We start from the raw sequence: 137291 nt of genomic DNA, 5'->3' as shown, positions 1-137291 counted from the left end.
CGTCGGATCAAGAGGAGCCCCGTCGGATGAAGAGGATCCCCGTCAGATCAAGAGGACACCGTTGGAACAAGAGGAGCCCCGTCGGATCAAGAGGAGCCCCGTCGGATCAATAGGAGGAAGAGGACCCCGTCGGATCAAGAGGACCCCGTCGGATCAAGAGGAGCTCCGTCGGATCAAGAGGAGCCCCGTCGGATCAAGATGAGGAAGAGGAGCCCCGTCGGATCAAGAGGAAGAAGAGGACCCCGTCGGATCAAGAGGAGGAAGAGGACCCAGTCGGATCAAGAGGAGCCCCGTCGGATCAAGAGGAGCCCCGTCGGATCAAGAGGACCCCGTCGGAACAAGAGGAGCCCCATCGGATAAAGAGGAGCCCCGTCGGATCAAGAGTAGCCCCGTCGGATCAAGAGGAGGAAGAGGACCCCGTCAGATCAAGAGGAGGAAGAGGACCCTGTCGGATCAAGATGAGCCCCGTCGGATCAAGAGGAGGAAGAGGACCCCGTCTGATCAAGAGGAGGAAGAGGACCCCGTCGGATCAAGAGGAGCCCCGTCGGATCAAGAGGAGCCCCGTCGGATCAAGCTGAGGAAGAGAAGCCCGTCGGATCAAGAGGAGCCTCGTCGGATCAAGAGGAGCCCCGTCGAAACAAGAGGAGGAAGAGGAGCCCCGTCGGATCAAGAGGAAGAAGAGGACCCCGTCGGATCAAGAGGAGGAAGAGGACCCAGTCGGATCAAGAGGAGGAAGAGGAGCCCCGTCGGATCAAGAGGAGGAAGAGGACCCCGTCGGATCAAGAGGAGCCCCGTCGGATCAAGCTGAGGAAGAGAAGCCCGTCGGATCAAGAGGAGCCTCGTCGGATCAAGAGGAGCCCCGTCGAAACAAGAGGAGGAAGAGGAGCCCAGTCGGATCAAGAGGAAGAAGAGGACCCCGTCGGATCAAGAGGAGGAAGAGGACCCAGTCGGATCAAGAGGAGGAAGAGGACCCTGTCGGATCAAGAGGAGCCCCGTCGGATCAAGAGGAGCCCCATCGAAACAAGAGGAGGAAGAGGACCCCGTCGGCTCAAGAGGAGCCCCGTCGGATCAAGAGGAGGAAGAGGACCCCGTCAGATCAAGAGGAGGAAGAGGACCCCGTCGCATCAAGAGGAGCCCCGTCGGATCAAGAGGAGCCCCGTCGGATCAAGCTGAGGAAGAGAAGCCCATCGGATCAAGAGGAGCCTCGTCGGATCAAGAGGAGCCCGTCGGATCAAGAGGAGCCCCGTTGGATCAAGTGGAGGAAGAGAAGCCCGTCGGATCAAGAGGAGCACCGTCGGATCAAGAGGAGGAAGAGGACCCCATCAGATCAAGAGGAGGAAGAGGACCCCGTCGGATCAAGAGGACCCCTTCGGATCAAGAGGAGCCCCGTCGGATCAAGAGGAGCCTCGTCGGATCAAGCTGAGGAAGAGAAGCCCGTCGGATCAAGAGGAGCCCCGTCGGATCAAGAGGAGCCCGTCGGATCAAGAGGAGCCCCGTCGGATCAAGTGGAGGAAGAGAAGCCCGTCGGATCAAGAGGAGCCCCGTCGGATCAAGAGGAGGAAGAGGACCCCGTTGGATCAAGAGGAGGAAGAGGAGCCCCGTCGGATCAAGAGGAGGCCCGTCGGATCAAGAGGAGGAAGAGGACCCCGTCGGATCAAGAGGAGCCCCGTCGGATCAAGAGGAGCCCCGTCGGATCAAGAGGAGGAAGAGGAGCCCGTCGGAGGAAGAGGAGCCCGTCGGATCAAGAGGACCCCGTCGGATCAAGAGGAGCCCCTTCGGATCAAGAGGAGCCCCGTCGGATCAAGAGGAGGAAGAGGACCCCGTCAGATCAAAAGGAGGAAGAGGACCCCGTCGGATCAAGAGGAGCCCCGTCGGATCAAGAGGAGCCCCGTCGGATCAAGAGGAGGAAGAGGAGCCCGTCGGAGGAAGAGGAGCCCGTCGGATCAAGAGAAGCCCCGTCGGATCAAGAGGAGCCCCGTCGGATCAAGAGGAGCCCCGTTGGATCAAGCTGAGGAAGAGAAGCCCGTCGGATCAAGAGGAGCCCCGTCGGATCAAGAGGAGCTCGTCGGATCAAGAGGAGCCCCGTCGGATCAAGCTGAGGAAGAGAAGCCCGTCGGATCAAGAGGAGCCTCGTCGGATCAAGAGGAGCCCGTCGGATCAAGAGGAGGAAGAGGACCCCATCAGATCAAGAGGAGGAAGAGGACCCCGTCGGATCAAGAGGACCCCTTCGGATCAAGAGGAGCCCCGTCGGATCAAGAGGAGGAAGAGGACCCCATCGGATCAAGAGGAGCCCCGTCGGATCAAGAGGAGCCCCATCGGATAAAGAGGAGGAAGAGGACCCCGTCAGATCAAGAGGAGGAAGAGGACCCTGTCGGATCAAGAGGAGCACCGTCGGATCAAGAGGAGGAAGAGGACCCCATCAGATCAAGAGGAGGAAGAGGACCCTGTCGGATCAAGAGGAGCCCCGTCGGATCAAGCTGAGGAAGAGAAGCCCGTCGGATCAAGAGGAGCCTCGTCGGATCAAGAGGAGCCCCGTCGAAACAAGAGGAGGAAGAGGAGCCCCGTCGGATCAAGAGGAAGAAGAGGACCCCGTCGGATCAAGAGGAGGAAGAGGACCCAGTCGGATCAAGAGGAGGAAGAGGACCCAGTCGGATCAAGAGGAGCCCCGTCGGATCAAGAGGAGCCCCGTCGGATCAAGAGGAGCCCCATCGAAACAAGAGGAGGAAGAGGACCCCGTCGGCTCAAGAGTAGCCCCGTCGGATCAAGAGGAGGAAGAGGACCCCGTCAGATCAAGAGGAGGAAGAGGACCCCGTCGGATCAAGAGGAGCCCCGTCGGATCAAGAGGAGCCCCGTCGGATCAAGCTGAGGAAGAGAAGCCCGTCGGATCAAGAGGAGCCTCGTCGGATCAAGAGGAGCCCGTCGGATCAAGAGGAGCCCCGTCGGATCAAGTGGAGGAAGAGAAGCACGTCGGATCAAGAGGAGCACCGTCGGATCAAGAGGAGGAAGAGGACCCCATCAGATCAAGAGGAGGAAGAGGACCCCGTCGGATCAAGAGGAGGAAGAGAACCCAGTCGGATCAAGAGGAGCCCCGTCGGATCAAGAGGAGCCCCGTCGGATCAAGAGTAGCCCCGTCGGATCAAGAGGAGGAAGAGGACCCCGTCGGATCAAGAGGAGCCCCGTCGGATCAAGAGGAGCTCCGTCGGATCAAGAGGAGGAAGAGGAGCCCGTCGGAGGAAGAGGAGCCCGTCGGATCAAGAGGAGCCCGGCGGATCAAGAGGACCCCGTCGGATCAAGAGGAGCCCCGTCGGATCAAGAGGAGCCCCGTCAGATCAAGAGGAGGAAGAGGACCCCGTCGGATCAAGAGGAGCCCCGTCGGATCAAGAGGAGCCCCGTCGGATAAAGAGGAGGAAGAGGACCCCGTCAGATCAAGAGGAGGAAGAGGACCCTGTCGGATCAAGAGGAGCACCGTCGGATCAAGAGGAGGAAGAGGACCCCATCAGATCAAGAGGAGGAAGAGGACCCTGTCGGATCAAGAGGAGCCCCGTCGGATCAAGCTGAGGAAGAGAAGCCCGTCGGATCAAGAGGAGCCTCGTCGGATCAAGAGGAGCCCCGTCGAAACAAGAGGAGGAAGAGGAGCCCCGTCGTATCAAGAGGAAGAAGAGGACCCCGTCGGATCAAGAGGAGGAAGAGGACCCAGTCGGATCAAGAGGAGGAAGAGGACCCAGTCGGATCAAGAGGAGCCCCGTCGGATCAAGAGGAGCCCCGTCGGATCAAGAGGAGCCCCATCGAAACAAGAGGAGGAAGAGGACCCCGTCGGCTCAAGAGGAGCCCCGTCGGATCAAGAGGAGGAAGAGGACCCCGTCAGATCAAGAGGAGGAAGAGGACCCCGTCGGATCAAGAGGAGCCCAGTCGGATCAAGAGGAGCCTTGTCGGATCAAGAGGAGGAAGAGGACCCCGTCGGATCAAGAGGAGCCCCGTCGGATTAAGAGGAGCCCCGTCGGATAAAGAGGAGGAAGAGGACCCCGTCAGATCAAGAGGAGGAAGAGGACCCTGTCGGATCAAGAGGAGCACCGTCGGATCAAGAGGAGGAAGAGGACCCCATCAGATCAAGAGGAGGAAGAGGACCCTGTCGGATCAAGAGGAGCCCCGTCGGATCAAGCTGAGGAAGAGAAGCCCGTAGGATCAAGAGGAGCCTCGTCGGATCAAGAGGAGCCCCGTCGAAACAAGAGGAGGAAGAGGAGCCCCGTCGAAACAAGAGGAGGAAGAGGAGCCCCGTCGGATCAAGAGGAAGAAGAGGACCCCGTCGGATCAAGAGGAGGAAGAGGACCCAGTCGGATCAAGAGGAGGAAGAGGACCCAGTCGGATCAAGAGGAGCCCCGTCGGATCAAGAGGAGCCCCGTCGGATCAAGAGGAGCCCCATCGAAACAAGAGGAGGAAGAGGACCCCGTCGGCTCAAGAGGAGCCCCGTCGGATCAAGAGGAGGAAGAGGACCCCGTCAGATCAAGAGGAGGAAGAGGACCCCGTCGGATCAAGAGGAGCCCCGTCGGATCAAGAGGAGCCCCGTCGGATCAAGCTGAGGAAGAGAAGCCCGTCGGATCAAGAGGAGCCTCGTCGGATCAAGAGGAGCCCGTCGGATCAAGAGGAGCCCCGTCGGATCAAGTGGAGGAAGAGAAGCCCGTCGGATCAAGAGGAGCACCGTCGGATCAAGAGGAGGAAGAGGACCCCATCAGATCAAGAGGAGGAAGAGGACCCCGTCGGATCAAGAGGAGCCCCGTCGGATCAAGAGGAGCCTCGTCGGATCAAGCTGAGGAAGAGAAGCCCGTCGGATCAAGAGGAGCCCCGTCGGATCAAGAGGAGCCCGTCGGATCATGAGGAGCCCCGTCGGATCAAGTGGAGGAAGAGAAGCCCGTCGGATCAAGAGGAGCCCCGTCGGATCAAGAGGAGGAAGAGGACCCCGTTGGATCAAGAGGAGGAAGACGAGCCCCGTCGGATCAAGAGGAGCCCCGTCGGATCAAGAGGAGGAAGAGGACCCCGTCGGATCAAGAGGAGCCCCGTCGGATCAAGAGGAGCCCCGTCGGATAAAGAGGAGGAAGAGGACCCCGTCAGATCAAGAGGAGGAAGAGGACCCTGTCGGATCAAAAGGAGCCCCGTCGGATCAAGAGGAGGAAGAGGACCCCGTCGGATCAAGATGAGCCCCGTCGGATCAAGAGGAGCCCCATCGAAACAAGAGGAGGAAGAGGACCCCGTCGGCTCAAGAGGAGCCCCGTCGGATCAAGAGGAGCCCCGTCGGATCAAGAGGAGGAAGAGGACCCCATCAGATCAAGAGGAGGAAGAGGACCCTGTCGGATCAAGAGGAGGAAGAGGACCCAGTCGGATCAAGAGGAGCCCCGTCGGATCAAGAGGAGCCCCGTCGGATCAAGAGGAGCCCCATCGAAACAAGAGGAGGAAGAGGACCCCGTCGGATCAAGAGGAGCCCCGTCGGATCAAGAGGAGCCCCGTCGGACAAAGAGGAGGAAGAGGACCCCGTCAGATCAAGAGGAGGAAGAGGACCCTGTCGGATCAAGAGGAGCACCGTCCGATCAAGAGGAGGAAGAGGACCCCATCAGATCAAGAGGAGGAAGAGGACCCCTTCGGATCAAGAGGACCCCTTCGGATCAAGAGGAGCCCCGTCGGATCAAGAGGAGCCCCGTCGGATCAAGCTGAGGAAGAGAAGCCCGTCGGATCAAGAGGAGCCCCGTCGGATCAAGAGGAGCCCCGTCGGATCAAGTGGAGGAAGAGAAGCCCGTCGGATCAAGAGGAGCCCCGTCGGATCAAGAGGAGGAAGAGGACCCCGTTGGATCAAGAGGAGGAAGAGGAGCCCAGTCGGATCAAGAGGAGGAAGAGGACCCCGTCAAATCAAGAGGAAGAAGAGGACCCCGTCGGATCAAGAGAAGCCCCGTCGGATCAAGAGGAGCCCCGTCGGATCAAGAGGAGCCCCGTTGGATCAAGCTGAGGAAGAGAAGCCCGTCGGATCAAGAGGATCCCCGTCGGATCAAGAGGAGCCCGTCGGATCAAGAGGAGCCCCGTCGGATCAAGTGGAGGAAGAGAAGCCCGTCAGATCAAGAGGAGCCCCGTCGGATCAAGAGGAGGAAGAGGACCCCGTTGGATCAAGAGGAGGAAGAGGAGCCCCGTCGGATCAAGAGGAGCCCCGTCGGATCAAGAGGAGGAAGAGGACCCTGTCGGATCAAGAGGAGCCCCATCAGGTCAAAAGGAGCCCGTCGGATCAAGAGGAGCCCCGTCGGATCAAGAGGAGGAAGAGGACCCCGTCGGATCAAGAGGAGCCCAGTCGGATTAAGAAGAGCCCCGTCGGACGTCGGATCAAGAAGAGGAAGAGGAGCCCGTCGGATCAAGACGAAGAAGAGGACCCCGTCGGATCAAGAGGAGGAAGAGGACCCAGTCGGATCAAGAGGAGCCCCGTCGGATCAAGAGGAGCCCCGTCGGATCAAGAGTAGCCCCGTCGGATCAAGAGGAGGAAGAGGACCCCGTCGGATCAAGAGGAGCCCCGTCGGATCAAGAGGAGGAAGAGGAGCCCGTCGGAGGAAGAGGAGCCCGTCGGATCAAGAGGAGCCCGTCAGATCAAGAGGACCCCGTCGGATCAAGAGGAGCCCCGTCGGATCAAGAGGAGCCCCGTCGGATCAAGAGGAGGAAGAGGACCCCGTCGGATCAAGAGGAGCCCCATCGGATCAAGAGGATCCCCGTCGGATCAAGAGGAGCCCCGTCGGATAAAGAGGAGGAAGAGGACCCCGTCAGATCAAGAGGAGGAAGAGGACCCTGTCGGATCAAGAGGAGCACCGTCGGATCAAGAGGAGGAAGAGGACCCCATCAGATCAAGAGGAGGAAGAGGACCCTGTCGGATCAAGAGGAGCCCCGTCGGATCAAGCTGAGGAAGAGAAGCCCGTCGGATCAAGAGCCTCGTCGGATCAAGAGGAGCCCCGTCGGATCAAGCTGAGGAAGAGAAGCCCGTCGGATCAAGAGGAGCCTCGTCGGATCAAGAGGAGCCCGTCGGATCAAGAGGAGCCCCGTCGGATCAAGTGGAGGAAGAGAAGCCCGTCGGATCAAGAGGAGCACCGTCGGATCAAGAGGAGGAAGAGGACCCCATCAGATCAAGAGGAGGAAGAGGACCCCGTCGGATCAAGAGGACCCCTTCGGATCAAGAGGAGCCCCGTCGGATCAAGAGGAAACTCGTCGGATCAAGCTGAGGAAGAGAAGCCCGTCGGATCAAGAGGAGCCCCGTCGGATCAAGAGGAGCCCGTCGGATCAAGAGGAGCCCCGTCGGATCAAGTGGAGGAAGAGAAGCCCGTCGGATCAAGAGGAGCCCCGTCGGATCAAGAGGAGGAAGAGGACCCCGTTGGATCAAGAGGAGGAAGAGGAGCCCCGTCGGATCAAGAGGAGCCCCGTCGGATCAAGAGGAGGAAGAGGACCCCGTCGGATCAAGAGGAGCCCCGTCGGATCAAGAGGAGCCCTGTCGGATCAAGAGGAGCCCCGTCGGATAAAGAGGAGGAAGAGGACCCCGTCAGATCAAGAGGAGGAAGAGGACCCTGTCGGATCAAAAGGAGCACCGTCGGATCAAGAGGAGGAAGAGGACCCCATCAGATCAAGAGGAGGAAGAGGACCCTGTCGGATCAAGAGGAGCCCCGTCGGATCAAGCTGAGGAAGAGAAGCCCATCGGATCAAGAGGAGCCTCGTCGGATCAAGAGGAGCCCCGTCGAAACAAGAGGAGGAAGAGGAGCCCCGTCGGATCAAGAAGAAGAAGAGGACCCCGTCGGATCAAGAGGAGGAAGAGGACCCAGTCGGATCAAGAGGAGGAAGAGGACCCAGTCAGATCAAGAGGAGCCCCGTCGGATCAAGAGGAGCCCCGTCGGATCAAGAGGAGCCCCGTCGGATAAAGAGGAGGAAGAGGACCCCGTCAGATCAAGAGGAGGAAGAGGACCCTGTCGGATCAAGAGGAGCACCGTCGGATCAAGAGGAGGAAGAGGACCCCATCAGATCAAGAGGAGGAAGAGGACCCTGTCGGATCAAGAGGAGCCCCGTCGGATCAAGCTGAGGAAAAGAAGCCCGTCGGATCAAAAGGAGCCTCGTCGGATCAAGAGGAGCCCCGTCGAAACAAGAGGAGGAAGAGGAGCCCCGTCGGATCAAGAGGAAGAAGAGGACCCCGTCGGATCAAGAGGAGGAAGAGGACCCAGTCGGATCAAGAGGAGCCCCGTCGGATCAAGAGGAGCCCCTTCGGATCAAGAGGAGCCCCGTCGGATCAAGAGGAGCCCCATCGAAACAAGAGAAGGAAGATGACCCCGTCAGATCAAGAGGAGGAAGAGGACCCTGTCGGATCAAGAGGAGGAAGAGGACCCAGTCAGATCAAGAGGAAGAAGAGGACCCCGTCGGATCAAGAGGAGGAAGAGGACCCAGTCGGATCAAGAGGAGCCCCGTCGGATCAAGAGGAGCCCCGTCGGATCAAGAGGAGCCCCGTAGGATCAAGAGGAGCCCCATCGAAACAAGAGGAGGAAGAGGACCCCGTCAGATCAAGAGGAGGAAGAGGACCCTGTCGGATCAAGAGGAGCACCGTCGGATCAAGAGGACCCCATCAGATCAAGAGGAGGAAGAGGACCCTGTCGGATCAAGAGGAGGAAGAGTACCCAGTCGGATCAAGAGGAGCCCCGTCGGATCAAGAGGAGCCCCGTCGGATCAAGAGGAGCCCCGTCGGATCAAGAGGAGCCCCATCGAAACAAGAGGAGGAAGAGGACCCCGTCGGATCAAGAGGAGCCCCGTCGGATCAAGAGGAGCCCCGTCGGATAAAGAGGAGGAAGAGGACCCCGTCAGATCAAGAGGAGGAAGAGGACCCTGTCGGATCAAGAGGAGCACCGTCGGATCAAGAGGAGGAAGAGGACCCCATCAGATCAAGAGGAGGAAGAGGACCCCTTCGGATCAAGAGGACCCCTTCGGATCAAGAGGAGCCCCGTCGGATCAAGAGGAGCCCCGTCGGATCAAGCTGAGGAAGAGAAGCCCGTCGGATCAAGAGGAGCCCCGTCGGATCAAGTGGAGGAAGAGAAGCCCGTCGGCTCAAGAGGAGCCCCGTCGGATCAAGAGGAGGAAGAGGACCCCGTCAGATCAAGAGGAGGAAGAGGACCCCGTCGGATCAAGAGGAGCCCCGTCGGATCAAGAGGAGCCCCGTCGGATCAAGCTGAGGAAGAGAAGCCCGTCGGATCAAGAGGAGCCTCGTCGGATCAAGAGGAGCCCGTCGGATCAAGAGGAGCCCCGTCGGATCAAGTGGAGGAAGAGAAGCCCGTCGGATCAAGAGGAGCACCGTCGGATCAAGAGGAGGAAGAGGACCCCATCAGATCAAGAGGAGGAAGAGGACCCCGTCGGATCAAGAGGAGCCCCGTCGGATCAAGAGGAGCCTCGTCGGATCAAGCTGAGGAAGAGAAGCCCGTCGGATCAAGAGGAGCCCCGTCGGATCAAGAGGAGCCCGTCGGATCAAGAGGAGCCCCTTCGGATCAAGTGGAGGAAGAGAAGCCCGTCGGATCAAGAGGAGCCCCGTCGGATCAAGAGGAGGAAGAGGACCCCGTTGGATCAAGAGGAGGAAGACGAGCCCCGTCGGATCAAGAGGAGCCCCGTCGGATCAAGAGGAGGAAGAGGACCCCGTCGGATCAAGAGGAGCCCCGTCGGATCAAGAGGTGCCCCGTCGGATCAAGAGGAGCCCCGTCGGATAAAGAGGAGGAAGAGGACCCCGTCAGATCAAGAGGAGGAAGAGGACCCTGTCGGATCAAAAGGAGCCCCGTCGGATCAAGAGGAGGAAGAGGACCCCGTCGGAACAAGAGGAGCCCCGTCGGATCAAGAGGAGCCCCATCGAAACAAGAGGAGGAAGAGGACCCCGTCGGCTCAAGAGGAGCCCCGTCGGATCAAGAGGAGCCCCGTCGGATCAAGAGGAGGAAGAGGACCCCATCAGATCAAGAGGAGGAAGAGGACCCTGTCGGATCAAGAGGAGGAAGAGGACCCAGTCGGATCAAGAGGAGCCCCGTCGGATCAAGAGGAGCCCCGTCGGATCAAGAGGAGCCCCGTCGGATCAAGAGGAGCCCCATCGAAACAAGAGGAGGAAGAGGACCCAGTCGGATCAAGAGGAGCCCCGTCGGATCAAGAGGAGCCCCGTCGGATAAAGAGGAGGAAGAGGACCCCGTCAGATCAAGAGGAGGAAGAGGACCCTGTCGGATCAAGAGGAGCACCGTCCGATCAAGAGGAGGAAGAGGACCCCATCAGATCAAGAGGAGGAAGAGGACCCCTTCGGATCAAGAGGACCCCTTCGGATCAAGAGGAGCCCCGTCGGATCAAGAGGAGCCCCGTCGGATCAAGCTGAGGAAGAGAAGCCCGTCGGATCAAGAGGAGCCCCGTCGGATCAAGAGGAGCCCCGTCGGATCAAGTGGAGGAAGAGAAGCCCGTCGGATCAAGAGGAGCCCCGTCGGATCAAGAGGAGGAAGAGGACCCCGTTGGATCAAGAGGAGGAAGAGGAGCCCCGTCGGATCAAGAGGAGGAAGAGGACCCCGTCAAATCAAGAGGAAGAAGAGGACCCCGTCGGATCAAGAGAAGCCCCGTCGGATCAAGAGGAGCCCCGTCGGATCAAGAGGAGCCCCGTTGGATCAAGCTGAGGAAGAGAAGCCCGTCGGATCAAGAGGAGCCCCGTCGGATCAAGAGGAGCCCGTCGGATCAAGAGGAGCCCCGTCGGATCAAGTGGAGGAAGAGAAGCCCGTCAGATCAAGAGGAGCCCCGTCGGATCAAGAGGAGGAAGAGGACCCCGTTGGATCAAGAGGAGGAAGAGGAGCCCCGTCGGATCAAGAGGAGGAAGAGGACCCTGTCGGATCAAGAGGAGCCCCATCAGGTCAAAAGGAGCCCGTCGGATCAAGAGGAGCCCCGTCGGATCAAGAGGAGGAAGAGGACCCCGTCGGATCAAGAGGAGCCCAGTCGGATTAAGAAGAGCCCCGTCGGACGTCGGATCAAGAAGAGGAAGAGGAGCCCGTCGGATCAAGACGAAGAAGAGGACCCCGTCGGATCAAGAGGAGGAAGTGGACCCAGTCGGATCAAGAGGAGCCCCGTCGGATCAAGAGGAGCCCCATCGGATCAAGAGGAGCCCCGTCGGATAAAGAGGAGGAAGAGGACCCCGTCAGATCAAGAGGAGGAAGAGGACCCTGTCGGATCAAGAGGAGCACCGTCGGATCAAGAGGAGGAAGAGGACCCCATCAGATCAAGAGGAGGAAGAGGACCCCGTCGGATCAAGAGGACCCCTTCGGATCAAGAGGAGCCCCGTCGGATCAAGAGGAGCCCCGTCGGATCAAGCTGAGGAAGAGAAGCCCGTCGGATCAAGAGGAGCCCCGTCGGATCAAGTGGAGGAAGAGAAGCCCGTCGGCTCAAGAGGAGCCCCGTCGGATCAAGAGGAGGAAGAGGACCCCGTCAGATCAAGAGGAGGAAGAGGACCCCGTCGGATCAAGAGGAGGAAGAGGACCCTGTCGGATCAAGAGGAGCACCGTCGGATCAAGAGGACCCCATCAGATCAAGAGGAGGAAGAGGACCCTGTCGGATCAAGAGGAGGAAGAGTACCCAGTCGGATCAAGAGGAGCCCCGTCGGATCAAGAGGAGCCCCGTCGGATCAAGAGGAGCCCCGTCGGATCAAGAGGAGCCCCATCGAAACAAGAGGAGGAAGAGGACCCCGTCGGATCAAGAGGAGCCCCGTCGGATCAAGAGGAGCCCCGTCGGATAAAGAGGAGGAAGAGGACCCCGTCAGATCAAGAGGAGGAAGAGGACCCTGTCGGATCAAGAGGAGCACCGTCGGATCAAGAGGAGGAAGAGGACCCCATCAGATCAAGAGGAGGAAGAGGACCCCGTCGGATCAAGAGGACCCCTTCGGATCAAGAGGAGCCCCGTCGGATCAAGAGGAGCCCCGTCGGATCAAGCTGAGGAAGAGAAGCCCGTCGGATCAAGAGGAGCCCCGTCGGATCAAGTGGAGGAAGAGAAGCCCGTCGGCTCAAGAGGAGCCCCGTCGGATCAAGAGGAGGAAGAGGACCCCGTCAGATCAAGAGGAGGAAGAGGACCCCGTCGGATCAAGAGGAGCCCCGTCGGATCAAGAGGAGCCCCGTCGGATCAAGCTGAGGAAGAGAAGCCCGTCGGATCAAGAGGAGCCTCGTCGGATCAAGAGGAGCCCGTCGGATCAAGAGGAGCCCCGTCGGATCAAGTGGAGGAAGAGAAGCCCGTCGGATCAAGAGGAGCACCGTCGGATCAAGAGGAGGAAGAGGACCCCATCAGATCAAGAGGAGGAAGAGGACCCCGTCGGATCAAGAGGAGCCCCGTCGGATCAAGAGGAGCCTCGTCGGATCAAGCTGAGGAAGAGAAGCCCGTCGGATCAAGAGGAGCCCGTCGGATCAAGAGGAGCCCGTCGGATCAAGAGGAGCCCCTTCGGATCAAGTGGAGGAAGAGAAGCCCGTCGGATCAAGAGGAGCCCCGTCGGATCAAGAGGAGGAAGAGGACCCCGTTGGATCAAGAGGAGGAAGACGAGCCCCGTCGGATCAAGAGGAGCCCCGTCGGATCAAGAGGAGGAAGAGGACCCCGTCGGATCAAGAGGAGCCCCGTCGGATCAAGAGGTGCCCCGTCGGATCAAGAGGAGCCCCGTCGGATAAAGAGGAGGAAGAGGACCCCGTCAGATCAAGAGGAGGAAGAGGACCCTGTCGGATCAAAAGGAGCCCCGTCGGATCAAGAGGAGGAAGAGGACCCCGTCGGATCAAGAGGAGCCCCGTCGGATCAAGAGGAGCCCCATCGAAACAAGAGGAGGAAGAGGACCCCGTCGGCTCAAGAGGAGCCCCGTCGGATCAAGAGGAGCCCCGTCGGATCAAGAGGAGGAAGAGGACCCCATCAGATCAAGAGGAGGAAGAGGACCCTGTCGGATCAAGAGGAGGAAGAGGACCCAGTCGGATCAAGAGGAGCCCCGTCGGATCAAGAGGAGCCCCGTCGGATCAAGAGGAGCCCCGTCGGATCAAGAGGAGCCCCATCGAAACAAGAGGAGGAAGAGGACCCAGTCGGATCAAGAGGAGCCCCGTCGGATCAAGAGGAGCCCCGTCGGATAAAGAGGAGGAAGAGGACCCCGTCAGATCAAGAGGAGGAAGAAGACCCTGTCGGATCAAGAGGAGCACCGTCCGATCAAGAGGAGGAAGAGGACCCCATCAGATCAAGAGGAGGAAGAGGACCCCTTCGGATCAAGAGGACCCCTTCGGATCAAGAGGAGCCCCGTCGGATCAAGAGGAGCCCCGTCGGATCAAGCTGAGGAAGAGAAGCCCGTCGGATCAAGAGGAGCCCCGTCGGATCAAGAGGAGCCCCGTCGGATCAAGTGGAGGAAGAGAAGCCCGTCGGATCAAGAGGAGCCCCGTCGGATCAAGAGGAGGAAGAGGACCCCGTTGGATCAAGAGGAGGAAGAGGAGCCCCGTCGGATCAAGAGGAGGAAGAGGACCCCGTCAAATCAAGAGGAAGAAGAGGACCCCGTCGGATCAAGAGAAGCCCCGTCGGATCAAGAGGAGCCCCGTCGGATCAAGAGGAGCCCCGTTGGATCAAGCTGAGGAAGAGAAGCCCGTCGGATCAAGAGGAGCCCCGTCGGATCAAGAGGAGCCCGTCGGATCAAGAGGAGCCCCGTCGGATCAAGTGGAGGAAGAGAAGCCCGTCAGATCAAGAGGAGCCCCGTCGGATCAAGAGGAGGAAGAGGACCCCGTTGGATCAAGAGGAGGAAGAGGAGCCCCGTCGGATCAAGAGGAGGAAGAGGACCCTGTCGGATCAAGAGGAGCCCCATCAGGTCAAAAGGAGCCCGTCGGATCAAGAGGAGCCCCGTCGGATCAAGAGGAGGAAGAGGACCCCGTCGGATCAAGAGGAGCCCAGTCGGATTAAGAAGAGCCCCGTCGGACGTCGGATCAAGAAGAGGAAGAGGAGCCCGTCGGATCAAGACGAAGAAGAGGACCCCGTCGGATCAAGAGGAGGAAGTGGACCCAGTCGGATCAAGAGGAGCCCCGTCGGATCAAGAGGAGCCCCATCGGATCAAGAGGAGCCCCGTCGGATAAAGAGGAGGAAGAGGACCCCGTCAGATCAAGAGGAGGAAGAGGACCCTGTCGGATCAAGAGGAGCACCGTCGGATCAAGAGGAGGAAGAGGACCCCATCAGATCAAGAGGAGGAAGAGGACCCCGTCGGATCAAGAGGACCCCTTCGGATCAAGAGGAGCCCCGTCGGATCAAGAGGAGCCCCGTCGGATCAAGCTGAGGAAGAGAAGCCCGTCGGATCAAGAGGAGCCCCGTCGGATCAAGTGGAGGAAGAGAAGCCCGTCGGCTCAAGAGGAGCCCCGTCGGATCAAGAGGAGGAAGAGGACCCCGTCAGATCAAGAGGAGGAAGAGGACCCCGTCGGATCAAGAGGAGCCCCGTCGGATCAAGAGGAGCCCCGTCGGATCAAGCTGAGGAAGAGAAGCCCGTCGGATCAAGAGGAGCCTCGTCGGATCAAGAGGAGCCCGTCGGATCAAGAGGAGCCCCGTCGGATCAAGTGGAGGAAGAGAAGCCCGTCGGATCAAGAGGAGCACCGTCGGATCAAGAGGAGGAAGAGGACCCCGTTGGATCAAGAGGAGGAAGACGAGCCCCGTCGGATCAAGAGGAGCCCCGTCGGATCAAGAGGAGCCTCGTCGGATCAAGCTGAGGAAGAGAAGCCCGTCGGATCAAGAGGAGCCCCGTCGGATCAAGAGGAGCCCGTCGGATCAAGAGGAGCCCCGTCGGATCAAGTGGAGGAAGAGAAGCCCGTCGGATCAAGAGGAGCCCCGTCGGATCAAGAGGAGGAAGAGGACCCCGTTGGATCAAGAGGAGGAAGACGAGCCCCGTCGGATCAAGAGGAGCCCCGTCGGATCAAGAGGAGGAAGAGGACCCCGTCGGATCAAGAGGAGCCCTGTCGGATCAAGAGGAGCCCCGTCGGATCAAGAGGAGCCCCGTCGGATAAAGAGGAGGAAGAGGACCCCGTCAGATCAAGAGGAGGAAGAGGACCCTGTCGGATCAAAAGGAGCCCCGTCGGATCAAGAGGAGGAAGAGGACCCCGTCGGATCAAGAGGAGCCCCGTCGGATCAAGAGGAGCCCCATCGAAACAAGAGGAGGAAGAGGACCCCGTCGGCTCAAGAGGAGCCCCGTCAGATCAAGAGGAGCCCCGTCGGATCAAGAGGAGGAAGAGGACCCCATCAGATCAAGAGGAGGAAGAGGACCCTGTCGGATCAAGAGGAGGAAGAGGACCCAGTCGGATCAAGAGGAGCCCCGTCGGATCAAGAGGAGCCCCGTCGGATCAAGAGGAGCCCCGTCGGATCAAGAGGAGCCCCATCGAAACAAGAGGAGGAAGAGGACCCCGTCGGATCAAGAGGAGCCCCGTCGGATCAAGAGGAGCCCCGTCGGATAAAGAGGAGGAAGAGGACCCCGTCAGATCAAGAGGAGGAAGAGGACCCTGTCGGATCAAGAGGAGCACCGTCCGATCAAGAGGAGGAAGAGGACCCCATCAGATCAAGAGGAGGAAGAGGACCCCTTCGGATCAAGAGGACCCCTTCGGATCAAGAGGAGCCCCGTCGGATCAAGAGGAGCCCCGTCGGATCAAGCTGAGGAAGAGAAGCCCGTCGGATCAAGAGGAGCCCCGTCGGATCAAGAGGAGCCCCGTCGGATCAAGTGGAGGAAGAGAAACCCGTCGGATCAAGAGGAGCCCCGTCGGATCAAGAGGAGGAAGAGGACCCCGTTGGATCAAGAGGAGGAAGAGGAGCCCCGTCGGATCAAGAGGAGGAAGAGGACCCCGTCAAATCAAGAGGAAGAAGAGGACCCCGTCGATCAAGAGAAGCCCCGTCGGATCAAGAGGAGCCCCGTTGGATCAAGCTGAGGAAGAGAAGCCCGTCGGATCAAGAGGAGCCCCGTCGGATCAAGAGGAGCCCGTCGGATCAAGAGGAGCCCCGTCGGATCAAGTGGAGGAAGAGAAGCCCGTCAGATCAAGAGGAGCCCCGTCGGATCAAGAGGAGGAAGAGGACCCCGTTGGATCAAGAGGAGGAAGAGGAGCCCCGTCGGATCAAGAGGAGCCCCGTCGGATCAAGAGGAGGAAGAGGACCCTGTCGGATCAAGAGGAGCCCCATCAGGTCAAAAGGAGCCCGTCGGATCAAGAGGAGCCCCGTCGGATCAAGAGGAGGAAGAGGACCCCGTCGGATCAAGAGGAGCCCAGTCGGATTAAGAAGAGCCCCGTCGGACGTCGGATCAAGAAGAGGAAGAGGAGCCCGTCGGATCAAGACGAAGAAGAGGACCCCGTCGGATCAAGAGGAGGAAGTGGACCCAGTCGGATCAAGAGGAGCCCCGTCGGATCAAGAGGAGCCCCGTCGGATCAAGAGTAGCCCCGTCGGATCAAGAGGAGGAAGAGGACCCCGTCGGATCAAGAGGAGCCCCGTCGGATCAAGAGGAGGAAGAGGAGCCCGTCGGAGGAAGAGGAGCCCGTCGGATCAAGAGGAGCCCGTCAGATCAAGAGGACCCCGTCGGATCAAGAGGAGCCCCGTCGGATCAAGAGGAGCCCCGTCGGATCAAGAGGAGGAAGAGGACCCCGTCGGATCAAGAGGAGCCCCGTCGGATCAAGAGGAGCCCCGTCGGATCAAGAGGAGCCCCGTCGGATAAAGAGGAGGAAGAGGACCCCGTCAGATCAAGAGGAGGAAGAGGACCCCGTCGGATCAAGAGGAGCCCGTCGGATCAAGAGGAGCCCCGTCGGATCAAGTGGAGGAAGAGAAGCCCGTCAGATCAAGAGGAGCCCCGTCGGATCAAGAGGAGGAAGAGGACCCCGTTGGATCAAGAGGAGGAAGAGGAGCCCCGTCGGATCAAGAGGAGCCCCGTCGGATCAAGAGGAGGAAGAGGACCCTGTCGGATCAAGAGGAGCCCCATCAGGTCAAAAGGAGCCCGTCGGATCAAGAGGAGCCCCGTCGGATCAAGAGGAGGAAGAGGACCCCGTCGGATCAAGAGGAGCCCAGTCGGATTAAGAAGAGCCCCGTCGGACGTCGGATCAAGAAGAGGAAGAGGAGCCCGTCGGATCAAGACGAAGAAGAGGACCCCGTCGGATCAAGAGGAGGAAGTGGACCCAGTGGGATCAAGAGGAGCCCCGTCGGATCAAGAGGAGCCCCGTCGGATCAAGAGTAGCCCCGTCGGATCAAGAGGAGGAAGAGGACCCCGTCGGATCAAGAGGAGCCCCGTCGGATCAAGAGGAGGAAGAGGAGCCCGTCGGAGGAAGAGGAGCCCGTCGGATCAAGAGGAGCCCGTCAGATCAAGAGGACCCCGTCGGATCAAGAGGAGCCCCGTCGGATCAAGAGGAGCCCCGTCGGATCAAGAGGAGGAAGAGGACCCCGTCGGATCAAGAGGAGCCCCGTCGGATCAAGAGGAGCCCCGTCGGATCAAGAGGAGCCCCGTCGGATAAAGAGGAGGAAGAGGACCCCGTCAGATCAAGAGGAGGAAGAGGACCCTGTCGGATCAAGAGGAGCACCGTCGGATCAAGAGGAGGAAGAGGACCCCATCAGATCAAGAGGAGGAAGATGACCCTGTCGGATCAAGAGGAGCCCCGTCGGATCAAGCTGAGGAAGAGAAGCCCGTCGGATCAAGAGCCTCGTCGGATCAAGAGGAGCCCCGTCGGATCAAGCTGAGGAAGAGAAGCCCGTCGGATCAAGAGGAGCCTCGTCGGATCAAGAGGAGCCCGTCGGATCAAGAGGAGCCCCGTCGGATCAAGTGGAGGAAGAGAAGCCCGTCGGATCAAGAGGAGCACCGTCGGATCAAGAGGAGGAAGAGGACCCAATCAGATCAAGAGGAGGAAGAGGACCCCGTCGGATCAAGAGGACCCCTTCAGATCAAGAGGAGCCCCGTCGGATCAAGAGGAACCTCGTCGGATCAAGCTGAGGAAGAGAAGCCCGTCGGATCAAGAGGAGCCCCGTCGGATCAAGAGGAGCCCGTCGGATCAAGAGGAGCCCCGTCGGATCAAGTGGAGGAAGAGAAGCCCGTCGGATCAAGAGGAGCCCCGTCGGATCAAGAGGAGGAAGAGGACCCCGTTGGATCAAGAGGAGGAAGAGGAGCCCCGTCGGATCAAGAGGAGCCCCGTCGGATCAAGAGAAGGAAGAGGACCCCGTCGGATCAAGAGGAGCCCCGTCGGATCAAGAGGAGCCCCGTCGGATCAAGAGGAGCCCCGTCGGATAAAGAGGAGGAAGAGGACCCCGTCAGATCAAGAGGAGGAAGAGGACCCTGTCGGATCAAAAGGAGCACCGTCGGATCAAGAGGAGGAAGAGGACCCCATCAGATCAAGAGGAGGAAGAGGACCCTGTCGGATCAAGAGGAGCCCCGTCGGATCAAGCTGAGGAAGAGAAGCCCGTCGGATCAAGAGGAGCCTCGTCGGATCAAGAGGAGCCCCGTCGAAACAAGAGGAGGAAGAGGAGCCCCGTCGGATCAAGAGGAAGAAGAGGACCCCGTCGGATCAAGAGGAGGAAGAGGACCCAGTCGGATCAAGAGGAGGAAGAGCACCAAGTCGGATCAAGAGGAGCCCCGTCGGATCAAGAGGAGCCTCGTCGGATCAAGAGGAGCCCCGTCGGATAAAGAGGAGGAAGAGGACCCCGTCAGATCAAGAGGAGGAAGAGGACCCTGTCGGATCAAGAGGAGCACCGTCAGACCAAGAGGAGGAAGAGGACCCCATCAGATCAAGAGGAGGAAGAGGACCCTGTCGGATCAAGAGGAGCCCCGTCGGATCAAGCTGAGGAAAAGAAGCCCGTCGGATCAAAAGGAGCCTCGTCGGATCAAGAGGAGCCCCGTCGAAACAAGAGGAGGAAGAGGAGCCCCGTCGGATCAAGAGGAAGAAGAGGACCCCGTCGGATCAAGAGGAGGAAGAGGACCCAGTCGGATCAAGAGGAGGAAGAGGACCCAGTCGGATCAAGAGTAGCCCCGTCGGATCAAGAGGAGCCCCGTCGGATCAAGAGGAGCCCCGTCGGATCAAGAGGAGCCCCATCGAAACAAGAGGAGGAAGAGGACCCCGTCAGATCAAGAGGAGGAAGAGGACCCTGTCGGATCAAGAGGAGCACCGTCGGATCAAGAGGACCCCATCAGATCAAGAGGAGGAAGAGGACCCTGTCGGATCAAGAGGAGGAAGAGGACCCAGTCGGATCAAGAGGAGCCCCGTCGGATCAAGAGGAGCCCCGTCGGATCAAGAGGAGCCCCATCGAAACAAGAGGAGGAAGAGGACCCCGTCGGATCAAGAGGAGCCCCGTCGGATCAAGAGGAGCCCCATCGGATCAAGAGGAGCCCCGTCGGATAAAGAGGAGGAAGAGGACCCCGTCAGATCAAGAGGAGGAAGAGGACCCTGTCGGATCAAGAGGAGCACCGTCGGATCAAGAGGAGGAAGAGGACCCCATCAGATCAAGAGGAGGAAGAGGACCCCGTCGGATCAAGAGGACCCCTTCGGATCAAGAGGAGCCCCGTCGGATCAAGAGGAGCCCCGTCGGATCAAGCTGAGGAAGAGAAGCCCGTCGGATCAAGAGGAGCCCCGTCGGATCAAGAGGAGCCCCGTCGGATCAAGTGGAGGAAGAGAAGCCCGTCGGATCAAGAGGAGCCCCGTCGGATCAAGAGGAGGAAGAGGACCCCGTTGGATCAAGAGGAGGAAGAGGAGCCCCGTCGGATCAAGAGGAGCCCCGTCGGATCAAGAGGAGGAAGAGGACCCTGTCGGATCAAGAGGAGCCCCGTCGGATCAAAAGGAGCCCGTCGGATCAAGAGGAGCCCCGTCGGATTAAGAGGAGCCCCGTCGGATCAAGAGGAGGAAGAGGACCCCGTCGGATCAAGAGGAGCCCAGTCGGATCAAGAAGAGTCCCGTCGGATCAAGAAGAGGAAGAGGACCCCGTCGGATCAAGAGGAGCCCAGTCGGATCAAGAAGAGTCCCGTCGGATCAAGAAGAGGAAGAGGAGCCCGTCGGATCAAGAGGAAGAAGAGGACCCCGTCGGATCAAGAGGAGGAAGAGGACCCAGTCGGATCAAGAGGAGCCCCGTCGGATCAAGAGGAGCCCCGTCGGATCAAGAGGAGCCCCGTCGGATCAAGAGGAGGAAGAGGAGCCCCGTCGGATCAAGAGGAGCCCCGTCGGATCAAGAGGAGGAAGAGGACCCCGTCGGATCAAGAGGAGCCCCGTCGGATCAAGAGGAGCCCCGTCGGATTAAGAGGAGGAAGAGGACCCCGTTGGATCAAGAGGAGCCCGTCGGATCAAGAGGAGCCCCGTTGGATCAAGAGGAGGAAGAGGAGCCCGTCGGAGGAAGAGGAGCCCGTCGGAGGAAGAGGACCCCGTCGGATCAAGAGGAGCGCGTCGGATCAAGAGGAGCCCCATCGGATCAAGAGGAGCCCCGTCGGATCAAGAGGAGGAAGAGGACCCCGTCGGATCAAGAGGAGCCCCGTCGGATCAAGAGGAGCCCCGTCGTATCAAGAAGACACCGTCGGAACAAGAGGAGCCCCGTCGGATCAATAGGAGGAAGAGGACCCCGTCGGATCAAGAGGACCCCGTCGGATCAAGAGGAGCTCCGTCGAATCAAGAGGAGCCCCGTTGGATCAAGAGGAGCCCCGTCGAAACAAGAGGAGGAAGAGGAGCCCCGTCGAAACGAGGAGGAAGAAGAGCCCCGACGGATCAAGAGCAGCCCCGTCGGATCAAGAGGAGGAAGAGGAGCCCCAACGGGTCAAGAGGAGCCCCGTCGCATCAAGAGGAGCCCCGTCGGATCAAGAGGGGGAAGAGGAGCCCGTCGGAGGAAGAGGAGCCCGTCGGATCAAGAGGAGCCCCGTCGAAACAAGAGGAGGAAAAGGACCCCGTTGGCTCAAGAGGAGCCCCGTCGGCTCAAGAGGAGCCCCATCGGACCAAGAGGAGGAAGAGGAGCCCCGACGGATCAAGAGGAGCCCCGTCGCATCAAGAGGAGCCCCGTCGGATCAATAGGAGCCCCGTCGGATCAAGAGGAGGAAGAGGAGCCCCGTCGGATCAAGAGGAGCCCCGTCAGATCAAGAGGAGCACCGTCAGGTCAAGAGGAGGAAGAGGAGCCCGTCGGAACAAGAGGAGCCCCGTCGGATCAAGAGGAGCCCCGTCGGATCAAGAGGAGCCCCGTCGAAACAAGAGGAGGAAAAGGACCCCGTTGGCTCAAGAGGAGCCCCGTCGGATCAAGAGGAGCCACGTCGGATCAAGAGGAGGAAGAGGACCCCGTCGGATCAAGAGGAGCCCCCTCGGATCAAGAGGACCCCGTCGGATCAAGAGGAGCCCCGTCGGATCAAGAGGAGCCCCGTCGGATCAAGAGGAGCCCCGTCGAAATAAGGGGAGGAAAAGGACCTCGTCGGCTCAAGAGGAGCCCCGTCGGATCAAGAGGAGCCACGTCGGATCAAGAGGAGCCCCGTCGGATCAAGAGGAGCCCCGTCGAAACAAGAGGAGGAAAAGGACCCCGTTGGCTCAAGAGGAGCCCCGTCGGATCAAGAGGAGCCACGTCGGATCAAGAGGAGGAAGAGGACCCCGTCGGATCAAGAGGAGCCCCGTCGGATCAAGAGGAGCCCCATCTGATCAAGAGGACCCCGTCGGATCAAGAGGAGCCCCGTCGGATCAAGAGGAGCCCCGTCGGATCAAGAGGAGGAAGAGGAGCCCGTCGGAGGAAGAGGACCCCGTCGGATCAAGAGGAGCGCATCGGATCAAGAGGAGCGCGTCGGATCAAGAGGAGCCCCGTCGGATCAAGAGGTGCTTCGTCGGATCAAGCTGAGGAAGAGAAGCCCGTCGGATCAAGAGGAGCCCCGTCGGATCAAGAGGAGCCCGTCGGATCAAGAGGAGCCCCGTCGGATCAAGTGGAGGAAGAGAAGCCCGTCGGATCAAGAGGAGCCCCGTCGGATCAAGAGGAGGAAGAGGACCCCGTTGGATCAAGAGGAGGAAGACGAGCCCCGTCGGATCAAGAGGAGCCCCGTCGGATCAAGAGGAGGAAGAGGACCCCGTCGGATCAAGAGGAGCCCCGTCGGATCAAGAGGAGCCCCGTCGGATCAAGAGGAGCCCCGCCGGATCAAGAGGAGCCCCGTCGGATAAAGAGGAGGAAGAGGACCCCGTCAGATCAAGAGGAGGAAGAGGACCCTGTCGGATCAAAAGGAGCCCCGTCGGATCAAGAGGAGGAAGAGGACCCCGTCGGATCAAGAGGAGCCCCGTCGGATCAAGAGGAGCCCCATCGAAACAAGAGGAGGAAGAGGACCCCGTCGGCTCAAGAGGAGCCCCGTCGGATCAAGAGGAGCCCCGTCGGATCAAGAGGAGGAAGAGGACCACATCAGATCAAGAGGAGGAAGAGGACCCTGTCGGATCAAGAGGAGGAAGAGGACCCAGTCGGATCAAGAGGAGCCCCGTCGGATCAAGAGGAGCCCCGTCGGATCAAGAGGAGCCCCGTCGGATCAAGAGGAGCTCCATCGAAACAAGAGGAGGAAGAGGACCCCGTCGGATCAAGAGGAGCCCCGTCGGATCAAGAGGAGCCCCGTCGGATAAAGAGGAGGAAGAGGACCCCGTCAGATCAAGAGGAGGAAGAGGACCCTGTCGGATCAAGAGGAGCACCGTCCGATCAAGAGGAGGAAGAGGACCCCATCAGATCAAGAGGAGGAAGAGGACCCCTTCGGATCAAGAGGACCCCTTCGGATCAAGAGGAGCCCCGTCGGATCAAGAGGAGCCCCGTCGGATCAAGCTGAGGAAGAGAAGCCCGTCGGATCAAGAGGAGCCCCGTCGGATCAAGAGGAGCCCCGTCGGATCAAGTGGAGGAAGAGAAGCCCGTCGGATCAAGAGGAGCCCCGTCGGATCAAGAGGAGGAAGAGGACCCCGTTGGATCAAGAGGAGGAAGAGGAGCCCCGTCGGATCAAGAGGAGGAAGAGGACCCCGTCAGATCAAGAGGAAGAAGAGGACCCCGTCGGATCAAGAGAAGCCCCGTCGGATCAAGAGGAGCCCCGTCGGATCAAGAGGAGCCCCGTTGGATCAAGCTGAGGAAGAGAAGCCCGTCGGATCAAGAGGAGCCCCGTCGGATCAAGAGGAGCCCGTCGGATCAAGAGGAGCCCGTCGGATCAAGAGGAGCCCCGTCGGATCAAGTGGAGGAAGAGAAGCCCGTCAGATCAAGAGGAGCCCCGTCGGATCAAGAGGAGGAAGAGGACCCCGTTGGATCAAGAGGAGGAAGAGGAGCCCCGTCGGATCAAGAGGAGCCCCGTCGGATCAAGAGGAGGAAGAGGACCCTGTCGGATCAAGAGGAGCCCCATCAGGTCAAAAGGAGCCCGTCGGATCAAGAGGAGCCCCGTCGGATCAAGAGGAGCCCCGTCGGATCAAGAGGAGGAAGAGGACCCCGTCGGATCAAGAGGAGCCCAGTCGGATCAAGAAGAGCCCCGTCGGACGTCTGATCAAGAAGAGGAAGAGGAGCCCGTCGGATCAAGACGAAGAAGAGGACCCCGTCGGATCAAGAGGAGGAAGAGGACCCAGTCGGATCAAGAGGAGCCCCGTCGGATCAAGAGGAGCCCCGTCGGATCAAGAGTAGCCCCGTCGGATCAAGAGGAGGAAGAGGACCCCGTCGGATCAAGAGGAGCCCCGTCGGATCAAGAGGAGGAAGAGGAGCCCGTCGGATCAAGAGGAGCCCGTCAGATCAAGAGGACCCCGTCGGATCAAGAGGAGCCCCGTCGGATCAAGAGGAGCCCCGTCGGATCAAGAGGAGGAAGAGGACCCCGTCGGATCAAGGGGAGCCCCGTCGGATCAAGAGGAGCCCCGTCGGATCAAGAGGAGCCCCGTCGGATAAAGAGGAGGAAGAGGACCCCGTCAGATCAAGAGGAGGAAGAGGACCCTGTCGGATCAAGAGGAGGAAGAGGACCCCATCAGATCAAGAGGAGGAAGAGGACCCTGTCGGATCAAGAGGAGCCCCGTCGGATCAAGCTGAGGAAGAGAAGCCCGTCGGATCAAGAGCCTCGTCGGATCAAGAGGAGCCCCGTCGGATCAAGCTGAGGAAGAGAAGCCCGTCGGATCAAGAGGAGCCTCGTCGGATCAAGAGGAGCCCGTCGGATCAAGAGGAGCCCCGTCGGATCAAGTGGAGGAAGAGAAGCCCGTCGGATCAAGAGGAGCACCGTCGGATCAAGAGGAGGAAGAGGATCCTATCAGATCAAGAGGAGGAAGAGGACCCCGTCGGATCAAGAGGACCCCTTCGGATCAAGAGGAGCCCCGTCGGATCAAGAGGAACCTCGTCGGATCAAGCTGAGGAAGAGAAGCCCGTCGGATCAAGAGGAGCCCCGTCGGATCAAGAGGAGCCCGTCGGATCAATAGGAGCCCCGTCGGATCAAGTGGAGGAAGAGAAGCCCGTCGGATCAAGAGGAGCCCCGTCGGATCAAGAGGAGGAAGAGGACCCCGTTGGATCAAGAGGAGGAAGAGGAGCCCCGTCTGATCAAGAGGAGCCCCGTCGGATCAAGAGGAGGAAGAGGACCCCGTCGGATCAAGAGGAGCCCCGTCGGATCAAGAGGAGCCCCGTCGGATCAAGAGGAGCCCCGTCGGATAAAGAGGAGGAAGAGGACCCCGTCAGATCAAGAGGAGGAAGAGGACCCTGTCGGATCAAAAGGAGCACCGTCGAATCAAGAGGAGGAAGAGGACCCCATCAGATCAAGAGGAGGAAGAGGACCCTGTCGGATCAAGAGGAGCCCCGTCGGATCAAGCTGAGGAAGAGAAGCCCGTCGGATCAAGAGGAGCCTCGTCGGATCAAGAGGAGCCCCGTCGAAACAAGAGGAGGAAGAGGAGCCCGTCAGATCAAGAGGAGGAAGAGGACCCTGTCGGATCAAGAGGAGCACCGTCGGATCAAGAGGAGGAAGAGGACCCCATCAGATCAAGAGGAGGAAGAGGACCCCGTTGGATCAAGAGGACCCCTTCGGATCAAGAGGAGCCCCGTCGGATCAAGAGGAGCCCCGTCGGATCAAGCTGAGGAAGAGAAGCCCGTCGGATCAAGAGGAGCCCCGTCGGATCAAGAGGAGCCCCGTCGGATCAAGTGGAGGAAGAGAAGCCCGTCGGATCAAGAGGAGCCCCGTCGGATCAAGAGGAGGAAGAGGACCCCGTTGGATCAAGAGGAGGAAGAGGAGCCCCGTCGGATCAAGAGGAGCCCCGTCGGATCAAGAGGAGGAAGAGGACCCTGTCGGATCAAGAGGAGCCCCGTCGGATCAAAAGGAGCCCGTCGGATCAAGAGGAGCCCCGTCGGATCAAGAGGAGCCCCGTCGGATCAAGAGGAGGAAGAGGACCCCGTCGGATCAAGAGGAGCCCAGTCGGATCAAGAAGAGTCCCGTCGGATCAAGAAGAGGAAGAGGACCCCGTCGGATCAAGAGGAGCCCAGTCGGATCAAGAAGAGTCCCGTCGGATCAAGAAGAGGAAGAGGAGCCCGTCGGATCAAGAGGAAGAAGAGGACCCCGTCGGATCAAGAGGAGGAAGAGGACCCAGTCGGATCAAGAGGAGCCCCGTCGGATCAAGAGGAGCCCCGTCGGATCAAGAGGAGCCCCGTCGGATCAAGAGGAGGAAGAGGAGCCCCGTCGGATCAAGAGGAGCCCCGTCGGATCAAGAGGAGGAAGAGGACCCCGTCGGATCAAGAGGAGCCCCGTCGGATCAAGAGGAGCCCCGTCGGATTAAGAGGAGGAAGAGGACCCAGTCGGATCAAGAGGAGCCCCGTCGGATCAAGAGGAGCCCCGTTGGATCAAGAGGAGGAAGAGGAGCCCGTCGGAGGAAGAGGACCCCGTCGGATCAAGAGGAGCGCGTCGGATCAAGAGGAGCCCCATCGGATCAAGAGGAGCCCCGTCGGATCAAGAGGAGGAAGAGGACCCCGTCGGATCAAGAGGAGCCCCGTCGGATCAAGAGGAGCCCCGTCGTATCAAGAAGACACCGTCGGAACAAGAGGAGCCCCGTCGGATCAATAGGAGGAAGAGGACCCCGTCGGATCAAGAGGACCCCGTCGGATCAAGAGGAGCTCCGTCGGATCAAGATGAGCCCCGTTGGATCAAGAGGAGCCCCGTCGAAACAAGAGGAGGAAGAGGAGCCCCGTCGAAACGAGGAGGAAGAAGAGCCCCGACGGATCAAGAGCAGCCCCGTCGGATCAAGAGGAGGAAGAGGAGCCCCAACGGGTCAAGAGGAGCCCCGTCGCATCAAGAGGAGCCCCGTCGGATCAAGAGGGGGAAGAGGAGCCCGTCGGAGGAAGAGGAGCCCGTCGGATCAAGAGGAGCCCCGTCGGATCAAGAGGAGCCCCGTCGAAACAAGAGGAGGAAAAGGACCCCGTCGGCTCAAGAGGAGCCCCGTCTGCTCAAGAGGAGCCCCATCGGATCAAGAGGAGGAAGAGGAGCCCCGACGGATCAAGAGGAGCCCCGTCGCATCAAGAGGAGCCCCGTCGGATCAATAGGAGCCCCGTCGGATCAAGAGGAGGAAGAGGAGCCCCGTCGGATCAAGAGGAGCCCCGTCAGATCAAGAGGAGCACCGTCAGGTCAAGAGGAGGAAGAGGAGCCCGTCGGAGGAAGAGGAGCCCGTCGGTTCAAGAGGAGCCCCGTCGGATCAAGAGGAGCCCCGTCGGATCAAGAGGAGCCCCGTCGAAACAAGAGGAGGAAAAGGACCCCGTTGGCTCAAGAGGAGCCCCGTCGGATCAAGAGGAGCCACGTCGGATCAATAGGAGGAAGAGGACCCCGTCAGATCAAGAGGAGCCCCGTCGGATCAAGAGGAGCCTCCTCGGATCAAGAGGACCCCGTCGGATCAAGAGGAGCCCCGTCGGATCAAGAGGAGCCCCGTCGGATCAAGAGGAGCCCCGTCGAAATAAGGGGAGGAAAAGGACCTCGTCGGCTCAAGAGGAGCCCCGTCGGATCAAGAGGAGCCACGTCGGATCAAGAGGAGCCCCGTCGGATCAAGAGGAGCCCCGTCGAAACAAGAGGAGGAAAAGGACCCCGTCGGATCAAGAGGAGCCCCGTCGGATCAAGAGGAGCCACGTCGGATCAAGAGGAGGAAGAGGACCCCGTTGGATCAAGAGGAGCCCCGTCGGATCAAGAGGAGCCCCATCTGATCAAGATGACCCCGTCGGATCAAGAGGAGCCCCGTCAGATCAAGAGGAGCCCCGTCGGATCAAGAGGAGGAAGAGGAGCCCGTCGGAGGAAGAGGACCCCGTCGGATCAAGAGGAGCCCCATCGAAACAAGAGGAGGAAGAGGACCCCGTCGGCTCAAGAGGAGCCCCGTCGGATCAAGAGGAGCCCCGTCGGATCAAGAGGAGGAAGAGGACCCCATCAGATCAAGAGGAGGAAGAGGACCCTGTCGGATCAAGAGGAGGAAGAGGACCCAGTCGGATCAAGAGGAGCCCCGTCGGATCAAGAGGAGCCCCGTCGGATCAAGAGGAGCCCCGTCGGATCAAGAGGAGCCCCATCGAAACAAGAGGAGGAAGAGGACCCCGTCGGATCAAGAGAAGCCCCGTCGGATCAAGAGGAGCCCCGTCGGATAAAGAGGAGGAAGAGGACCCCGTCAGATCAAGAGGAGGAAGAGGACCCTGTCGGATCAAGAGGAGCACCGTCCGATCAAGAGGAGGAAGAGGACCCCATCAGATCAAGAGGAGGAAGAGGACCCCGTCGGCTCAAGAGGAGCCCCGTCGGATCAAGAGGAGCCCCGTCGGATCAAGAGGAGGAAGAGGACCCCATCAGATCAAGAGGAGGAAGAGGACCCTGTCGGATCAAGAGGAGGAAGAGGACCCAGTCGGATCAAGAGGAGCCCCGTCGGATCAAGAGGAGCCCCGTCGGATCAAGAGGAGCCCCGTCGGATCAAGAGGAGCCCCATCGAAACAAGAGGAGGAAGAGGACCCCGTCGGATCAAGAGGAGCCCCGTCGGATAAAGAGGAGGAAGAGGACCCCGTCAGATCAAGAGGAGGAAGAGGACCCTGTCGGATCAAGAGGAGCACCGTCCGATCAAGAGGAGGAAGAGGACCCCATCAGATCAAGAGGAGGAAGAGGACCCCTTCGGATCAAGAGGACCCCTTCGGATCAAGAGGAGCCCCATCGGATCAAGAGGAGCCCCGTCGGATCAAGCTGAGGAAGAGAAGCCCGTCGGATCAAGAGGAGCCCCGTCGGATCAAGAGGAGCCCCGTCGGATCAAGAGGAGGAAGAGGACCCCATTGGATCAAGAGGAGGAAGAGGAGCCCCGTCGGATCAAGAGGAGGAAGAGGACCCCGTCAGATCAAGAGGAAGAAGAGGACCCCGTCGGATCAAGAGAAGCCCCGTCGGATCAAGAGGAGCCCCGTCGGATCAAGAGGAGCCCCGTTGGATCAAGCTGAGGAAGAGAAGCCCGTCGGATCAAGAGGAGCCCCGTCGGATCAAGAGGAGCCCGTCGGATCAAGAGGAGCCCCGTCGGATCAAGTGGAGGAAGAGAAGCCCGTCAGATCAAGAGGAGCCCCGTCGGATCAAGAGGAGGAAGAGGACCCTGTCGGATCAAGAGGAGCCCCATCAGGTCAAAAGGAGCCCGTCGGATCAAGAGGAGCCCCGTCGGATCAAGAGGAGCCCCGTCGGATCAAGAGGAGGAAGAGGACCCCGTCGGATCAAGAGGAGCCCAGTCGGATCAAGAAGAGCCCCGTCGGACGTCGGATCAAGAAGAGGAAGAGGAGCCCGTCGGATCAAGACGAAGAAGAGGACCCCGTCGGATCAAGAGGAGGAAGAGGACCCAGTCGGATCAAGAGGAGCCCCGTCGGATCAAGAGGAGCCCCGTCGGATCAAGAGTAGCCCCGTCGGATCAAGAGGAGGAAGAGGACCCCGTCGGATCAAGAGGAGCCCCGTCGGATCAAGAGGAGGAAGAGGAGCCCGTCGGAGGAAGAGGAGCCCGTCGGATCAAGAGGAGCCCGTCAGATCAAGAGGACCCCGTCGGATCAAGAGGAGCCCCGTCGGATCAAGAGGAGCCCCGTCGGATCAAGAGGAGGTAGAGGACCCCGTCGGATCAAGGGGAGCCCCGTCGGATCAAGAGGAGCCCCGTCGGATAAAGAGGAGGAAGAGGACCCCGTCAGATCAAGAGGAGGAAGAGGACCCTGTCGGATCAAGAGGAGCACCGTCGGATCAAGAGGAGGAAGAGGACCCCATCAGATCAAGAGGAGGAAGAGGACCCTGTCGGATCAAGAGGAGCCCCGTCGGATCAAGCTGAGGAAGAGAAGCCAGTCGGATCAAGAGCCTCGTCGGATCAAGAGGAGCCCCGTCGGATCAAGCTGAGGAAGAGAAGCCCGTCGGATCAAGAGGAGCCTCGTCGGATCAAGAGGAGCCCGTCGGATCAAGAGGAGCCCCGTCGGATCAAGTGGAGGAAGAGAAGCCCGTCGGATCAAGAGGAGCACCATCGGATCAAGAGGAGTAAGAGGATCCTATCAGATCAAGAGGAGGAAGAGGACCCCGTCGGATCAAGAGGACCCCTTCGGATCAAGAGGAGCCCCGTCGGATCAAGAGGAACCTCGTCGGATCAAGCTGAGGAAGAGAAGCCCGTCGGATCAAGAGGAGCCCCGTCGGATCAAGAGGAGCCCGTCGGATCAAGAGGAGCCCCGTCGGATCAAGTGGAGGAAGAGAAGCCCGTCGGATCAAGAGGAGCCCCGTCGGATCAAGAGGAGGAAGAGGACCCCGTTGGATCAAGAGGAGGAAGAGGAGCCCCGTCGGATCAAGAGGAGCCCCGTCGGATCAAGAGGAGGAAGAGGACCCCGTCGGATCAAGAGGAGCCCCGTCGGATCAAGAGGAGCCCCGTCGGATAAAGAGGAGGAAGAGGACCCCGTCAGATCAAGAGGAGGAAGAGGACCCTGTCGGATCAAAAGGAGCACCGTCGAATCAAGAGGAGGAAGAGGACCCCATCAGATCAAGAGGAGGAAGAGGACCCTGTCGGATCAAGAGGAGCCCCGTCGGATCAAGCTGAGGAAGAGAAGCCCGTCGCTTCAAGAGGAGCCTCGTCGGATCAAGAGGAGCCCCGTCGAAACAAGAAGAGGAAGAGGAGCCCCGTCGGATCAAGAGGAAGAAGAGGACCCCGTCGGATCAAGAGGAGGAAGAGGACCCAGTCGGATCAAGAGGAGGAAGAGGACCCAGTCGGATCAAAAGGAGCCCCGTCGGATCAAGAGGAGCCCCGTCGGATCAAGAGGAGCCCCGTCTGATAAAGAGGAGGAAGAGGACCCCGTCAGATCAAGAGGAGGAAGAGGACCCTGTCGGATCAAGAGGAGCACCGTCGGATCAAGAGGAGGAAGAGGACCCCATCAGATCAAGAGGAGGAAGAGGACCCTGTCGGATCAAGAGGAGCCCCGTCGGATCAAGCTGAGGAAGAGAAGCCCGTCGGATCAAAAGGAGCCTCGTCGGATCAAGAGGAGCCCCGTCGAAACAAGAGGAGGAAGAGGAGCCCCGTCGGATCAAGAGGAAGAAGAGGACCCCGTCGGATCAAGAGGAGGAAGAGGACCCAGTCGGATCAAGAGGAGGAAGAGGATCCAGTCGGATCAAGAGGAGCCCCGTCGGATCAAGAGGAGCCCCGTCGGATCAAGAGGAGCCCCATCGAAACAAGAGGAGGAAGAGGACCCCATCGGCTCAAGAGGAGCCCCGTCGGATCAAAAGGAGCCCCGTCGGATCAAGAGGAGGAAGAGGACCCCGTCGGATCAAGAGGAGCCCCGTCGGATCAAGAGGAGCCCCGTCGGATCAAGAGGAGCCCCGTCGGATAAAGAGGAGGAAGAGGACCCCGTCAGATCAAGAGGAGGAAGAGGACCCTGTCGGATCAAGAGGATCACCGTCGGATCAAGAGGACCCCATCAGATCAAGAGGAGGAAGAGGACCCAGTCGGATCAAGAGGAGGAAGAGGAGCCCAGTCGGATCAAGAGGAGCCCCGTCGGATCAAGAGGAGCCCCGTCGGATCAAGAGGAGCCCCGTCGAAACAAGAGGAGCCCCATCAAAACAAGAGGAGGAAGAGGACCCCGTCGGATCAAGAGGAGCCCCGTCGGATCAAGAGGAGCCCCATCGGATCAAGAGGAGCCCCGTCGGATAAAGAGGAGGAAGAGGACCCCGTCAGATCAAGAGGAGGAAGAGGTCCCTGTCGGATCAAGAGGAGCACCGTCGGATCAAGAGGAGCCCCGTCGGATCAAGAGGAGCCCCGTCGGATCAAGAGGAGCCCCATCGAAACAAGAGGAGGAAGAGGACCCCGTCGGCTCAAGAGGAGCCCCGTCGGATCAAAAGGAGCCCCGTCGGATCAAGAGGAGGAAGAGGACCCCGTCGGATCAAGAGGAGCCCCGTCGGATCAAGAGGAGCCCCGTCGGATCAAGAGGAGCCCCGTCGGATAAAGAGGAGGAAGAGGACCCCGTCAGATCAAGAGGAGGAAGAGGACCCTGTCGGATCAAGAGGATCACCGTCGGATCAAGAGGACCCCATCAGATCAAGAGGAGGAAGAGGACCCAGTCGGATCAAGAGGAGGAAGAGGAGCCCAGTCGGATCAAGAGGAGCCCCGTCGGATCAAGAGGAGCCCCGTCGGATCAAGAGGAGCCCCGTCGAAACAAGAGGAGCCCCATCGAAACAAGAGGAGGAAGAGGACCCCGTCGGATCAAGAGGAGCCCCGTCGGATCAAGAGGAGCCCCATCGGATCAAGAGGAGCCCCGTCGGATAAAGAGGAGGAAGAGGACCCCGTCAGATCAAGAGGAGGAAGAGGACCCTGTCGGATCAAGAGGAGCACCGTCGGATCAAGAGGAGGAAGAGGACCCCATCAGATCAAGAGGAGGAAGAGGACCCCGTCGGATCAAGAGGACCCCTTCGGATCAAGAGGAGCCCCGTCGGATCAAGAGGAGCCCCGTCGGATCAAGCTGAGGAAGAGAAGCCCGTCAGATCAAGAGGAGGAAGAGGACCCTGTCGGATCAAGAGGATCACCGTCGGATCAAGAGGACCCCATCAGATCAAGAGGAGGAAGAGGACCCAGTCGGATCAAGAGGAGGAAGAGGAGCCCAGTCGGATCAAGAGGAGCCCCGTCGGATCAAGAGGAGCCCCGTCGGATCAAGAGGAGCCCCGTCGAAACAAGAGGAGCCCCATCGAAACAAGAGGAGGAAGAGGACCCCGTCGGATCAAGAGGAGCCCCGTCGGATCAAGAGGAGCCCCATCGGATCAAGAGGAGCCCCGTCGGATAAAGAGGAGGAAGAGGACCCCGTCAGATCAAGAGGAGGAAGAGGACCCTGTCGGATCAAGAGGAGCACCGTCGGATCAAGAGGAGGAAGAGGACCCCATCAGATCAAGAGGAGGAAGAGGACCCCGTCGGATCAAGAGGACCCCTTCGGATCAAGAGGAGCCCCGTCGGATCAAGAGGAGCCCCGTCGGATCAAGCTGAGGAAGAGAAGCCCGTCGGATCAAGAGGAGGCCGTCGGATCAAGAGGAGCCCCGTCGGATCAAGTGGTGGAAGAGAAGCCCGTCGGATCAAGAGGAGCCCCGTCGGATCAAGAGGAGGAAGAGGACCCCGTTGGATCAAGAGGAGGAAGAGGAGCCCCGTCGGATCAAGAGGAGCCCCGTCGGATCAAGAGGAGGAAGAGGACCCTGTCGGATCAAGAGGAGCCCCGTCGGATCAAAAGGAGCCCGTCGGATCAAGAGGAGCCCCGTCGGATCAAGAGGAGCCCCGTCGGATCAAGAGGAGGAAGAGGACCCCGTCGGATCAAGAGGAGCCCAGTCGGATCAAGAAGAGTCCCGTCGGATCAAGAAGAGGAAGAGGACCCCGTCGGATCAAGAGGAGCCCAGTCGGATCAAGAAGAGTCCCGTCGGATCAAGAAGAGGAAGAGGAGCCCGTCGGATCAAGAGGAAGAAGAGGACCCCGTCGGATCAAGAGGAGGAAGAGGACCCAGTTGGATCAAGAGGAGCCCCGTCGGATCAAGAGGAGCCCCGTCGGATCAAGAGGAGGAAGAGGAGCCCCGTCGGATCAAGAGGAGCCCCGTCGGATCAAGAGGAGGAAGAGGACCCCGTCGGATCAAGAGGAGCCCCGTCGGATCAAGAGGAGCCCCGTCGGATCAAGAGGAGCCCCGTCGGATCAAGAGGAGCCCCGTCGGATCAAGAGGAGCCCCATCGAAACAAGAGGAGGAAGAGGACCCCGTCGGCTCAAGAGGAGCCCCGTCGGATCAAAAGGAGCCCCGTCGGATCAAGAGGAGGAAGAGGACCCCGTCGGATCAAGAGGAGCCCCGTCGGATCAAGTGGAGTCCCGTCGGATCAAGAGGAGCCCCGTCGGATAAAGAGGAGGAAGAGGACCCCGTCAGATCAAGAGGAGGAAGAGGACCCTGTCGGATCAAGAGGATCACCGTCGGATCAAGAGGACCCCATCAGATCAAGAGGAGGAAGAGGACCCAGTCGGATCAAGAGGAGGAAGAGGAGCCCAGTCGGATCAAGAGGAGCCCCGTCGGATCAAGAGGAGCCCCGTCGGATCAAGAGGAGCCCCGTCGAAACAAGAGGAGCCCCATCGAAACAAGAGGAGGAAGAGGACCCCGTCGGATCAAGAGGAGCCCCGTCGGATCAAGAGGAGCCCCATCGGATCAAGAGGAGCCCCGTCGGATAAAGAGGAGGAAGAGGACCCCGTCAGATCAAGAGGAGGAAGAGGACCCTGTCGGATCAAGAGGAGCACCGTCGGATCAAGAGGAGCCCCGTCGGATCAAGAGGAGCCCCGTCGGATCAAGAGGAGCCCCATCGAAACAAGAGGAGGAAGAGGACCCCGTCGGCTCAAGAGGAGCCCCGTCGGATCAAAAGGAGCCCCGTCGGATCAAGAGGAGGAAGAGGACCCCGTCGGATCAAGAGGAGCCCCGTCGGATCAAGAGGAGCCCCGTCGGATCAAGAGGAGCCCCGTCGGATAAAGAGGAGGAAGAGGACCCCGTCAGATCAAGAGGAGGAAGAGGACCCTGTCGGATCAAGAGGATCACCGTCGGATCAAGAGGACCCCATCAGATCAAGAGGAGGAAGAGGACCCAGTCGGATCAAGAGGAGGAAGAGGAGCCCAGTCGGATCAAGAGGAGCCCCGTCGGATCAAGAGGAGCCCCGTCGGATCAAGAGGAGCCCCGTCGAAACAAGAGGAGCCCCATCGAAACAAGAGGAGGAAGAGGACCCCGTCGGATCAAGAGGAGCCCCGTCGGATCAAGAGGAGCCCCATCGGATCAAGAGGAGCCCCGTCGGATAAAGAGGAGGAAGAGGACCCCGTCAGATCAAGAGGAGGAAGAGGACCCTGTCGGATCAAGAGGAGCACCGTCGGATCAAGAGGAGGAAGAGGACCCCATCAGATCAAGAGGAGGAAGAGGACCCCGTCGGATCAAGAGGACCCCTTCGGATCAAGAGGAGCCCCGTCGGATCAAGAGGAGCCCCGTCGGATCAAGCTGAGGAAGAGAAGCCCGTCAGATCAAGAGGAGGAAGAGGACCCTGTCGGATCAAGAGGATCACCGTCGGATCAAGAGGACCCCATCAGATCAAGAGGAGGAAGAGGACCCAGTCGGATCAAGAGGAGGAAGAGGAGCCCAGTCGGATCAAGAGGAGCCCCGTCGGATCAAGAGGAGCCCCGTCGGATCAAGAGGAGCCCCGTCGAAACAAGAGGAGCCCCATCGAAACAAGAGGAGGAAGAGGACCCCGTCGGATCAAGAGGAGCCCCGTCGGATCAAGAGGAGCCCCATCGGATCAAGAGGAGCCCCGTCGGATAAAGAGGAGGAAGAGGACCCCGTCAGATCAAGAGGAGGAAGAGGACCCTGTCGGATCAAGAGGAGCACCGTCGGATCAAGAGGAGGAAGAGGACCCCATCAGATCAAGAGGAGGAAGAGGACCCCGTCGGATCAAGAGGACCCCTTCGGATCAAGAGGAGCCCCGTCGGATCAAGAGGAGCCCCGTCGGATCAAGCTGAGGAAGAGAAGCCCGTCGGATCAAGAGGAGGCCGTCGGATCAAGAGGAGCCCCGTCGGATCAAGTGGTGGAAGAGAAGCCCGTCGGATCAAGAGGAGCCCCGTCGGATCAAGAGGAGGAAGAGGACCCCGTTGGATCAAGAGGAGGAAGAGGAGCCCCGTCGGATCAAGAGGAGCCCCGTCGGATCAAGAGGAGGAAGAGGACCCTGTCGGATCAAGAGGAGCCCCGTCGGATCAAAAGGAGCCCGTCGGATCAAGAGGAGCCCCGTCGGATCAAGAGGAGCCCCGTCGGATCAAGAGGAGCCCCGTCGGATCAAGAGGAGGAAGAGGACCCCGTCGGATCAAGAGGAGCCCAGTCGGATCAAGAAGAGTCCCGTCGGATCAAGAAGAGGAAGAGGACCCCGTCGGATCAAGAGGAGCCCAGTCGGATCAAGAAGAGTCCCGTCGGATCAAGAAGAGGAAGAGGAGCCCGTCGGATCAAGAGGAAGAAGAGGACCCCGTCGGATCAAGAGGAGGAAGAGGACCCAGTTGGATCAAGAGGAGCCCCGTCGGATCAAGAGGAGCCCCGTCGGATCAAGAGGAGGAAGAGGAGCCCCGTCGGATCAAGAGGAGCCCCGTCGGATCAAGAGGAGGAAGAGGACCCCGTCGGATCAAGAGGAGCCCCGTCGGATCAAGAGGAGCCCCGTCGGATTAAGAGGAGGAAGAGGACCCCGTCGGATCAAGAGGAGCCCCGTCGGATCAAGAGGAGCCCCGTTGGATCAAGAGGAGGAAGAGGAGCCCGTCGGAGGAAGAGGAGCCCGTCGGAGGAAGAGGACCCCGTCGGATCAAGAGGAGCGCGTCGGATCAAGAGGAGCCCCATCGGATCAAGAGGAGCCCCGTCGGACCAAGAGGAGGAAGAGGACCCCGTCGGATCAAGAGGAGCCCCGTCGGATCAAGAGGAGCCCCGTCGTATCAAGAGGACACCGTCGGAACAAGAGGAGCCCCGTCGGATCAATAGGAGGAAGAGGACCCCGTCGGATCAAGAGGACCCCGTCGGATCAAGAGGAGCTCCGTCGGATCAAGAGGAGCCCCGTTGGATCAAGAGGATCCCCATCGAAACAAGAGGAGGAAGAGGAGCCCCGTCGAAAGGAGGAGGAAGAGGAGCCCCGACGGATCAAGAGCAGCCCCGTCGGATCAAGAGGAGGAAGAGGAGCCCCGACGGGTCAAGAGGAGCCCCGTCGCATCAAGAGGAGCCCCGTCGGATCAAGAGGAGGAAGAGGAGCCCCGTCGGATCAAGAGGAGCCCCGTCAGATCAAGAGGAGCCCCGTCGGATCAAGAGGGGGAAGAGGAGCCCGTCGGAGGAAGAGGAGCCCGTCGGATCAAGAGGAGCCCCGTCGGATCAAGAGGAGCCCCGTCGGATCAAGAGGAGGAAGAGGAGCCCCGACGGATCAAGAGGAGCCCCGTCGCATCAAGAGGAGCCCCGTCGGATCAATAGGAGCCCCGTCGGATCAAGAGGAGGAAGAGGAGCCCCGTCGGATCAAGAGGAGCCCCGTCAGATCAAGAGGAGCCCCGTCGGATCAAGAGGAGGAAGAGGAGCCCGTCGGAGGAAGAGGAGCCCGTCGGAACAAGAGGAGCCCCGTCGGATCAAGAGGAGCCCCGTCGGATCAAGAGGCGCCCCGTCGAAACAAGAGGAGGAAAAGGACCCCGTTGGCTCAAGAGGAGCCCCGTCGGATCAAGAGGAGCCACGTCGGATCAAGAGGAGGAAGAGGACCCCGTCGGATCAAGAGGAGCCCCGTCAGATCAAGAGGAGCCCCGTCGGATCAAGAGGGGGAAGAGGAGCCCGTCGGAGGAAGAGGAGCCCGTCGGATCAAGAGGAGCCCCGTCGGATCAAGAGGAGCCCCGTCGGATCAAGAGGAGGAAGAGGAGCCCCGACGGATCAAGAGGAGCCCCGACGCATCAAGAGGAGCCCCGTCGGATCAATAGGAGCCCCGTCGGATCAAGAGGAGGAAGAGGAGCCCCGTCGGATCAAGAGGAGCCCCGTCAGATCAAGAGGAGCCCCGTCGGATCAAGAGGAGGAAGAGGAGCCCGTCGGAGGAAGAGGAGCCCGTCGGAACAAGAGGAGCCCCGTCGGATCAAGAGGAGCCCCGTCGGATCAAGAGGCGCCGCGTCGAAACAAGAGGAGGAAAAGGACCCCGTTGGCTCAAGAGGAGCCCCGTCGGATCAAGAGGAGCCACGTCGGATCAAGAGGAGGTAGAGGACCCTGTCGGATCAAGAGGAGCCCCGTCGGATCAAGAGGAGCCTCCTCGGATCAAGAGGACCCCGTCGGATCAAGAGGAGCCCCGTCGGATCAAGAGGAGCCCCGTCGGATCAAGAGGAGCCCCGTCGAAATAAGGGGAGGAAAAGGACCTCGTCGGCTCAAGAGGAGCCCCGTCGGATCAAGAGGAGCCACGTCGGATCAAGAGGAGGAAGAGGACCCCGTCGGATCAAGAGGAGCCCCGTCGGATCAAGAGGAGCCCCATCTGATCAAGAGGACCCCGTCGGATCAAGAGGAGCCCCGTCGGATCAAGAGGAGCCCCGTCGGATCAAGAGGAGGAAGAGGAGCCCGTCGGAGGAAGAGGACCCCGTCGGATCAAGAGGAGCGCGTCGGATCAAGAGGAGCGCGTCGGATCAAGAGGAGCCCCGTCGGATCAAGAGGCGCCTCGTCGGATCAAGCTGAGGAAGAGAAGCCCGTCGGATCAAGAGGAGCCCCGTCGGATCAAGTGGAGGAAGAGAAGCCCGTCGGATCAAGAGGAGCCCCGTCGGATTAAGAGGAGGAAGAGGACCCCGTTGGATCAAGAGGAGGAAGACGAGCCCCGTCGGATCAAGAGGAGCCCCGTCGGATCAAGAGGAGGAAGAGGACCCCGTCGGATCAAGAGGAGCCCCGTCGGATCAAGAGGAGCCCCGTCGGATCAAGAGGAGCCCCGCCGGATCAAGAGGAGCCCCGTCGGATAAAGAGGAGGAAGAGGACCCCGTCAGATCAAGAGGAGGAAGAGGACCCTGTCGGATCAAAAGGAGCCCCGTCGGATCAAGAGGAGGAAGAGGACCCCGTTGGATCAAGAGGAGCCCCGTCGGATCAAGAGGAGCCCCATCGAAACAAGAGGAGGAAGAGGACCCCGTCGGCTCAAGAGGAGCCCCGTCGGATCAAGAGGAGCCCCGTCGGATCAAGAGGAGCCCCGTCGGATAAAGAGGAGGAAGAGGACCCCGTCAGATCAAGAGGAGGAAGAGGACCCTGTCGGATCAAAAGGAGCACCGTCGAATCAAGAGGAGGAAGAGGACCCCATCAGATCAAGAGGAGGAAGAGGACCCTGTCGGATCAAGAGGAGCCCCGTCGGATCAAGCTGAGGAAGAGAAGCCCGTCGGATCAAGAGGAGCCTCGTCGGATCAAGAGGAGCCCCGTCGAAACAAGAAGAGGAAGAGGAGCCCCGTCGGATCAAGAGGAAGAAGAGGACCCCGTCGGATCAAGAGGAGGAAGAGGACCCAGTCGGATCAAGAGGAGGAAGAGGACCCAGTCGGATCAAGAGGAGCCCCGTCGGATCAAGAGGAGCCCCATCGGATCAAGAGGAGCCCCGTCGGATCAAAAGGAGCCCCGTCGGATAAAGAGGAGGAAGAGGACCCCGTCAGATCAAGAGGAGGAAGAGGACCCTGTCGGATCAAGAGGAGCACCGTCGGATCAAGAGGAGGAAGAGGACCCCATCAGATCAAGAGGAGGAAGAGGACCCTGTCGGATCAAGAGGAGCCCCGTCGGATCAAGCTGAGGAAGAGAAGCCCGTCGGATCAAAAGGAGCCTCGTCGGATCAAGAGGAGCCCCGTCGAAACAAGAGGAGGAAGAGGAGCCCAGTCGGATCAAGAGGAAGAAGAGGACCCCGTCGGATCAAGAGGAGGAAGAGGACCCAGTCGGATCAAGAGGAGGAAGAGGATCCAGTCGGATCAAGAGGAGCCCCGTCGGATCAAGAGGAGCCCCGTCGGATCAAGAGGAGCCCCATCGAAACAAGAGGAGGAAGAGGACCCCGTCGGCTCAAGAGGAGCCCCGTCGGATCAAAAGGAGCCCCGTCGGATCAAGAGGAGGAAGAGGACCCCGTCGGATCAAGAGGAGCCCCGTCGGAGCAAGAGGAGCCCCGTCGGATCAAGAGGAGCCCCATCGGATAAAGAGGAGGAAGAGGACCCAGTCAGATCAAGAGGAGGAAGAGGACCCTGTCAGATCAAGAGGAGCACCGTCGGATCAAGAGGACCCCATCAGATCAAGAGGAGGAAGAGGACCCAGTCGGATCAAGAGGAGGAAGAGGAGCCCAGTCGGATCAAGAGGAGCCCCGTCGGATCAAGAGGAGCCCCGTCGGATCAAGAGGAGCCCCGTCGGATCAAGAGGAGCCCCATCGAAACAAGAGGAGGAAGAGGACCCCGTCGGATCAAGAGGAGCCCCGTCGGATCAAGAGGAGCCACATCGGATCAAGAGGAGCCCCGTCGGATAAAGAGGAGGAAGAGGACCCCGTCAGATCAAGAGGAGGAAGAGGACCCTGTCGGATCAAGAGGAGCACCGTCGGATCAAGAGGAGGAAGAGGACCCCATCAGATCAAGAGGAGGAAGAGGACCCCGTCGGATCAAGAGGACCCCTTCGGATCAAGAGGAGCCCCGTCGGATCAAGAGGAGCCCCGTCGGATCAAGCTGAGGAAGAGAAGCCCGTCGGATCAAGAGGAGCCCCGTCGGATCAAGAGGAGCCCCGTCGGATCAAGTGGAGGAAGAGAAGCCCGTCGGATCAACAGGAGCCCCGTCGGATCAAGAGGAGGAAGAGGACCCCGTTGGATCAAGAGGAGGAAGAGGAGCCCCGTCGGATCAAGAGGAGCCCCGTCGGATCAAGAGGAGGAAGAGGACCCTGTCGGATCAAGAGGAGCCCCGTCGGATCAAAAGGAGCCCGTCGGATCAAGAGGAGCCCCGTCGGATCAAGAGGAGCCCCGTCGGATCAAGAGGAGGAAGAGGACCCCGTCGGATCAAGAGGAGCCCAGTCGGATCAAGAAGAGTCCCGTCGGATCAAGAAGAGGAAGAGGACCCCGTCGGATCAAGAGGAGCCCAGTCGGATCAAGAAGAGTCCCGTCGGATCAAGAAGAGGAAGAGGAGCCCGTCGGATCAAGAGGAAGAAGAGGACCCCGTCGGATCAAGAGGAGGAATAGGACCCAGTCGGATCAAGAGGAGCCCCGTCGGATCAAGAGGAGCCCCGTCGGATCAAGAGGAGCCCCGTCGGATCAAGAGGAGGAAGAGGAGCCCCGTCGGATCAAGAGGAGCCCCGTCGGATCAAGAGGAGGAAGAGGACCCCGTCGGATCAAGAGGAGCCCCGTCGGATCAAGAGGAGCCCCGTCGGATTAAGAGGAGGAAGAGGACCCCGTCAAATCAAGAGGAGCCCCGTCGGATCAAGAGGAGCCCCGTTGGATCAAGAGGAGGAAGAGGAGCCCGTCGGAGGAAGAGGACCCCGTCGGATCAAGAGGAGCGCGTCGGATCAAGAGGAGCCCCATCGGATCAAGAGGAGCCCCGTCGGACCAAGAGGAGGAAGAGGACCCCGTCGGATCAAGAGGAGCCCCGTCGGATCAAGAGGAGCCCCGTCGTTTCAAGAGGACACCGTCGGAACAAGAGGAGCCCCGTCGGATCAATAGGAGGAAGAGGACCCCGTCGGATCAAGAGGACCCCGTCGGATCAAGAGGAGCTCCGTCGGATCAAGAGGAGCCCCGTTGGATCAAGAGGAGCCCCGTCGAAACAAGAGGAGGAAGAGGAGCCCCGTCGAAACGAGGAGGAAGAGGAGCCCCGACGGATCAAGAGCAGCCCCGTCGGATCAAGAGGAGGAAGAGGAGCCCCGACGGGTCAAGAGGAGCCCCGTCGCATCAAGAGGAGCCCCGTCGCATCAAGAGGAGCCCCGTCGGATCAAGAGGAGGAAGAGGAGCCCCGTCAGATCAAGAGGAGCCCCGTCGGATCAAGAGGGGGAAGAGGAGCCCGTCGGAGGAAGAGGAGCCCGTCGGATCAAGAGGAGCCCCGTCGGATCAAGAGGAGCCCCGTCGGATCAAGAGGAGGAAGAGGAGCCCCGACGGATCAAGAGGAGCCCCGTCGCATCAAGAGGAGCCCCGTCGGATCAATAGGAGCCCCGTCGGATCAAGAGGAGGAAGAGGAGCCCCGTCGGATCAAGAGGAGCCCCGTCAGATCAAGAGGAGCCCCGTCGGATCAAGAGGAGGAAGAGGAGCCCGTCGGAGGAAGAGGAGCCAGTCGGAACAAGAGGAGCCCCGTCGGATCAAGAGGAGCCCCGTCGGATCAAGAGGAGCCCCGTCGAAACAAGAGGAGGAAAAGGACCCCGTTGGCTCAAGAGGAGCCCCGTCGGATCAAGAGGAGCCACGTCGGATCAAGAGGAGGAAGAGGACCCCGTCGGATCAAGAGGAGCCCCGTCGGATCAAGAGGAGCCTCCTCGGATCAAGAGGACCCCGTCGGATCAAGAGGAGCCCCGTCGGATCAAGAGGAGCCCCGTCGGATCAAGAGGAGCCCCGTCGAAATAAGGGGAGGAAAAGGACCTCGTCGGCTCAAGAGGAGCCCCGTCGGATCAAGAGGAGCCACGTCGGATCAAGAGGAGGAAGAGGACCCCGTCGGATCAAGAGGAGCCCCGTCGGATCAAGAGGAGCCCCATCTGATCAAGAGGACCCCGTCGGATCAAGAGGAGCCCCGTCGGATCAAGAGGAGGAAGAGGAGCCCGTCGGAGGAAGAGGACCCCGTCGGATCAAGAGGAGCGCGTCGGATCAAGAGGAGCGCGTCGGATCAAGAGGAGCCCGTCGGATCAAGAGGCGCCTCGTCGGATCAAGCTGAGGAAGAGAAGCCCGTCGGATCAAGAGGAGCCCCGTCGGATCAAGAGGAGCCCGTCGGATCAAGAGGAGCCCCGTCGGATCAAGTGGAGGAAGAGAAGCCCGTCGGATCAAGAGGAGCCCCGTCGGATCAAGAGGAGGAAGAGGACCCCGTTGGATCAAGAGGAGGAAGACGAGCCCCGTCGGATCAAGAGGAGCCCCGTCGGATCAAGAGAAGGAAGAGGACCCCGTCGGATCAAGAGGAGCCCCGTCGGATCAAGAGGAGCCCCGTCGGATCAAGAGGAGCCCCGCCGGATCAAGAGGAGCCCCGTCGGATAAAGAGGAGGAAGAGGACCCCGTCAGATCAAGAGGAGGAAGAGGACCCTGTCGGATCAAAAGGAGCCCCGTCGGATCAAGAGGAGGAAGAGGACCCCGTTGGATCAAGAGGAGCCCCGTCGGATCAAGAGGAGCCCCATCGAAACAAGAGGAGGAAGAGGACCCCGTCGGCTCAAGAGGAGCCCCGTCGGATCAAGAGGAGCCCCGTCGGATCAAGAGGAGGAAGAGGACCCCATCAGATCAAGAGGAGGAAGAGGACCCTGTCGGATCAAGAGGAGGAAGAGGACCCAGTCGGATCAAGAGGAGCCCCGTCGGATCAAGAGGAGCCCCGTCGGATCAAGAGGAGCCCCGTCGGATCAAGAGGAGCCCCATCGAAACAAGAGGAGGAAGAGGACCCCGTCGGATCAAGTGGAGCCCCGTCGGATCAAGAGGAGCCCCGTTGGATAAAGAGGAGGAAGAGGACCCCGTCAGATCAAGAGGAGGAAGAGGACCCTGTCGGATCAAGAGGAGCACCGTCCGATCAAGAGGAGGAAGAGGACCCCATCAGATCAAGAGGAGGAAGAGGACCCCTTCGGATCAAGAGGACCCCTTTGGATCAAGAGGAGCCCCGTCGGATCAAGAGGAGCCCCGTCGGATCAAGCTGAGGAAGAGAAGCCCGTCGGATCAAGAGGAGCCCCGTCGGATCAAGAGGAGCCCCGTCGGATCAAGTGGAGGAAGAGAAGCCCGTCGGATCAAAGGAGCCCCGTCGGATCAAGAGGAGGAAGAGGACCCCGTTGGATCAAGAGGAGGAAGAGGAGCCCCGTCGGATCAAGAGGAGGAAGAGGACCCCGTCAGATCAAGAGGAAGAAGAGGACCCCGTCGGATCAAGAAAAGCCCCGTCGGATCAAGAGGAGCCCCGTCGGATCAAGAGGAGCCCCGTTGGATCAAGCTGAGGAAGAGAAGCCCGTCGGATCAAGAGGAGCCCCGTCGGATCAAGAGGAGCCCGTCGGATCAAGAGGAGCCCCGTCGGATCAAGTGGAGGAAGAGAAGCCCGTCAGATCAAGAGGAGCCCCGTCGGATCAAGAGGAGGAAGAGGACCCCGTTGGATCAAGAGGAGGAAGAGGAGCCCCGTCGGATCAAGAGGAGCCCCGTCGGATCAAGAGGAGGAAGAGGACCCTGTCGGATCAAGAGGAGCCCCATCAGGTCAAAAGGAGACCGTCGGATCAAGAGGAGCCCCGTCGGATCAAGAGGAGCCCCGTCGGATCAAGAGGAGGAAGAGGACCCCGTCGGATCAAGAGGAGCCCAGTCGGATCAAGAAGAGCCCCGTCGGACGTCGGATCAAGAAGAGGAAGAGGAGCCCGTCGGATCAAGACGAAGAAGAGGACCCCGTCGGATCAAGAGGAGGAAGAGGACCCAGTCGGATCAAGAGGAGCCCCGTCGGATCAAGAAGAGCCCCGTCGGATCAAGAGTAGCCCCGTCGGATCAAGAGGAGGAAGAGGACCCCGTCGGATCAAGAGGAGCCCCGTCGGATCAAGAGGAGGAAGAGGAGCCCGTCGGAGGAAGAGGAGCCCGTCGGATCAAGAGGAGCCCGTCAGATCAAGAGGACCCCGTCGGATCAAGAGGAGCCCCGTCGGATCAAGAGGAGCCCCGTCGGATCAAGAGGAGGAAGAGGACCCCGTCGGATCAAGGGGAACCCCGTCGGATCAAGAGGAGCCCCGTCGGATCAAGAGGAGCCCCGTCGGATAAAGAGGAGGAAGAGGACCCCGTCAGATCAAGAGGAGGAAGAGGACCCTGTCGGATCAAGAGGAGCACCGTCGGATCAAGAGGAGGAAGAGGACCCCATCAGATCAAGAGGAGGAAGAGGACCCTGTCGGATCAAGAGGAGCCCCGTCGGATCAAGCTGAGGAAGAGAAGCCCGTCGGATCAAGAGGAGCCTCGTCGGATCAAGAGGAGCCCGTCGGATCAAGAGGAGCCCCGTCGGATCAAGTGGAGGAAGAGAAGCCCGTCGGATCAAGAGGAGCACCGTCGGATCAAGAGGAGGAAGAGGATCCTATCAGATCAAGAGGAGGAAGAGGACCCCGTCGGATCAAGAGGACCCCTTCGGATCAAGAGGAGCCCCGTCGGATCAAGAGGAACGTCGTCGGATCAAGCTGAGGAAGAGAAGCCCGTCGGATCAAGAGGAGCCCCGTCGGATCAAGAGGAGCCCGTCGGATCAAGAGGAGCCCCGTCGGATCAAGTGGAGGAAGAGAAGCCCGTCGGATCAAGAGGAGCCCCGTCGGATCAAGAGGAGGAAGAGGAGCCCCGTCGGATCAAGAGGAGCCCCGTCGGATCAAGAGGAGGAAGAGGACCCCGTCGGATCAAGAGGAGCCCCGTCGGATCAAGAGGAGCCCCGTCGGATCAAAAGGAGCACCGTCGAATCAAGAGGAGGAAGAGGACCCCATCAGATCAAGAGGAGGAAGAGGACCCTGTCGGATCAAGAGGAGCCCCGTCGGATCAAGCTGAGGAAGAGAAGCCCGTCGGATCAAGAGGAGCCTCGTCGGATCAAGAGGAGCCCCGTCGAAACAAGAAGAGGAAGAGGAGCCCCGTCGGATCAAGAGGAAGAAGAGGACCCCGTCGGATCAAGAGGAGGAAGAGGACCCAGTCGGATCAAGAGGAGGAAGAGGACCCAGTCGGATCAAGAGGAGCCCCGTCGGATCAAGAGGAGCCCCGTCGGATCAAGAGGAGCCCCGTCGGATAAAGAGGAGGAAGAGGACCCCGTCAGATCAAGAGGAGGAAGAGGACCCTGTCGGATCAAGAGGAGCACCGTCGGATCAAGAGGAGGAAGAGGACCCCATCAGATCAAGAGGAGGAAGAGGACCCTGTCGGATCAAGAGGAGCCCCGTCGGATCAAGCTGAGGAAGAGAAGCCGGTCGGATCAAAAGGAGCCTCGTCGGATCAAGAGGAGCCCCGTCGAAACAAGAGGAGGAAGAGGAGCCCCGTCGGATCAAGAGGAAGAAGAGGACCCCGTCGGATCAAGAGGAGGAAGAGGACCCAGTCGGATCAAGAGGAGGAAGAGGACCCAGTCGGATCAAGAGGAGCCCCGTCGGATCAAGAGGAGCCCCGTCGGATCAAGAGGAGCCCCGTCGGATCAAGAGGAGCCCCATCGAAACAAGAGGAGGAAGAGGACCCCGTCGGCTCAAGAGGAGCCCCGTCGGATCAAAAGGAGCCCCGTCGGATCAAGAGGAGGAAGAGGACCCCGTCGGATCAAGAGGAGCCCCGTCGGATCAAGAGGAGCCCCGTCGGATCAAGAGGAGCCCCGTCGGATAAAGAGGAGGAAGAGGACCCCGTCAGATCAAGAGGAGGAAGAGGACCCTGTCGGATCAAGAGGAGCACCGTCGGATCAAGAGGACCCCATCAGATCAAGAGGAGGAAGAGGACCCAGTCGGATCAAGAGGAGGAAGAGGAGCCCAGTCGGATCAAGAGGAGCCCCGTCGGATCAAGAGGAGCCCCGTCGGATCAAGAGGAGCCCCGTCGGATCAAGAGGAGCCCCATCGAAACAAGAGGAGGAAGAGGACCCCGTCGGATCAAGAGGAGCCCCGTCGGATCAAGAGGAGCCCCATCGGATCAAGAGGAGCCCCGTCGGATAAAGAGGAGGAAGAGGACCCCGTCAGATCAAGAGGAGGAAGAGGACCCTGTCGGATCAAGAGGAGCACCGTCGGATCAAGAGGAGGAAGAGGACCCCATCAGATCAAGAGGAGGAAGAGGACCCCTTCGGATCAAGAGGAGCCCCGTCGGATCAAGAGGAGCCCCGTCGGATCAAGCTGAGGAAGAGAAGCCCGTCGGATCAAGAGGAGCCCCGTCGGATCAAGAGGAGCCCCGTCGGATCAAGTGGAGGAAGAGAAGCCCGTCGGATCAAGAGGAGCCCCGTCGGATCAAGAGGAGGAAGAGGACCCCGTTGGATCAAGAGGAGGAAGAGGAGCCCCGTCGGATCAAGAGGAGCCCCGTCGGATCAAGAGGAGGAAGAGGACCCTGTCGGATCAAGAGGAGCCCCGTCGGATCAAAAGGAGCCCGTCGGATCAAGAGGAGCCCCGTCGGATCAAGAGGAGGAAGAGGACCCCGTCGGATCAAGAGGAGCCCAGTCGGATCAAGAAGAGTCCCGTCGGATCAAGAAGAGGAAGAGGACCCCGTCGGATCAAGAGGAGCCCAGTCGGATCAAGAAGAGTCCCGTCGGATCAAGAAGAGGAAGAGGAGCCCGTCGGATCAAGAGGAAGAAGAGGACCCCGTCGGATCAAGAGGAGGAAGAGGACCCAGTCGGATCAAGAGGAGCCCCGTCGGATCAAGAGGAGCCCCGTCGGATCAAGAGGAGCCCCGTCGGATAAAGAGGAGGAATAGGAGCCCCGTCGGATCAAGAGGAGCCCCGTCGGATCAAGAGGAGGAAGAGGACCCCGTCGGATCAAGAGGAGCCCCGTCGGATCAAGAGGAGCCCCGTTGGATCAAGAGGAGGAAGAGGAGCCCGTCGGAGGAAGAGGAGCCCGTCGGAGGAAGAGGACCCCGTCGGATCAAGAGGAGCGCGTCGGATCAAGAGGAGCCCTATCGGATCAAGAGGAGCCCCGTCGGACCAAGAGGAGGAAGAGGACCCCGTCGGATCAAGAGGAGCCCCGTCGGATCAAGAGGAGCCCCGTCGTATCAAGAGGACACCGTCGGAACAAGAGGAGCCCCGTCGGATCAATAGGAGGAAGAGGACCCCGTCGGATAAAGAGGACCCCGTCGGATCAAGAGGAGCTCAGTCGGATCAAGAGGAGCCCCGTTGGATCAAGAGGAGCCCCGTCGAAACAAGAGGAGGAAGAGGAGCCCCGTCGAAACGAGGAGGAAGAGGAGCCCCGACGGATCAAGAGCAGCCCCGTCGGATCAAGAGGAGGAAGAGGAGCCCCGACGGGTCAAGAGGAGCCCCGTCGCATCAAGAGGAGCCCCGTCGCATCAAGAGGAGCCCCGTCGGATCAAGAGGAGGAAGAGGAGCCCCGTCGGATCAAGAGGAGTCCCGTCAGATCAAGAGGAGCCCCGTCGGATCAAGAGGGGGAAGAGGAGCCCGTCGGAGGAAGAGGAGCCCGTCGGATCAAGAGGAGCCCCGTCGGATCAAGAGGAGCCCCGTCGGATCAAGAGGAGCCCCGTCGAAACAAGAGGAGGAAAAGGACCCCGTCGGCTCAAGAGGAGCCCCATCGGATCAAGAGGAGGAAGAGGACCCCGTCGGATCAAGTGGAGCCCCGTCGGATCAAGAGGAGCCCCGTTGGATAAAGAGGAGGAAGAGGACCCCGTCAGATCAAGAGGAGGAAGAGGACCCTGTCGGATCAAGAGGAGCACCGTCCGATCAAGAGGAGGAAGAGGACCCCATCAGATCAAGAGGAGGAAGAGGACCCCTTCGGATCAAGAGGACCCCTTTGGATCAAGAGGAGCCCCGTCGGATCAAGAGGAGCCCCGTCGGATCAAGCTGAGGAAGAGAAGCCCGTCGGATCAAGAGGAGCCCCGTCGGATCAAGAGGAGCCCCGTCGGATCAAGTGGAGGAAGAGAAGCCCGTCGGATCAAAGGAGCCCCGTCGGATCAAGAGGAGGAAGAGGACCCCGTTGGATCAAGAGGAGGAAGAGGAGCCCCGTCGGATCAAGAGGAGGAAGAGGACCCCGTCAGATCAAGAGGAAGAAGAGGACCCCGTCGGATCAAGAAAAGCCCCGTCGGATCAAGAGGAGCCCCGTCGGATCAAGAGGAGCCCCGTTGGATCAAGCTGAGGAAGAGAAGCCCGTCGGATCAAGAGGAGCCCCGTCGGATCAAGAGGAGCCCGTCGGATCAAGAGGAGCCCCGTCGGATCAAGTGGAGGAAGAGAAGCCCGTCAGATCAAGAGGAGCCCCGTCGGATCAAGAGGAGGAAGAGGACCCCGTTGGATCAAGAGGAGGAAGAGGAGCCCCGTCGGATCAAGAGGAGCCCCGTCGGATCAAGAGGAGGAAGAGGACCCTGTCGGATCAAGAGGAGCCCCATCAGGTCAAAAGGAGACCGTCGGATCAAGAGGAGCCCCGTCGGATCAAGAGGAGCCCCGTCGGATCAAGAGGAGGAAGAGGACCCCGTCGGATCAAGAGGAGCCCAGTCGGATCAAGAAGAGCCCCGTCGGACGTCGGATCAAGAAGAGGAAGAGGAGCCCGTCGGATCAAGACGAAGAAGAGGACCCCGTCGGATCAAGAGGAGGAAGAGGACCCAGTCGGATCAAGAGGAGCCCCGTCGGATCAAGAAGAGCCCCGTCGGATCAAGAGTAGCCCCGTCGGATCAAGAGGAGGAAGAGGACCCCGTCGGATCAAGAGGAGCCCCGTCGGATCAAGAGGAGGAAGAGGAGCCCGTCGGAGGAAGAGGAGCCCGTCGGATCAAGAGGAGCCCGTCAGATCAAGAGGACCCCGTCGGATCAAGAGGAGCCCCGTCGGATCAAGAGGAGCCCCGTCGGATCAAGAGGAGGAAGAGGACCCCGTCGGATCAAGGGGAGCCCCGTCGGATCAAGAGGAGCCCCGTCGGATCAAGAGGAGCCCCGTCGGATAAAGAGGAGGAAGAGGACCCCGTCAGATCAAGAGGAGGAAGAGGACCCTGTCGGATCAAGAGGAGCACCGTCGGATCAAGAGGAGGAAGAGGACCCCATCAGATCAAGAGGAGGAAGAGGACCCTGTCGGATCAAGAGGAGCCCCGTCGGATCAAGCTGAGGAAGAGAAGCCCGTCGGATCAAGAGGAGCCTCGTCGGATCAAGAGGAGCCCGTCGGATCAAGAGGAGCCCCGTCGGATCAAGTGGAGGAAGAGAAGCCCGTCGGATCAAGAGGAGCACCGTCGGATCAAGAGGAGGAAGAGGATCCTATCAGATCAAGAGGAGGAAGAGGACCCCGTCGGATCAAGAGGACCCCTTCGGATCAAGAGGAGCCCCGTCGGATAAAGAGGAACGTCGTCGGATCAAGCTGAGGAAGAGAAGCCCGTCGGATCAAGAGGAGCCCCGTCGGATCAAGAGGAGCCCGTCGGATCAAGAGGAGCCCCGTCGGATCAAGTGGAGGAAGAGAAGCCCGTCGGATCAAGAGGAGCCCCGTCGGATCAAGAGGAGGAAGAGGAGCCCCGTCGGATCAAGAGGAGCCCCGTCGGATCAAGAGGAGGAAGAGGACCCCGTCGGATCAAGAGGAGCCCCGTCGGATCAAGAGGAGCCCCGTCGGATCAAAAGGAGCACCGTCGAATCAAGAGGAGGAAGAGGACCCCATCAGATCAAGAGGAGGAAGAGGACCCTGTCGGATCAAGAGGAGCCCCGTCGGATCAAGCTGAGGAAGAGAAGCCCGTCGGATCAAGAGGAGCCTCGTCGGATCAAGAGGAGCCCCGTCGAAACAAGAAGAGGAAGAGGAGCCCCGTCGGATCAAGAGGAAGAAGAGGACCCCGTCGGATCAAGAGGAGGAAGAGGACCCAGTCGGATCAAGAGGAGGAAGAGGACCCAGTCGGATCAAGAGGAGCCCCGTCGGATCAAGAGGAGCCCCGTCGGATCAAGAGGAGCCCCGTCGGATAAAGAGGAGGAAGAGGACCCCGTCAGATCAAGAGGAGGAAGAGGACCCAGTCGGATCAAGAGGAGCACCGTCGGATCAAGAGGAGGAAGAGGACCCCATCAGATCAAGAGGAGGAAGAGGACCCTGTCGGATCAAGAGGAGCCCCGTCGGATCAAGCTGAGGAAGAGAAGCCCGTCGGATCAAAAGGAGCCTCGTCGGATCAAGAGGAGCCCCGTCGAAACAAGAGGAGGAAGAGGAGCCCCGTCGGATCAAGAGGAAGAAGAGGACCCCGTCGGATCAAGAGGAGGAAGAGGACCCAGTCGGATCAAGAGGAGGAAGAGGACCCAGTCGGATCAAGAGGAGCCCCGTCGGATCAAGAGGAGCCCCGTCGGATCAAGAGGAGCCCCGTCGGATCAAGAGGAGCCCCATCGAAACAAGAGGAGGAAGAGGACCCCGTCGGCTCAAGAGGAGCCCCGTCGGATCAAAAGGAGCCCCGTCGGATCAAGAGGAGGAAGAGGACCCCGTCGGATCAAGAGGAGCCCCGTCGGATCAAGAGGAGCCCCGTCGGATCAAGAGGAGCCCCGTCGGATAAAGAGGAGGAAGAGGACCCCGTCAGATCAAGAGGAGGAAGAGGACCCTGTCGGATCAAGAGGAGCACCGTCGGATCAAGAGGACCCCATCAGATCAAGAGGAGGAAGAGGACCCAGTCGGATCAAGAGGAGGAAGAGGAGCCCAGTCGGATCAAGAGGAGCCCCGTCGGATCAAGAGGAGCCCCGTCGGATCAAGAGGAGCCCCGTCGGATCAAGAGGAGCCCCATCGAAACAAGAGGAGGAAGAGGACCCCGTCGGATCAAGAGGAGCCCCGTCGGATCAAGAGGAGCCCCATCGGATCAAGAGGAGCCCCGTCGGATAAAGAGGAGGAAGAGGACCCCGTCAGATCAAGAGGAGGAAGAGGACCCTGTCGGATCAAGAGGAGCACCGTCGGATCAAGAGGAGGAAGAGGACCCCATCAGATCAAGAGGAGGAAGAGGACCCCTTCGGATCAAGAGGAGCCCCGTCGGATCAAGAGGAGCCCCGTCGGATCAAGCTGAGGAAGAGAAGCCCGTCGGATCAAGAGGAGCCCCGTCGGATCAAGAGGAGCCCCGTCGGATCAAGTGGAGGAAGAGAAGCCCGTCGGATCAAGAGGAGCCCCGTCGGATCAAGAGGAGGAAGAGGACCCCGTTGGATCAAGAGGAGGAAGAGGAGCCCCGTCGGATCAAGAGGAGCCCCGTCGGATCAAGAGGAGGAAGAGGACCCTGTCGGATCAAGAGGAGCCCCGTCGGATCAAAAGGAGCCCGTCGGATCAAGAGGAGCCCCGTCGGATCAAGAGGAGCCCCGTCGGATCAAGAGGAGGAAGAGGACCCCGTCGGATCAAGAGGAGCCCAGTCGGATCAAGAAGAGTCCCGTCGGATCAAGAAGAGGAAGAGGACCCCGTCGGATCAAGAGGAGCCCAGTCGGATCAAGAAGAGTCCCGTCGGATCAAGAAGAGGAAGAGGAGCCCGTCGGATCAAGAGGAAGAAGAGGACCCCGTCGGATCAAGAGGAGGAAGAGGACCCAGTCGGATCAAGAGGAGCCCCGTCGGATCAAGAGGAGCCCCGTCGGATCAAGAGGAGCCCCGTCGGATAAAGAGGAGGAATAGGAGCCCCGTCGGATCAAGAGGAGCCCCGTCGGATCAAGAGGAGGAAGAGGACCCCGTCGGATCAAGAGGAGCCCCGTCGGATCAAGAGGAGCCCCGTCGGATTAAGAGGAGGAAGAGGACCCCGTCGGATCAAGAGGAGCCCCGTCGGATCAAGAGGAGCCCCGTTGGATCAAGAGGAGGAAGAGGAGCCCGTCGGAGGAAGAGGAGCCCGTCGGAGGAAGAGGACCCCGTCGGATCAAGAGGAGCGCGTCGGATCAAGAGGAGCCCTATCGGATCAAGAGGAGCCCCGTCGGACCAAGAGGAGGAAGAGGACCCCGTCGGATCAAGAGGAGCCCCGTCGGATCAAGAGGAGCCCCGTCGTATCAAGAGGACACCGTCGGAACAAGAGGAGCCCCGTCGGATCAATAGGAGGAAGAGGACCCCGTCGGATAAAGAGGACCCCGTCGGATCAAGAGGAGCTCAGTCGGATCAAGAGGAGCCCCGTTGGATCAAGAGGAGCCCCGTCGAAACAAGAGGAGGAAGAGGAGCCCCGTCGAAACGAGGAGGAAGAGGAGCCCCGACGGATCAAGAGCAGCCCCGTCGGATCAAGAGGAGGAAGAGGAGCCCCGACGGGTCAAGAGGAGCCCCGTCGCATCAAGAGGAGCCCCGTCGCATCAAGAGGAGCCCCGTCGGATCAAGAGGAGGAAGAGGAGCCCCGTCGGATCAAGAGGAGCCCCGTCAGATCAAGAGGAGCCCCGTCGGATCAAGAGGGGGAAGAGGAGCCCGTCGGAGGAAGAGGAGCCCGTCGGATCAAGAGGAGCCCCGTCGGATCAAGAGGAGCCCCGTCGGATCAAGAGGAGCCCCGTCGAAACAAGAGGAGGAAAAGGACCCCGTCGGCTCAAGAGGAGCCCCATCGGATCAAGAGGAGGAAGAGGAGCCCCGACGGATCAAGAGGAGCCCCGTCGCATCAAGAGGAGCCCCGTCGGATCAATAGGAGCCCCGTCGGATCAAGAGGAGGAAGAGGAGCCCCGTCGGATCAAGAGGAGCCCCGTCAGATCAAGAGGAGCCCCGTCGGATCAAGAGGAGGAAGAGGAGCCCGTCGAAGGAAGAGGAGCCCGTCGGAACAAGAGGAGCCCCGTCGGATCAAGAGGAGCCCCGTCGGATCAAGAGGAGCCCCGTCGAAACAAGAGGAGGAAAAGGACCCCGTCGGCTCAAGAGGAGCCCCGTCGGATCAAGAGGAGCCACGTCGGATCAAGAGGAGGAAGAGGACCCCGTCGGATCAAGAGGAGCCCCATCGGATCAAGAGGAGCCTCCTCGGATCAAGAGGACCCCGTCGGATCAAGAGGAGCCCCGTCGGATCAAGAGGAGCCCCGTCGGATCAAGAGGAGCCCCGTCGAAATAAGAGGAGGAAGAGGACCCCGTCGGCTCAAGAGGAGCCCCGTCGGATCAAGAGGAGCCACGTCGGATCAAGAGGAGGAAGAGGACCCCGTCGGATCAAGAGGAGCCCCGTCGGATCAAGAGGAGCCCCATCTGATCAAGAGGACCCCGTCGGATCAAGAGGAGCTCCGTCGGATCAAGAGGAGCCCCGTCGGATCAAGAGGAGGAAGAGGAGCCCGTCGGAGGAAGAGGAGCACGTCGGAGGAAGAGGACCCCGTCGGATCAAGAGGAGCGCGTCGGATCAAGAGGAGCGCGTCGGATCAAGAGGAGCCCCGTCGGATCAAGAGGAGCCCCGTCGGATCAAGAGGAGCCCCGTCGGATCAAGAGGAGCCCCGTAGGATCAAGAGGAGCCCCGTCGGATCAAGAGGAGGAAGAGGACCCCGTCGGATCAAGAGGACCCCGTCGGATCAAGAGGACCCCGTCGGATCAAGAGTAGCCCCGTCGGATCAAGAGGAGCCTTGTCGGATCAAGAGGAGCCCCGTCGGATCAAGAGGAGGAAGAGGACCCCGTCGGATCAAGAGGAGGAAGAGGACCCTGTCGGATCAAGAGGAGCCCCGTCGGATCAAGAGGAGGAAGAGGACCCCGTCGGATCAAGAGGAGCCCCGTCGGATCAAGAGGAGCCTCGTCGGATCAAGCTGAGGAAGAGAAGCCCGTCGGATCAAGAGGAGCCCCGTCGGATCAAGAGGAGCCCGTCGGATCAAGAGGAGCCCCGTCGGATCAAGTGGAGGAAGAGAAGCCCGTCGGATCAAGAGGAGCCCCGTCGAAACAAGATGAGGAAGAGGAGCCCCGTCGGATCAAGAAAAAGAGGACCCCGTCGGATCAAGAGGACCCAGTCGGATCAAGAGGAGCCCCGTCGGATCAAGAGGAGCCCCGTCGGATCAAGAGGAGGAAGAGGACCCTGTCAGATCAAGAGGAGCCCCGTCGGATCAAGAGGAGCCCCGTCGGATCAAGCTGAGGAAGAGAAGCCCGTCGGATCAAGAGGAGCCCCGTCGGATCAAGAGGAGTCCGTTGGATCAAGAGGAGCCCCGTCGGATCAAGTGGAGGAAGAGAAGCCCGTCGGATCAAGAGGAGCCCCGTCGAAACAAGATGAGGAAGAGGAGCCCCGTCGGATCAAGAGGAAGAAGAGGACCCCGTCGGATCAAGAGGACCCAGTCGGATCAAGAGGAGCCCCGTCGGATCAAGAGGAGCCCCGTCGGATCAAGAGGAGCCCCGTCGGATCAAGAGGACCCCGTCGGAACAAGAGGAGCCCCGTCGGATAAAGAGGAGCCCCGTCGGATCAAGAGGAGCCCCGTCGGATCAAGAGGAGGAAGAGGACCCCGTCAGATCAAGAGGAGGAAGAGGACCCCGTCGGATCAATAGGAGCCCCGTCGGATCAAGAGGAGGAAGAGGAGCCCCGTCGGATCAAGAGGAGCCCCGTCGGATCAAGAGGAGGAAGAGGAGCCCGTCGGATCAAGAGGAGTCCCGTCGGATCAAGAGGAGCCCCGTCGGATCAAGAAGAGCCCCGTCGAAACAAGAGGAGGAAAAGGACACCGTCGGCTCAAGAGGAGCCCCGTCGGATCAAGAGGAGCCCAGTCGGATCAAGAGGAGGAAGAGGACCCCGTCGGATCAAGAGGAGCCCCGTCGGATCAAGAGGAGCCTCGTCGGATCAAGAGGACCCCGTCGGATCAAGAGGAGCCCCGTCGGATCAAGAGGAGCCCCGTCGGATCAAGAGGAGCCCCGTCGGATCAAGAGGAGGAAAAGGACCCCGTCGGCTCAAGAGGAGCCCCATCGGATCAAGAGGAGCCCCGTCGGATCAAGAGGAGGAAGAGGACCCCGTCTGATCAAGAGGAGCCCCATCGGATCAAGAGGAGGAAAAGGACCCTGTCGGATCAAGAGGAGCCCCGTCGGATCAAGAGGAGCCCCGTCAGATCAAGAGGAGCCCCGTCGGATCAAGAGGAGGAAGAGGAGCCCGTCGGAGGAAGAGGAGCCCGTCGGATCAAGAGGACCCCGTTGGATCAAGAGGAGCGCGTCGGATCAAGAGGAGCCCCGTCGCATCAAGAGGAGCCCCGTCGCATCAAGAGGAGCCCCGTCGGATCAAGAGGAGGAAGAGGAGCCCCGTCGGATCAAGAGGAGCCCCGTCGATCAAGAGGAGCCCCGTCGGATCAAGAGGAGCCTCGTCGGATCAAGAGGAGGAAGAGGACCCCGTCGGATCAAGAGGAGCCCCGTCGGATCAAGAGGAGCCCAGTCGGATCAAGAGGAGGAAGAGGACCCCGTCGGATCAAGAGGAGCCCCGTCGGATCAAGAGGAGCCTCGTCGGATCAAGAGGACCCCGTCGGATCAAGAGGAGCCCCGTCGGATCAAGAGGAGCCCCGTCGAAACAAGAGGAGGAAAAGGACCCCGTCGGCTCAAGAGGAGCCCCATCGGATCAAGAGGAGCCCCGTCGGATCAAGAGGAGGAAGAGGACCCCGTCTGATCAAGAGGAGCCCCATCGGATCAAGAGGAGGAAAAGGACCCTGTCGGATCAAGAGGAGCCCCGTCGGATCAAGAGGAGCCCCGTCAGATCAAGAGGAGCCCCGTCGGATCAAGAGGAGGAAGAGGAGCCCGTCGGAGGATGAGGAGCCCGTCGGATCAAGAGGACCCCGTTGGATCAAGAGGAGCGCGTCGGATCAAGAGGAGCCCCGTCGCATCAAGAGGAGCCCCGTCGCATCAAGAGGAGCCCCGTCGGTTCAAGAGGAGGAAGAGGAGCCCCGTCGGATCAAGAGGAGCCCCGTCGATCAAGAGGAGCCCCGTCGGATCAAGAGGAGCCCCGTCGGATCAAGAGGAGGAAGAGGACCCCGTCGGATCAAGAGGAGCCCCGTCGGATCAAGAGGAGCCCCGTCGGATCAAGAGGAGGAAGAGGACCCCCGTCGGATCAAGAGGAGCCCCATCGGATCAAGAGGAAGAAGAGGACCCCGTCGGATCAAGAGGAGGAAGAGGAGCCTTGTCGGATCAAGAGGAGGAAGAGGAGCCCCGTCGGATCAAGAGGAGCCCCGTCGATCAAGAGGAGCCCCGTCGGATCAAGAGGAGCCCCGTCGGATCAAGAGGAGGAAGAGGACCCCGTCGGATCAAGAGGAGCCCCGTCGGATCAAGAGGAGCCCCGTCGGATCAAGAGGAGGAAAAGGACCCTGTCGGATCAAGAGGAGCCCCGTCGGATCAAGAGGAGCCCCGTCAGATCAAGAGGAGCCCCGTCGGATCAAGAGGAGGAAGAGGAGCCCGTCGGAGGAAGAGGAGCCCGTCGGATCAAGAGGACCCCGTTGGATCAAGAGGAGCGCGTCGGATCAAGAGGAGCCCCGTCGCATCAAGAGGAGCCCCGTCGCATCAAGAGGAGCCCCGTCGGATCAAGAGGAGGAAGAGGAGCCCCGTCGGATCAAGAGGAGCCCCGTCGATCAAGAGGAGCCCTGTCGGATCAAGAGGAGCCCCGTCGGATCAAGAGGAGGAAGAGGACCCCGTCGGATCAAGAGGAGCCCCGTCGGATCAAGAGGAGCCCCGTCGGATCAAGAGGAGGAAGAGGACCCCCGTCGGATCAAGAGGAGCCCCGTCGGATCAAGAGGAAGAAGAGGACCCCGTCGGATCAAGAGGAGGAAGAGGAGCCTTGTCGGATCAAGAGGAGGAAGAGGAGCCCCGTCGGATCAAGAGGAGCCCCGTCGATCAAGAGGAGCCCCGTCGGATCAAGAGGAGCCCCGTCGGATCAAGAGGAGGAAGAGGACCCCGTCGGATCAAGAGGAGCCCCGTCGGATCAAGAGGAGCCCCGTCGGATCAAGAGGAGGAAGAGGACCCCGTCGGCTCAAGAGGAGCCCCGTCGGATCAAGAGGAGGAAGAGGAGCCCCGTCTGATCAAGAGGAGCCCCGTCGGATCAAGAGGAGCCCCGTCGGATCAAGAGGAAAAAGAGGACCCTGTCGGATCAAGAGGAGCCCCGTCGGATCAAGAGGAGCCCCGTCGGATCAAGAGGAGCCCCGTCGGATCAAGAGGAGGAAGAGGAGCCCGTCGGAGGAAGAGGAGCCCGTCGGATCAAGAGGACCCCGTCGGATCAAGAGGAGCGCGTCTAATCAAGAGGAGCCCCGTCGGATCAAGAGGAGCCCCGTCGGATCAAGAGGAGGAAGAGGACCCCGTCGGATCAAGAGGAGCCCCGTCGGATCAAGAGGAGGAAGAGGACCCTGTCGGATCAAGAGGAGCCCCGTCGGATCAAGAGGAGTCCCGTCGGATCAAGAGGAGCCCCGTCGGATCAAGAGGAGGAAGAGGAGCCCGTCGGAGGAAGAGGAGCCCGTCGGATCAAGAGGACCCCGTCGGATCAAGAGGAGCGCGTCGGATCAAGAGGAGCGCGTCGGATCAAGAGGAGCCCCGTCGCATCAAGAGGAGCCCCGTCACATCAAGAGGAGCCCCGTCGGATCAAGAGGAGCCCCGTCGGATCAAGAGGAGGAAGAGGAGCCCCGTCGGATCAAGAGGAGGAAGAGGAGCCCCGTCGGATCAAGAGGAGCCCCGTCGATCAAGAGGAGCCCCGTTGGATCAAGAGGAGCCCCGTTGGATCAAGAGGAGGAAGAGGACCCCGTCGGATCAAGAGGAGCCCCGTCGGATCAAGAGGAGCCCCGTCGGATCAAGAGGAGCCCCGTCGGATCAAGAGGAGGAAGAGGACCCCGTCGGATCAAGAGGAGCCCCGTCGGATCAAGAGGAGCCCCGTCGGATCAATAGGAGGAAGAGGGACCCGTCGGATCAAGAGGAGCCCCGTCGGATCAAGAGGAGGAAGAGGACCCTGTCGGATCAAGAGGAGCCCAGTCGGATCAAGAAGAGCCCCGTCGGATCAAGAAGAGGAAGAGGAGCCCGTCGGATCAAGAGGAAGAAGAGGACCCCCTCGGATCAAGAGGAGGAAGAGGAGCCCCGTCGGATCAAGAGGAAGAAGAGGACCCCGTCGGATCAAGAGGAGGAAGAGGACCCAGTCGGATCAAGAGGAGGAAGAGGACCCAGTCGGATCAAGAGGAGCCCCGTCGGATCAAGAGGAGCCCCGTCGGATCAAGAGGAGCCCCGTCGGATCAAGAGGAGCCCCATCGAAACAAGAGGAGGAAGAGGACCCCGTCGGCTCAAGAGGAGCCCCGTCGGATCAAAAGGAGCCCCGTCGGATCAAGAGGAGGAAGAGGACCCCGTCGGATCAAGAGGAGCCCCGTCGGATCAAGAGGAGCCCCGTCGGATCAAGAGGAGCCCCGTCGGATAAAGAGGAGGAAGAGGACCCCGTCAGATCAAGAGGAGGAAGAGGACCCTGTCGGATCAAGAGGAGCACCGTCGGATCAAGAGGACCCCATCAGATCAAGAGGAGGAAGAGGACCCAGTCGGATCAAGAGGAGGAAGAGGAGCCCAGTCGGATCAAGAGGAGCCCCGTCGGATCAAGAGGAGCCCCGTCGGATCAAGAGGAGCCCCATCGAAACAAGAGGAGGAAGAGGACCCCGTCGGATCAAGAGGAGCCCCGTCGGATCAAGAGGAGCCCCATCGGATCAAGAGGAGCCCCGTCGGATAAAGAGGAGGAAGAGGACCCCGTCAGATCAAGAGGAGGAAGAGGACCCTGTCGGATCAAGAGGAGCACCGTCGGATCAAGAGGAGGAAGAGGACCCCATCAGATCAAGAGGAGGAAGAGGACCCCGTCGGATCAAGAGGACCCCTTCGGATCAAGAGGAGCCCCGTCGGATCAAGAGGAGCCCCGTCGGATCAAGCTGAGGAAGAGAAGCCCGTCGGATCAAGAGGAGCCCCGTCGGATCAAGAGGAGCCCCGTCGGATCAAGTGGAGGAAGAGAAGCCCGTCGGATCAAGAAGAGCCCCGTCGGATCAAGAGGAGGAAGAGGACCCCGTTGGATCAAGAGGAGGAAGAGGACCCTGTCGGATCAAGAGGAGCCCCGTCGGATCAAGCTGAGGAAGAGAAGCCCGTCGGATCAAAAGGAGCCTCGTCGGATCAAGAGGAGCCCCGTCGAAACAAGAGGAGGAAGAGGAGCCCCGTCGGATCAAGAGGAAGAAGAGGACCCAGTCGGATCAAGAGGAGGAAGAGGACCCAGTCGGATCAAGAGGAGGAAGAGGACCCAGTCGGATCAAGAGGAGCCCCGTCGGATCAAGAGGAGCCCCGTCGGATCAAGAGGAGCCCCGTCGGATCAAGAGGAGCCCCATCGAAACAAGAGGAGGAAGAGGACCCCGTCGGCTCAAGAGGAGACCCGTCGGATCAAGAGGAGTAAGAGGAGCCCGTCGGATCAAGAGGAGCCCCGTCGGATCAAGAGGAGCCCCATCAAAACAAGAGGAGGAAAAGGACCCCGTCGGCTCAAGAGGAGCCCCGTCGGATCAAGAGGAGCCCCGTCGGATCAAGAGGAGGAAGAGGACCCTGTCGGATCAAGAGGAGCCCCGTCGGATCAAGAGGAGCCCCGTCGGATCAAGAGGAGCCCCGTCAGATCAAGAGGACACCGTCGGAACAAGAGGAGCCCTGTCGGATCAAGAGGAGCCCCGTCAGATCAATAGGAGGAAGAGGACCCAGTCGGATCAAGAGGAGCCCTGTCGGATCAAGAGGAGCCCCGTTGGATCAAGAGGAGCCCCGTTGGATCAAGAGGAGGAATAGGACCCCGTCGGATCAAGAGGAGCCCCGTCGGATCAAGAGGAGCCCCGTCGGATCAAGAGGAGGAAGAGGACCCCCGTCGGATCAAGAGGAGCCCCGTCGGATCAAGAGGAGGAAGAGGACCCCGTTGGATCAAGAGGAGGAAGAGGACCCTGTCGGATCAAGAGGAGCCCCGTCGGATCAAGCTGAGGAAGAGAAGCCCGTCGGATCAAAAGGAGCCTCGTCGGATCAAGAGGAGCCCCGTCGAAACAAGAGGAGGAAGAGGAGCCCCGTCGGATCAAGAGGAAGAAGAGGACCCCGTCGGATCAAGAGGAGGAAGAGGACCCAGTCGGATCAAGAGGACCCCGTTGGATCAAGAGGAGCGCGTCGGATCAAGAGGAGCCCCGTCGCATCAAGAGGAGCCCCGTCGCATCAAGAGGAGCCCCGTCGGATCAAGAGGAGGAAGAGGAGCCCCGTCGGATCAAGAGGAGCCCCGTCGATCAAGAGGAGCCCCGTCGGATCAAGAGGAGCCCCGTCGGATCAAGAGGAGGAAGAGGACCCCGTCGGATCACAAGGAGCCCCGTCGGATCAAGAGGAGCCCCGTCGGATCAAGAGGAGGAAGAGGACCCCCGTCGGATCAAGAGGAGCCCCGTCGGATCAAGAGGAAGAAGAGGACCCCGTCGGATCAAGAGGAGGAAGAGGAGCCTTGTCGGATCAAGAGGAGGAAGAGGAGCCCCGTCGGATCAAGAGGAGCCCCGTCGATCAAGAGGAGCCCCGTCGGATCAAGAGGAGCCCCGTCGGATCAAGAGGAGGAAGAGGACCCCGTCGGATCAAGAGGAGCCCCGTCGGATCAAGAGGAGCCCCGTCGGATCAAGAGGAGGAAGAGGACCCCGTCGGCTCAAGAGGAGCCCCGTCGGATCAAGAGGAGGAAGAGGAGCCCCGTCTGATCAAGAGGAGCCCCGTCGGATCAAGAGGAGCCCCGTCGGATCAAGAGGAAAAAGAGGACCCTGTCGGATCAAGAGGAGCCCCGTCGGATCAAGAGGAGCCCCGTCGGATCAAGAGGAGCCCCGTCGGATCAAGAGGAGGAAGAGGAGCCCGTCGGAGGAAGAGGAGCCCGTCGGATCAAGAGGACCCCGTCGGATCAAGAGGAGCGCGTCTAATCAAGAGGAGCCCCGTCGGATCAAGAGGAGCCCCGTCGGATCAAGAGGAGGAAGAGGACCCCGTCGGATCAAGAGGAGCCCCGTCGGATCAAGAGGAGCCCCGTCGGATCAAGAGGAGGAAGAGGACCCTGTCGGATCAAGAGGAGCCCCGTCGGATCAAGAGGAGTCCCGTCGGATCAAGAGGAGCCCCGTCGGATCAAGAGGAGGAAGAGGAGCCCGTCGGAGGAAGAGGAGCCCGTCGGATCAAGAGGACCCCGTCGGATCAAGAGGAGCGCGTCGGATCAAGAGGAGCGCGTCGGATCAAGAGGAGCCCCGTCGCATCAAGAGGAGCCCCGTCACATCAAGAGGAGCCCCGTCGGATCAAGAGGAGCCCCGTCGGATCAAGAGGAGGAAGAGGAGCCCCGTCGGATCAAGAGGAGGAAGAGGAGCCCCGTCGGATCAAGAGGAGCCCCGTCGATCAAGAGGAGCCCCGTTGGATCAAGAGGAGCCCCGTTGGATCAAGAGGAGGAAGAGGACCCCGTCGGATCAAGAGGAGCCCCGTCGGATCAAGAGGAGCCCCGTCGGATCAAGAGGAACCCCGTCGGATCAAGAGGAGGAAGAGGACCCCGTCGGATCAAGAGGAGCCCCGTCGGATCAAGAGGAGCCCCGTCGGATCAATAGGAGGAAGAGGGACCCGTCGGATCAAGAGGAGCCCCGTCGGATCAAGAGGAGGAAGAGGACCCTGTCGGATCAAGAGGAGCCCAGTCGGATCAAGAAGAGCCCCGTCGGATCAAGAAGAGGAAGAGGAGCCCGTCGGATCAAGAGGAAGAAGAGGACCCCCTCGGATCAAGAGGAGGAAGAGGAGCCCCGTCGGATCAAGAGGAAGAAGAGGACCCCGTCGGATCAAGAGGAGGAAGAGGACCCAGTCGGATCAAGAGGAGGAAGAGGACCCAGTCGGATCAAGAGGAGCCCCGTCGGATCAAGAGGAGCCCCGTCGGATCAAGAGGAGCCCCGTCGGATCAAGAGGAGCCCCATCGAAACAAGAGGAGGAAGAGGACCCCGTCGGCTCAAGAGGAGCCCCGTCGGATCAAAAGGAGCCCCGTCGGATCAAGAGGAGGAAGAGGACCCCGTCGGATCAAGAGGAGCCCCGTCGGATCAAGAGGAGCCCCGTCGGATCAAGAGGAGCCCCGTCGGATAAAGAGGAGGAAGAGGACCCCGTCAGATCAAGAGGAGGAAGAGGACCCTGTCGGATCAAGAGGAGCACCGTCGGATCAAGAGGACCCCATCAGATCAAGAGGAGGAAGAGGACCCAGTCGGATCAAGAGGAGGAAGAGGAGCCCAGTCGGATCAAGAGGAGCCCCGTCGGATCAAGAGGAGCCCCGTCGGATCAAGAGGAGCCCCATCGAAACAAGAGGAGGAAGAGGACCCCGTCGGATCAAGAGGAGCCCCGTCGGATCAAGAGGAGCCCCATCGGATCAAGAGGAGCCCCGTCGGATAAAGAGGAGGAAGAGGACCCCATCAGATCAAGAGGAGGAAGAGGACCCTGTCGGATCAAGAGGAGCACCGTCGGATCAAGAGGAGGAAGAGGACCCCATCAGATCAAGAGGAGGAAGAGGACCCCGTCGGATCAAGAGGACCCCTTCGGATCAAGAGGAGCCCCGTCGGATCAAGAGGAGCCCCGTCGGATCAAGCTGAGGAAGAGAAGCCCGTCGGATCAAGAGGAGCCCCGTCGGATCAAGAGGAGCCCCGTCGGATCAAGTGGAGGAAGAGAAGCCCGTCGGATCAAGAAGAGCCCCGTCGGATCAAGAGGAGGAAGAGGACCCCGTTGGATCAAGAGGAGGAAGAGGACCCTGTCGGATCAAGAGGAGCCCCGTCGGATCAAGCTGAGGAAGAGAAGCCCGTCGGATCAAAAGGAGCCTCGTCGGATCAAGAGGAGCCCCGTCGAAACAAGAGGAGGAAGAGGAGCCCCGTCGGATCAAGAGGAAGAAGAGGACCCCGTCGGATCAAGAGGAGGAAGAGGACCCAGTCGGATCAAGAGGAGGAAGAGGACCCAGTCGGATCAAGAGGAGCCCCGTCGGATCAAGAGGAGCCCCGTCGGATCAAGAGGAGCCCCATCGAAACAAGAGGAGGAAGAGGACCCCGTCGGCTCAAGAGGAGACCCGTCGGATCAAGAGGAGTAAGAGGAGCCCGTCGGATCAAGAGGAGCCCCGTCGGATCAAGAGGAGCCCCATCAAAACAAGAGGAGGAAAAGGACCCCGTCGGCTCAAGAGGAGCCCCGTCGGATCAAGAGGAGCCCCGTCGGATCAAGAGGAGGAAGAGAACCCTGTCGGATCAAGAGGAGCCCCATCGGATCAAGAGGAGCCCCGTCGGATCAAGAGGAGCCCCGTCAGATCAAGAGGACACCGTCGGAACAAGAGGAGCCCTGTCGGATCAAGAGGAGCCCCGTCAGATCAATAGGAGGAAGAGGACCCAGTCGGATCAAGAGGAGCCCCGTCGGATCAAGAGGAGCCCCGTTGGATCAAGAGGAGCCCCGTTGGATCAAGAGGAGGAATAGGACCCCGTCGGATCAAGAGGAGCCCCGTCGGATCAAGAGGAGCCCCGTCGGATCAAGAGTAGGAAGAGGACCCCCGTCGGATCAAGAGGAGCCCCGTCGGATCAAGAGGAGGAAGAGGACCCCGTTGGATCAAGAGGAGGAAGAGGACCCTGTCGGATCAAGAGGAGCCCCGTCGGATCAAGCTGAGGAAGAGAAGCCCGTCGGATCAAAAGGAGCCTCGTCGGATCAAGAGGAGCCCCGTCGAAACAAGAGGAGGAAGAGGAGCCCCGTCGGATCAAGAGGAAGAAGAGGACCCCGTCGGATCAAGAGGAGGAAGAGGACCCAGTCGGATCAAGAGGAGCCCCGTCGGATCAAGAGGAGCCCCATCGAAACAAGAGGAGGAAGAGGACCCCGTCGGCTCAAGAGGAGCCCCGTCGGATCAAGAGGAGTAAGAGGAGCCCGTCGGATCAAGAGGAGCCCCGTCGGATCAAGAGGAGCCCCATCAAAACAAGAGGAGGAAAAGGACCCCGTCGGCTCAAGAGGAGCCCCGTCGGATCAAGAGGAGCCCCGTCGGATCAAGAGGAGGAAGAGGACCCTGTCGGATCAAGAGGAGCCCCGTCGGATCAAGAGGAGTCCCCGTCAGATCAAGAGGACACCGTCGGAACAAGAGGAGCCCTGTCGGATCAAGAGGAGCCCCGTCGGATCAATAGGAGGAAGAGGACCCAGTCAGATCAAGAGGAGCCCCGTCGGATCAAGAGGAGCCCCGTTGGATCAAGAGGAGCCCCGTTGGATCAAGAGGAGGAATAGGACCCCGTCGGATCAAGAGGAGCCCCGTCGGATCAAGAGGAGCCCCGTCGGATCAAGAGGAGGAAGAGGACCCCCGTCGGATCAAGAGGAGCCCCGTCGGATCAAGAGGAGGAAGAGGACCCCGTCGGATCAACAGGAGCCCCGTCGGATCAAGAGGAGGAAGAGGAGCACCGTCGGATCAAGAGGAGGAAGAGGAGCCCCGACGGATCAAGAGGAGCCCCGTCGCATCAAGAGGAGCCCCGTCGGATCAAGAGGAGCCCCGACGGATAAAGAGGAGGAAGAGGACCCTGTCGGATCAAGAGGAGCCCCGTCAGATCAAGAGGAGCCCCGTCGGATCAAGAGGAGGAAGAGTAGCCCGTCGGATCAAGAGGAGCCCCGTCGGATCAAGAGGAGCCACCGTCGGATCAAGAGGAGCCCCGTCGGATCAAGAGGAGCCCCGTCGAAACAAGAGGAGGAAAAGGACCACGTCGGCTCAAGAGGAGCCCCATCGGATCAAGAGGAGCCCCGTCGGATCAAGAGGAGGAAGAGGACCCCGTCGGATCAAGAGGAACCCCGTCGGATCAAGAGGAGGAAGAGGACCCTGTTGGATCAAGAGAAGCCCCGTCGGATCAAGAGGAGGAAGAGGAGCCCGTCGGAGGAAGAGGAGCCCGTCGGATCAAGAGGACCCCGTCGGTTCAAGAGGAGCGAGTAGGATCAAGAGGAGCCCCGTCGCATCAAGAGGAGCCCCGTCGCATCAAGAGGAGCCCCATCGGATCAAGAGGAGCCCCGTCGGATCAAGAGGAGGAAGAGGAGCCCCGTCGGATCAAGAGGAGGAAGAGGAGCCCCGTCGGTTTAAGGGGAGGAAGAGGAGCCCCGTCGGATCAAGAGGAGCCCCGTCGGATCAAGAGGAGGAAGAGGACCCCATCGGATCAAGAGGAGCCCCGTCAGATCAAGAGGAGCCCCGTCGGATCAAGAGGAGGAAGAGGACCCCCGTCGGATCAAGAGGAGCCCCGTCGGATCAAGAGGAGGAAGAGGAGCCCCGTCGGATCAAGAGGAGCCCCGTCGGATCAAGAGGAACCCCGTCGGATCAAGAGGAGCCCCGTCGGATCAAGAGGAGGAAGAGGACCCAGTCGGATCAAGAGGAGGCCCGTCGGATCAAGAGGAGGAAGAGGACCCCCTCGGATCAAGAGGAGCCTCGTCGGATCAAGAGGAGCCCCGTCGGATCAAGAGGAGCCCCGTCGTATCAAGAGGAGCCCCGTCGGATCAAGAGGAGGAAGAGAACCCCATCGGATCAAGAGGAGGAAGAGGACCCCTTCGGATCAAGAGGAGCCCGTCGGATCAAGAGGAGCCCGAGGAGCCAGTCGGATAAAGAGGAGGAAGAGGACCCCGTCGGATCAAGAGGACCCCATCGGATCAAGAGGACCCCATCGGATCAAGAGGACCCCGTCGGATCAAGAGGAGGAAGAGGAGCCCCGTCGGATCAAGAGGAGCCCCGTTGGATCAAGAGGAGGAAGAGGAGCCCCGTCAGATCAAGAGGTGCCCCGTCGGATCAAGAGGTGCCCCTTCGGATCAAGAGGAGCCCCGTCGGATCAAGAGGAGGAAGAGGACACCCGTCAGATCAAGAGGAGCCCATCGGATCAAGAGGAGCCCCGTCGGATCAAGAGGAGCCCCGTCGTATCAAGAGGAGCCCCGTCGGATCAAGAGGAGGAAGAGAACCCCATCGGATCAAGAGGAGGAAGAGGACCCCTTCGGATCAAGAGGAGCCCGTCGGATCAAGAGGAGCCCGAGGAGCCAGTCGGATAAAGAGGAGGAAGAGGACCCCGTCGGATCAAGAGGACCCCATCGGATCAAGAGGACCCCGTCGGATCAAGAGGAGGAAGAGGACCCCGTCGGATCAAGAGGAGGAAGAGGAGGCCCGTCGGATCAAGAGGAGCCCCGTCGGATCAAGAGGAGGAAGAGGACCCCGTCGGATCAAGAGGAGCCCCGTCGGATCAAGAGGAGCCCCGTCGGATCAAGAGGAGGAAGAGGAGCCCGTCGGAGGAAGAGGAGCCCGTCGGAGGAAGAGGACCCCGTCGGATCAAGAGGAGCGCGACGGATCAAGAGGAGCCCCGTCGGATCAAGAGGAGCCCCGTCGGATCAAGAGGAGGAAGAGGACCCCGTCGGATCAATTGGAGCCCCGTCGGATCAAGAGGAGCCCTGTCGGATCAAGAGGAGCCCCGTTGGATCAAGAGGAGGAAGAGGAGCCCCGTCGGATCAAGAGGAGGAAGAGGACCCCATTGGATCAAGAGGAGCCCCGTCGGATCAAGAGGAGCCCCGTCGGATCAAGAGGACCCCGTCGGATCGAGAGGAGCTCCGTCGGATCAAGAGGAGCCCCGTCGGATCAAGAGGAGCCCCGTCGAAACAAGAGGAGGAAGAGCAGCCCCATCGAAACAAGAGGAGGAAGAGGAGCCCCGTCGGATCAAGAAGAGCCCCGTCGGATCAAGAGGAGCCCCGTCGGATAAAGAGGAGCCCCGTCGGATCGGAGGAAGAGGAGCCCGTCGGATTAAGAGGAGCCCGTCGGATCAAGAGGACGCCGTCGGATCAAGAGGAGCCCCGTCGGATCAAGAGGAGGAAGAGGACCCCGTCGGATCAAGAGGAGCCCCGTCGGATCAAGAGGAGCCCTGTCGGATCAAGAGGAGCCCCGTTGGATCAAGAGGAGGAAGAGGACCCCGTCAGATCAAGAGGAGGAAGAGGACCCTGTCGGATCAAGAGGAGCCCCGTCGGATCAAGAGGAGGAAGAGGACCCCATCAGATCAAGAGGAGGAAGAGGACCCCATCGGATCAAGAGGAGCCCCGTTGGATCAAGAGGAGCCCCGTCGGATCAAGAGGAGCCCCGTCGGATCAAGCTGAGGAAGAGAAGCCCGTCGGATCAAGAGGAGCCCCGTCAGATCAAGAGGAGCCCGTCGAATCAAGAGGAGCCCCGTCGGATCAAGTGGAGGAAGAGAACCCCGTCGGATCAAGAGGAGCCCCGTCGGATCAAGAGGAGGAAGAGGACCCCGTTGGATCAAGAGGAGGAAGAGGAGCCCCGTCGGATCAAGAGGAGCCCCGTCGGATCAAGAGGAACCCCGTCGGATCAAGAGGAGCCCCGTCGGATCAAGAGGAGGAAGAGGACCCCGTCGGATCAAGAGGAGGCCCGTCGGATCAAGAGGAGGAAGAGGACCCCCTCGGATCAAGAGGAGCCTCGTCGGATCAAGAGGAGCCCCATCGGATCAAGAGGAGCCCCGTCGGATCAAGAGGAGCCCCGTCGGATCAAGAGGAGGAAGAGAACCCCATCGGATCAAGAGGAGGAAGAGGACCCCTTCGGATCAAGAGGAGCCCGTTGGATCAAGAGGAGCCCGAGGAGCCAGTCGGATAAAGAGGAGGAAGAGGACCCCGTCGGATCAAGAGGACCCCATCGGATCAAGAGGACCCCATCGGATAAAGAGGACCCCGTCGGATCAAGAGGAGGAAGAGGAGCCCCGTCGGATCAAGAGGAGCCCCGTTGGATCAAGAGGAGGAAGAGGAGCCCCGTCAGATCAAGAGGTGCCCCGTCGGATCAAGAGGTGCCCCTTCGGATCAAGAGGAGCCCCGTCGGATCAAGAGGAGGAAGAGGACACCCGTCAGATCAAGAGGAGCCCATCGGATCAAGAGGAGCCCCGTCGTATCAAGAGGAGCCCCGCCGGATCAAGAGGAGGAAGAGGACCCCATCAGATCAAGAGGAGGAAGAGGATCCCGTCGGATCAAGAGGACCCCGTCGGATCAAGAGGAGCCCCGTCGGATCAAGCTGAGGAAGAGAAGCCCGTCGGATCAAGAGGAGCCCCGTCGGATCAAGAGGAGCCCCGTCAGATCAAGTGGAGGAAGAGAAGCCCATCGGATCAAGAGGAGCCCCGTCGGATCAAGAGGAGGAAGAGGACCCCGTTGGATCAAGAGGAGGAAGAGGAGCCCCGTCGGATCAAGAGGAGCCCCGTCGGATCAAGAGGAGGAAGAGGACCCTGTCGGATCAAGAGGAGCCCCGTCGGATCAAGAGGAGCCCCGTCGGATCAAGAGGAGCCCGTCGGATCAAGAGGAGGAAGAGGACCCTGTCGGATCAAGAGGAACCCAGTCGGATCAAGAAGAGCCCCGTCGGATCAAGAAGAGGAAGAGGAGCCCGTCGGATCAAAAGGAAGAAGAGGACCCCGTCGGATCAAGAGGAGGAAGAGGACCCAGACGGATCAAGAGGAGCCCCGTCGGATCAAGAGGAGCCCCGTCGGATCAAGAGGAGGAAGAGGACCCCATTGGATCAAGAGGAGCCCCGTCGGATCAAGAGGAGGAAGAGGAGCCCTGTCGGATCAAGATGAGACCTGTCGGATCAAGAGGAGCCCCGTCGGATCAAGAGGACCCCGTCGGAACAAGAGGAGCCCCGTCGGATCAAGAGGAGCCCCGTCGGATCAAGAGGACCCCGTCGGATCAAGAGGAGCTCCGTCGGATCAAGAGGAGCCCCGTCGGATCAAGAGGAGCCACGTCGAAACAAGAGGAGGAAGAGGAGCCCAGTCGAAACAAGAGGAGCCCCGTCAGATCAAAAGGAGCCCCGTCGGATCAAGAGGAGGAAGAGGAGCCCGTCGGAGGAAGAGGAGCCCGTCGGATCAAGAGGAGCCCCGTCGGATCAAGAGGAGCCCCGTCGGATCAAGAGGAGCCCCGTCGAAACAAGAGGAGGAAAAAGACCCCGTCGGCTCAAGAGGAGCCCGGTCGGATCAATAGGAGCCCCGTCGGATCAAGAGGAGGAAGAGGACCCCGTCGGATCAAGAGGAACCCCGTCGGATCAAGAGGAGCCCCGTCGGATCAAGAGAAACCCCGTCAGATTAAGAGGAGCCCCGTCGGATCAAGAGGAGGAAGAGGACCCCGTCAGATCAAGAGGAGCCCCGTCGGATCAAGAGGAGCCCCGTCGGATCAAGAGGAGCCCCGTTGGATCAAGAGGACGAAGAGGAGCCCGTAGGAGGAAGAGTAGCCCGTCGAATCATGAGGACCCCGTCGGATCAAGAGGAGCCCCGTCGGATCAAGAGGAGCCCCGTCGGATCAAGAGGAGCCCCGTCGGATCAAGAGGAGAAAGAGGACCCCGTCGGATCAAGAGGAGCCCCGTTGGATCAAGAGGAGGAAGAGGACCTCGTTGGATCAAGAGGAGGAAGAGGACCCAGTCGGATCAAGAGGAGCCCCGTCAGATAGGGAGGAGCCCCGTCGGATCAAGAGGAGGAAGAGGACCCCGTCGGATCAAGAGGAGCCCCGTCGGATCAAGAGGAGCCCCGTCGGATCAAGAGGAGCCCCGTCGGATCAAGAGGAGGAAGAGGAGCCCGTCGGAGGAAGAGGAGCCCGTCGGATCAAGCGGAGCGCGACGGATCAAGAGGAGCCCCGTCGGATCAAGAGGAGCCCCGTCGGATCAAGAGGAGGAAGAGGACCCCGTCGGATCAATTGGAGCCCCGTCGGATCAAGAGGAGCCCTGTCGGATCAAGAGGAGCCCCGTTGGATCAAGAGGAGGAAGAGGACCCCGTCAGATCAAGAGGAGGAAGAGGACCCTGTCGGATCAAGAGGAGGAAGAGGACCCCATCAGATCAAGAGGAGGAAGAGGACCCCGTCGGATCAAGAGGACCCCGTCGGATCAAGAGGAGCCCCGTCGGATCAAGCTGAGGAAGAGAAGCCCGTCGGATCAAGAGGAGCCCCGTCGGATCAAGAGGTGCCCCTTCGGATCAAGAGGAGCCCCGTCGGATCAAGAGGAGCCCCATCGGATCAAGAGGACCCCGTCGGATCGAGAGGAGCTCCGTCGGATCAAGAGGAGCACCGTCGGATCAAGAGGAGCTTCGTCGAAACAAGAGGAGGAAGAGCAGCCCCATCGAAACAAGAGGAGGAAGAGGAGCCCCGTCGGATCAAGAAGAGCCCCGTCGGATCAAGAGGAGCCCCGACGGATCAAGAGGAGCCCCGTCGCATCAAGAGGAGCCCCGTCGGATCAAGAGGAGCCCCGTCGGATCAAGAGGAGGAAGAGGACCCCGTCGGATCAAGAGGAGCCCCGTCGGATCAAGAGGAGGAAGAGGAACCCGTCGGAGGAAGAGGAGCCCCGTCGGATCAAGAGGAGCCCCGTCGGATCAAGAGGAGACTCGTCGAAACAAGAGGAGGAAAAGGACCCCGTCGGCTCAAGAGAAGCCCCTTCGGATCAAGAGGAGCCCCGTCGGATCAAGAGGAGGAAGAGGACCCCGTCGGATCAAGAGGAGCCCCGTCAGATCAAGAGGAGCCCCGTCGGATCAAGAGGAGTAAGAGGACCCCGTCGGATCAAGAGGAGCCCCGTCGGATCAAGAGGAGGAAGAGGAGCCCATCGGAGGAAGAGGAGCCCGTCGGATCAAGAGGACCCCGTCGGATCAAGAGGAGCCCCGTCGGATCAAGAGGAGCCCCGTCGGATAAAGAGGAGCCCCGTCGGATCAAGAGTAGGAAGAGGACCCCGTCAGATCAAGAGGAGCCCCGTCGGATCAAGAGGAGCCCCGTCGTATCAAGTGGAGGAAGAGAAGCCCGTCGGATCAAGAGGAGCCCCGTCGGATCAAGAGGAGCCCCGTCGGATCAAGAGGAGCCCCGTCGGATCAAGAGAAGCCCAGTCGGATCAAGAGGAGGAAGAGGAGCCCCGTCGGATCAAGAGGAGGAAGAGGAGCCCCATCGGATCAAGAGGAGCCCCGTCGGATCAAGAGGAGCCCCATCGGATCAAGAGGAGGAAGAGGACCCCGTCGGATCAAGAGGAGCCCCGTCGGATCAAGAGGAGCCCCGTCGGATCAAGAGGAGGAAGAGGACCCTGTCGGATCAAGAGGAGCCCCGTCGGATCAAGAGGAGCCCGTCGGATCAAGAGGAGGAAGAGGACCCTGTCGGATCAAGAGGAGCCCAGTCGGATCAAGAAGAGCCCCGTCGGATCAAGAAGAGGAAGAGGAGCCCGTCGGATCAAAAGGAAGAAGAGGACCCCATCGGATCAAGAGGAGGAAGAGGACCCAGACGGATCAAGAGGAGCCCCGTCGGATGAAGAGGAGCCCCGTCGGATCAAGAGGAGGAAGAGGACCCCATTGGATCAAGAGGATCCCCGTCGGATCAAGAGGAGCCCCGTCGGATCAAGAGGACCCCGTCGGATCGAGAGGAGCTCCGTCGGATCAAGAGGAGCCCCGTCGGATCAAGAGGAGCCCCGTCGAAACAAGAGGAGGAAGAGCAGCCCCATAGAAACAAGAGGAGGAAGAGGAGCCCCGTCGGATCAAGAAGAGCCCCGTCGGATCAAGAGGAGCCCCGACGGATCAAGAGGAGCCCCGTCGCATCAAGAGGAGCCCCGTCGGATCAAGAGGAGCCCAATCGGATCAAGAGGAGGAAGAGGACCCCGTCGGATCAAGAGGAGCCCCGTCGGATCAAGAGGAGGAAGAGGAGCCCCGTCGGATCAAGAGGAGCCCGTCGGATCAAGAGGAGACTCGTCGAAACAAGAGGAGGAAAAGGACCCCGTCGGCTCAAGAGAAGACCCTTCGGATCAAGAGGAGCCCCGTCGGATCAAGAGGAGGAAGAGGACCCCGTCGGATCAAGAGGAGCCCCGTCAGATCAAGAGGAGCCCCGTCGGATCAAGAGGAGTAAGAGGACCCCGTCGGATCAAGAGGAGCCCCGTCGGATCAAGAGGAGGAAGAGGAGCCCATCGGAGGAAGAGGAGCCCGTCGGATCAAGAGGACCCCGTCGGATCAAGAGGACCCCGTCGGATCAAGAGGAGCCCCGTCGGATCAAGAGGAGCCCCGTCGGATAAAGAGGAGCCCCGTCGGATCAAGAGTAGGAAGAGGACCCCGTCAGATCAAGAGGAGCCCCGTCGGATCAAGAGGAGCCCCGTCGTATCAAGTGGAGGAAGAGAAGCCCGTCGGATCAAGAGGAGCCCCGTCGGATCAAGAGGAGCCCCGTCGGATCAAGAGGAGCCCCGTCGGATCAAGAGGAGCCCCGTCAAATCAAGAGAAGCCCAGTCGGATCAAGAGGAGGAAGAGGTGCCCCGTCGGATCAAGAGGAGGAAGAGGAGCCCCGTCGGATCAAGAGGAGCCCCGTCGGATCAAGAGGAGCCCCATCGGATCAAGAGGAGGAAGAGGACCCCGTCGGATCAAGAGGACCCCGTCGGATCAAGAGGAGCCCCGTCAGATCAAGAGGAGCCCCGTCAGATCAAGAGGAGCCCCGTCGGATCAAGAAGACCCCGTTGGATCAAGAATGCCCCGTCGGATGAAGAGGAGCCCCGTCAGATCAAGAGGAGCCCCGTCGGATCTAGAGGAGCCCCGTCGGATCAAGAGGAGGAAGAGGAGCCCCGTCGGATCAAGAGGAGTCCCGTCGGATCAAGAGGAGCCCGTCGGATCAAGAGGAGCCCCGTCAGATCAAGAGGAGGAAGAGGAGCCCGTCGGATCAAGAGGAGCCCTGTCGAAACAAGAGGAGGAAAAGGACCCCGTCGGCTCAAGAGGAGCCCCGTTGGATCAAGAGGAGCCCCGTCGGATCAAGAGGAGGAAGAGGACCCCGTCGGATAAAGAGGAGCCCCGGCGGATCAAGAGGAGCCCCGTCGGATCAAGAGGAGGAAGAGGACCCCGTCGGATCAAGAGGAGCCCCGTCGGATCAAGAGGAGCCCCGTTGGATCAAGAGGAGGAAGAGGAGCCCGTCGGAGGAAGAGGAGCCCCGTCGGATCAAGAGGAGCCCCGTCGGATCAAGAGGAGCTCCGTCGGATCAAGAGGAGCCCCGTCGGATCAAGAGGAGCCCTGTCGGATCAAGAGGAGCCCCGTCGAAACAAGAGGAGGAAGAGGAGCCCCGTCGCATCAAGAGGAGCCCCGTTGGATCAAGAGGAGGAAGAGGACCCCGTCGGATCAAGAGGAGCCTCGTCGGATCAAGAGGAGGAAGAGTACCCCGTTGGATCAAGAGGAGGAAGAGGAGCCCCGTCGGATCAAGAGGAGCCCCGTCGGATCAAGAGGAGGAAGAGGACCCCGTCGGATCAAGAGGAGGCCCGTCGGATCAAGAGGAGGAAGAGGACCCCCTCGGATCAAGAGGAGCCCCGTCGGATCAAGAGGAGCCCCGTCGGATCAAGAGGAGCCCCGTCGGATCAAGAGGAGGAAGAGAACCCCATCGGATCAAGAGGAGGAAGAGGACCCCGTCGGATCAAGAGGAGCTCGTCGGATCAAGAGGAGCCCGAGGAGCCAGTCAGATAAAGAGGAGGAAGAGGACCCCGTCGGATCAAGAGGACCCCATCGGATCAAGAGGACCCCGTCGGATCAAGAGGAGGAAGAGGACCCCGTCGGATCAAGAGGAGGAAGAGGAGCCCCGTCGGATCAAGAGGAGCCCCGTCGGATCAAGAGGAGGAAGAGGAGCCCCGTCAGATCAAGAGGTGCCCCGTCGGATCAAGAGGTGCCCCTTCGGATCAAGAGGAGCCCCGTCGGATCAAGAGGAGGAAGAGGACACCCGTCAGATCAAGAGGAGCCCATCGGATCAAGAGGAGCCCCTCGGATCAAAAGGAGCCCCGTCGGATCAAAAGGAGCCCCGTCGGATCAAGAGGAGGAAGAGGACCCCGTTGGATCAAGAGGAGCCCCGTCGGATCAAGAGGAGCCCCGTCGGATCAAGAGGAGCCCCGTCGGATCAAGAGGAGCCCCGTTGGATCAAGATGAGCCCCGTTGGATCAAGAGGAGGAAGAGGACCCCGTTGGATCAAGAGGAGGAAGAGGACCCCGTCGGATCAAGAGGAGCCCCGTCAGATCAACAGGAGCCCCGTCGGATCAAGAGGAGCCCCGTCGGATCAACAGGAGGAAGAGGACCCCGTCGGATCCAGAGGAGCCCCGTCGGATCAAGAGGAGCCCCGTCGGATCAAGAGAAGCCCCGTCGGATCAAAAGGAGCCCCGTCGGATCAAGAGGAGGAAGAGGACCCCGTCGGATCAAGAGGAGCGCGTCAGATCAAGAGGAGCCCCGTCGGATCAAGAGGAGCCCCGTCGGATCAAGAGGAGCCCCATCGGATCAAGAGGAGGAAGAGGACCCCGTCGGATCAAGAGGAGCCCCGTCGGATAAAGAGGAGCCCCGTCGGATCGGAGGAAGAGGAGCCCGTCGGATCAAGAGGAGCCCGTCGGATCAAGAGGACGCCGTCGGATCAAGAGGAGCCCCGTCGGATCAAGAGGAGGAAGAGGACCCTGTCGGATCAAGAGGAGCCCCGTCGGATCAAGAGGAGCCCTGTCGGATCAAGAGGAGCCCCATTGGATCAAGAGGAGGAAGAGGACCCCATTGGATCAAGAGGAGCCCCGTCGGATCAAGAGGAGCCCCATCGGATCAAGAGGACCCCGTCGGATCGAGAGGAGCTCCGTCGGATCAAGAGGAGCCCCGTCGGATCAAGAGGAGCTTCGTCGAAACAAGAGGAGGAAGAGCAGCCCCATCGAAACAAGAGGAGGAAGAGGAGCCCCGTCGGATCAAGAAGAGCCCCGTCGGATCAAGAGGAGCCCCGACGGATCAAGAGGAGCCCCGTCGCATCAAGAGGAGCCCCGTCGGATCAAGAGGAGCCCCGTCGGATCAAGAGGAGGAAGAGGACCCCGTCGGATCAAGAGGAGCCCCGTCGGATCAAAAGGAGGAAGAGGAACCCGTCGGAGGAAGAGGAGCCCCGTCGGATCAAGAGGAGCCCCGTCGGATCAAGAGGAGACTCGTCGAAACAAGAGGAGGAAAAGGACCCCGTCGGCTCAAGAGAAGCCCCTTCGGATCAAGAGGAGCCCCGTCGGATCAAGAGGAGGAAGAGGACCCCGTCGGATCAAGAGGAGCCCCGTCAGATCAAGAGGAGCCCCGTCGGATCAAGAGGAGTAAGAGGACCCCGTCGGATCAAGAGGAGCCCCATCGGATCAAGAGGAGGAAGAGGAGCCCATCGGAGGAAGAGGAGCCCGTCGGATCAAGAGGACCCCGTCGGATCAAGAGGACCCCGTCGGATCAAGAGGAGCCCCGTCGGATCAAGAGGAGCCCCGTCGGATAAAGAGGAGCCCCGTCGGATCAAGAGTAGGAAGAGGACCCCGTCAGATCAAGAGGAGCCCCGTCGGATCAAGAGGAGCCCCGTCGTATCAAGTGGAGGAAGAGAAGCCCGTCGGATCAAGAGGAGCCCCGTCGGATCAAGAGGAGCCCCGTCGGATCAAGAGGAGCCCCGTCGGATCAAGAGAAGCCCAGTCGGATCAAGAGGAGGAAGAGGAGCCCCGTCGGATCAAGAGGAGGAAGAGGAGCCCCATCGGATGAAGAGGAGCCCCGTCGGATCAAGAGGAGACCCATCGGATCAAGAGGAGGAAGAGGACCCCGTCGGATCAAGAGGAGCCCCGTCGGATCAAGAGGAGCCCCGTCGGATCAAGAGGAGGAAGAGGACCCTGTCGGATCAAGAGGAGCCCCGTCGGATCAAGAGGAGCCCGTCGGATCAAGAGGAGGAAGAGGACCCTGTCGGATCAAGAGGAGCCCAGTCGGATCAAGAAGAGCCCCGTCGGATCAAGAAGAGGAAGAGGAGCCCGTCAGATCAAAAGGAAGAAGAGGACCCCATCGGATCAAGAGGAGGAAGAGGACCCAGACGGATCAAGAGGAGCCCCGTCGGATCAAGAGGAGGAAGAGGACCCCATTGGATCAAGAGGAGCCCAATCGGATCAAGAGGAGCCCCGTCGGATCAAGAGGACCCCGTCGGATCGAGAGGAGCTCCGTCGGATCAAGAGGAGCCCCGTCGGATCAAGAGGAGCCCCGTCGAAACAAGAGGAGGAAGAGCAGCCCCATAGAAACAAGAGGAGGAAGAGGAGCCCCGACGGATCAAGAGGAGCCCCGTCGCATCAAGAGGAGCCCCGTCGGATCAAGAGGAGCCCCGTCGGATCAAGAGGAGGAAGAGGACCCCGTCGGATCAAGAGGAGCCCCGTCGGATCAAGAGGAGGAAGAGGAACCCGTCGGAGGAAGAGGAGCCCCGTCGGATCAAGAGGAGCCCCGTCGGATCAAGAGGAGACTCGTCGAAACAAGAGGAGGAAAAGGACCCCGTCGGCTCAAGAGAAGCCCCTTCGGATCAAGAGGAGCCCCGTCGGATCAAGAGGAGGAAGAGGACCCCGTCGGATCAAGAGGAGCCCCGTCAGATCAAGAGTAGCCCCGTCGGATCAAGAGGAGTAAGAGGACCCCGTCGGATCAAGAGGAGCCCCGTCGGATCAAGAGGAGGAAGAGGAGCCCATCGGAGGAAGAGGACCCCGTCGGATCAAGAGGACCCCGTCGGATCAAGAGGAGCCCCGTCGGATCAAGAGGAGCCCCGTCGGATAAAGAGGAGCCCCGTCGTATCAAGTGGAGGAAGAGAAGCCCGTCGGATCAAGAGGAGCCCCGTCGGATCAAGAGGAGCCCCGTCGGATCAAGAGGAGCCCCGTCGGATCAAGAGAAGCCCAGTCGGATCAAGAGGAGGAAGAGGAGCCCCGTCGAATCAAGAGGAGGAAGAGGAGCCCCGTCGGATCAAGAGTAGCCCCGTCGGATCAAGAGGAGCCCCATCGGATCAAGAGGAGGAAGAGGACCCCGTCGGATCAAGAGGACCCCGTCGGATCAAGAGGACCCCGTCGGATCAAGAGGAGCCCCGTCAGATCAAGAGGAGCCCCGTCGGATCTAGAGGAGTAAGAGGACCCCGTCGGATCAAGAGGAGCCCCATCGGATCAAGAGGAGGAAGAGGAGCCCATCGGAGGAAGAGGAGCCCGTCGGATCAAGAGGACCCCGTCGGATCAAGAGGACCCCGTCGGATCAAGAGGAGCCCCGTCGGATCAAGAGGAGCCCCGTCGGATAAAGAGGAGCCCCGTCGGATCAAGAGTAGGAAGAGGACCCCGTCAGATCAAGAGGAGCCCCGTCGGATCAAGAGGAGCCCCGTCGTATCAAGTGGAGGAAGAGAAGCCCGTCGGATCAAGAGGAGCCCCGTCGGATCAAGAGGAGCCCTGTCGGATCAAGAGGAGCCCCGTCGGATCAAGAGAAGCCCAGTCGGATCAAGAGGAGGAAGAGGAGCCCCGTCGGATCAAGAGGAGGAAGAGGAGCCCCGTCGGATCAAGAGTAGCCCCGTCGGATCAAGAGGAGCCCCATCGGATCAAGAGGAGGAAGAGGACCCCGTCGGATCAAGAGGACCCCGTCGGATCAAGAGGACCCCGTCGGATCAAGAGGAGCCCCGTCAGATCAAGAGGAGCCCCGTCGGATCTAGAGGAGCCCCGTCGGATCAAGAGGAGGAAGAGGAGCCCCGTCGGATCAAGAGGAGTCCCGTCGGATCAAGAGGAGCCCGTCGGATCAAGAGGAGCCCCGTCAGATCAAGAGGAGGAAGAGGAGCCCGTCGGATCAAGAGGAGCCCCGTCGAAACAAGAGGAGGAAAAGGACCCCGTCGGCTCAAGAGGAGCCCCGTTGGATCAAGAGGAGCCCCGTCGGATCAAGAGGAGGAAGAGGACCCCGTCGGATCAAGAGGAGCCCCGGCGGATCAAGAGGAGCCCCGTCGGATCAAGAGGAGGAAGAGGACCCCGTCGGATCAAGAGGAGCCCCGTCGGATCAAGAGGAGCCCCGTTGGATCAAGAGGAGGAAGAGGAGCCCGTCGGAGGAAGAGGAGCCCCGTCGGATCAAGAGGAGCCCCGTCGGATCAAGAGGAGCTCCGTCGGATCAAGAGGAGCCCCGTCGGATCAAGAGGAGCCCTGTCGGATCAAGAGGAGCCCCGTCGAAACAAGAGGAGGAAGAGGAGCCCCGTCGAAACAAGAGGAGGAAGAGGACCCCGTCGGATCAAGAGGACCCCGTCGGATCAAGAGGAGCCCCGTCGGATCAAGAGGAGGAAGAGGACCCTGTCGGATCAAGAGGAGCCCCGTCGGATCAAGAGGAGCCCGTCGGATCAAGAGGAGGAAGAGGACCCTGTCGGATCAAGAGGAGCCCAGTCGGATCAAGAAGAGCCCCGTCGGATCAAGAAGAGGAAGAGGAGCCCGTCAGATCAAAAGGAAGAAGAGGACCCCATCGGATCAAGAGGAGGAAGAGGACCCTGTCGGATCAAGAGGAGCCCAGTCGGATCAAGAGGAGCCCCGTCGAAACAAGAGGAGGAAAAGGACCCCGTCGGCTCAAGAGGAGCCCCGTTGGATCAAGAGGAGCCCCGTCGGATCAAGAGGAGGAAGAGGACCCCGTCGGATCAAGAGGAGCCCCGGCGGATCAAGAGGAGCCCCGTCGGATCAAGAGGAGGAAGAGGACCCCGTCGGATCAAGAGGAGCCCCGTCGGATCAAGAGGAGCCCCGTTGGATCAAGAGGAGGAAGAGGAGCCCGTCGGAGGAAGAGGAGCCCCGTCGGATCAAGAGGAGCCCCGTCGGATCAAGAGGAGCTCCGTCGGATCAAGAGGAGCCCCGTCGGATCAAGAGGAGCCCTGTCGGATCAAGAGGAGCCCCGTCGAAACAAGAGGAGGAAGAGGAGCCCCGTCGAAACAAGAGGAGGAAGAGGACCCCGTCGGATCAAGAGGACCCCGTCGGATCAAGAGGAGCCCCGTCGGATCAAGAGGAGGAAGAGGACCCTGTCGGATCAAGAGGAGCCCCGTCGGATCAAGAGGAGCCCGTCGGATCAAGAGGAGGAAGAGGACCCTGTCGGATCAAGAGGAGCCCAGTCGGATCAAGAAGAGCCCCGTCGGATCAAGAAGAGGAAGAGGAGCCCGTCAGATCAAAAGGAAGAAGAGGACCCCATCGGATCAAGAGGAGGAAGAGGACCCAGACGGATCAAGAGGAGCCCCGTCGGATCAAGAGGAGCCCCGTCGGATCAAGAGGACCCCGTCGGATCGAGAGGAGCTCCGTCGGATCAAGAGGAGCCCCGTCGGATCAAGAGGAGCCCCGTCGAAACAAGAGGAGGAAGAGCAGCCCCATAGAAACAAGAGGAGGAAGAGGAGCCCCGTCGGATCAAGAAGAGCCCCGTCGGATCAAGAGGAGCCCCGACGGATCAAGAGGAGCCCCGTCGCATCAAGAGGAGCCCCGTCGGATCAAGAGGACCCCGTCGGATCAAGAGGAGCCCCGTCGGATCAAGAGGAGGAAGAGGAACCCGTCGGAGGAAGAGGAGCCCCGTCGGATCAAGAGGAGCCCCGTCGGATCAAGAGGAGACTCGTCGAAACAAGAGGAGGAAAAGGACCCCGTCGGCTCAAGAGAAGCCCCTTCGGATCAAGAGGAGCCCCGTCGGATCAAGAGGAGTAAGAGGACCCCGTCGGATCAAGAGGAGCCCCGTCGGATCAAGAGGAGGAAGAGGACCCCGTCGGATCAAGAGGAGCCCCGTCGGATCAAGAGGAGGAAGAGGAACCCGTCGGAGGAAGAGGAGCCCCGTCGGATCAAGAGGAGCCCCGTCGGATCAAGAGGAGACTCGTCGAAACAAGAGGAGGAAAAGGACCCCGTCGGCTCAAGAGAAGCCCCTTCGGATCAAGAGGAGCCCCGTCGGATCAAGAGGAGGAAGAGGACCCCGTCGGATCAAGAGGAGCCCCGTCAGATCAAGAGGAGCCCCGTCGGATCAAGAGGAGTAAGAGGACCCCGTCGGATCAAGAGGAGCCCCGTCGGATCAAGAGGAGGAAGAGGAGCCCATAGGAGGAAGAGGACCCCGTCGGATCAAGAGGACCCCGTCGGATCAAGAGGACCCCGTCGGATCAAGAGGAGCCCCGTCGGATCAAGAGGAGCCCCGTCGGATAAAGAGGAGCCCCGTCGGATCAAGAGTAGGAAGAGGACCCCGTCAGATCAAGAGGAGCTCCGTCGGATCAAGAGGAGCCCCGTCGGATCAAGAGGAGCCCTGTCGGATCAAGAGGAGCCCCGTCGAAACAAGAGGAGGAAGAGGAGCCCCGTCGAAACAAGAGGAGGAAGAGGACCCCGTCGGATCAAGAGGACCCCGTCGGATCAAGAGGAGCCCCGTCGGATCAAGAGGAGGAAGAGGACCCTGTCGGATCAAGAGGAGCCCCGTCGGATCAAGAGGAGCCCGTCGGATCAAGAGGAGGAAGAGGACCCTGTCGGATCAAGAGGAGCCCAGTCGGATCAAGAAGAGCCCCGTCGGATCAAGAAGAGGAAGAGGAGCCCGTCAGATCAAAAGGAAGAAGAGGACCCCATCGGATCAAGAGGAGGAAGAGGACCCAGACGGATCAAGAGGAGCCCCGTCGGATCAAGAGGAGCCCCGTCGGATCAAGAGGACCCCGTCGGATCGAGAGGAGCTCCGTCGGATCAAGAGGAGCCCCGTCGGATCAAGAGGAGCCCCGTCGAAACAAGAGGAGGAAGAGCAGCCCCATAGAAACAAGAGGAGGAAGAGGAGCCCCGTCGGATCAAGAAGAGCCCCGTCGGATCAAGAGGAGCCCCGACGGATCAAGAGGAGCCCCGTCGCATCAAGAGGAGCCCCGTCGGATCAAGAGGACCCCGTCGGATCAAGAGGAGCCCCGTCGGATCAAGAGGAGGAAGAGGAACCCGTCGGAGGAAGAGGAGCCCCGTCGGATCAAGAGGAGCCCCGTCGGATCAAGAGGAGACTCGTCGAAACAAGAGGAGGAAAAGGACCCCGTCGGCTCAAGAGAAGCCCCTTCGGATCAAGAGGAGCCCCGTCGGATCAAGAGGAGTAAGAGGACCCCGTCGGATCAAGAGGAGCCCCGTCGGATCAAGAGGAGGAAGAGGACCCCGTCGGATCAAGAGGAGCCCCGTCGGATCAAGAGGAGGAAGAGGAACCCGTCGGAGGAAGAGGAGCCCCGTCGGATCAAGAGGAGCCCCGTCGGATCAAGAGGAGACTCGTCGAAACAAGAGGAGGAAAAGGACCCCGTCGGCTCAAGAGAAGCCCCTTCGGATCAAGAGGAGCCCCGTCGGATCAAGAGGAGGAAGAGGACCCCGTCGGATCAAGAGGAGCCCCGTCAGATCAAGAGGAGCCCCGTCGGATCAAGAGGAGTAAGAGGACCCCGTCGGATCAAGAGGAGCCCCGTCGGATCAAGAGGAGGAAGAGGAGCCCATAGGAGGAAGAGGACCCCGTCGGATCAAGAGGACCCCGTCGGATCAAGAGGACCCCGTCGGATCAAGAGGAGCCCCGTCGGATCAAGAGGAGCCCCGTCGGATAAAGAGGAGCCCCGTCGGATCAAGAGTAGGAAGAGGACCCCGTCAGATCAAGAGGAGCCCCGTCGGATCAAGAGGAGCCCCGTCGTATCAAGTGGAGGAAGAGAAGCCCGTCGGATCAAGAGGAGCCCCGTCGGATCAAGAGGAGCCCCGTCGGATCAAGAGGAGCCCCGTCGGATCAAGAGAAGCCCAGTCGGATCAAGAGGAGGAAGAGGAGCCCCGTCGGATCAAGAGGAGGAAGAGGAGCCCCGTCGGATCAAGAGGAGCCCCGTCGGATCAAGAGGAGCCCCATCGGATCAAGAGGAGGAAGAGGACCCCGTCGGATCAAGAGGACCCCGTCGGATCAAGAGGAGCCCCGTCAGATCAAGAGGAGCCCCGTCAGATCAAGAGGAGCCCCGTCGGATCAAGAAGACCCCGTTGGATCAAGAATACCCCGTCGGATGAAGAGGAGCCCCGTCAGATCAAGAGGAGCCCCGTCGGATCTAGAGGAGGAAGAGGAGCCCCGTCGGATCAAGAGGAGTCCCGTCGGATCAAGAGGAGCCCGTCGGATCAAGAGGAGCCCCGTCAGATCAAGAGGAGGAAGAGGAGCCCGTCGGATCAAGAGGAGCCCCGTCGAAACAAGAGGAGGAAAAGGACCCCGTCGGCTCAAGAGGAGCCCCGTTGGATCAAGAGGAGCCCCGTCGGATCAAGAGGAGGAAGAGGACCCCGTCGGATCAAGAGGAGCCCCGTCGGATCAAGAGGAGCCCCGTCGGATCAAGAGGAGGAAGAGGACCCCGTCGGATCAAGAGGAGCCCCGTCGGATGAAGAGGAGCCCCGTTGGATCAAGAGGAGGAAGAGGAGCCCGTCGGAGGAAGAGGAGCCCCGTCGGATCAAGAGGAGCCCCGTCGGATCAAGAGGAGCTCCGTCGGATCAAGAGGAGCCCCGTCGGATCAAGAGGAGCCCTGTCGGATCAAGAGGAGCCCCGTCGAAACAAGAGGAGGAAGAGGAGCCCCGTCGAAACAAGAGGAGGAAGAGGACCCCGTCGGATCAAGAGGACCCCGTCGGATCAAGAGGAGCCCCGTCGGATCAAGAGGAGGAAGAGGACCCTGTCGTATCAAGAGGAGCCCCGTCGGATCAAGAGGAGCCCGTCGGATCAAGAGGAGGAAGAGGACCCTGTCGGATCAAGAGGAGCCCAGTCGGATCAAGAAGAGCCCCGTCGGATCAAGAAGAGGAAGAGGAGCCCGTCAGATCAAAAGGAAGAAGAGGACCCCATCGGATCAAGAGGAGGAAGAGGACCCAGACGGATCAAGAGGAGCCCCGTCGGATCAAGAGGAGGAAGAGGACCCCATTGGATCAAGAGGAGCCCCGTCGGATCAAGAGGAGCCCCGTCGGATCAAGAGGACCGCGTCGGATCGAGAGGAGCTCCGTCGGATCAAGAGGAGCCCCGTCGGATCAAGAGGAGCCCCGTCGGATCAAGAGGAGCCCCGTCGAAACAAGAGGAGGAAGAGCAGCCCCATAGAAACAAGAGGAGGAAGAGGAGCCCCGTCGGATCAAGAAGAGCCCCGTCGGATCAAGAGGAGCCCCGACGGATCAAGAGGAGCCCCGTCGCATCAAGAGGAGCCCCGTCGGATCAAGAGGAGCCCCGTCGGATCAAGAGGAGGAAGAGGACCCCGTCGGATCAAGAGGAGCCCCGTCGGATCAAGAGGAGGAAGAGGAACCCGTCGGAGGAAGAGGAGCCCCGTCGGATCAAGAGGAGCCCAGTCGGATCAAGAGGAGACTCGTCGAAACAAGAGGAGGAAAAGGACCCCGTCGGCTCAAGAGAAGCCCCGTCGGATCAAGCGGAGCCCCGTCGGATCAAGAGGAGGAAGAGGAGCCCATCGGAGGAAGAGGACCCCGTCGGATCAAGAGGACCCCGTCGGATCAAGAGGACCCCGTCGGATCAAGAGGAGCCCCGTCGGATCAAGAGGAGCCCCGTCGGATCAAGAGTAGGAAGAGGACCCCGTCAGATCAAGAGGAGCCCCGTCGGATCAAGAGGAGCCCCGTCGTATCAAGTGGAGGAAGAGAAGCCCGTCGGATCAAGAGGAGCCCCGTCGGATCAAGAGGAGCCCCGTCGGATCAAGAGGAGCCCCGTCGGATCAAGAGAAGCCCAGTCGGATCAAGAGGAGGAAGAGGAGCCCCGTCGGATCAAGAGGAGGAAGAGGAGCCCCGTCGGATCAAGAGGAGCCCCGTCGGATCAAGAGGAGCCCCATCGGATCAAGAGGAGGAAGAGGACCCCGTCGGATCAAGAGGACCCCGTCGGATCAAGAGGAGCCCCGTCAGATCAAGAGGAGCCCCGTCAGATCAAGAGGAGCCCCGTCGGATCAAGAAGACCCCGTTGGATCAAGAATACCCCGTCGGATGAAGAGGAGCCCCGTCAGATCAAGAGGAGCCCCGTCGGATCTAGAGGAGCCCCGTCGGATCAAGAGGAGGAAGAGGAGCCCCGTCGGATCAAGAGGAGTCCCGTCGGATCAAGAGGAGCCCGTCGGATCAAGAGGAGCCCCGTCAGATCAAGAGGAGGAAGAGGAGCCCGTCGGATCAAGAGGAGCCCCGTCGAAACAAGAGGAGGAAAAGGACCCCGTCGGCTCAAGAGGAGCCCCGTTGGATCAAGAGGAGCCCCGTCGGATCAAGAGGAGGAAGAGGACCCCGTCGGATCAAGAGGAGCCCCGGCGGATCAAGAGGAGCCCCATCGGATCAAGAGGAGGAAGAGGACCCCGTCGGATCAAGAGGAGCCCCGTCGGATCAAGAGGAGCCCCGTTGGATCAAGAGGAGGAAGAGGAGCCCGTCGGAGGAAGAGGAGCCCCGTCGGATCAAGAGGAGCCCCGTCGGATCAAGAGGAGCTCCGTCGGATCAAGAGGAGCCCCGTCGGATCAAGAGGAGCCCTGTCGGATCAAGAGGAGCCCCGTCGAAACAAGAGGAGGAAGAGGAGCCCCGTCGAAACAAGAGGAGGAAGAGGAGCCCCGTCGGATCAAGAGGAGCCCCGTCGGATCAAGAGGAGGAAGAGGAGCCCCGACGGATCAAGAGGAGCCCCGTCGCATCAAGAGGAGCCCCGTCGGATCAAGAGGAGGAAGAGGACCCCGTCGGATCAAGAGGAGCCTCGTCAGATCAAGAGGAGGAAGAGGACCCGGTTGGATCAAGAGGAGGAAGAGGAGCCCCGTCGGATCAAGAGGAGCCCCGTCGGATCAAGAGGAGGAAGAGGACCCCGTCGGATCAAGAGGAGGCCCGTCGGATCAAGAGGAGGAAGAGGACCCCCTCGGATCATGAGGAGCCCCGTCGGATCAAGAGGAGCCCCGTCGGATCAAGAGGAGCCCCGTCGTATCAAGAGGAGCCCCGTCGGATCAAGAGGAGGAAGAGAACCCCATCGGATCAAGAGGAGGAAGAGGACCTCGTCGGATCAAGAGGAGCTCGTCGGATCAAGAGGAGCCCGAGGAGCCAGTCAGATAAAGAGGAGGAAGAGGACCCCGTCGGATCAAGAGGACCCCATCGGATCAAGAGGACCCCGTCGGATCAAGAGGAGGAAGAGGACCCCGTCGGATCAAGAGGAGGAAGAGGAGCCCCGTCGGATCAAGAGGAGCCCCGTCGGATCAAGAGGAGGAAGAGGAGCCCCGTCAGATCAAGAGGTGCCCCGTCGGATCAAGAGGTGCCCCTTCGGATCAAGAGGAGCCCCGTCGGATCAAGAGGAGGAAGAGGACACCCGTCAGATCAAGAGGAGCCCATCGGATCAAGAGGAGCCCCTCGGATCAAAAGGAGCCCCGTCGGATCAAAAGGAGCCCCGTCGGATCAAGAGGAGGAAGAGGACCCCGTTGGATCAAGAGGAGCCCCGTCGGATCAAGAGGAGCCCCGTCGGATCAAGAGGAGCCCCGTCGGATCAAGAGGAGCCCCGTTGGATCAAGATGAGCCCGTTGGATCAAGAGGAGGAAGAGGACCCCGTTGGATCAAGAGGAGGAAGAGGACCCCGTCGGATCAAGAGGAGCCCCGTCAGATCAAGAGGAGCCCCGTCGGATCAAGAGGAGCCCCGTCGGATCAACAGGAGGAAGAGGACCCCGTCGGATCCAGAGGAGCCCCGTCGGATCAAGAGGAGCCCCGTCGGATCAAGAGAAGCCCCGTCGGATCAAAAGGAGCCCCGTCGGATCAAGAGGAGGAAGAGGACCCCGTCGGATCAAGAGGAGCGCGTCAGATCAAGAGGAGCCCCGTCGGATCAAGAGGAGCCCCATCGGATCAAGAGGAGGAAGAGGACCCCGTCGGATCAAGAGGAGCCCCGTCGGATAAAGAGGAGCCCCGTCGGATCGGAGGAAGAGGAGCCCGTCGGATCAAGAGGAGCCCGTCGGATCAAGAGGACGCCGTCGGATCAAGAGGAGCCCCGTCGGATCAAGAGGAGGAAGAGGACCCTGTCGGATCAAGAGGAGCCCCGTCGGATCAAGAGGAGCCCTGTCGGATCAAGAGGAGCCCCATTGGATCAATAGGAGGAAGAGGACCCCGTCAGATCAAGAGGAGGAAGAGGACCCTGTCGGATCAAGAGGAGCCCCGTCGGATCAAGAGGAGGAAGAGGACCCCATCAGATCAAGAGGAGGAAGAGGACCCCATCGGATCAAGAGGAGCCCCGTTGGATCAAGAGGAGCCCCGTCAGATCAAGAGGAGCCCCGTCGGATCAAGCTGAGGAAGAGAAGCCCGTCGGATCAAGAGGAGCCCCGTCAGATCAAGAGGAGCCCGTCGAATCAAGAGGAGCCCCGTCGGATCAAGTGGAGGAAGAGAACCCCGTCGGATCAAGAGGAGCCCCGTCGGATCAAGAGGAGGAAGAGGACCCCGTTGGATCAAGAGGAGGAAGAGGAGCCCCGTCGGATCAAGAGGAGCCCCGTCGGATCAAGAGGAACCCCGTCGGATCAAGAGGAGCCCCGTCGGATCAAGAGGAGGAAGAGGACCCCGTCGGATCAAGAGGAGGCCCGTCGGATCAAGAGGAGGAAGAGGACCCCCTCGGATCAAGAGGAGCCTCGTCGGATCAAGAGGAGCCCCGTCGGATCAAGAGGAGCCCCGTCGTATCAAGAGGAGCCCCGTCGGATCAAGAGGAGGAAGAGAACCCCATCGGATCAAGAGGAGGAAGAGGACCCCTTCGGATCAAGAGGAGCCCGAGGAGCCAGTCGGATAAAGAGGAGGAAGAGGACCCCGTCGGATCAAGAGGACCCCATCGGATCAAGAGGACCCCATCGGATCAAGAGGACCCCGTCGGATCAAGAGGAGGAAGAGGAGCCCCGTCGGATCAAGAGGAGCCCCGTTGGATCAAGAGGAGGAAGAGGAGCCCCGTCAGATCAAGAGGTGCCCAGTCGGATCAAGAGGTGCCCCTTCGGATCAAGAGGAGCCCCGTCGGATCAAGAGGAGGAAGAGGACACCCGTCAGATCAAGAGGAGCCCATCGGATCAAGAGGAGCCCCGTCGGATCAAGAGGAGCCCCGTCGGATCAAGAGGAGCCCCGTCGGATCAAGAGGAGGAAGAGAACCCCATCGGATCAAGAGGAGGAAGAGGACCCCTTCGGATCAAGAGGAGCCCGTCGGATCAAGAATACCCCGTCGGATGAAGAGGAGCCCCGTCAGATCAAGAGGAGCCCCGTCGGATCTAGAGGAGCCCCGTCGGATCAAGAGGAGGAAGAGGAGCCCCGTCGGATCAAGAGGAGTCCCGTCGGATCAAGAGGAGCCCGTCGGATCAAGAGGAGCCCCGTCAGATCAAGAGGAGGAAGAGGAGCCCGTCGGATCAAGAGGAGCCCCGTCGAAACAAGAGGAGGAAAAGGACCCCGTCGGCTCAAGAGGAGCCCCGTTGGATCAAGAGGAGCCCCGTCGGATCAAGAGGAGGAAGAGGACCCCGTCGGATCAAGAGGAGCCCCGTCGGATCAAGAGGAGCCCCGTCGGATCAAGAGGAGGAAGAGGACCCCGTCGGATCAAGAGGAGCCCCGTCGGATCAAGAGGAGCCCCGTTGGATCAAGAGGAGGAAGAGGAGCCCGTCGGAGGAAGAGGAGCCCCGTCGGATCAAGAGGAGCCCCGTCGGATCAAGAGGAGCTCCGTCGGATCAAGAGGAGCCCCGTCGGATCAAGAGGAGCCCTGTCGGATCAAGAGGAGCCCCGTCGAAACAAGAGGAGGAAGAGGAGCCCCGTCGAAACAAGAGGAGGAAGAGGAGCCCCGTCGGATCAAGAGGAGCCACGTCGGATCAAGAGGAGGAAGAGGACCCCGTCGGATCAAGAGGAGCCTCGTCGGATCAAGAGGAGGAAGAGGACCCCGTTGGATCAAGAGGAGGAAGAGGAGCCCCGACGGATCAAGAGGAGCCCCATCGCATCAAGAGGAGCCCCGTCAGATCAAGAGGAGGAAGAGGACCCCGTCGGATCAAGAGGAGCCTCGTCGGATCAAGAGGAGGAAGAGGACCCCGTTGGATCAAGAGGAGGAAGAGGAGCCCCGTCGGATCAAGAGGAGCCCCGTCGGATCAAGAGGAGGAAGAGGACCCCGTCGGATCAAGAGGAGGCCCGTCGGATCAAGAGGAGGAAGAGGACCCCCTCGGATCAAGAGGAGCCCCGTCGGATCAAGAGGAGCCCCGTCGGATCAAGAGGAGCCCCGTCGTATCAAGAGGAGCCCCGTCGGATCAAGAGGAGGAAGAGAACCCCATCGGATCAAGAGGAGGAAGAGGACCCCGTCGGATCAAGAGGAGCTCGTCGGATCAAGAGGAGCCCGAGGAGCCAGTCAGATAAAGAGGAGGAAGAGGACCCCGTCGGATCAAGAGGACCCCATCGGATCAAGAGGACCCCGTCGGATCAAGAGGAGGAAGAGGACCCCGTCGGATCAAGAGGAGGAAGAGGAGCCCCGTCGGATCAAGAGGAGCCCCGTCGGATCAAGAGGAGGAAGAGGAGCCCCGTCAGATCAAGAGGTGCCCCGTCGGATCATGAGGTGCCCTTTCGGATCAAGAGGAGCCCCGTCGGATCAAGAGGAGGAAGAGGAGCCCCGTCGGATCAAGAGGAGGAAGAGGACCCCGTCGGATCAAGAGGAGCCCCGTCAGATCAAGAGGAGCCCCATCGGATCAAGAGGAGCCCCGTTGGATCAAGATGAGCCCCGTTGGATCAAGAGGAGGAAGAGGACCCCGTTGGATCAAGAGGAGGAAGAGGACCCCGTCGGATCAAGAGGAGCCCATCGGATCAAGAGGAGCCCCTCGGATCAAAAGGAGCCCCGTCGGATCAAAAGGAGCCCCGTCGGATCAAGAGGAGGAAGAGGACCCCGTTGGATCAAGAGGAGCCCCGTCGGATCAAGAGGAGCCCCGTCGGATCAAGAGGAGCCCCGTTGGATCAAGATGAGCCCCGTTGGATCAAGAGGAGGAAGAGGACCCCGTTGGATCAAGAGGAGGAAGAGGACCCCGTCGGATCAAGAGGAGCCCCGTCAGATCAAGAGGAGCCCCGTCGGATCAAGAGGAGCCCCGTCGGATCAACAGGAGGAAGAGGACCCCGTCGGATCCAGAGGAGCCCCGTCGGATCAAGAGGAGCCCCGTCGGATCAAGAGAAGCCCCGTCGGATCAAAAGCAGCCCCGTCGGATCAAGAGGAGGAAGAGGACCCCGTCGGATCAAGAGGAGCGCGTCAGATCAAGAGGAGCCCCGTCGGATCAAGAGGAGCCCCGTCGGATCAAGAGGAGCCCCATCGGATCAAGAGGAGGAAGAGGACCCCGTCGGATCAAGAGGAGCCCCGTCGGATAAAGAGGAGCCCCGTCGGATCGGAGGAAGAGGAGCCCGTCGGATCAAGAGGAGCCCGTCGGATCAAGAGGACGCCGTCGGATCAAGAGGAGCCCCGTCGGATCAAGAGGAGGAAGAGGACCCCGTCGGATCAAGAGGAGCCCCGTCGGATCAAGAGGAGCCCTGTCGGATCAAGAGGAGCCCCGTTGGATCAAGAGGAGGAAGAGGACCCCGTCAGATCAAGAGGAGGAAGAGGACCCTGTCGGATCAAGAGGAGCCCCGTCGGATCAAGAGGAGGAAGAGGACCCCATCAGATCAAGAGGAGGAAGAGGACCCCATCAGATCAAGAGGAGGAAGAGGACCCCATCGGATCAAGAGAAGCCCCGTTGGATCAAGAGGAGCCCCGTCGGATCAAGAGGAGCCCCGTCGGATCAAGCTGAGGAAGAGAAGCCCGTCGGATCAAGAGGAGCCCCGTCAGATCAAGAGGAGCCCGTCGAATCAAGAGGAGCCCCGTCGGATCAAGTGGAGGAAGAGAACCCCGTCGGATCAAGAGGAGCCCCGTCGGATCAAGAGGAGGAAGAGGACCCCGTTGGATCAAGAGGAGGAAGAGGAGCCCCGTCGGATCAAGAGGAGCCCCGTCGGATCAAGAGGAACCCCGTCGGATCAAGAGGAGCCCCGTCGGATCAAGAGGAGGAAGAGGACCCCGTCGGATCAAGAGGAGGCCCGTCGGATCAAGAGGAGGAAGAGGACCCCCTCGGATCAAGAGGAGCCTCGTCGGATCAAGAGGAGCCCCGTCGGATCAAGAGGAGCCCCGTCGTATCAAGAGGAGCCCCGTCGGATCAAGAGGAGGAAGAGAACCCCCTCGGATCAAGAGGAGGAAGAGGACCCCTTCGGATCAAGAGGAGCCCGTCGGATCAAGAGGAGCCCGAGGAGCCAGTCAGATAAAGAGGAGGAAGAGGACCCCGTCGGATCAAGAGGACCCCATCGGATCAAGAGGACCCCATCGGATCAAGAGGACCCCGTCGGATCAAGAGGAGGAAGAGGAGCCCCGTCGGATCAAGAGGAGCCCCGTTGGATCAAGAGGAGGAAGAGGAGCCCCGTCAGATCAAGAGGTGCCCCGTCGGATCAAGAGGTGCCCCTTCGGATCAAGAGGAGCCCCGTCGGATCAAGAGGAGGAAGAGGACACCCGTCAGATCAAGAGGAGCCCATCGGATCAAGAGGAGCCCCGTCGGATCAAGAGGAGCCCCGTCGGATCAAGAGGAGCCCCGTCGGATCAAGAGGAGGAAGAGAACCCCATCGGATCAAGAGGAGGAAGAGGACCCCTTCGGATCAAGAGGAGCCCGTCGGATCAAGAGGAGCCCGAGGAGCCAGTCGGATAAAGAGGAGGAAGAGGACCCCGTCGGATCAAGAGGACCCCATCGGATCAAGAGGACCCCGTCGGATCAAGAGGAGGAAGAGGACCCCGTCGGATCAAGAGGAGGAAGAGGAGCCCCGTCGGATCAAGAGGAGCCCCGTCGGATCAAGAGGAGGAAGAGGAGCCCCGTCAGATCAAGAGGTGCCCCGTCGGATCAAGAGGTGCCCCTTCGGATCAAGAGGAGCCCCGTCGGATCAAGAGGAGGAAGAGGACACCCGTCAGATCAAGAGGAGGAAGAGGACCCCGTCGGATCAAGAGGAGCTCGTCGGATCAAGAGGAGCCCGAGGAGCCAGTCGGATAAAGAGGAGGAAGAGGACCCCGTCGGATCAAGAGGACCCCATCGGATCAAGAGGACCCCATCGGATCAAGAGGAGGAAGAGGACCCCGTCGGATCAAGAGGAGCTCGTCGGATCAAGAGGAGCCCGAGGAGCCAGTCGGATAAAGAGGAGGAAGAGGACCCCGTCGGATCAAGAGGACCCCATCGGATCAAGAGGAGGAAGAGGACCCCGTCGGATCAAGAGGAGGAAGAGGAGCCCCGTCGGATCAAGAGGAGCCCCGTCGGATCAAGAGGAGAAAGAGGAGCCCCGTCAGATCAAGAGGTGCCCCGTCGGATCAAGAGGTGCCCCTTCGGATAAAGAGGAGCCCCGTCGGATCAAGAGGAGGAAGAGGACACCCGTCAGATCAAGAGGAGCCCATCGGATCAAGAGGAGCCCCTCGGATCAAAAGGAGCCCTGTCGGATCAAAAGGAGCCCCGTCGGATCAAGAGGAGGAAGAGGACCCCGTTGGATCAAGAGGAGCCCCGTCGGATCAAGAGGAGCCCCGTCGGATCAAGAGGAGCCCCGTCGGATCAAGAGGAGCCCCGTTGGATCAAGAGGAGCCCCATTGGATCAAGAGGAGGAAGAGGACCCCGTTGGATCAAGAGGAGGAAGAGGACCCCGTCGGATCAAGAGGAGCCCCGTCAGATCAAGAGGAGCCCCGTCGGATCAAGAGGAGCCCCGTCGGATCAACAGGAGGAAGAGGACCCCGTCGGATCCAGAGGAGCCCCGTCGGATCAAGAGGAGCCCCGTCGGATCAAGAGGAGCCCCGTCGGATCAAGAGAAGCCCCGTCGGATCAAAAGGAGCCCCGTTGGATCAAGAGGAGGAAGAGGACCCCATCAGATCAAGAGGAGGAAGAGGACCCTGTCGGATCAAGAGGAGCCCCGTCGGATTAAGAGGAGGAAGAGGACCCCATCAGATCAAGAGGAGGAAGAGGACCCCATCGGATCAAGAGGAGCCCCGTCGGATCAAGAGGAGCCCCGTCGGATCAAGAGGAGCCCCGTCAGATCAAGCTGAGGAAGAGAAGCCCGTCGGATCAATAGGAGCCCCGTCAGATCAAGAGGAGCCCGTCAAATCAAGAGGAGCCCCGTCGGATCAAGTGGAGGAAGAGAACCCCGTCGGATCAAGAGGAGCCCCGTCGGATCAAGAGGAGGAAGAGGACCCCGTTGGATCAAGAGGAGTAAGAGGAGCCCCGTCGGATCAAGAGGAGCCCCGTCGGATCTAGAGGAGCCCCGTCGGATCAAGAGGAGGAAGAGGACCCCGTCGGATCAAGAGGAGGCCCGTCGGATCAAGAGGAGGAAGAGGACCCCCTCGAATCAAGAGGAGCCCCGTCGGATCAAGAGGAGCCCCGTCGTATCAAGAGGAGCCCCGTCGGATCAAGAGGAGGAAGAGAACCCCATCGGATCAAGAGGAGGAAGAGGACACCTTCGGATCAAGAGGAGCCCGTCGGATCAAGAGGAGCCCGAGGAGCCAGTCGGATAAAGAGGAGGAAGAGGGCCCCGTCGGATCAAGAGGACCCCATCGGATAAAGAGGACCCCGTCGGATCAAGAGGAGGAAGAGGACCCCGTCGGATCAAGAGTAGGAAGAGGAGCCCCGTCGGATCAAGAGGAGCCCCGTCGGATCAAGAGGAGGAAGAGGAGCCCCGTCAGATCAAGAGGTGCCCCGTCGGATCAAGAGGTGCCCCTTCGGATCAAGAGGAGCCCCGTCGGATCAAGAGGAGGAAGAGGACACCCGTCAGATCAAGAGGAGCCCATCGGATCAAGAGGAGCCCCTCGGATCAAAAGGAGCCCCGTCGGATCAAAAGGAGCCCCGTCGGATCAAAAGGAGCCCCGTCGGATCAAGAGGAGGAAGAGGACCCCGTTGGATCAAGAGGAGCCCCGTCGGATCAAGAGGAGCCCCGTCGGATCAAGAGGAGCCCCGTCAGATCAAGAGGAGCCCCGTTGGATCAAGAGGAGGAAGAGGACCCCGTTGGATCAAGAGGAGCCCCGTCGGATCAAGAAGAGGAAGAGGACCCCGTCGGATCAAGAGGAGCCCCGTCAGATCAAGAGGAGCCCCGTCGGATCAAGAGGAACCCCATCGGATCAAGAGGAGCCCCGTCGGATCAACAGGAGGAAGAGGACCCCGTCGGATCAAGAGGAGCCCCGTCGGATCAAGAGGAGCCCCGTCGGATCAAGAGGAGACCCATCGGATTAAGAGGAGCCCCGTCGGATCAAGTGGAGCCCCGTCGGATCAAGAGAAGCCCCGTCGGATCAAGAGGAGCCCCGTCGGATCAAGAGGAGACCCATCGGATTAAGAGGAGCCCCGTCGGATCAAGTGGAGCCCCGTCGGATCAAGAGAAGCCCCATCGGATCAAGAGGAGCCCCTCGGATCAAAAGGAGCCCCGTCGGATCAAAAGGAGCCCCGTCGGATCAAAAGGAGCCCCGTCGGATCAAGAGGAGGAAGAGGACCCCGTTGGATCAAGAGGAGCCCCGTCGGATCAAGAGGAGCCCCGTCGGATCAAGAGGAGCCCCGTCAGATCAAGAGGAGCCCCGTTGGATCAAGAGGAGGAAGAGGACCCCGTTGGATCAAGAGGAGCCCCGTCGGATCAAGAAGAGGAAGAGGACCCCGTCGGATCAAGAGGAGCCCCGTCAGATCAAGAGGAGCCCCGTCGGATCAAGAGGAACCCCATCGGATCAAGAGGAGCCCCGTCGGATCAACAGGAGGAAGAGGACCCCGTCGGATCAAGAGGAGCCCCGTCGGATCAAGAGGAGCCCCGTCGGATCAAGAGGAGACCCATCGGATTAAGAGGAGCCCCGTCGGATCAAGTGGAGCCCCGTCGGATCAAGAGAAGCCCCGTCGGATCAAGAGGAGACCCATCGGATTAAGAGGAGCCCCGTCGGATCAAGTGGAGCCCCGTCGGATCAAGAGAAGCCCCGTCGGATCAAAAGGAGCCCCGTCGGATCAAGAGGAGGAAGAGGACCCCGTCGGATCAAGAGGAGCCCCGTCGGATCAAGAGGAGCCCCGTTGGATCAAGAGGAGGAAGAGGACCCCGTTGGATCAAGAGGAGGAAGAGGACATGGTCGGATCAAGAGGAGCCCCGTCAGATCAAGAGGAGCCCCGTCGGATCAAGAGGAGACCCGTCGGATCGAGAGGAGCACCGTCGGATCAACAGGAGGAAGAGGACCCCGTCGGATCAAGAGGAGCCCCGTCGGATCAAGAGGAGCCCGAGGAGCCAGTCGGATAAAGAGGAGGAAGAGGACCCCGTCGGATCAAGAGGACCCCATCGGATCAAGAGGACCCCGTCGGATCAAGAGGAGGAAGAGGACCCCGTCGGATCAAGAGGAGGAAGAGGACCCCGTCGGATCAAGAGGAGGAAAAGGAGCCCCGTCGGATCAAGAGGAGCCCCGTCGGATCAAGAGGAGGAAGAGGAGCCCCGTCAGATCAAGAGGTGCCCCGTCGGATCAAGAGGTGCCCCTTCGGATCAAGAGGAGCCCCGTCGGATCAAGAGGAGGAAGAGGACACCCGTCAGATCAAGAGGAGCCCATCGGATCAAGAGGAGCCCCTCGGATCAAAAGGAACCCCGTCGGATCAAAAGGAGCCCCGTCGGATCAAAAGGAGCCCCGTCGGATCAAGAGGAGGAAGAGGACCCCGTTGGATCAAGAGGAGCCCCGTCGGATCAAGAGGAGCCCCGTCGGATCAAGAGGAGCCCCGTCAGATCAAGAGGAGCCCCGTTGGATCAAGAGGAGGAAGAAGACCCCGTTGGATCAAGAGGAGCCCCGTCAGATCAAGAGGAGCCCCGTCGGATCAAGAGGAGCCCCGTCGGATCAAGAGGAGGAAGAGGACCCCGTCGGATCAAGAGGAGCCCCGTCAGATCAAGAGGAGCCCCGTCGGATCAAGAGGAGCCCCGTCGGATCAACAGGAGGAAGAGGACCCCGTCGGATCAAGAGGAGCCCCGTCGGATCAAGAGGAACCCCGTCGGATCAAGAGGAGACCCGTCGGATCAAGAGGAGCCCCGTCGGATCAAGAGGAGCCCCGTCGGATCAAGAGAAGCCCCGTCGGATCAAAAGGAGCCCCGTCGGATCAAGAGGAGGAAGAGGACCCCGTCGGATCAAGAGGAGCCCCGTCGGATCAAGAGGAGCCCCGTCGGATCAAGAGGAGGAAGAGGACCCCGTTGGATCAAGAGGAGGAAGAGGACCCCGTCGGATCAAGAGGAGCCCCGTCAGATCAAGAGGAGCCCCGTCGGATCAAGAGGAGCCCCGTCGGATCAAGAGTAGCCCCGTCGGATCAACAGGAGGAAGAGGACCCCGTCGGATCAAGAGGAGCCCCGTCGGATCAAGAGGAGCCCAGTCTGATCAAGAGGAGCCCCGTCGGATCAAGAGGAGCCCCGTCGGATCAAGAGGAGCCCCGTCGGATCAAGAGAAGCCCCGTCGGATCAAGAGGAGGAAGAGGAGCCCCGTCGGATCAAGAGGAGGAATAGGAGCCCCGTCGGATCAAGAGGAGCCCCGTCGGATCAAGAGGAGCCCCGTCGGATCAAGAGGAGCCCCATCGGATCAAGAGGAGGAAGAGGACCCAGTCGGATCAAGAGGACCCCGTCGGATTAAGAGGAGCCCCGTCAGATCAAGAGGAGCCCCGTCAGATCAAGAGGAGCCCCGTCGGATCAAGAGGAGCTCCGTTGGATCAAGAGGAGCCCCGTCGGATCAAGAGGAGCCCCGTCGAAACAAGAGGAGGAAGAGGAGCCCCGTCGAAACAAGAGGAGGAAGAGGAGCCCCGTCGGATCAAGAGGAGGAAGAGGAGCCCAGACGGATCAAGAGGAGCCCCGTCGCATCAAGAGGAGCCCCGTCGGATCAAGAGGAGCCCGTCGGATCAAGAGGGGCCCCGTCAGATCAAGAGGAGCCCCGTCAGATCAAGAGGAGGAAGAGGAGCCCGTCGGATCAAGAGGAGCCCCGTCGAAACAAGAGGAGGAAAAGGACCCCGTCGGCTCAAGACGAGCCCCGTCGGATCAAGAGGAGCCCCGTCGGATCAAGAGGAGGAAGAGGACCCCGTCAGATCAAGAGGAGCCCCGTCGGATCAAGAGGAGGAAGAGGACCCCGTCGGATTAAGAGGAGCCCCGTCGGATCAAGAGGAGCCCCGTCGGATCAAGAGGAGCCCCGTCGGTTCAAGAGGAGCCCCGTCGGATCAAGAGGAGGAAGAGGAGCCCGTCGGAGGAAGAGGAGCCCCGTCGGATCAAGATGAGCCCCGTCGGATCAAGAGGAGCCCCGTCGGATCAAGAGGACCCCGTCGGAACAAGAGGAGCCCCGTCGGATCAAGAGGAGCCCCGTCGGATCAAGAGGACCCCGTCGGATCAAGAGGAGCCCGTCGGATCAAGAGGAGCCCCGTCAGATCAAGAGGAGCCCCGTCAGATCAAGAGGAGGAAGAGGACCCCGTCGGATCAAGAGGAGCCCTGTCGGATCAAGAGGAGGAAGAGGACCCCGTCGGATCAAGAGGAGCCCCGTCGGATCAAGAGGAGGAAGAGGAGCCCGTCGGAGGAAGAGGAGCCCCGTCGGATCAAGATGAGCCCCGTCGGATCAAGAGGACCCCGTCAGAACAAGAGGAGCCCCGTCGGATCAATTGGAGCCCCGTCGGATCAAGAGGACCCCGTCGGATCAAGAGGAGCTCCGTCGGATCAAGAGGAGCCCCGTCGGATCAAGAGGAGCCCCGTCGAAACAAGAGGAGGAAGAGGAGCCCCGTCGAAACAAGAGGAGGAAGAGGAGCCCCGTTGGATCAAGAGGAGCCCCGTCGGATCAAGAGGAGGAAGAGGAGCCCCGACGGATCAAGAGGAGCCCCGTCGCATCAAGAGGAGCCCCGTCGGACCAAGAGGAGCCCCGTCGGATCAAGAGGACCCCGTCGGATCAAGAAGAGCCCCGTCAGATCAAGAGGAGCCCCGTCGGATCAAGAGGAGGAAGAGGAGCCCGTCGGAGGAAGAGGAGCCCGTCGGATCAAGAGGAGCCCCGTCGGATCAAGAGGAGCCCCGTCGAAACAAGAGGAGGAAAAGGACCCCGTCGGCTCAAGAGGAGCCCCGTCGGATCAAGAGGAGCCCCGTCGGATCAAGAGGAGGAAGAGGACCCCGTCAGATCAAGAGGAGCCCCGTCGGATCAAGAGGAGCCCCGTCGGATCAAGAGGAGCCCCGTTGGATCAAGAGGAGGAAGAGGAGCCCGTAGGAGGAAGAGTAGCCCGTCAGATCATGAGGACCCCCGTCGGATCAAGAGGAGCCCCGTCGGATCAAGAGGAGCCCCGTCGGATCAAGAGGAGCCCCGTCGGATCAAGAGGAGCCCCGTCGGATCAAGAGGAGGAAGAGGACCCCGTCGGATCAAGAGGAGCCCCGTTGGATCAAGAGGAGGAAGAGGACCCCGTTGGATCAAGAGGAGGAAGAGGACCACGTCGGATCAAGAGGAGCCCCGTCAGATCAAGGGGAGCCCCGTCGGATCAAGAGGAGGAAGAGGACCCCGTCGGATCAAGAGGAGCCCCGTCGGATCAACAGGAGGAAGAGGACCCCGTTGGATCAAGAGGAGCCCTGTCGGATAAAGAGGAGCCCCGTCGGATCAAGAGGAGCCCCGTCGGATCAAGAGAAGCCCCGTCGGATCAAGAGGAGGAAGAGGAGCCCCGTTGGATCAAGAGGAGGAAAAGGAGCCCTGTCGGATCAAGAGGAGCCCCATCGGATCAAGAGGAGGAAGAGGACCCCGTCGGATCAAAAGGACCCTGTCGGATCAAGAGGAGCCCCGTCAGATCAAGAGGAGCCCCGTCAGATCAAGAGGAGCCCCGTCGGATCAAGAAGACCCCGTCGGATCAAGAATACCCCGTCGGATGAAGAGGAGCCCCGTCAGATCAAGAGGAGCCCCGTCGGATCTAGAGGAGCCTCGTCGGATCAAGAGGAGCCCCGTCGGATCAAGAGGAGGGTGAGGAGCCCGTCGGAGGAAGAGGAGCCCGTCGGAGAAATAGGACCCTGTCGGATCAAGAGGAGCGCGACGGATCAAAAGGAGCCCCGTCGGATCAAGAGGAGCCCCGTCGGATCAAGAGGGAGGAAGAGGACCCCGTCGGATCAAGAGGAGCCCCGTCGGATCAAGAGGAGCCCTGTCGGATCAAGAGGAGCCCCGTTGGATCAAGAGGAGCCCCATTGGATCAAGAGGAGGAAGAGGACCCCGTCAGATCAAGAGGAGGAAAAGGACCCTGTCGGATCAAGAGGAGCCCCGTCGGATCAAGAGGAGGAAGAGGACCCCATCAGATCAAGAGGAGGAAGAGGACCCCGTCGGATCAAGAGGACCCCGTCGGATCAAGAGGAGCCCCGTCGGATCAAGAGGAGCCCCGTCGGATCAAGCTGAGGAAGAGAAGCACGTCGGATCAAGAGGAGCCCCGTCGGATCAAGAGGAGCCCCGTCAGATCAAATGGAGGAAGAGAAGCCCGTCGGATCAAGAGGAGCCCCGTCGGATCAAGAGGAGGTAGAGGACCCCGTTGGATCAAGAGGAGGAAGAGGAGCCCCGTCGGATCAAGAGGAGCCCCGTCGGATCAAGAGAAGCCCCGTCGGATCAAGAGGAGGAAGAGGAGCCCCGTTGGATCAAGAGGAGGAAAAGGAGCCCTGTCGGATCAAGAGGAGCCCCATCGGATCAAGAGGAGGAAGAGGACCCCGTCGGATCAAAAGGACCCCGTCGGATCAAGAGGAGCCCCGTCAGATCAAGAGGAGCCCCGTCAGATCAAGAGGAGCCCCGTCTGATCAAGAAGACCCCGTCGGATCAAGAATACCCCGTCGGATGAAGAGGAGCCCCGTCAGATCAAGAGGAGCCCCGTCGGATCTAGAGGAGCCTCGTCGGATCAAGAGGAGCCCCGTCGGATCAAGAGGAGGGTGAGGAGCCCGTCGGAGGAAGAGGAGCCCGTCGGAGGAATAGGACCCTGTCGGATCAAGAGGAGCGCGACGGATCAAAAGGAGCCCCGTCGGATCAAGAGGAGCCCCGTCGGATCAAGAGGAGGAAGAGGACCCCGTCGGATCAAGAGGAGCCCCGTCGGATCAAGAGGAGCCCTGTCGGATCAAGAGGAGCCCCGTTGGATCAAGAGGAGCCCCGTTGGATCAAGAGGAGGAAGAGGACCCCGTCAGATCAAGAGGAGGAAAAGGACCCTGTCGGATCAAGAGGAGCCCCGTCGGATCAAGAGGAGCCCCGTCGGATCAAGAGGAGCCCCGTCGGATCAAGCTGAGGAAGAGAAGCACGTCGGATCAAGAGGAGCCCCGTCGGATCAAGAGGAGCCCCGTCAGATCAAATGGAGGAAGAGAAGCCCGTCGGATCAAGAGGAGCCCCGTCGGATCAAGAGGAGGTAGAGGACCCCGTTGGATCAAGAGGAGGAAGAGGAGCCCCGTCGGATCAAGAGGAGCCCCGTCGGATCAAGAGGAGGAAGAGGAGCCCGTCGGATCAAGAGGAGCCCCGTCGGATCAAGAGGAGCCCCGTCGGATCAAGAGTAGGAAGAGGAGCCCGTCGGAGGAAGAGGACCCCGTCGGATCAAGAGGAGCGCGACGGATCAAGAGGAGCCCCGTCGGATCAAGAGAAGCCCCGTCGGATCAAGAGGAGGAAGAGGACCCCGTCGGATAAAGAGGAGCCCTGTCGGATCAAGAGGAGCCCCGTTGGATCAAGAGGAGGAAGAGGACCCCGTCAGATCAAGAGGAGGAAGAGGACCCTGTCGGATCAAGAGGAGCCCCGTCGGATCAAGAGGAGGAAGAGGACCCCATCAGATCAAGAGGAGGAAGAGGACCCCGTCGGATCAAGAGGACCCCGTCGGATCAAGAGGAGCCCCGTCGGATCAAGCTGAGGAAGAGAAGCCCGTCGGATCAAGAGGAGCCCCGTCGGATCAAGAGGAGCCCCGTCAGATCAAGTGGAGGAAGAGAAGCCCGTCGGATCAAGAGGAGCCCCGTCGGATCAAGAGGAGGAAGAGGACCCCGTTGGATCAAGAGGAGGAAGAGGAGCCCCGTCGGATCAAGAGGAGCCCCGTCGGATCAAGAGGACCCTGTCGGATCAAGAGGAGCCCCGTCAGATCAAAAGGAGCCCCGTCGGATCAAGAGGAGCCCCGTCGGATCAAGAAAAGCCCCGTCAGATCAAGAGGAGCCCCGTCGGATCAAGAGGAGGAAGAGGACCCCGTCGGATCAAGAGGAGCCTCGTTGGATCAACAGGAGGAAGAGGACCCCGTCGGATCAAGAGGAGCCCTGTCGGATCAAGAGGAGCCCCGTCGGATCAAGAGGAGCCCCGTCGGATCAAGAGAAGCCCCGTCGGATCAAGAGGAGGAAGAGGAGCCCCGTCGGATCAAGAGGAGGAAAAGGAGCCCTGTCGGATCAAGAGGAGCCCCATCGGATCAAGAGGAGGAAGAGGACCCCGTCGGATCAAGAGGAGCCCCTTCAGATCAAGAGGAGCCCCGTCAGATCAAGAGGAGCCCCGTCGGATCAAGAAGACCCCGTCGGATCAAGAATACCCCGTGGGATGAAGAGGAGCCCCGTCAGATCAAGAGGAGCCCCGTCGGATCTAGAGGAGCCTCGTCGGATCAAGAGGAGCCCCGTCGGATCAAGAGGAGGAAGAGGAGCCCGTCGGAGGAAGAGGAGCCCGTTGGAGGAATAGGACCCCGTCGGATCAAGATGAGCGCGACGGATCAAGAGGAGCCCCGTCGGATCAAGAGGAGCCCCGTCGGATCAAGAGGAGCCCTGTCGGATCAAGAGGAGCCCCGTTGGATCAAGAGGAGCCCCGTTGGATCAAGAAGAGGAAGAGGACCCCGTCAGATCAAGAGGAGGAAGAGGACCCTGTCGGATCAAGAGGAGCCCCGTCGGATCAAGAGGAGGAAGAGGACCCCATCAGATCAAGAGGAGGAAGAGGACCCCGTCGGATCAAGAGGACCCCGTCGGATCAAGAGGAGCCCCGTCGGATCAAGAGGAGCCCCGTCGGATCAAGCTGAGGAAGAGAAGCACGTCGGATCAAGAGGAGCCCCGTCTGATCAAGAGGAGCCCCGTCAGATCAAGTGGAGGAAGAGAAGCCCGTCGGATCAAGAGGAGCCCCGTCGGATCAAGAGGAGGTAGAGGACCCCGTTGGATCAAGAGGAGGAAGAGGAGCCCCGTCGGATCAAGAGGAGCCCCGTCGGATCAAGAGGAGGAAGAGGAGCCCGTCGGATCAAGAGGAGCCACGTCGGATCAAGAGGAGCCCCGTCGGATCAAGAGGAGGAAGAGGAGCCCGTCGGAGGAAGAGGACCCCGTCGGATCAAGAGGAGCGCGACGGATCAAGAGGAGCCCCGTCGGATCAAGTGGAGCCCCGTCGGATCAAGAGGAGGAAGAGGACCCCGTCGGATCAAGAGGAGCCCTGTCGGATCAAGAGGAGCCCCGTTGGATCAAGAGGAGGAAGAGGACCCCGTCAGATCAAGAGGAGGAAGAGGACCCTGTCGGATCAAGAGGAGCCCCGTCGGATCAAGAGGAGGAAGAGGACCCCATCAGATCAAGAGGAGGAAGAGGACCCCGTCGGATCAAGAGGACCCCGTCGGATCAAGAGGAGCCCCGTCGGATCAAGCTGAGGAAGAGAAGCCCGTTGGATCAAGAGGAGCCCCGTCGGATCAAGAGGAGCCCCATCAGATCAAGTGGAGGAAGAGAAGCCCGTCGGATCAAGAGGAGCCCCGTCGGATCAAGAGGAGGAAGAGGACCCCGTTGGATCAAGAGGAGGAAGAGGAGCCCGTCGGATCAAGAGGACCCCGTCGGATCAAGAGGAGCCCCGTCGGATCAAGAGGAGCCCCGTCGGATCAAGCTGAGGAAGAGAAGCACGTCGGATCAAGAGGAGCCCCGTCGGATCAAGAGGAGCCCCGTCAGATCAAGTGGAGGAAGAGAAGCCCGTCGGATCAAGAGGAGCCCCGTCGGATCAAGAGGAGGTAGAGGACCCCGTTGGATCAAGAGGAGGAAGAGGAGCCCCGTCGGATCAAGAGGAGCCCCGTCGGATCAAGAGGAGCCCCGTCGGATCAAGAAGAGGAGCCCGTCGGATCAAGAGGAGCCCCGTCGGATCAAGAGGAGCCCCATCGGATCAAGAGGAGGAAGAGGAGCCCTTCGGAGGAAGAGGACCCCGTCGGATCAAGAGGAGCGCGACGGATCAAGAGGAGCCCCGTCGGATCAAGAGGAGCCCCGTCGGATCAAGAGGAGGAAGAGGACCCCGTCGGATCAAGAGGAGCCCTGTCGGATCAAGAGGAGCCCCGTTGGATCAAGATGAGGAAGAGGACCCCGTCAGATCAAGAGGAGGAAGAGGACCCTGTCGGATCAAGAGGAGCCCCGTCGGATCAAGAGGAGGAAGAGGACCCCATCAGATCAAGAGGAGGAAGAGGACCCCGTCGGATCAAGAGGACCCCGTCGGATCAAGCTGAGGAAGAGAAGCCCGTTGGATCAAGAGGAGCCCCGTCGGATCAAGAGGAGCCCCTTCAGATCAAGTGGAGGAAGAGAAGCCCGTCGGATCAAGAGGAGCCCCGTCGGATCAAGAGGAGGAAGAGGACCCCGTTGGATCAAGAGGAGGAAGAGGAGCCCCGTCGGATCAAGAGGAGCCCCGTCGGATCAAGAGGACCCTGTCGGATCAAGAGGAGCCCCGTCGGATCAAAAGGAGCCCGTCGGATCAAGAGGAGCCCCGTCGGATCAAGAGGAGCCCGTCGGATCAAGAGGAGGAAGAGGACCCCGTCGGATCAAGAGGAGCCCAGTCGGATCAAGAAGAGCCCCGTCGGATCAAGAAGAGGAAGAGGAGCCCGTCGGATCAAGAGGAGACCCGGCGGATCAAGAGGAGCCCCGTCGGATCAAGAGGAGCCCCGTTGGATCAAGAGGAGGAAGAGGACCCCGTTGGATCAAGAGGAGGAAGAGGACCCCGTCGGATCAAGAGGAGCCCCATCAGATCAAGAGGAGCCCCGTCGGATCAAGAGGAGCCCCGTCGGATCAAGAGGAGCCACGTTGGATCAACAGGAGGAAGAGGACCCCGTCGGATCAAGAGGAGCCCCGTCGGATGAAGAGGAGCCCCGTCGGATCAAGAGGAGGAAGAGGACCCTGTCGGATCAAGAGGAGCCCATCGGATCAAGAGGAGCCCCTCGGATCAAAAGGTGCCCCGTCGGATCAAAAGGAGCCCCGTCGGATCAAGAGGAGGAAGAGGACCCCGTCGGATCAAGAGGAGACCCGGCGGATCAAGAGGAGCCCCGTCGGATCAAGAGGAGCCCCGTCGGATCAAGAGGAGCCCCGTTGGATCAAGAGGAGGAAGAGGACCCCGTTGGATCAAGAGGAGGAAGAGGACCCCGTCGGATCAAGAGGAGCCCCATCAGATCAAGAGGAGCCCCGTCGGATCAAGAGGAGCCCGTCGGATCAAGAGGAAGAAGAGGACCCCATCGGATTAAGAGGAGGAAGAGGACCCAGACGGATCAAGAGCAGCCCCGTCGGATCAAGAGAAGCCCGGTCGGATCAAGAGGACCCCATCGGATCAAGAGGAGCCCCGTCGGATCAAGAGGAGCCCCGTCGGATAAAGAGGACCCCGTCGGAACAAGAGGAGCCCCGTCGGATAAAGAGGAGCCCCGTCGGATCAAGAGGAGCCCGTCGGATCAAGAGGAGCTCCGTCGGATCAAGAGGAGCCCCGTCGGATCAAGAGGAGCCCCGACGAAACAAGAGGAGGAAGAGGAAGAGGAGCCCCGTCGAAACAAGAGGAGCTCCGTCGGATCAAGAGGAGCCCCGTCGGATCAAGAGGAGCCCCGACGGATCAAGAGGAGCCCCGTCGCATCAAGAGGAGCCCCGTCGGATCAAGAGGAGCCCCGTCGGATCAAGAGGAGAAAGAGGACCCCGTCGGATCAAGAGGAGCCCCGTCAGATCAAGAGGAGCCCCCGTCGGATCAAGAGGAGGAAGAGGAGCCCGTCGGAGGAAGAGGAGCCCCGTCGGATCAAGAGGAGCCCCGTCGGATCAAGAGGAGCCCCGTCGGATCAAGAGGAGCCCCGTCGGATCAAGAGGAGGAAGAGGACCCCGTTGGATCAAGAGGAGGAAGAGGACCCCGTCGGATCAAGAGGAGCCCCATCAGATCAAGAGGAGCCCCGTCGGATCAAGAGGAGCCCGTCGGATCAAGAGGAAGAAGAGGACCCCATCGGATTAAGAGGAGGAAGAGGACCCAGACGGATCAAGAGCAGCCCCGTCGGATCAATAGAAGCCCGGTCGGATCAAGAGGACCCCATCGGATCAAGAGGAGCCCCGTCGGATCAAGAGGAGCCCCGTCGGATAAAGAGGACCCCGTCGGAACAAGAGGAGCCCCGTCGGATAAAGAGGAGCCCCGTCGGATCAAGAGGAGAAAGAGGACCCCGTCGGATCAAGAGGAGCCCCGTCAGATCAATAGGAGCCCCCGTCGGATCAAGAGGAGGAAGAGGACCCCGTCGGATCAAGAGGAGACCCGGCGGATCAAGAGGAGCCCCGTCGGATCAAGAGGAGGAAGAGGACCCCGTCGGATCAAGAGGAGCCCCATCAGATCAAGAGGAGCCCCGTCGGATCAAGAGGAGCCCCGTCGGATCAAGAGGAGCCACGTTGGATCAACAGGAGGAAGAGGACCCCGTCGGATCAAGAGGAGCCCCGTCGGATGAAGAGGAGCCCCGTCGGATCAAGAGGAGGAAGAGGACCCTGTCGGATCAAGAGGAGCCCATCGGATCAAGAGGAGCCCCTCGGATCAAAAGGTGCCCCGTCGGATCAAAAGGAGCCCCGTCGGATCAAGAGGAGGAAGAGGACCCCGTCGGATCAAGAGGAGACCCGGCGGATCAAGAGGAGCCCCGTCGGATCAAGAGGAGCCCCGTCGGATCAAGAGGAGCCCCGTTGGATCAAGAGGAGGAAGAGGACCCCGTTGGATCAAGAGGAGGAAGAGGACCCCGTCGGATCAAGAGGAGCCCCATCAGATCAAGAGGAGCCCCGTCGGATCAAGAGGAGCCCGTCGGATCAAGAGGAAGAAGAGGACCCCATCGGATTAAGAGGAGGAAGAGGACCCAGACGGATCAAGAGCAGCCCCGTCGGATCAAGAGAAGCCCGGTCGGATCAAGAGGACCCCATCGGATCAAGAGGAGCCCCGTCGGATCAAGAGGAGCCCCGTCGGATAAAGAGGACCCCGTCGGAACAAGAGGAGCCCCGTCGGATAAAGAGGAGCCCTGTCGGATCAAGAGGAGCCCGTCGGATCAAGAGGAGCTCCGTCGGATCAAGAGGAGCCCCGTCGGATCAAGAGGAGCCCCGACGAAACAAGAGGAGGAAGAGGAAGAGGAGCCCCGTCGAAACAAGAGGAGCTCCGTCGGATCAAGAGGAGCCCCGTCGGATCAAGAGGAGCCCCGACGGATCAAGAGGAGCCCCGTCGCATCAAGAGGAGCCCCGTCGGATCAAGAGGAGCCCCGTCGGATCAAGAGGAGAAAGAGGACCCCGTCGGATCAAGAGGAGCCCCGTCAGATCAAGAGGAGCCCCCGTCGGATCAAGAGGAGGAAGAGGAGCCCGTCGGAGGAAGAGGAGCCCCGTCGGATCAAGAGGAGCCCCGTCGGATCAAGAGGAGCCCCGTCGGATCAAGAGGAGCCCCGTCGGATCAAGAGGAGGAAGAGGACCCCGTTGGATCAAGAGGAGGAAGAGGACCCCGTCGGATCAAGAGGAGCCCCATCAGATCAAGAGGAGCCCCGTCGGATCAAGAGGAGCCCGTCGGATCAAGAGGAAGAAGAGGACCCCATCGGATTAAGAGGAGGAAGAGGACCCAGACGGATCAAGAGCAGCCCCGTCGGATCAATAGAAGCCCGGTCGGATCAAGAGGACCCCATCGGATCAAGAGGAGCCCCGTCGGATCAAGAGGAGCCCCGTCGGATAAAGAGGACCCCGTCGGAACAAGAGGAGCCCCGTCGGATAAAGAGGAGCCCCGTCGGATCAAGAGGAGAAAGAGGACCCCGTCGGATCAAGAGGAGCCCCGTCAGATCAATAGGAGCCCCCGTCGGATCAAGAGGAGGAAGAGGACCCCGTCGGATCAAGAGGAGACCCGGCGGATCAAGAGGAGCCCCGTCGGATCAAGAGGAGCCCCGTCGGATCAAGAGGAGCCCCGTTGGATCAAGAGGAGGAAGAGGACCCCGTTGGATCAAGAGGAGGAAGAGGACCCCGTCGGATCAAGAGGAGCCCCATCAGATCAAGAGGAGCCCCGTCGGATCAAGAGGAGCCCGTCGGATCAAGAGGAAGAAGAGGACCCCATCGGATTAAGAGGAGGAAGAGGACCCAGACGGATCAAGAGCAGCCCCGTCGGATCAAGAGAAGCCCGGTCGGATCAAGAGGACCCCGTCGGAACAAGAGGAGCCCCGTCGGATAAAGAGGAGCCCCGTCGGATCAAGAGGAGCCCCGTCGGATCAAGAGGACCCCGTCGGATCAAGAGGAGCTCCGTCGGATCAAGAGGAGCCCCGTCGGATCAAGAGGAGCCCCGACGAAACAAGAGGAGGAAGAGGAAGAGGAGCCCCGTCGAAACAAGAGGAGCTCCGTCGGATCAAGAGGAGCCCCGTCGGATCAAGAGGAGCCCCGACGGATCAAGAGGAGCCCCGTCGCATCAAGAGGAGCACCGTCGGATCAAGAGGAGCCCCGTCGGATCAAGAGGAGAAAGAGGACCCCGTCGGATCAAGAGGAGCCCCGTCAGATCAAGAGGAGCCCCCGTCGGATCAAGAGGAGGAAGAGGAGCCCGTCGGAGGAAGAGGAGCCCCGTCGGATCAAGAGGAGCCCCGTCGGATCAAGAGGAGCCCCGTCGAAACAAGAGGAGGAAAAGGACCCCGTCGGCTCAAGAGGAGCCCCGTCGGATCAAGAGGAGGAAGAGGACCCCGTCGGATCAAGAGGAGCCCCGTCAGATCAAGAGGAGCCCCGTCGGATCAAGAGGAGGAAGAGGACCCCGTTGGATCAAGAGGAGCCCCGTCGGATCAAGAGGAGCCCCGTCGGATCAAGAGGAGGAAGAGGAGCCCGTCGGAGGAAGAGGAGCCCGTCGGATCAAGAGGACCCCTTCGGATCAAGAGGAGCGCGTCGGATCAAGAGGAGCCCCGTCGATTCAAGAGGAGCCCCGTCGGATCAAGAGGAGCCCCGTCGGATCAAGAGGAGGAAGAGGACCCCGTCAGATCAAGAGGAGCCCCGTCGGATCAAGAGGAGCCCCGTCGGATCAAGAGGAGGAAGAGGACCCCGTCGGATCAAGAGGAGCGCGTCGGATCAAGAGGAGCCCCGTCGGATAAAGAGGAGCCCCGTCGGATAAAGAGGAGCCCGTCGGATCAAGAGGAGCCCCATTGGATCAAGAGGATCCCCGTCGGATCAAGCTGAGATAGAGAAGCCCATCGGATCAAGAGGAGCCCCGTCGGATCAAGAGGAGCCCGTCGGATCAAGAGGAGCCCCGTCGAATCAAGTGGAGGAAGAGAAGCCCGTCGGATCAAGAGGAGCCCCGTCGGATCAAGAGGAGCCCTGTCGGATCAAGAGGAGGAAGAGGACCCCGTCAGATCAAGAGGAGGAAGAGGACCCCGTCGGAGGAAGAGGAGCCCGTCGGATCAAGAGGAGCCCCGTCAGATCAAGAGGAGCCCCGTCGGATCAAGAGGAGGAAGAGGAGCCCGTCGGATCAAGAGGAGCCCCGTCGGATCAAGAGGACCCCGTCGGAACAAAAGGAGCCCCGTCGGATCAAGAGGAGCCCCGTCGAATGAAGAGGAGCTCCGTCGGATCAAGAGGAGCCCCGTCGGATCAAGAGGAGGAAGAGGAGCCCCGTCGGATCAAGAGGAGGAAGAGGACCCCGTCGGATCAAGAGGAGCCCCGTCAGATCAAGAGGAGCCCCGTCGGATCAAGAGGAGGAAGAGGAGCCCGTCGGAGGCAAAGGAGCCCGTCGGATCAAGAGGAGCCCCGTCGGATCAAGAGGAGCCCCGTTGGATCAAGAGGAGCCCCGTCGAAACAAGAGGAGGAAAAGGACCCCGTCGGCTCAAGAGGAGCCCAGTCGGATCAAGAGGAGCCCCGTCGGATCAAGAGGAGGAAGAGGACCCCGTCGGATCAAGAGGAGCCCCGTCAGATCAAGAGGAGCCCCGTCGGATCAAGAGGACCCCGTCGGATCAAGAGGAGCCCCGTTGGATCAAGAGGAGCCCCACCGGATCAAGAGGAGCCCCGTCGGATCAAGAGGAGCCCCGTCGGATCAAGAGGAGCCCCGTCGGATCAAGAGGAGGAAGAGGACCCCGTCAGATCAAGAGGAGGAAGAGGACCCCGTCGGATCAAGAGGAGCCCCATCGGATCAAGAGGAGCCCCGTCGGATCAAGAGGAGGAAGAGGACCCCGTCAGATCAAGAGGAGGAAGAGGACCCCGTCGGATCAAGAGGAGCCCCGTCGGATCAAGAGGAGGAAGAGGAGCCCGTCGGAGGCAAAGGAGCCTGTCGGATCAAGAGGAGCCCCGTCGGATCAAGAGGAGCCCCGTCGGATCAAGAGGAGAAAGAGGACCCCGTCGGATCAAGAGGAGCCCCGTCAGATCAAGAGGAGCCCCCGTCGGATCAAGAGGAGGAAGAGGAGCCCGTCGGAGGAAGAGGAGCCCCGTCGGATCAAGAGGAGCCCCGTCGGATCAAGAGGAGCCCCGTCGGATCAAGAGGAGCCCCGTCGGATCAAGAGGAGCCCCGTCGGATCAAGAGGAGGAAGAGGACCCCGTTGGATCAAGAGGAGGAAGAGGACCCCGTCGGATCAAGAGGAGCCCCATCAGATCAAGAGGAGCCCCGTCGGATCAAGAGGAGCCCGTCGGATCAAGAGGAAGAAGAGGACCCCATCGGATTAAGAGGAGGAAGAGGACCCAGACGGATCAAGAGCAGCCCCGTCGGATCAATAGAAGCCCGGTCGGATCAAGAGGACCCCATCGGATCAAGAGGAGCCCCGTCGGATCAAGAGGAGCCCCGTCGGATAAAGAGGACCCCGTCGGAACAAGAGGAGCCCCGTCGGATAAAGAGGAGCCCCGTCGGATCAAGAGGAGAAAGAGGACCCCGTCGGATCAAGAGGAGCCCCGTCAGATCAATAGGAGCCCCCGTCGGATCAAGAGGAGGAAGAGGACCCCGTCGGATCAAGAGGAGACCCGGCGGATCAAGAGGAGCCCCGTCGGATCAAGAGGAGCCCCGTCGGATCAAGAGGAGCCCCGTTGGATCAAGAGGAGGAAGAGGACCCCGTTGGATCAAGAGGAGGAAGAGGACCCCGTCGGATCAAGAGGAGCCCCATCAGATCAAGAGGAGCCCCGTCGGATCAAGAGGAGCCCGTCGGATCAAGAGGAAGAAGAGGACCCCATCGGATTAAGAGGAGGAAGAGGACCCAGACGGATCAAGAGCAGCCCCGTCGGATCAAGAGAAGCCCGGTCGGATCAAGAGGACCCCGTCGGAACAAGAGGAGCCCCGTCGGATAAAGAGGAGCCCCGTCGGATCAAGAGGAGCCCCGTCGGATCAAGAGGACCCCGTCGGATCAAGAGGAGCTCCGTCGGATCAAGAGGAGCCCCGTCGGATCAAGAGGAGCCCCGACGAAACAAGAGGAGGAAGAGGAAGAGGAGCCCCGTCGAAACAAGAGGAGCTCCGTCGGATCAAGAGGAGCCCCGTCGGATCAAGAGGAGCCCCGACGGATCAAGAGGAGCCCCGTCGCATCAAGAGGAGCACCGTCGGATCAAGAGGAGCCCCGTCGGATCAAGAGGAGAAAGAGGACCCCGTCGGATCAAGAGGAGCCCCGTCAGATCAAGAGGAGCCCCCGTCGGATCAAGAGGAGGAAGAGGAGCCCGTCGGAGGAAGAGGAGCCCCGTCGGATCAAGAGGAGCCCCGTCGGATCAAGAGGAGCCCCGTCGAAACAAGAGGAGGAAAAGGACCCCGTCGGCTCAAGAGGAGCCCCGTCGGATCAAGAGGAGGAAGAGGACCCCGTCGGATCAAGAGGAGCCCCGTCAGATCAAGAGGAGCCCCGTCGGATCAAGAGGAGGAAGAGGACCCCGTTGGATCAAGAGGAGCCCCGTCGGATCAAGAGGAGCCCCGTCGGATCAAGAGGAGGAAGAGGAGCCCGTCGGAGGAAGAGGAGCCCGTCGGATCAAGAGGACCCCTTCGGATCAAGAGGAGCGCGTCGGATCAAGAGGAGCCCCGTCGATTCAAGAGGAGCCCCGTCGGATCAAGAGGAGCCCCGTCGGATCAAGAGGAGGAAGAGGACCCCGTCAGATCAAGAGGAGCCCCGTCGGATCAAGAGGAGCCCCGTCGGATCAAGAGGAGGAAGAGGACCCCGTCGGATCAAGAGGAGCGCGTCGGATCAAGAGGAGCCCCGTCGGATAAAGAGGAGCCCCGTCGGATAAAGAGGAGCCCGTCGGATCAAGAGGAGCCCCATCGGATCAAGAGGATCCCCGTCGGATCAAGCTGAGATAGATAAGCCCATCGGATCAAGAGGAGCCCCGTCGGATCAAGAGGAGCCCGTCGGATCAAGAGGAGCCCCGTCGAATCAAGTGGAGGAAGAGAAGCCCGTCGGATCAAGAGGAGCCCCGTCGGATCAAGAGGAGCCCTGTCGGATCAAGAGGAGGAAGAGGACCCCGTCAGATCAAGAGGAGGAAGAGGACCCCGTCGGAGGAAGAGGAGCCCGTCGGATCAAGAGGAGCCCCGTCAGATCAAGAGGAGCCCCGTCGGATCAAGAGGAGGAAGAGGAGCCCGTCGGATCAAGAGGAGCCCCGTCGGATCAAGAGGACCCCGTCGGAACAAAAGGAGCCCCGTCGGATCAAGAGGAGCCCCGTCGAATGAAGAGGAGCTCCGTCGGATCAAGAGGAGCCCCGTCGGATCAAGAGGAGGAAGAGGAGCCCCGTCGGATCAAGAGGAGGAAGAGGACCCCGTCGGATCAAGAGGAGCCCCGTCAGATCAAGAGGAGCCCCGTCGGATCAAGAGGAGGAAGAGGAGCCCGTCGGAGGCAAAGGAGCCCGTCGGATCAAGAGGAGCCCCGTCGGATCAAGAGGAGCCCCGTTGGATCAAGAGGAGCCCCGTCGAAACAAGAGGAGGAAAAGGACCCCGTCGGCTCAAGAGGAGCCCAGTCGGATCAAGAGGAGCCCCGTCGGATCAAGAGGAGGAAGAGGACCCCGTCGGATCAAGAGGAGCCCCGTCAGATCAAGAGGAGCCCCGTCGGATCAAGAGGACCCCGTCGGATCAAGAGGAGCCCCGTTGGATCAAGAGGAACCCCACCGGATCAAGAGGAGCCCCGTCGGATCAAGAGGAGCCCCGTCGGATCAAGAGGAGCCCCGTCGGATCAAGAGGAGGAAGAGGACCCCGTCAGATCAAGAGGAGGAAGAGGACCCCGTCGGATCAAGAGGAGCCCCATCGGATCAAGAGGAGCCCCGTCGGATCAAGAGGAGGAAGAGGACCCCGTCAGATCAAGAGGAGGAAGAGGACCCCGTCGGATCAAGAGGAGCCCCGTCGGATCAAGAGGAGCCCCGTCGGATCAAGAGGAGCCCCTTCGGATCAAGCTGAGGAAGAGAAGCCCGTCGGATCAAGAGGAGCCCCGTCGGATCACCCGTCGGATCAAGAAGAGGAAGAGGACCCCGTCGAAACAAGAGGAGGAAGAGGAGCCCCGTCGGATCAAGAGGAGCCCCGTCGGATCAAGAGGAGGAAGAGGAGCCCGTCGGATCAAGAGGAGCCCCATCGGATCAAGAGGAGCCCCGTCGGATCAAGAGGAGGAAGAGGACCCCGTCAGATCAAGAGGAGCCCCGTCGGATCAAGAGGAGCCCCGTCGGATCAAGAGGAGGAAGAGGACCCCGTCGGATCAAGAGGAGCGCGTCGGATCAAGAGGAGCCCCGTCGGATAAAGAGGAGCCCGTCGGATCAAGAGGAGCCCCATCGGATCAAGAGGATCCCCGTCGGATCAAGCTGAGGAAGAGAAGCCCATCGGATCAAGAGGAGCCCCGTCGGATCAAGAGGAGCCCGTCGGATCAAGAGGAGCCCCGTCGAATCAAGTGGAGGAAGAGAAGCCCGTCGGATCAAGAGGAGCCCCGTCGGATCAAGAGGAGCCCTGTCGGATCAAGAGGAGGAAGAGGACCCCGTCAGATCAAGAGGAGGAAGAGGACCCCGTCGGAGGAAGAGGAGCCCGTCGGATCAAGAGGAGCCCCGTCAGATCAAGAGGAGCCCCGTCGGATCAAGAGGAGGAAGAGGAGCCCGTCGGATCAAGAGGAGCCCCGTCGGATCAAGAGGACCCCGTCGGAACAAAAGGAGCCCCGTCGGATCAAGAGGAGCCCCGTCGGATCAAGAGGAGCTCCGTCGGATCAAGAGGAGCCCCGTCGAAACAAGAGGAGGAAGAGGAGCCCCGTCGAAACAAGAGGAGGAAGAGGAGCCCCGTCGGATCAAGAGGAGCCCCGTCGGATCAAGAGGAGGAAGAGGAGCCCCGTCGGATCAAGAGGAGGAAGAGGACCCCGTCGGATCAAGAGGAGCCCCGTCAGATCAAGAGGAGCCCCGTCGGATCAAGAGGAGGAAGAGGAGCCCGTCGGAGGTAAAGGAGCCCGTCGGATCAAGAGGAGCCCCGTCGGATCAAGAGGAGCCCCGTTGGATCAAGAGGAGCCCCGTCGAAACAAGAGGAGGAAAAGGACCCCGTCGGCTCAAGAGGAGCCCCGTCGGATCAAGAGGAGCCCCGTCGGATCAAGAGGAGGAAGAGGACCCCGTCGGATCAAGAGGAGCCCCGTCAGATCAAGAGGAGCCCCGTCGGATCAAGAGGACCCCGTCGGATCAAGAGGAGCCCCGTTGGATCAAGAGGAGCCCCGTCGGATCAAGAGGAGCCCCGTCGGATCAAGAGGAGCCCCGTCGGATCAAGAGGAGGAAGAGGACCCCATCAGATCAAGAGGAGGAAGAGGACCCCGTCGGATCAAGAGGAGCCCCATCGGATCAAGAGGAGCCCCGTCGGATCAAGAGGATCCCCATCGGATCAAGCTGAGGAAGAGAAGCCCGTCGGATCAAGAGGAGCCCCGTCGGATCACCCGTCGGATCAAGAGGAGGAAGAGGACCCCGTCGGATCAAGAGGAGCCCCGTCAGATCAAGAGGAGCCCCGTCGGATCAAGAGGAGGAAGAGGAGCCCGTCGGAGGCAAAGGAGCCCGTCGGATCAAGAGGAGCCCCGTCGGATCAAGAGGAGCCCCGTTGGATCAAGAGGAGCCCCGTCGAAACAAGAGGAGGAAAAGGACCCCGTCGGCTCAAGAGGAGCCCCGTCGGATCAAGAGGAGCCCCGTCGGATCAAGAGGAGGAAGAGGACTCCGTCGGATCAAGAGGAGCCCCGTCAGATCAAGAGGAGCCCCGTCGGATCAAGAGGACCCCGTCGGATCAAGAGGAGCCCCGTTGGATCAAGAGGAGCCCCACCGGATCAAGAGGAGCCCCGTCGGATCAAGAGGAGCCCCGTCGGATCAAGAGGAGCCCCGTCGGATCAAGAGGAGCCCCGTCGGATCAAGAGGAGGAAGAGGACCCCGTCGGATCAAGAGGAGCCCCGTCAGATCAAGAGGAGCCCCGTCGGATCAAGAGGACCCCGTCGGATCAAGAGGAGCCCCGTTGGATCAAGAGGAGCCCCGTTGGATCAAGAGGAGCCCCGTCGGATCAAGAGGAGCCCCGTCGGATCAAGAGGAGCCCCGTCGGATCAAGAGGAGCCCCGTCGGATCAAGAGGAGGAAGAGGACCCCGTCAGATCAAGAGGAGGAAGAGGACCCCGTCGGATCAAGAGGAGCCCCATCGGATCAAGAGGAGCCCCGTCGGATCAAGAGGAGCCCCTTCGTATCAAGCTGAGGAAGAGAAGCCCGTCGGATCAAGAGGAGCCCCGTCGGATCACCCGTCGGATCAAGAGCAGGAAGAGGACCCCGTCGGATCAAGAGGAGCCCCGTCAGATCAAGAGGAGCCCCGTCGGATCAAGAGGAGGAAGAGGAGCCCGTCGGAGGCAAAGGAGCCCGTCGGATCAAGAGGAGCCCCGTCGGATCAAGAGGAGCCCCGTTGGATCAAGAGGAGCCCCGTCTAAACAAGAGGAGGAAAAGGACCCCGTCGGCTCAAGAGGAGCCCCGTCGGATCAAGAGGAGGAAGAGGACCCCGTCGGATCAAGAGGAGCCCCGTCAGATCAAGAGGAGCCCCGTCGGATCAAGAGGACCCCGTCGGATCAAGAGGAGCCCCGTTGGATCAAGAGGAGCCCCACCGGATCAAGAGGAGCCCCGTCGGATCAAGAGGAGCCCCGTCGGATCAAGAGGAGCCCCGTCGGATCAAGAGGAGGAAGAGGACCCCGTCAGATCAAGAGGAGGAAGAGGACCCCGTCGGATCAAGAGGAGCCCCGTCGGATCAAGAGGAGCCCCGTCGGATCAAGAGGAGCCCCTTCGGATCAAGCTGAGGAAGAGAAGCCCGTCGGATCAAGAGGAGCCCCGTCGGATCACCTGTCGGATCATGAAGAGGAAGAGGACCCCGTCGAAACAAGAGGAGGAAGAGGAGCCCCGTCGGATCAAGAGGAGCCCCGTCGGATCAAGAGGAGGAAGAGGAGCCCGTCGGATCAAGAGGAGCCCCGTCGGATCAAGAGGAGCCCCGTCGGATCAAGAGGAGGAAGAGGACCCCGTCAGATCAAGAGGAGCCCCGTCGGATCAAGAGGAGCCCCGTCGGATCAAGAGGAGGAAGAGGACCCCGTCGGATCAAGAGGAGCCCCGTTGGATAAAGAGGAGCCCCGTCGGATAAAGAGGAGCCCGTCGGATCAAGAGGAGCCCCATCGGATCAAGAGGATCCCCGTCGGATCAAGCTGAGGAAGAGAAGCCCATCGGATCAAGAGGAGCCCCGTCGGATCAAGAGGAGCCCGTCGGATCAAGAGGAGCCCCGTCGAATCAAGTGGAGGAAGAGAAGCCCGTCGGATCAAGAGGAGCCCCGTCGGATCAAGAGGAGCCCTGTCGGATCAAGAGGAGGAAGAGGACCCCGTCAGATCAAGAGGAGGAAGAGGACCCCGTCGGAGGAAGAGGAGCCCGTCGGATCAAGAGGAGCCCCGTCAGATCAAGAGGAGCCCCGTCGGATCAAGAGGAGGAAGAGGAGCCCGTCGGATCAAGAGGAGCCCCGTCGGATCAAGAGGACCCCGTCGGAACAAAAGGAGCCCCGTCGGATCAAGAGGAGCCCCGTCGGATCAAGAGGAGCTCCGTCGGATCAAGAGGAGCCCCGTCGAAACAAGAGGAGGAAGAGGAGCCCCGTCGAAACAAGAGGAGGAAGAGGAGCCCCGTCGGATCAAGAGGAGCCCCGTCGGATCAAGAGGAGGAAGAGGAGCCCCGTCGGATCAAGAGGAGGAAGAGGACCCCGTCGGATCAAGAGGAGCCCCGTCAGATCAAGAGGAGCCCCGTCGGATCAAGAGGAGGAAGAGGAGCCCGTCGGAGGCAAAGGAGCCCGTCGGATCAAGAGGAGCCCCGTCGGATCAAGAGGAGCCCCGTTGGATCAAGAGGAGCCCCGTCGAAACAAGAGGAGGAAAAGGACCCCGTCGGCTTAAGAGGAGCCCCGTCGGATCAAGAGGAGCCCCGTCGGATCAAGAGGAGGAAGAGGACCCAGTCGGATCAAGAGGAGCCCCGTCAGATCAAGAGGAGCCCCGTCGGATCAAGAGGACCCCGTCGGATCAAGAGGAGCCCCGTTGGATCAAGAGGAGCCCCACCGGATCAAGAGGAGCCCCGTCGGATCAAGAGGAGCCCCGTCGGATCAAGAGGAGCCCCGTCGGATCAAGAGGAGGAAGAGGACCCCGTCAGATCAAGAGGAGGAAGAGGACCCCGTCGGATCAAGAGGAGCCCCATCGGATCAAGAGGAGCCCCGTCGGATCAAGAGGAGCCCCTTCGGATCAAGCTGAGGAAGAGAAGCCCGTCGGATCAAGAGGAGCCCCGTCGGATCACCCGTCGGATCAAGAAGAGGAAGAGGACCCCGTCGAAACAAGAGGAGGAAGAGGAGCCCCGTCGGATCAAGAGGAGCCCCGTCGGATCAAGAGGAGGAAGAGGAGCCCGTCGGATCAAGAGGAGCCCCGTCGGATCAAGAGGACCCCGTCGGAACAAAAGGAGCCCCGTCGGATCAAGAGGACCCTGTCGGATCAAGAGGAGCCCCGTCGGATCAAGAGGAGGAAGAGGACCCCATCAGATCAAGAGGAGGAAGAGGACCCCGTCGGATCAAGAGGACCCCGTCGGATCAAGAGGAGCCCCGTCGGATCAAGAGGAGCCCCGTCGGATCAAGCTGAGGAAGAGAAGCACGTCGGATCAAGAGGAGCCCCGTCGGATCAAGAGGAGCCCCGTCAGATCAAGTGGAGGAAGAGAAGCCCGTCGGATCAAGAGGAGCCCCGTCGGATCAAGAGGAGGTAGAGGACCCCGTTGGATCAAGAGGAGGAAGAGGAGCCCCGTCGGATCAAGAGGAGCCCCGTCGGATCAAGAGGAGCCCCGTCGGATCAAGAGGAGGAAGAGGAGCCCGTCGGATCAAGAGGAGCCCCGTCGGATCAAGAGGAGCCCCGTCGGATCAAGAGGAGGAAGAGGAACCCGTCGGAGGAAGAGGACCCCATCGGATCAAGCTGAGGAAGAGAAGCCCGTTGGATCAAGAGGAGCCCCGTCGGATCAAGAGGAGCCCCGTCAGATCAAGTGGAGGAAGAGAAGCCCGTCGGATCAAGAGGAGCCCCGTCGGATCAAGAGGAGGAAGAGGACCCCGTTGGATCAAGAGGAGGAAGAGGAGCCCCGTCGGATCAAGAGGAGCCCCGTTGGATCAAGAGGACCCCGTCGGATCAAAAGGAGCCCCGTCGGATCAAGAGGAGCCCCGTCGGATCAAGAGGAGCTCCGTCGGATCAAGAGGAGCCCCGTCGAAACAAGAGGAGGAAGAGGAGCCCCGTCGAAACAAGAGGAGGAAGAGGAGCCCCGTCGGATCAAGAGGAGCCCCGTCGGATCAAGAGGAGGAAGAGGAGCCCCGTCGGATCAAGAGGAGGAAGAGGACCCCGTCGGATCAAGAGGAGCCCCGTCAGATCAAGAGGAGCCCCGTCGGATCAAGAGGAGGAAGAGGAGCCCGTCGGAGGCAAAGGAGCCCGTCGGATCAAGAGGAGCCCCGTCGGATCAAGAGGAGCCCCGTTGGATCAAGAGGAGCCCCGTCGAAACAAGAGGAGGAAAAGGACCCCGTCGGCTCAAGAGGAGCCCCGTCGGATCAAGAGGAGCCCCGTCGGATCAAGAGGAGGAAGAGGACCCCGTCGGATCAAGAGGAGCCCCGTCAGATCAAGAGGAGCCCCGTCGGATCAAGAGGACCCCGTCGGATCAAGAGGAGCCCCGTTGGATCAAGAGGAGCCCCACCGGATCAAGAGGAGCCCCGTCGGATCAAGAGGAGCCCCGTCGGATCAAGAGGAGCCCCGTCGGATCAAGAGGAGGAAGAGGACCCCGTCAGATCAAGAGGAGGAAGAGGACCCCGTCGGATCAAGAGGAGCCCCATCGGATCAAGAGGAGCCCCGTCGGATCAAGAGGAGCCCCTTCGGATCAAGCTGAGGAAGAGAAGCCCGTCGGATCAAGAGGAGCCCCGTCGGATCACCCGTCGGATCAAGAAGAGGAAGAGGACCCCGTCGAAACAAGAGGAGGAAGAGGAGCCCCGTCGGATCAAGAGGAGCCCCGTCGGATCAAGAGGAGGAAGAGGAGCCCGTCGGATCAAGAGGAGCCCCGTCGGATCAAGAGGACCCCGTCGGAACAAAAGGAGCCCCGTCGGATCAAGAGGAGCCCCGTCGGATCAAGAGGAGCTCCGTCGGATCAAGAGGAGGAAGAGGACCCCGTCAGATCAAGAGGAGGAAGAGGACCCTGTCGGATCAAGAGGAGCCCCGTCGGATCAAGAGGAGGAAGAGGACCCCAACAGATCAAGAGGAGGAAGAGGACCCCGTCGGATCAAGAGGACCCCGTCGGATCAAGAGGAGCCCCGTCGGATCAAGAGGAGCCCCGTCGGATCAAGCTGAGGAAGAGAAGCACGTCGGATCAAGAGGAGCCCCGTCAGATCAAGTGGAGGAAGAGAAGCCCGTCGGATCAAGAGGAGCCCCGTCGGATCAAGAGGAGGTAGAGGACCCCGTTGGATCAAGAGGAGGAAGAGGAGCCCCGTCGGATCAAGAGGAGCCCCGTCGGATCAAGAGGAGGAAGAGGAGCCCGTCGGATCAAGAGGAGCCCCGTCGGATCAAGAGGAGCCCCGTCGGATCAAGAGGAGGAAGAGGAGCCCGTCGGAGGAAGAGGACCCCGTCGGATCAAGCTGAGGAAGAGAAGCACGTTGGATCAAGAGGAGCCCCGTCGGATCAAGAGGAGCCCCGTCAGATCAAGTGGAGGAAGAGAAGCCCGTCGGATCAAGAGGAGCCCCGTCGGATCAAGAGGAGGAAGAGGACCCCGTTGGATCAAGAGGAGGAAGAGGAGCCCCGTCGGATCAAGAGGAGCCCCGTCGGATCAAGAGGACCCCGTCGGATCAAGAGGAGCCCCATCGGATCAAAAGGAGCCCGTCGGATCAAGAGGAGCCCCGTCGGATCAAGAGGAGCCCGTCGGATCAAGAGGAGGAAGAGGACCCCGTCGGATCAAGAGGAGCCCCGTCGGATCAAGAGGAGCCCCGTTGGATCAAGAGGAGCCCCGTTGGATCAAGAGGAGCCCCGTCGAAACAAGAGGAGGAAAAGGACCCCGTCGGCTCAAGAGGAGCCCCGTCGGATCAAGAGGAGCCCCGTCGGATCAAGAGGAGGAAGAGGACCCCGTCGGATCAAGAGGAGCCCCGTCAGATCAAGAGGAGCCCCGTCGGATCAAGAGGACCCCGTCGGATCAAGAGGAGCCCCGTTGGATCAAGAGGAGCCCCACCGGATCAAGAGGAGCCCCGTCGGATCAAGAGGAGCCCCGTCGGATCAAGAGGAGCCCCGTCGGATCAAGAGGAGGAAGAGGACCCCGTCAGATCAAGAGGAGGAAGAGGACCCCGTCGGATCAAGAGGAGCCCCATCGGATCAAGAGGAGCCCCTTCGGATCAAGCTGAGGAAGAGAAGCCCGTCGGATCAAGAGGAGCCCCGTCGGATCACCCATCGGATCAAGAGGAGGAAGAGGACCCCGTCGGATCAAAAGGAGCCCCGTCAGGTCAAGAGGAGCCCCGTCGGATCAAGAGGAGGAAGAGGAGCCCGTCGGAGGCAAAGGAGCCCGTCGGATCAAGAGGAGCCCCGTCGGATCAAGAGGAGCCCCGTTGGATCAAGAGGAGCCCCGTCGAAACAAGAGGAGGAAAAGAACCCCGTCGGCTCAAGAGGAGCCCATCGGATCAAGAGGAGCCCCTCGGATCAAAAGGTGCCCCGTCGGATCAAAAGGAGCCCCGTCGGATCAAGAGGAGGAAGAGGACCCCGTCGGATCAAGAGGAGCCCATCGGATCAAGAGGAGCCCCTCGGATCAAAAGGTGCCCCGTCGGATCAAAAGGAGCCCCGTCGGATCAAGAGGAGGAAGAGGACCCCGTCGGATCAAGAGAAGACCCGGCGGATCAAGAGGAGCCCCGTCGGATCAAGAGGAGCCCCGTCGGATCAAGAGGAGCCCCGTTGGATCAAGAGGAGGAAGAGGACCCCGTTGGATCAAGAGGAGGAAGAGGACCCCGTCGGATCAAGAGGAGCCCCATCAGATCAAGAGGAGCCCCGTCGGATCAAGAGGAGCCCGTCGGATCAAGAGGAAGAAGAGGACCCCATCGGATTAAGAGGAGGAAGAGGACCCAGACGGATCAAGAGCAGCCCCGTCGGATCAAGAGAAGCCCGGTCGGATCAAGAGGACCCCATCGGATCAAGAGGAGCCCTGTCGGATCAAGAGGAGCCCCGTCGGATAAAGAGGACCCCGTCGGAACAAGAGGAGCCCCGTCGGATAAAGAGGAGCCCCGTCGGATAAAGAGGAGCCCCGTCGGATCAAGAGGAGCCCCGACGGATCAAGAGGAGCCCCGTCGCATCAAGAGGAGCCCCGTCGGATCAAGAGGAGCCCCGTCGGATCAAGAGGAGAAAGAGGACCCCGTCGGATCAAGAGGAGCCCCGTCAGATCAAGAGGAGCCCCCGTCGGATCAAGAGGAGCCCGTCGGAGGAAGAGGAGCCCCGTCGGATCAAGAGGAGCCCCGTCGGATCAAGAGGAGCCCCGTCGGATCAAGAGGAGCCCCGTTGGATCAAGAGGAGGAAGAGGATCCCGTTGGATCAAGAGGAGGAAGAGGACCCCGTCGGATCAAGAGGAGCCCCATCAGATCAAGAGGAGCCCCGTCGGATCAAGAGGAGCCCGTCGGATCAAGAGGAAGAAGAGGACCCCATCGGATTAAGAGGAGGAAGAGGACCCAGACGGATCAAGAGCAGCCCCGTCGGATCAAGAGAAGCCCGGTCAGATCAAGAGGACCCCATCGGATCAAGAGGAGCCCCGTCGGATCAAGAGGAGCCCCGTCGGATAAAGAGGACCCCGTCGGAACAAGAGGAGCCCCGTCGGATAAAGAGGAGCCCCGTCGGATCAAGAGGAGAAAGAGGACCCCGTCGGATCAAGAGGAGCCCCGTCAGATCAATAGGAGCCCCCGTCGGATCAAGAGGAGGAAGAGGACCCCGTCGGATCAAGAGGAGACCCGGCGGATCAAGAGGAGCCCCGTCGGATCAAGAGGAGCCCCGTCGGATCAAGAGGAGCCCCGTTGGATCAAGAGGAGGAAGAGGACCCCGTTGGATCAAGAGGAGGAAGAGGACCCCGTCGGATCAAGAGGAGCCCCATCAGATCAAGAGGAGCCCCGTCGGATCAAGAGGAGCCCGTCGGATCAAGAGGAAGAAGAGGACCCCATCGGATTAAGAGGAGGAAGAGGACCCAGACGGATCAAGAGCAGCCCCGTCGGATCAAGAGAAGCCCGGTCGGATCAAGAGGACCCCGTCGGAACAAGAGGAGCCCCGTCGGATAAAGAGGAGCCCCGTCGGATCAAGAGGAGCCCCGTCGGATCAAGAGGACCCCGTCGGATCAAGAGGAGCTCCGTCGGATCAAGAGGAGCCCCGTCGGATCAAGAGGAGCCCCGACGAAACAAGAGGAGGAAGAGGAAGAGGAGCCCCGTCGAAACAAGAGGAGCTCCGTCGGATCAAGAGGAGCCCCGTCGGATCAAGAGGAGCCCCGACGGATCAAGAGGAGCCCCGTCGCATCAAGAGGAGCACCGTCGGATCAAGAGGAGCCCCGTCGGATCAAGAGGAGAAAGAGGACCCCGTCGGATCAAGAGGAGCCCCGTCAGATCAAGAGGAGCCCCCGTCGGATCAAGAGGAGGAAGAGGAGCCCGTCGGAGGAAGAGGAGCCCCGTCGGATCAAGAGGAGCCCCGTCGGATCAAGAGGAGCCCCGTCGAAACAAGAGGAGGAAAAGGACCCGTCGGCTCAAGAGGAGCCCCGTCGGATCAAGAGGAGGAAGAGGACCCCGTCGGATCAAGAGGAGCCCCGTAAGATCAAGAGGAGCCCCGTCGGATCAAGAGGAGGAAGAGGACCCCGTCGGATCAAGAGGAGCCCCGTCGGATCAAGAGCAGCCCCGTCGGATCAAGAGGAGCCCCGTCGGATCAAGAGGAGGAAGAGGAGCCCGTCGGAGGAAGAGGAGCCCTCGGATCAAGAGGACCCCTTCGGATCAAGAGGAGCGCGTCGGATCAAGAGGAGCCCCGTCGATTCAAGAGGAGCCCCGTCGGATCAAGAGGAGCCCCGTCGGATCAAGAGGAGCCCCGTCGGATCAAGAGGAGGAAGAGGACCCCGTCAGATCAAGAGGAGCCCCGTCGGATCAAGAGGAGCCCCGTCGGATCAAGAGGAGGAAGAGGACCCCGTCGGATCAAGAGGAGCGCGTTGGATCAAGAGGAGCCCCGTCGGATAAAGAGGAGCCCCGTCGGATAAAGAGGAGCCCGTCGGATCAAGAGGAGCCCCATCGGATCAAGAGGATCCCCGTCGGATCAAGCTGAGGAAGAGAAGCCCATCGGATCAAGAGGAGCCCCGTCGGATCAAGAGGAGCCCGTCGGATCAAGAGGAGCCCCGTCGAATCAAGTGGAGGAAGAGAAGCCCGTCGGATCAAGAGGAGCCCCGTCGGATCAAGAGGAGCCCTGTCGGATCAAGAGGAGGAAGAGGACCCCGTCGGAGGAAGAGGAGCCCGTCGGATCAAGAGGAGCCCCGTCAGATCAAGAGGAGCCCCGTCGGATAAAGAGGAGGAAGAGGAGCCCGTCGGATCAAGAGGAGCCCCGTCGGATCAAGAGGACCCCGTCGGAACAAAAGGAGCCCCGTCGGATCAAGAGGAGCCCCGTCGAATGAAGAGGAGCTCCGTCGGATCAAGAGGAGCCCCGTCGAAACAAGAGGAGGAAGAGGAGCCCCGTCGAAACAAGAGGAAGAAGAGGAGCCCCGTCGGATCAAGAGGAGGAAGAGGAGCCCCGTCGGATCAAGAGGAGGAAGAGGACCCCGTCGGATCAAGAGGAGCCCCGTCAGATCAAGAGGAGCCCCGTCGGATCAAGAGGAGGAAGAGGAGCCCGTCGGAGGCAAAGGAGCCCGTCGGATCAAGAGGAGCCCCGTCGGATCAAGAGGAGCCCCGTTGGATCAAGAGGAGCCCCGTCGAAACAAGAGGAGGAAAAGGACCCCGTCGGCTCAAGAGGAGCCCAGTCGGATCAAGAGGAGCCCCGTCGGATCAAGAGGAGGAAGAGGACCCCGTCGGATCAAGAGGAGCCCTGTCAGATCAAGAGGAGCCCCGTCGGATCAAGAGGACCCCGTCGGATCAAGAGGAGCCCCGTTGGATCAAGAGGAGCCCCACCGGATCAAGAGGAGCCCCGTCGGATCAAGAGGAGCCCCGTCGGATCAAGAGGAGCCCCGTCGGATCAAGAGGAGGAAGAGGACCCCGTCAGATCAAGAGGAGGAAGAGGACCCCGTCGGATCAAGAGGAGCCCCATCGGATCAAGAGGAGCCCCGTCGGATCAAGAGGAGGAAGAGGACCCCGTCAGATCAAGAGGAGGAAGAGGACCCCGTCGGATCAAGAGGAGCCCCGTCGGATCAAGAGGAGCCCCTTCGGATCAAGCTGAGGAAGAGAAGCCCGTCGGATCAAGAGGAGCCCCGTCGGATCACCCGTCAGATCAAGAAGAGGAAGAGGACCCCGTCGAAACAAGAGGAGGAAGAGGAGCCCCGTCGGATCAAGAGGAGCCCCGTCGGATCAAGAGGAGGAAGAGGAGCCCGTCGGATCAAGAGGAGCCCCGTCGGATCAAGAGGAGCCCCGTCGGATCAAGAGGAGCCCCGTCGGATCAAGAGGAGGAAGAGGACCCCGTCAGATCAAGAGGAGCCCCGTCGGATCAAGAGGAGCCCCGTCGGATCAAGAGGAGGAAGAGGACCCCGTCGGATCAAGAGGAGCGCGTCGGATCAAGAGGAGCCCCGTCGGAATAAAGAGGAGCCCCGTCGGATAAAGAGGAGCCCGTCGGATCAAGAGGAGCCCCATCAGATCAAGAGGATCCCCGTCGGATCAAGCTGAGGAAGAGAAGCCCATCGGATCAAGAGGAGCCCCGTCGGATCAAGAGGAGCCCGTCGGATCAAGAGGAGCCCCGTCGAATCAAGTGGAGGAAGAGAAGCCCGTCGGATCAAGAGGAGCCCCGTCGGATCAAGAGGAGCCCTGTCGGATCAAGAGGAGGAAGAGGACCCCGTCAGATCAAGAGGAGGAAGAGGACCCCGTCGGAGGAAGAGGAGCCCGTCGGATCAAGAGGAGCCCCGTCAGATCAAGAGGAGCCCCGTCGGATCAAGAGGAGGAAGAGGAGCCCGTCGGATCAAGAGGAGCCCCGTCGGATCAAGAGGAGCCCCGTCGGATCAAGAGGAGCCCCGTCGGATCAAGAGGAGGAAGAGGAGCCCGTCGGAGGAAGAGGAGCCCGTCGGATCAAGAGGACCCCTTCGGATCAAGAGGAGCGCGTCGGATCAAGAGGAGCCCCGTCGATTCAAGAGGAGCCCCGTCGGATCAAGAGGAGCCCCGTCGGATCAAGAGGAGCCCCGTCGGATCAAGAGGAGGAAGAGGACCCCGTCAGATCAAGAGGAGCCCCGTCGGATCAAGAGGAGCCCCGTCGGATCAAGAGGAGGAAGAGGACCCCGTCGGATCAAGAGGAGCGCGTCGGATCAAGAGGAGCCCCGTCGGATAAAGAGGAGCCCCGTCGAATCAAGTGGAGGAAGAGAAGCCCGTCGGATCAAGAGGAGCCCCGTCGGATCAAGAGGAGCCCTGTCGGATCAAGAGGAGGAAGAGGACCCCGTCAGATCAAGAGGAGGAAGAGGACCCCGTCGGAGGAAGAGGAGCCCGTCGGATCAAGAGGAGCCCCGTCAGATCAAGAGGAGCCCCGTCGGATCAAGAGGAGGAAGAGGAGCCCGTCGGATCAAGAGGAGCCCCGTCGGATCAAGAGGACCCCGTCGGAACAAAAGGAGCCCCGTCGGAACAAGAGGAGCCCCGTCGGATCAAGAGGAGCTCCGTCGGATCAAGAGGAGCCCCGTCGAAACAAGAGGAGGAAGAGGAGCCCCGTCGAAACAAGAGGAGGAAGAGGAGCCCCGTCGGATCAAGAGGAGCCCCGTCGGATCAAGAGGAGGAAGAGGAGCCCTGTCGGATCAAGAGGAGGAAGAGGACCCCGTCGGATCAAGAGGAGCCCCGTCAGATCAAGAGGAGCCCCGTCGGATCAAGAGGAGGAAGAGGAGCCCGTCGGAGGTAAAGGAGCCCGTCGGATCAAGAGGAGCCCCGTCGGATCAAGAGGAGCCCCGTTGGATCAAGAGGAGCCCCGTCGAAACAAGAGGAGGAAAAGGACCCCGTCGGCTCAAGAGGAGCCCCGTCGGATCAAGAGGAGCCCCGTCGGATCAAGAGGAGGAAGAGGACCCCGTCGGATCAAGAGGAGCCCCGTCAGATCAAGAGGAGCCCCGTCGGATCAAGAGGACCCCGTCGGATCAAGAGGAGCCCCGTTGGATCAAGAGGAGCCCCACCGGATCAAGAGGAGCCCCGTCGGATCAAGAGGAGCCCCGTCGGATCAAGAGGAGCCCCGTCGGATCAAGAGGAGGAAGAGGACCCCGTCAGATCAAGAGGAGGAAGAGGACCCCGTCGGATCAAGAGGAGCCCCATCGGATCAAGAGGAGCCCCGTCGGATCAAGAGGAGCCCCTTCGGATCAAGCTGAGGAAGAGAAGCCCGTCGGATCAAGAGGAGCCCCGTCGGATCACCCGTCGGATCAAGAGGAGGAAGAGGACCCCGTCGGATCAAGAGGAGCCCCGTCAGATCAAGAGGAGCCCCGTCGGATCAAGAGGAGGAAGAGGAGCCCGTCGGATCAAGAGGAGCCCCGTTGGATCAAGAGGAGCCCTGTCGAAACAAGAGGAGGAAAAGGACCCCATCGGCTCAAGAGGAGCCCCGTCGGATCAAGAGGAGCCCCGTCGGATCAAGAGGAGGAAGAGGACCCCGTCGGATCAAGAGGAGCCCCGTCAGATCAAGAGGAGCCCCGTCGGATCAAGAGGACCCCGTCGGATCAAGAGGAGCCCCGTTGGATCAAGAGGAGCCCCACCGGATCAAGAGGAGCCCCGTCGGATCAAGAGGAGCCCCGTCGGATCAAGAGGAGGAAGAGGACCCCGTCAGATCAAGAGGAGGAAGAGGACCCCGTCGGATCAAGAGGAGCCCCGTCGGATCAAGAGGAGCCCCGTCGGATCAAGAGGAGCCCCTTCGGATCAAGCTGAGGAAGAGAAGCCCGTCGGATCAAGAGGAGCCCCGTCGGATCACCCGTCGGATCAAGAGGAGCCCCGTCGGATCAAGAGGAGGAAGAGGAGCCCGTCGGAGGTAAAGGAGCCCGTCGGATCAAGAGGAGCCCCGTCGGATCAAGAGGAGCCCCGTTGGATCAAGAGGAGCCCCGTCGGATCAAGAGGAGCCCCTTCGGATCAAGCTGAGGAAGAGAAGCCCGTCGGATCAAGAGGAGCCCCGTCGGATCACCCGTCAGATCAAGAGTAGCCCCGTCGGATCAAGAGGAGGAAGAGGAGCCCGTCGGAGGTAAAGGAGCCCGTCGGATCAAGAGGAGCCCCGTCGGATCAAGAGGAGCCCCGTTGGATCAAGAGGAGCCCCGTCGAAACAAGAGGAGGAAAAGGACCCCGTCGGCTCAAGAGGAGCCCCGTCGGATCAAGAGGAGCCCCGTCGGATCAAGAGGAGGAAGAGGACCCCGTCGGATCAAGAGGAGCCCCGTCAGATCAAGAGGAGCCCCGTCGGATCAAGAGGACCCCGTCGGATCAAGAGGAGCCCCGTTGGATCAAGAGGAGCCCCACCGGATCAAGAGGAGCCCCGTCGGATCAAGAGGAGCCCCGTCGGATCAAGAGGAGCCCCGTCGGATCAAGAGGAGGAAGAGGACCCCGTCAGATCAAGAGGAGGAAGAGGACCCCGTCGGATCAAGAGGAGCCCCATCGGATCAAGAGGAGCCCCGTCGGATCAAGAGGAGCCCCTTCGGATCAAGCTGAGGAAGTGAAGCCCGTCGGATCAAGAGGAGCCCCGTCGGATCACCCGTCAGATCAAGAGGAGGAAGAGGACCCCGTCGGATCAAGAGGAGCCCCGTCAGATCAAGAGGAGCCCCGTCGGATCAAGAGGAGGAAGAGGAGCCCGTCGGATCAAGAGGAGCCCCGTTGGATCAAGAGGAGCCCCGTCGAAACAAGAGGAGAAAAAGGACCCCATCGGCTCAAGAGGAGCCCCGTCGGATCAAGAGGAGCCCCGTCGGATCAAGAGGAGGAAGAGGACCCCGTCGGATCAAGAGGAGCCCCGTCAGATCAAGAGGAGCCCCGTCGGATCAAGAGGACCCCGTCGGATCAAGAGGAGCCCCGTTCGATCAAGAGGAGCCCCACCGGATCAAGAGGAGCCCCGTCGGATCAAGAGGAGCCCCGTCGGATCAAGAGGAGGAAGAGGACCCCGTCAGATCAAGAGGAGGAAGAGGACCCCGTCGGATCAAGAGGAGCCCCGTCGGATCAAGAGGAGCCCCGTCGGATCAAGAGGAGCCCCTTCGGATCAAGCTGAGGAAGAGAAGACCGTCGGATCAAGAGGAGCCCCGTCGGATCACCCGTCGGATCAAGAAGAGGAAGAGGACCCCGTCAAAACAAGAGGAGGAAGAGGAGCCCTGTCGGATCAAGAGGAGCCCCGTCGGATCAAGAGGAGGAAGAGGAGCCCGTCGGATCAAGAGGAGCCCCGTCGGATCAAGAGGAGCCCCGTCGGATCAAGAGGAGCCCCGTCGGATCAAGAGGAGGAAGAGGACCCCGTCAGATCAAGAGGAGCCCCGTCGGATCAAGAGGAGCCCCGTCGGATCAAGAGGAGGAAGAGGACCCCGTCGGATCAAGAGGAGCGCGTCGGATGAAGAGGAGCCCCGTCGGATAAAGAGGAGCCCCGTCTGATAAAGAGGAGCCCGTCGGATCAAGAGGAGCCCCATCGGATCAAGAGGATCCCCGTCGGATCAAGCTGAGGAAGAGAAGCCCATCGGATCAAGAGGAGCCCCGTCGGATCAAGAGGAGCCCGTCGGATCAAGAGGAGCCCCGTCGAATCAAGTGGAGGAAGAGAAGCCCGTCGGATCAAGAGGAGCCCCGTCGGATCAAGAGGAGCCCTGTCGGATCAAGAGGAGGAAGAGGACCCCGTCAGATCAAGAGGAGGAAGAGGACCCCGTCAGAGGAAGAGGAGCCCGTCGGATCAAGAGGAGCCCCGTCAGATCAAGAGGAGCCCCGTCGTATCAAGAGGAGGAAGAGGAGCCCGTCGGATCAAGAGGAGCCCCGTCGGATCAAGAGGACCCCGTCGGAACAAAAGGAGCCCCGTCGGATCAAGAGGAGCTCCGTCGGATCAAGAGGAGCCCCGTCGAAACAAGAGGAGGAAGAGGAGCCCCGTCGAAACAAGAGGAGGAAGAGGAGCCCCGTCGGATCAAGAGGAGCCCCGTTGGATCAAGAGGAGGAAGAGGAGCCCCGTCGGATCAAGAGGAGGAAGAGGACCCCGTCGGATCAAGAGGAGCCCCGTCAGATCAAGAGGAGCCCCGTCGGATCAAGAGGAGGAAGAGGAGCCCGTCGGAGGCAAAGGAGCCCGTCGGATCAAGAGGAGCCCCGTCGGATCAAGAGGAGCCCCGTTGGATCAAGAGGAGCCCCGTCGAAACAAGAGGAGGAAAAGGACCCCGTCGGCTCAAGAGGAGCCCCGTCGGATCAAGAGGAGCCCCGTCGGATCAAGAGGAGGAAGAGGACCCCGTCGGATCAAGAGGAGCCCCGTCAGATCAAGAGGAGCCCCGTCGGATCAAGAGGACCCCGTCGGATCAAGAGGAGCCCCGTTGGATCAAGAGGAGCCCCGTTGGATCAAGAGGAGCCCCGTCGGATCAAGAGGAGCCCCGTTGGATCAAGAGGAGCCCCGTCGAAACAAGAGGAGGAAAAGGAACCCGTCGGCTCAAGAGGAGCCCCGTCGGATCAAGAGGAGCCCCGTCGGATCAAGAGGAGGAAGAGGACCCCGTCGGATCAAGAGGAGCCCCGTCAGATCAAGAGGAGCCCCGTCGGATCAAGAGGACCCCGTTGGATCAAGAGGAGCCCCGTTGGATCAAGAGGAGCCCCACCGGATCAAGAGGAGCCCCGTCGGATCAAGAGGAGCCCCGTCGGATCAAGAGGAGCCCCGTCAGATCAAGAGGAGCCCCTTCGTATCAAGCTGAGGAAGAGAAGCCCGTCGGATCAAGAGGAGCCCCGTCGGATCACCCGTCGGATCAAGAGGAGGAAGAGGACCCCGTCAGTTCAAGAGGAGGAAGAGGACCCCGTCGGATCAAGAGGAGCCCCATCGGATCAAGAGGAGCCCCGTCGGATCAAGAGGAGCCCCTTCGTATCAAGCTGAGGAAGAGAAGCCCGTCGGATCAAGAGGAGCCCCGTCGGATCACCCGTCGGATCAAGAGGAGGAAGAGGACCCCGTCGGATCAAGAGGAGCCCCGTCAGATCAAGAGGAGCCCCGTCGGATCAAGAGGAGGAAGAGGAGCCCGTCGGAGGCAAAGGAGCCCGTCGGATCAAGAGGAGCCCCGTCGGATCAAGAGGTGCCCCGTTGGATCAAGAGGAGCCCCGTCGAAACAAGAGGACGAAAAGGACCCCGTCGGCTCAAGAGGAGCCCCGTCGGATCAAGAGGAGGAAGAGGACCCCGTCGGATCAAGAGGAGCCCCGTCAGATCAAGAGGAGCCCCGTCGGATCAAGAGGACCCCGTCGGATCAAGAGGAGCCCCGTTGGATCAAGAGGAGCCCCACCGGATCAAGAGGAGCCCCGTCGGATCAAGAGGAGCCCCGTCGGATCAAGAGGATCCCCGTCGGATCAAGAGGAGGAAGAGGACCCCGTCAGATCAAGAGGAGGAAGAGGACCCCGTCGGATCAAGAGGAGCCCTGTCGGATCAAGAGGAGCCCCGTCGGATCGAGAGGAGCCCCTTCGGATCAAGCTGAGGAAGAGAAGCCCATCGGATCAAGAGGAGCCCCGTCGGATCACCCGTCGGATCAAGAAGAGGAAGAGGACCCCGTCGAAACAAGAGGAGGAAGAGGAGCCCCGTCGGATCAAGAGGAGCCCCGTCGGATCAAGAGGAGGAAGAGGAGCCCGTCGGATCAAGAGGAGCCCCGTCGGATCAAGAGGAGCCCCGTCGGATCAAGAGGAGCCCCGTCGGATCAAGAGGAGGAAGAGGACCCCGTCAGATCAAGAGGAGCCCCGTCGGATCAAGAGGAGCCCCGTCGGATCAAGAGGAGGAAGAGGACCCCGTCGGATCAAGAGGAGCGCGTCGGATCAAGAGGAGCCCCGTCGGATAAAGAGGAGCCCCGTCGGATAAAGAGGAGCCCGTCGGATCAAGAGGAGCCCCATCGGATCAAGAGGATCCCCGTCGGATCAAGCTGAGGAAGAGAAGCCCATCGGATCAAGAGGAGCCCCGTCGGATCAAGAGGAGCCCGTCGGATCAAGAGGAGCCCCGTCGAATCAAGTGGAGGAAGAGAAGCCCGTCGGATCAAGAGGAGCCCCGTCGGATCAAGAGGAGCCCTGTCGGATCAAGAGGAGGAAGAGGACCCCGTCGGAGGAAGAGGAGCCCGTCGGATCAAGAGGAGCCCCGTCAGATCAAGAGGAGCCCCGTCGGATCAAGAGGAGGAAGAGGAGCCCGTCGGATCAAGAGGAGCCCCGTCGGATCAAGAGGACCCCGTCGGAACAAAAGGAGCCCCGTCGGATCAAGAGGAGCCCCGTCGAATGAAGAGGAGCTCCGTCGGATCAAGAGGAGCCCCGTCGAAACAAGAGGAGGAAGAGGAGCCCCGTCGAAACAAGAGGAGGAAGAGGAGCCCCGTCGGATCAAGAGGAGGAAGAGGAGCCCCGTCGGATCAAGAGGAGGAAGAGGACCCCGTCGGATCAAGAGGAGCCCCGTCAGATCAAGAGGAGCCCCGTCGGATCAAGAGGAGGAAGAGGAGCCCGTCGGAGGCAAAGGAGCCCGTCGGATCAAGAGGAGCCCCGTCGGATCAAGAGGAGCCCCGTTGGATCAAGAGGAGCCCCGTCGAAACAAGAGGAGGAAAAGGACCCCGTCGGCTCAAGAGGAGCCCAGTCGGATCAAGAGGAGCCCCGTCGGATCAAGAGGAGGAAGAGGACCCCGTCGGATCAAGAGGAGCCCCGTCAGATCAAGAGGAGCCCCGTCGGATCAAGAGGACCCCGTCGGATCAAGAGGAGCCCCGTTGGATCAAGAGGAGCCCCACCGGATCAAGAGGAGCCCCGTCGGATCAAGAGGAGCCCCGTCGGATCAAGAGGAGCCCCGTCGGATCAAGAGGAGGAAGAGGACCCCGTCAGATCAAGAGGAGGAAGAGGACCCCGTCGGATCAAGAGGAGCCCCATCGGATCAAGAGGAGCCCCGTCGGATCAAGAGGAGGAAGAGGACCCCGTCAGATCAAGAGGAGGAAGAGGACCCCGTCGGATCAAGAGGAGCCCCGTCGGATCAAGAGGAGCCCCTTCGGATCAAGCAGAGGAAGAGAAGCCCGTCGGATCAAGAGGAGCCCCATCGGATCACCCGTCGGATCAAGAAGAGGAAGAGGACCCCGTCGAAACAAGAGGAGGAAGAGGAGCCCCGTCGGATCAAGAGGAGCCCCGTCGGATCAAGAGGAGGAAGAGGAGCCCGTCGGATCAAGAGGAGCCCCGTCGGATCAAGAGGAGCCCCGTCGGATCAAGAGGAGCCCCGTCGGATCAAGAGGAGGAAGAGGACCCCGTCAGATCAAGAGGAGCCCCGTCGGATCAAGAGGAGCCCCGTCGGATCAAGAGGAGGAAGAGGACCCCGTCGGATCAAGAGGAGCGCGTCGGATCAAGAGGAGCCCCGTCGGAATAAAGAGGAGCCCCGTCGGATAAAGAGGAGCCCGTCGGATCAAGAGGAGCCCCATCGGATCAAGAGGATCCCCGTCGGATCAAGCTGAGGAAGAGAAGCCCATCGGATCAAGAGGAGCCCCGTCGGATCAAGAGGAGCCCGTCGGATCAAGAGGAGCCCCGTCGAATCAAGTGGAGGAAGAGAAGCCCGTCGGATCAAGAGGAGCCCCGTCGGATCAAGAGGAGCCCTGTCGGATCAAGAGGAGGAAGAGGACCCCGTCAGATCAAGAGGAGGAAGAGGACCCCGTCGGAGGAAGAGGAGCCCGTCGGATCAAGAGGAGCCCCGTCAGATCAAGAGGAGCCCCGTCGGATCAAGAGGAGGAAGAGGAGCCCGTCGGATCAAGAGGAGCCCCGTCGGATCAAGAGGACCCCGTCGGAACAAAAGGAGCCCCGTCGGAACAAGAGGAGCCCCGTCGGATCAAGAGGAGCTCCGTCGGATCAAGAGGAGCCCCGTCGAAACAAGAGGAGGAAGAGGAGCCCCGTCGAAACAAGAGGAGGAAGAGGAGCCCCGTCGGATCAAGAGGAGCCCCGTCGGATCAAGAGGAGGAAGAGGAGCCCTGTCGGATCAAGAGGAGGAAGAGGACCCCGTCGGATCAAGAGGAGCCCCGTCAGATCAAGAGGAGCCCCGTCGGATCAAGAGGAGGAAGAGGAGCCCGTCGGAGGTAAAGGAGCCCGTCGGATCAAGAGGAGCCCCGTCGGATCAAGAGGAGCCCCGTTGGATCAAGAGGAGCCCCGTCGAAACAAGAGGAGGAAAAGGACCCCGTCGGCTCAAGAGGAGCCCCGTCGGATCAAGAGGAGCCCTGTCGGATCAAGAGGAGGAAGAGGACCCCGTCGGATCAAGAGGAGCCCCGTCAGATCAAGAGGAGCCCCGTCGGATCAAGAGGACCCCGTCGGATCAAGAGGAGCCCCGTTGGATCAAGAGGAGCCCCACCGGATCAAGAGGAGCCCCGTTGGATCAAGAGGAGCCCCGTCGGATCAAGAGGAGCCCCGTCGGATCAAGAGGAGGAAGAGGACCCCGTCAGATCAAGAGGAGGAAGAGGACCCCGTCGGATCAAGAGGAGCCCCATCGGATCAAGAGGAGCCCCGTCGGATCAAGAGGAGCCCCTTCGGATCAAGCTGAGGAAGAGAAGCCCGTCGGATCAAGAGGAGCCCCGTCGGATCACCCGTCGGATCAAGAGGAGGAAGAGGACCCCGTCGGATCAAGAGGAGCCCCGTCAGATCAAGAGGAGCCCCGTCGGATCAAGAGGAGGAAGAGGAGCCCGTCGGATCAAGAGGAGCCCTGTTGGATCAAGAGGAGCCCCGTCGAAACAAGAGGAGGAAAAGGACCCCATCGGCTCAAGAGGAGCCCCGTCGGATCAAGAGGAGCCCCGTCGGATCAAGAGGAGGAAGAGGACCCCGTCGGATCAAGAGGAGCCCCGTCAGATCAAGAGGAGCCCCGTCGGATCAAGAGGACCCCGTCGGATCAAGAGGAGCCCCGTTGGATCAAGAGGAGCCCCACCGGATCAAGAGGAGCCCCGTCGGATCAAGAGGAGCCCCGTCGGATCAAGAGGAGGAAGAGGACCCCGTCAGATCAAGAGGAGGAAGAGGACCCCGTCGGATCAAGAGGAGCCCCGTCGGATCAAGAGGAGCCCCGTCGGATCAAGAGGAGCCCCTTCGGATCAAGCTGAGGAAGAGAAGACCGTCGGATCAAGAGGAGCCCCGTCGGATCACCCGTCAGATCAAGAAGAGGAAGAGGACCCCGTCGAAACAAGAGGAGGAAGAGGAGCCCTGTCGGATCAAGAGGAGCCCCGTCGGATCAAGAGGAGGAAGAGGAGCCCGTCGGATCAAGAGGAGCCCCGTCGGATCAAGAGGAGCCCCGTCGGATCAAGAGGAGCCCCGTCGGATCAAGAGGAGGAAGAGGACCCCGTCAGATCAAGAGGAGCCCCGTCGGATCAAGAGGAGCCCCGTCGGATCAAGAGGAGGAAGAGGACCCCGTCGGATCAAGAGGAGCGCGTCGGATGAAGAGGAGCCCCGTCGGATAAAGAGGAGCCCCGTCGGATAAAGAGGAGCCCGTCGGATCAAGAGGAGCCCCATCGGATCAAGAGGATCCCCGTCGGATCAAGCTGAGGAAGAGAAGCCCATCGGATCAAGAGGAGCCCCGTCGGATCAAGAGGAGCCCGTCGGATCAAGAGGAGCCCCGTCGAATCAAGTGGAGGAAGAGAAGCCCGTCGGATCAAGAGGAGCCCCGTCGGATCAAGAGGAGCCCTGTCGGATCAAGAGGAGGAAGAGGACCCCGTCAGATCAAGAGGAGGAAGAGGACCCCGTCGGAGGAAGAGGAGCCCGTCGGATCAAGAGGAGCCCCGTCAGATCAAGAGGAGCCCCGTCGGATCAAGAGGAGGAAGAGGAGCCCGTCGGATCAAGAGGAGCCCCGTCGGATCAAGAGGACCCCGTCGGAACAAAAGGAGCCCCGTCGGATCAAGAGGAGCTCCGTCGGATCAAGAGGAGCCCCGTCGAAACAAGAGGAGGAAGAGGAGCCCCGTCGAAACAAGAGGAGGAAGAGGAGCCCCGTCGGATCAAGAGGAGCCCCGTTGGATCAAGAGGAGGAAGAGGAGCCCCGTCGGATCAAGAGGAGGAAGAGGACCCCGTCGGATCAAGAGGAGCCCCGTCAGATCAAGAGGAGCCCCGTCGGATCAAGAGGAGGAAGAGGAGCCCGTCGGAGGCAAAGGAGCCCGTCGGATCAAGAGGAGCCCCGTCGGATCAAGAGGAGCCCCGTTGGATCAAGAGGAGCCCCGTCGAAACAAGAGGAGGAAAAAGACCCCGTCGGCTCAAGAGGAGCCCCGTCGGATCAAGAGGAGCCCCGTCGGATCAAGAGGAGGAAGAGGACCCCGTCGGATCAAGAGGAGCCCCGTCAGATCAAGAGGAGCCCCGTCGGATCAAGAGGACCCCGTCGGATCAAGAGGAGCCCCGTTGGATCAAGAGGAGCCCCACCGGATCAAGAGGAGCCCCGTCGGATCAAGAGGAGCCCCGTTGGATCAAGAGGAGCCCCGTCGAAACAAGAGGAGGAAAAGGAACCCGTCGGCTCAAGAGGAGCCCCGTCGGATCAAGAGGAGCCCCGTCGGATCAAGAGGAGGAAGAGGACCCCGTCGGATCAAGAGGAGCCCCGTCAGATCAAGAGGAGCCCCGTCGGATCAAGAGGACCCCGTCGGATCAAGAGGAGCCCCGTTGGATCAAGAGGAGCCCCACCGGATCAAGAGGAGCCCCGTCGGATCAAGAGGAGCCCCGTCGGATCAAGAGGAGCCCCGTCGGATCAAGAGGAGGAAGAGGACCCCGTCGGATCAAGAGGAGCCCCATCGGATCAAGAGGAGCCCCGTCGGATCAAGAGGAGCCCCTTCGTATCAAGCTGAGGAAGAGAAGCCCGTAGGATCAAGAGGAGCCCCGTCGGATCACCCGTCGGATCAAGAGGAGGAAGAGGACCCCGTCGGATCAAGAGGAGCCCCGTCAGATCAAGAGGAGCCCCGTCGGATCAAGAGGAGGAAGAGGAGCCCGTCGGAGGCAAAGGAGCCCGTCGGATCAAGAGGAGCCCCGTCGGATCAAGAGGTGCCCCGTTGGATCAAGAGGAGCCCCGTCGAAACAAGAGGACGAAAAGGACCCCGTCGGCTCAAGAGGAGCCCCGTCGGATCAAGAGGAGGAAGAGGACCCCGTCGGATCAAGAGGAGCCCCGTCAGATCAAGAGGAGCCCCGTCGGATCAAGAGGACCCCGTCGGATCAAGAGGAGCCCCGTTGGATCAAGAGGAGCCCCACCGGATCAAGAGGAGCCCCGTCGGATCAAGAGGAGCCCCGTCGGATCAAGAGGAGCCCCGTCGGATCAAGAGGAGGAAGAGGACCCCGTCAGATCAAGAGGAGGAAGAGGACCCCGTCGGATCAAGAGGAGCCCCGTCAGATCAAGAGGAGCCCCGTCGGATCAAGAGGACCCCGTCGGATCAAGAGGAGCCCCGTTGGATCAAGAGGAGCCCCACCGGATCAAGAGGAGCCCCGTCGGATCAAGAGGAGCCCCGTCAGATCAAGAGGAGCCCCGTCGGATCAAGAGGAGCCCCGTCGGATCAAGAGGAGGAAGAGGACCCCGTCAGTTCAAGAGGAGGAAGAGGACCCCGTCGGATCAAGAGGAGCCCCATCGGATCAAGAGGAGCCCCGTCGGATCAAGAGGAGCCCCTTCGTATCAAGCTGAGGAAGAGAAGCCCGTCGGATCAAGAGGAGCCCCGTCGGATCACCCGTCGGATCAAGAGGAGGAAGAGGACCCCGTCGGATCAAGAGGAGCCCCGTCAGATCAAGAGGAGCCCCGTCGGATCAAGAGGAGGAAGAGGAGCCCATCGGAGGCAAAGGAGCCCGTCGGATCAAGAGGAGCCCCGTCGGATCAAGAGGTGCCCCGTTGGATCAAGAGGAGCCCCGTCGAAACAAGAGGACGAAAAGGACCCCGTCGGCTCAAGAGGAGCCCCGTCGGATCAAGAGGAGGAAGAGGACCCCGTCGGATCAAGAGGAGCCCCGTCAGATCAAGAGGAGCCCCGTCGGATCAAGAGGACCCCGTCGGATCAAGAGGAGCCCCGTTGGATCAAGAGGAGCCCCACCGGATCAAGAGGAGCCCCGTCGGATCAAGAGGAGCCCCGTCGGATCAAGAGGAGCCCCGTCGGATCAAGAGGAGGAAGAGGACCCCGTCAGATCAAGAGGAGGAAGAGGACCCCGTCGGATCAAGAGGAGCCCTGTCGGATCAAGAGGAGCCCCGTCGGATCAAGAGGAGCCCCTTTGGATCAAGCTGAGGAAGAGAAGCCCATCGGATCAAGAGGAGCCCCGTCGGATCACCCGTCGGATCAAGAAGAGGAAGAGGACCCCGTCGAAACAAGAGGAGGAAGAGGAGCCCCGTCGGATCAAGAGGAGCCCCGTCGGATCAAGAGGAGGAAGAGGAGCCCGTCGGATCAAGAGGAGCCCCGTCGGATCAAGAGGAGCCCCGTCGGATCAAGAGGAGCCCCGTCGGATCAAGAGGAGGAAGAGGACCCCGTCAGATCAAGAGGAGCCCCGTCGGATCAAGAGGAGCCCCGTCGGATCAAGAGGAGGAAGAGGACCCCGTCGGATCAAGAGGAGCGCGTCGGATCAAGAGGAGCCCCGTCGGATAAAGAGGAGCCCTGTCGGATAAAGAGGAGCCCGTCGGATCAAGAGGAGCCCCATCGGATCAAGAGGAGGAAGAGGACCCCGTCGGATCAAGAGGAGCCCCGTCGGATCAAGAGGAGGAAGAGGACCCCGTCGGATCAAGAGGAGCCCCGTCAGATCAAGAGGAGCCCCGTTGGATCAAGAGGACCCCGTCGGATCAAGAGGAGCCCCGTTGGATCAAGAGGAGCCCCACCGGATCAAGAGGAGCCCCGTCGGATCAAGAGGAGCCCCGTCGGATCAAGAGGAGCCCCGTCGGATCAAGAGGAGGAAGAGGACCCCGTCAGATCAAGAGGAGGAAGAGGACCCCGTCGGATCAAGAGGAGCCCTGTCGGATCAAGAGGAGCCCCGTCGGATCAATCGGAGCCCCTTTGGATCAAGCTGAGGAAGAGAAGCCCATCGGATCAAGAGGAGCCCCGTCGGATCACCCGTCGGATCAAGAAGAGGAAGAGGACCCCGTCGAAACAAGAGGAGGAAGAGGAGCCCCGTCGGATCAAGAGGAGCCCCGTCGAATCAAGAGGAGGAAGAGGAGCCCGTCGGATCAAGAGGAGCCCCGTCGGATCAAGAGGAGCCCCGTCGGATCAAGAGGAGCCCCGTCGGATCAAGAGGAGCCCCGTCGGATCAAGAGGAGGAAAAGGACCCCGTCGGCTCAAGAGGAGCCCCGTCGGATCAAGAGGAGCCCCGTCGGATCAAGAGGAGGAAGAGGACCCCGTCGGATCAAGAGGAGCCCCGTCAGATCAAGAGGAGCCCCGTCGGATCAAGAGGACCCCGTCGGATCAAGAGGAGCCCCGTTGGATCAAGAGGAGCCCCACCGGATCAAGAGGAGCGCGTCGGATCAAGAGGAGCCCCGTCGGATAAAGAGGAGCCCCGTCGGATAAAGAGGAGCCCGTCGGATCACGAGGAGCCCCATCGGATCAAGAGGATCCCCGTCGGATCAAGCTGAGGAAGAGAAGCCCATCGGATCAAGAGGAGCCCCGTCGGATCAAGAGGAGCCCGTCGGATCAAGAGGAGCCCCGTCGAATCAAGTGGAGGAAGAGAAGCCCGTCGGATCAAGAGGAGCCCCGTCGGATCAAGAGGAGCCCTGTCGGATCAAGAGGAGGAAGAGGACCCCGTCAGATCAAGAGGAGGAAGAGGACCCCGTCGGAGGAAGAGGAGCCCGTCGGATCAAGAGGAGCCCCGTCAGATCAAGAGGAGCCCCGTCGGATCAAGAGGAGGAAGAGGAGCTCGTCGGATCAAGAGGAGCCCCGTCGGATCAAGAGGACCCCGTCGGAACAAAAGGAGCCCCGTCGGATCAAGAGGAGCCCCGTCAGATCAAGAGGAGCTCCGTCGGATCAAGAGGAGCCCCGTCGAAACAAGAGGAGGAAGAGGAGCCCCGTCGAAACAAGAGGAGGAAGAGGAGCCCCGTCGGATCAAGAGGAGCCCCGTCGGATCAAGAGGAGGAAGAGGAGCCCCGTCGGATCAAGAGGAGGAAGAGGACCCCGTCGAATCAAGAGGAGCCCCGTCAGATCAAGAGGAGCCCCGTCGGATCAAGAGGAGGAAGAGGAGCCCGTCGGAGGCAAAGGAGCCCGTCGGATCAAGAGGAGCCCCGTCGGATCAAGAGGAGCCCCGTTGGATCAAGAGGAGCCCCGTCGAAACAAGAGGAGGAAAAGGACCCCGTCGGCTCAAGAGGAGCCCCGTCGGATCAAGA

This window comes from Pseudophryne corroboree, chromosome 11 (genome assembly GCF_028390025.1).
Source record: "Pseudophryne corroboree isolate aPseCor3 chromosome 11, aPseCor3.hap2, whole genome shotgun sequence".
In the NCBI taxonomy this organism is placed as follows: domain Eukaryota; kingdom Metazoa; phylum Chordata; class Amphibia; order Anura; family Myobatrachidae; genus Pseudophryne; species Pseudophryne corroboree.
The sequence above is the reverse complement of the archived record's forward strand: the minus strand, read 5'-3'. Positions refer to the sequence as shown.